This window comes from Etheostoma spectabile, unplaced genomic scaffold (genome assembly GCF_008692095.1).
Source record: "Etheostoma spectabile isolate EspeVRDwgs_2016 unplaced genomic scaffold, UIUC_Espe_1.0 scaffold00018528, whole genome shotgun sequence".
NCBI classification, from domain to species: Eukaryota; Metazoa; Chordata; class Actinopteri; order Perciformes; family Percidae; genus Etheostoma; species Etheostoma spectabile.
The window spans coordinates 75,004-195,636 of NW_022604307.1; the positions used below are offsets into that span (position 1 = coordinate 75,004).

A 120,633-nucleotide genomic window follows, 5' to 3' on the forward strand; every position below is an offset into this window, starting at 1 on the left:
TATCGATGACGTCACTGGCATGGTAGGACCTGCGAAGGTATACAGGCATCGGCTGCAGCACATAATATACACACAAGAAAAAGTCATTTTAATGGCTCGGATTACGCATTTGAGCCTGTGAGGGACAGGCCTGTAGTGTCTGACTACCACCACATGGAGGACGATCAGGTTCAGGCTCCACTGAAGTACAGGATCGCTTGGGGGGGGGGGGGGGGTGACAGTGACCGTGACCGGTGTGTGTGGGTGCAGTTTACTGTCATGTACTCTCCTTTATTGTCTCCAAGAACATTATGTATTTTAGGAAATAGACTGCTTATATATCGTGTCCATTTAGAGAAAATAGAAAAAACATGGTTAAGGTCCTGTTCGTTTACGAAAATAGAGGCAGATAAATGGAAAATGTAATTGGACACATTACTCTAATGGGATCGCTTGTTAGCTGCACATAGGAGAGTTACCCCAGTTTGACCAAAGATGCGCGGAGGAGTCACGAGTTTTGCGGAGTTGGCAGATTTTTACAATGGAACTAGCAGCTGTTTCTGCATCAACAATGTGCCCTGAGACGGCTAACATCAGCTAGCTTCAGGGTGATTAGAGAGGGACGTTGGTATCTGTGGTTTAGCTAGCGGCTAACATCAGCTAGCTTCAGGGTGATTAGAGAGGGACGGTGGTATCTGTGGTTTAGCTAGCGGCTAGTAAACGCATTATTATGGGTCTGTGATATCGTCGGAGTCTTGGTTTATTTCTAGTCTGTGGTCGGAGTGCTAGCTTGTGGAGTTTGTCATAAGAGCTGCCATCGTATTTAGCTGCTAGCCCTTTCCCTCGGTCGGATCGCTGGTATCTAGCTTGGTGTTGTGGCTCAGTAATGCCCAGTGTGTCCGTCTCTGTTTTGATGAACGCTATAAACCCGACACGTTGGGCTTTATTTTTGTAAGTGAATATGTTCGTGTTTTGTGTATGTGACAACAACGTTACACCCAGCCCTTTGCCTAGTAGACTTCAGAGTAAGCTGACAACCGGTAAACATACCGCTGGAACCGCGGGAAACGGGTTTCTTAAACAATAGAGCTCGCGGCTAGCTAACAGGTGTGTATCGGGGTGGTACCATAGACAGTTAAAGAAATGGACCAACAGGTCCCGTTGCTCTGGACGGAGACCAGTGAAGTCTATTAGAAGCTCTTTCCCGGTGATGCTGAGCGTTACTGTGCAGCCTCCAACTGAGCTTGAAGACGTAGATGTGACGTAAGCAACGTGTCTGAAAGCTGTAAGTCTTCTGGTAGCTGTGCAAGAGAAATCTCAATCATTCTCAATCAGCAGAGACGGAGAGGTAGGTATATGTTAGGAGATAACACAGACACAGGCTAATTACTGATAACTAACATGCTAGTTAACATTAACATAGACACAGGTTAATTACTGCTAACTAACATGCTAGTTGACATTAACATAGGCACAGGCTAATTACTGCTAACTAACATGCTAGTTAACATTAACATAGACACAGGCTAATTACTGCTAACTAACATGCTAGTTAACATTAACATAGGCACAGGCTAATTACTGCTAACTAACATGCTAGTTAACATTAACATAGGCTCAGGCTAATTACTGCTAACTAACAGGCTAGTTAACATTAACATAGGCTCAGGCTAATTACTGCTAACTAACAGGCTAGTTAACATTAACATAGACAGTTGCTAATTACTGCTAACTAACATGCTAGTTAACATAGGGTTGTGTGTGTGATTCTGGGTGCTGGTGCTTCCATTCCCTGGTAATGAGTTATTTCGTGGTTTTTAACGTATCCTGACAGGATTGTTAATGTTAAAATGTTGTTTAACTATTAAAGGGGAGTTACTCCTAAAAGTTGTACAGAGTACTAGAAAAGGAATGTATTATAAGAACTATTATCCCCAGGTGTATGATGGTTCATGTTTTGACTCTGAAGTCGAATATTTATTTCCAGCCAAAGAGGGTTTATGATTTCCATGATGACATTAGTATAATGGAGGAGTTTTGGAGGTAGAAAGAAGAGATATATATTATTATTGAAACGGTACAGTAAGGTTGATATTTATTTTGGTAAGGACGAGACTATTTCTGGGAATTAGAGTGTGGAAGATTTTGCCCACTGAAAAATGGGGAGTAAAGAAAATGGTGTTACTGTTCTTAAATTGAATTGAAACATGTTTTAACGAAGGGAATGTTGTTGTTAACTGTTGCTGTATGCTTTTGTGTTTCGGAGAATTTGTAATAAACAGACAGAGGTTTGGAGACGAGGACGGCGGTTCAATCTCTCACTCACTGACTCCGTGATTCTGCTTTCCAGGGTTTCTCCTATGAGAGTTAAGTAGTGAACCCCAATCAAGAAAAATCACTTGTTACCCCGGTTACTCAATTTGAAACCACCCCCTTGGGGCAGACGTCAAGCTGGCGACCGGAGCAGGAAAGGAGGAGGAAGAGGAGGAGCTTGTAGCAGTGAAGGAGGAAGAGGAGGAGGAGGAGCAGCCTACAGCAGTAAAGGAGGAAGAGGAGGAGGAGCTTGCAGCAGTAAAGGAGGAAGAGGAGGAGCAGCCTGCAGCAGTGAAGGAGGAAGAGGAGGAGCCTGCAGCAGCAGTGAAGGAGGAAGAGGAGTATGTGGTGGAGAAGATTTTGGACCGCAGAGTGGTGAAGGGAAGAGTAGAGTTTCTGCTGAAATGGAATGGGTTCTCAGAGTAAGTATGAGTCTATTATATTAATGCTTGGTGTTCTTGGTCCTGAGATATATAATATATTTACATATTGCAAATAAGTGTCAGCATGGTATCATGCCCTCAAAGTTGAAGGTTACTACCTTGATACTTCCCCCACAACAACCCCTGTTCCTCATGTGGCTCCTTGGGAAAATGAATCGCCCCCCTTTCCCTAGGACAACGTATGTAGGAGACTGGCTAAATTGATTCTCATACGTCTGCTCATACGGGCTGTTTAGGTGTGAAGAAGCTAGCTGCTAGTCTGGGCCTAACCCTAGTTAGCGGAGCGTCTGTTCCCTGGAATGTTGATGTTTCTTCATTTTTTTTGGAGCCGGCACAGCATCGTGAAAACGTTGATCTACTGTCAGCTGTTGTCAGAGGACGCAGGGGAGGGAAACAAGAAATAAAAACACAAACTCTCAAAACCCAAACTGCAGATCTGCTCACTGACAGTCATGAAGTCGTTTCCTGTATGTCGGTAGTTTAATGTAAAGAAATACAGACACTTTATGATCCTTTTCTGTGTGAAAGGGCCACACACACCTTGTAAAAAAACAGACTGTCGTGTTTGTCCGCTTGTAGAGCAGATAGTTAAGTTCTGGCTGTAATAGGCCTGTGTGGTTAACTCAGCTGTAAACCCAGTATTAGATCTCTATCTTTGGTTGGTCTGGAGTCAGGTCTACCCGGCAACACTGAAGCCCGGGATGGGATAGGAGCGCCAACCCTCTAATACGCACCCCCACGCTGCTCTCTGCCCGCTGTCCCCAGTTTGGTGATTCTGGTGAAGCGTAGTGTTGAACATCCGCTCCTCTTACGTTACGCGTGCAATGGAGCCGGCCAGCAGAGTTAAAACACTTCTATTGGAGGATTATAATATATGGTCTACTGGTGAAGCTTCATTGATCACTTTAAGGGGGGGGGGGGGGGGGGGGGGGGCACATTTTGTCCCCACCGGGCCTAAAATAATTCAGCTGAGTCAGGGACATGTAGACCAGAAAGGGGGTAATCCCATAGACCGTTAATATTAATAATATAATCAATATCTATACAGTCTATGGGTAATCCCATGCATCCCCTTTATTTCTTTCCAGCTAGAACATAAAGCTTCCAGCAAGAAGCATATACCACAATCCACTGCAACATGAGGTCACACAGGTGGGACGCCGCCTGTGCTCCAGAGACCCGTCGACAAATGTGAGTAGATATTAAATTAATTTATAACACTGCTGCTTTTGCTGTGTTGATTTGTGAGCTGCAGTCAGGAGAAAGATGCTTTTATTTTTTTAATTTGGAGATATTCTCCTCACCCAAGAGGGAGGGAGCGGTGCATGTAAAGGTAAATGTCAGACAAAAACAAGTAGGGTTAAAAATATATATTAAGGTAGTAAATATTAACAGCTAAATGTACTTAAAGTATCAAAGTAATATGTGACACGGAGGCCACTTGGAGAGATACCTGCTGCTGTACAAGTTGCTGATCTTCAGCTCATTAGATGGTCAGTTAGCTCCATCTAGTGGACAGATAGTAGAACTCCATCATCTGATGAAACTCAGTACACAGAGACCAAACTGTCTGACAACAACAGGAAGGGACAAATGTGAAGGAGGATCAGTCATATCCTGATCATCCAGACAGATTTGACATCTGGCCTCAGCTGCTGTGTAGAGATGGTCTGACTGGTCGCTGTTACTGGGAGGTCGAGAGGAGAGGAGGGGTTGATATATCAGTGAGTTACAGAGGAATCAGAAGGAAAGGAGACAGTGAAGACTGTGTTTGGATTGAATGATCAATCCTGGAGTCTGTTCTGCTCTGATAAAGATGGTTACTCCGTCTGTCACAATAACAGAAGAACAGTCCTCACTTCCTGTTCTGTCTCTAACAGAGTAGCAGTGTATGTGGACGTTCCTGTTGGCTCTCTGTCCTTCTACACAGTCTCCTCTGACTCACTGATCCACCTCCACACCTTCAACACCACATTCACTCAGCCTCTCTATCCTGGGTTTGGGTTCAGCTCTGGTTCCTCAGTGTCTCTGTGTCCTCTGCAGGACTGAGAGTCTCTCCTGTGGACAGAAACACTGACTGAAGACCAGCTGCTGAAATCAAAGTTCAGTGTGTTCACCATCACACACACTCTGCACTGTGAAGCAGATCTGAGACTCAAACACAAAAACATTCATCTGATTTCATCTCTGGTTATCAACATTTGAACTGTTTGACTAAAACACTTCATGATATGTCACATCTAAAAAATAATAATAACTTGTATTGGTCACTATTATGTCCTTTATACTATACAATCATATTGTAATATATTAAAATGTGGTAAACAAATTTTTCTATAAACAATCATCATATAGTCTAATGTTTCTAAATGCTTTTAATAAAATCTATATGTTTTCATAATTTGTTCATTTGATCATATCATGATTTCATTCATCAGTTGTCTCTCTTTACTGAGATTGATACACCCCCCCCCCATAATAAAAAACTATGTACCTCAGTGCAGTCTACTCCAAATACCTATTATATTTCCTTTACATACATAAAGACATTTGCACCATAAATCAATGCAGAAAAGACACAAATTGTTGCAGAAAATGAAGTGTCCTCCCCCCCCCCACATGTTGAACCCAAGGTTGTGTCTTATATTCAACTCCTAATTAAAAGGTAAAGTTTGCGTCCACTAAAGGTTCAGTTGTTGTCTCTGACAGACTCAGATTATTATTCTAATAATATTATGGGATGGATCCCTACAGAGATAGACCTTTAGTTAAAGAGTAAGATCCTTTTAGTTTAACATGAATCAGCCCCGAAATCACCATCACCAAACCCACCAGACTCCATGTAAATAATCACTACTTTTAGCGTGTATAGAGCAGCATATCTCCACATTTATTTCAGCTTGAATGTGTGATACACCCTTAAGGGATAACATAATAATCAGCGTAGCGTTTAGTACGAATTTCAAATTTTATTGGTAGGCAATATTAACGTAGCGGGGAAACAAAGAAAGCGGAACCAATGTGCGGGTACCGGTACACCACGGGGCCCAGGTGACGGACACTTTCCTCCTCTTTGGAGATGAGGATGGCGGTTTGTTTTCTCACTCACTGATGCCGTAATTCTGCTTTCCAGGTTGGTACTCGGTAAAAATGACAACAGACGGTTTCCTTCTGCCGTGTGTATGGTGTACTGAAGCTGTGTGGGGGGTAGTTATGGAGTTTATGATGTGTAAAGGCGAGCTTAAGAGCCGCGTTTGTAACCGGAAACGGGTTTCGTAAACAATAGAGCTCGCGGCTAGCTAACAGGTGTGTATCGGCATAGACATAATAAAGGGTAGACGCCGCATTGGCTCCTGAGCGCGAGATTTCCAGCCGCCATCTTGGACCGGTCATACTCGTTACTTAGCAGCAGAAGATACAAGAAGTGTGGGAAATTATACTCAGGTATTGTGAATTATTGTGAGAAATTGTACTCAGGTATTGTTATCATATTTAGACACTGTGAATGAACTTATGCATAAGTTAATGAAACAAAACTCATATCAGACGTTGAATGAGGGAGAAAGTGTACTGTTGCTTAGCATCCAGGTGGGGGCGATACCCTGTTGGCAGAACATTACATTTACAAGTGAACCGGATGCAGTAAGACCAGAAAGCCACATGTTCACTCAAAATGGAGGGGAACAAAGGAATTCCCACAGGAAACAACCCCCAACACACGCACACACATTGCCGAAGAATGTAAACAGGAAGTCGCGCCCACCCAGCCAATAGAAATACAGTTGCTATGGCGATATGACCCGCCTTGTGACGCTTTTAACCAATAGGACTCCCTTAAAGGCGGCTTTATAAACCGTTGCATGTGACTGTTACGGGGCCTTTTTGTGAAACCTCTGAACTAGTCATGTTCCATTGAGACCCGTGCACGTATTTATTGTCCGGAATGCATTGCTCTGTTTTATTAATAAATCTTTTTGGTATACTTAATCAAAGCTAGAGTGATTCCTTAGCTATTTGAGTCCCGACGTTTGGACCCTCCAAGTGGAATTCGCAACAAATTTGGTAGCAGAGGATGGTTTTCGAGTAGTGGTTAAACTTAGGAATTCCACGGAATCAGGATTAGAAGTTGTTTAACTCCGGGTCCAGATTCCACGGACAGTCCACGTCTGCCGGAACGAGACAAAAGGAGGCATTGTGTGCAAACCACGGAGGAATGGTCACTGGGAGCTCTCTAAAAAAGGGTAAGCTGAAACCTGTTTCATCAAATTCAGCATATTGTATAATAGTATAAACCAAATTAAAGTGATCAGACCTCCGGGTGAGTACATTATGTTAAAAAATATAGACTAAAAATTATTAAGTGCTTTGTGGACATAGAGCAATGCATTCCCTTTTTCTGTTGAATGAGTGTGAGTGTGATAAATATGATTCCATAGTTGTATGGAGCTACGCTGTGTGTTGAGGTTCGATAAACCTATCAGTGGACTTGCTTTAGTAGGATTACTGATAGGAGAAGGCCTGAAACGCGATAGCGAGCCAGCGTTCATAGACGATTCCAATTATTGGAGCTGCGTCTGTGTGTGATCCGATAAACTTGTCGGTAGATTCGCTGCAAGTCGTATGCTGATGAGGGAAGGCCACGGCACAGCCAGCCAGTGTTCGGGGTAGTGGCTCCACCCATAAGGTGGGCCACCACGTGAAAGTGCGTGAGTGGGGAAACATAGAGCTGTTGAAGGATGAGTGAGTTGATAAATATGATTCCATAATTGTATGGAGCTACGCTGTGTGTTGAGGTTCGATAAACCTGTTAGTAGACTTGCTTAGTAGAATTACTGATGGGAGAAGACCTGAAACGCGATAGCGAGCCATTGTTCATAGGTGATTCCATTAGAGCTACTATACGCGAGGGATTCAAAACTTGCCGGTAGGAGTGATTGACCTACATGCCGAGGGAGGTCTCGACGCGTACAGAGCCAGCGTTCACCATTTGGAGTCTCGGTTCATAAAACTGGGTTCAGCGAATGAGAAAATGACGATTCCATAAATTCTTTGGAGCACGTGGTGCGAGAGATTCGAAAAACCTGCAGTGTTACTGTGAGGGGAAGGTCGGGGCGCCCACGTGTCAGTGTTTGTCTAGGGAGAAACCGGCCCATAAGGCAGTTCTCAGCGGATGTAGAGATAAGAGATAAAGAGAAGAGTAAGAGATAATTGTTGTTGAAAATGTCATGTATTTGTAAAGTTTGGAAAAGAGTGATTTTGTGAGCCCGAGTGGAGCGTTGACAATTGACCAAGCCTCTGGTCCGTCTGTGGTGCTGCCGTTGAAGACGTAGGTTAAAATTGCATGTAAAAATACTGTTGGATCTTGTAATAAGTTCGATAGGGGGCTTTGTGGGTTATAAAAGTAGAAAGAATTTTGGAGGGAAAAGGTAGAGGAAGGAGGGGCAGACACAGTCTGCAGGGAGAGAGACAGCCTGCAGAGAGAGAAAAGGAGGGGGGGGAAGCAGACGGCATGCAGAGAGAGTGAGAAGGCAAGGCAAGGCAGCTTTATTTGTATAGCACATTTCAGCAACAGGGCAATTCAAAGTGCTTTACACAAAATCATTAAAACAGATAAAACACAAGTACAAACAGTTAAAAGTCATAAGCATTAAAAATCAATAAGACACATGAATAGACAGTTCAGACAATGTAGTGCAAGGGAAAAGATATTTTAAAAACAAAATAGAAACATTAGGACACATAAAACACAAGAATAAAAGTTACAGTGGTTGGTAATGGTAGACAGATTTTCTAGGTGGGTAGAAGCTATCCCAGCTAGACATGAAGATGGAAAGACCGTAGTAAGATGGTTAAAAACTGAACTGATACCACGGCACGGCATTCCAAGACGAATCAGATCAGATAATGGCACCCATTTTAACAACCAGTTGAGAGAAGTTCAAGCTGCCTCGGGCATCACACACTCATTCGGGTCGGTTTACCATCCACAGTCCCAGGGACTAGTGGAAAGAGCTAACCAAACATTGAAGGCTATGATAGCCAAGGTCTGCCATGAGAGCAGGATGGTGTGGGTGGAGGCCCTTCCCTTGGCACTCATGGCCATGAGAGCTGCAAAAGAGGGAGAGACGCACCTCCCCCACAAGATCTTGACTGGCAGACCAAATGCCAGGTCCACCCAATAATGGAGGTCATATGCCTTTATTGGATGTAAAACAGGTAGAAATGTCTGCCTACATGAATGAACTAACCTCTTTGGTCTCAGCCCTCTCTACCCAGGTGGAGAAAGAAGCCAGCACCCACTCAGAACGAGAGGCAGACCATTAAGGTAGGAGGCTGGGTCAGGGTTAAGGTCCACAAGAGGAAGTGGGCCAACCCCAGGTGGACTGGTCCAAAGTGAAGGAGTTTACTTCACACTCGGTCCAGGTCAAAGGTAAATCAGGCGCACCTTGGCACCACCTGACACATTGTGCCCCAGCAGACCCTCCAACCCGCACTTTAGCGGACACACAATTTGATTCAAAAAAATGCAGAAATTAAGCGCTGCTTAGGAGGTCCAGACAGTCCTCAGTCTGGACAGAGGGCACCAAGCCTAAAAGAAATAGGGCTCAGGAGAAGAATAGTAGTGATAAATTTTGTCATGCTGGGAATAGGGGCGGGACTGATAATGCGGGGAATAGAAATCAAATTACAGGATGATATAACTGAATTAGAGGACAATGCCAAAACTGAATCTCGTATTACGTGCCAAATTGAGAAATAAAATAATGAATGTAGAAGATAAACATGCTGTTCTCCACAGTCTTTTAATGCTCATACATACAGGGAGCAGCACACCCCATAAGGGACACTAGGACACAAGATAAGGGAGACAGGGTGGATAAAACACAGGGACAGAAAAATTATCAGTCATTTCCAGTAAATCTACACATAAGACTGGCACAATAGTCTCCGGTGGGCACACATGGAATTTAACCAGCAGTAAAACATACAGAGTGGGCGGCTGTGGCTCAGTGGTAGAGCGGTTGCCTGCCAATCGGAAGGTTGGTGGTTCGATCCCTTGCCCTGCAGTCCCATGTCGAAGTGTCCTTGGGAAAGATTTCCGAGTTGCCCCCGGTGCTGCGCATCGGAGTGTGAATGTGTGTGAATGTTTATCTGATGAGCAGGTGGAACCTTGTACGGCAGCCCCGGCCACAGTGTATGAAGGTGTGTGACTGGTGAATGTTTCCTGTAGATGTAAAAGCGCTTTGAGCAGTCGTTAAGACTGGAAAAGCGCTATACAAATACAGCACATTTACATTAAAAACAACATACAGAAAAGGGACAAAGATAGAGGGTGTTGTAAGAATGAGGGAAAGAAGGAAAAAAGTGGGTTATATAGAAGCAAGGGTATAGCTACAAGAGAATAAAGCAGAAGAGAAGTGTTGACTCATGTAGTAATTAAACTATTGTTGCAATATAAGTATTTGAGTAAGCGGAGAGAGGTGTTCAAAGGTAGTAGATGGGATTATGTCTGAGATCTGGTAGATTGAAGGAAAAGAAATGTGAAATTTATGATATCACAAGGAAAAAGTAAGAAATAAGAAATAGAAAGTTTAGTGCATTTTATGGAGGGACATAGCTGGTGAGAATTCAACACTAACTATTAATGGCTCACTTTTCAGATTGGGTATAGTTGGTATATGTTTAAATGTATGTCTGTATGTCTTGTCTTGCTTATTTGTTGTATGTCTGCAATTAGGAGATGGATCAAAATTATAGTAATATGTCCTGTCAGATCTTAGTGGTACTTGGGGAGGCTGAGAAAACTCCAACTAGGAAAAAGAGGGAAATAGTGTAACGTTTTAAAAAAAAAAATTTAGATTTAAATGAGGGAACATTCGGTTTAAAAAAAAAAAAAAGAGATAAAGTAGTCAAATCCAATGTGGGATCCATGCATTGATCTAAAAATATTCACATGAAAGTGGTAATTGATTAAATTACTTAGTTGATTAATAGAAAATGGCTTTGATCATTTCCAGTTTAAGAAAGAAAAATATGAGGCTTCTTATTTTGTTACCTTTACAGTACTTTGTGATACTTTTCATGCTTGGGAAACATTTTAGGGGAATTGGGTTGATAATAGAAATACAAAGATTTACAGTTTGGAATTGGGACTTTAAACTTGGAACAGTAAAATGATGAAATTTCTTACTATTAATATGACTGACCCTACTGTAGTAACGTTTTTGACATTAATGTCATAGATTAAAGACTTCTTTAAAGTAAAGTGAAAAAAAAAAAAAAAAAAAAAAAAAGAGAGAGAGAAATCCTTGCTTTACAGAGGTCTAGAGGACAGCTGAAGTGTGGGTTCTTTCAAGAAAACACACAAGTAAAGAGGAGGTTAAGATAAAAAAGAGATGTGCACAAAGTAAAGAGAGGTTCCAGTAGACTTGCAGCTAAGTGAAGATTTTGATCATAAATTACACAGTATAATGAGATATGTTCTCATATCAGGTAACAAATTGGATAGATTGAACCACTAGGTGATAAAGTTGGTTCTACTGTTACTAGGACTACAGGTCATAAAGAACACATTACACATTGATTAGTACAAATTTTGTTGCAACTTAAAAATAGAAAATTAAAGAAAACATTCTTTTTGTTACAAGTCATCTAAGTTTATTGGTTGAGATAAGATTAAAACCAATCCAAGCTGATATGAGATTCCATTCTATGTGTATTTGATGTGGTGTTAAAATGAGCTTTTAGTGAAGCTTAATTTTGTTTGTTGATTTTGTTTGTATTTTGAGTTTTTACATGACAAACTGTTTAAACTATTGAGTTGATGTGGAAATATTTTATTTGGGTGATTCTTTTCTTTTTGAACCTTTTTGTTTTGTTGCTTTTAAGATCAAGATGCAAGACAGAGTGTTAATGGCTAAAACGATTACATAATTAGGAATAGGAATGCTGTAGGAGACATAACTCAGAAGGAGAGATGCAGTAGCAATAATACAGTGTCCATAGCATTAAGGATATTAAGACTACTCTAAGATTTTGTTTTAATTTGTGCAGAAACATAACCCGTAATGTAAACTGAAGCTTGGAGGAGATAAGTTCCAAAACTAGTTTCTCTTTAGAATGTTTGAGGATTTTATAGAGTTAAACCAGCAAGAAAGAAAGAAATGTTATTTGAGTGACATGAGTGACATACACTGAATGAGTATTGATAAAAGAAAAGATAATGCTTTTTGGAGTTCTGTTTTGTGCCACACAGTGCCTCGTAGTGTCAGAACCAGGTCCATCTCGCTCCTCCAGCTGCGGGATCAGAGACAAACTGGACCAGAAGACCAACAACAACCATCACAGCACCTCAGACCACAGCACAGCTGAAGACCATAAAGCTTTATGGTCTGGCTGCGATTTTTGGCCAAAAGTGACTTGAAAGTGGACCAGGGCCAAATGTTTGATAATATTTACAACATCTGTGAGTGTGCTGTGCTGGACCATGGAGCAAGGAGTGAGGTCTGCATACTCTGGCTGGGGCCTTGCTGATGCTAAGGTGAGAGGGCTCTCCAGGGGTCAACCATGTGGCCTGCTACACCATAAACAAAAGACTGAGATACAGACCAACGATGAGAAGATGGACTGAGAAGGAGAAGGGGGGAGCAAGAGACCGTCCTGGTTCTGGTACTTCGGATGCACAAGTGAAGGGCAGGTTGTACGTACAGACTCTCAATCTAAAAACAAACACACATAAAATACTGGGAACAACAACTTATACTCTGCAAATTAGGTAAAGTTCATGTAAACAGACATGTTTAAAGGGTTAAGACATGTCTCAAAGGTATAAGCAATTTGGTAGGGAAAATTACATTTTGTAGGGCCTTATAAATTTTGTAACATTATTCATTAAATTTCCTGTTATAGTTCCAAGCAAGATCGGTGACAACTAGGTTAATACAGATGGATTAATCATAATCCTCACATTTTCAATGAAGTGTTAAAAGATGATTTGGTAGGAATAGATCCAGTATTGCAAAGTACTGTGATTTAATGTGTACATAGATCTGTCCACAGGATGAGTAAACATTAGTCTCACAGAGTGAGATAAAAAAGGGGGAGTTCAAAACTCCATGCCTTATTCCGGGGTGCTCCATGATTAATGCTGGGACGTTGTCATTTCATTGTGTTCACTGAATAGGATTTCCATAAAGGTGGTGTTGCGAAAGCTTAGACCAGAAGAGGGAAATGTTGAAAATTTTAAATGTTGTATGTGCTTAAACATTGTGTGCGATTTACATTATACATTCAAGTCAAAAGGTAAAAGCATTATTTCAGCATAAATGAAGACAGGTTGGTCATGAGCTAAGTTTGTTGTCATAAGGATATAGTTTGTTTGTTACATTAAGGTGTTTTGCAATACTTCTGTTTTATAATATAAGATGCTCTGTTACATTTTGTTATAATCCAGCTCTACAAATATGTCAGAAGCAGAATTGATTGTTAGGGATTGTTGAGTTGTAAAAAAGTTAAAATGTCTGAAGGTACCAGATTAGAAAATTATGCATCCACTGTCCCCTGGGGTTTTAGTCTAGGCTAAAACAATACAATGTTGATTGGACTATGTTGATAGAGTTTCATCCCCACTGGTCTTTCCTGAAATGAGGGTCATAAACCCTCAGCCACATTCCAATTGAGAGACTGCAACCTGGTTGATTTTGTATCAGTTCATATGTGTGTGCGCGTGTGTGTTTGTATGTTTACAGTAGGGAGAGTAAGATGATATCAGAAGGTGAAGAGATGGAGGATTATTATCTTGTATATTGTGGACGAATAGACACACACACACACATACACACCACTGTGGCCAAGGGACCCCACCCTTTGTGAATAAGACCAGGGGGGACCAGGTGTCCAATAGGGAAACATTGAGAGTTAGAGTTCACACCTTAGTAGGTGTGAAGAGGGGGATATTCGTTTCTCACCATATTATTTTTGATATAGGTTTTTTACCATATTAAACTTGTGTTGCATGTTTTGTACTAAAATGAATTCTAAAAGGTTTTTCACACAGTTCCTTGTTTACAGTAGGATTTGCACCAAGTAGGTGCAAAAAGGGGGAATTTGTGGGAAATTATACTCAGGTATTGTGAATTATTGTGAGAAATTGTACTCAGATATTGTTATCATATTTAGACACTGTGAATGAACTTATGCATAAGTTAATGAAACAGAACTCATATCAGACATTGAATGAGGGAGAAAGTGTACTGTTGCTTGGCATCCAGGTGGGGGCGATACCCTGTTGGCAGAACATTACATTTACAAGTGAACCGGATGCAGTAAGACCAGAAAGCCACGTGCTCACTCAAAATGGAGGGGAACAAAGGAATTCCCACAGGAAAGACCCCAAATACGCACGCACACAGTCAATTGCCGAAGAATGTAAACAGGAAGTCGCGCCCACCCAGCCAATAGAAATACAGTTTCTAAGACGATATGACCCGCCTTGTGATGCTTTTAACCAATAGAGCTCCTTAAGAGAAGTGATATAAATAGCAAGGTACGCCACTGTTACGGGGCCTTTGTTGTGAACCTCTGAGCTAGTCATGTTCCATAGAGACCCGTGCACGTAATTATTGTCCGGAATGCATTGCTCTGTTTTTATTAATAAATCGTTTTGGTATACATAATCAAAGCTAGAGTGATTCCTTAGCTACTTGAGTCCCGACGTTTGGACCCTCCAAGTGGAATTCGCAACAGGGCGCATACGCTACCAATACCATCCAAAGACTGAGACTGCAGGTATATGTTATATGCCCGTATATGTTTAACGTGTTCATATGTTCTGTTAATTTTCACAATATTTAAAATCTTCAGTTAACCTAGTCATTCTCCATTTCCCCACAGTAATCCCTCAGCTTTCTTGTGCGCACATTTTAACATCTAAAACTACGGTGCCATTCCTCGCCTAAAACAATATGAGTCATTCCAGTAAGTGAAAAGGAAACTCACATCTACAAAGACAAACTTGATAGATGTGACTCCCTGATGGTCTAGTGGCTAGGATTCGGCGCTCTCACCGCCACGGCCCGGGTTCAATTCCCGGTCAGGGAATGGTCAGGACTTGACAGATACAGATGTAACATTTGAAAGAGAAACTTTTTAGTTAACTTAGATATGTCATATTCTTCCTCATTAGTTTAACGCTAGAACCCCAACACTTTTAAAGAGTATCATTTCCTTTAAATCAGACCCCCGACAACTGATGTATCCTTTTGTTGTCTTTGATGGGTCATAAATACTTCATCTGCAATTATATCATAATTCATCTAACAATTATTTTCCTTTTTCAAACAGTAACTAAACCCCTGACCTACATTTTTTACCTGAAAACCAATGTATGTGAGTGTGGAGTAAAGTTATTGTTGGATTCGGGTCCAAATGTGGACATTTTAGTGCAATGCAAAGGTGCATAACAGATTGCTTTCTACTTACCTGGATCGATGCAAAGCGGGGGGGGGGGGGGGGGGGGGGGGGGGCAACTAGTCAAGGAACAGCAAGAGACTTGGTATTTAAGAATACAAACTGACTATGTGACAGATGTGTAATCTGTCATGTCCTGCCTTCTGAAGCTCTAGCCAGGCGCCATTCCTCTTCACCATCTACACCACAGACTTCAACTACCACACAGAGTCCTGCCATCTTCAGAAGTTTTCTGATGACTCTGCTGTGGTTGGATGTATCAGCGAGGGGGACGAGGCTGAGTACAGAGCTGTGGGGGGGGGGGGACTTTGTCACATGGAGTGAGCAGAACCATCTACAGCTCAACGTGGCAAAGACCAAGGAGCTGGTGGTAGATCTAAGGAGAGCCAAGGCAGCAGTGAGCCCTGTTTCCATCCAGGGGGTCATTGTGGACATTGTGGAGGACTACAAATACCTGGGAGTGCACTTAGACAATAAACTGGACTGGGCCAGGAACACTCCAGCCCTCTACAGGAAGGGCCAAAGCAGTCTCTACTTTCTGAGGAGGCTGAGGTCCTTCAACATCTGCAGGACGATGCTGAGGATGTTTTATGAGTCTGTGGTGGCCAGTGCTATCCTCTTTGCTGTTGCATGCTGGGGCAGCAGGCTGAGGGTAGCGGACGCCAACAGACTCAACAAACTGATTCGCAAGGCCAGTGACGTCGTGGGGGTGGATCTGGACTCTCTGTCGGGTGTGTCAGATAGGACTGTCCAAACTACATGCCATCTTGGACAATGTCTCGCACCCACTCCATGGCTTGTTGCTCAATCACAGGAGCACTTTCAGTGACAGACTCATTCTCCCAAAATGCACCACAGAGCGCCACAGGAAGTTGTTCCTGCCTGTGGCCATCAAACTTTATAACTCCTCCCTCTAAGACACTCAGAGAGGTTGAAACTGGACAATATTATCTGCATTATCTGTTTTGTGCAATAACACTGGCCTGACATGTGTGCAATACTCAACTGCTACAATTATTATTATTATTATTATTATTATTTTACTTTTCACCATTGCAATTCCTAAATTATGTTAATTATGCAAATAATGTATAGTAACATTCTTTTAACTATGTAAATACCGTACATGTCCACACTCCTTATATTTCTTTGTTTGTATTTCTACTCTGATATTTATACTATTTGTGCAACTGCAACACAGAGTTATAGAGAACACAGAGAATAAAGTATTTCTGATTCTGAAGGCAATTAAAACTGTTAACATATGGTCTTCATTATCTTTGTAACGGCCTTTAAGCTTCCCTTAAGCTAAAATTGTATTGTATTCTGTTTATTATGTTTGTATTATATACTTTAATGTATCATTAGTGTTCTGTTTCCTATTTTTGCAATAAAGATGACATGAAGAAAAAAAAACCACTGCTGTACAGATTTGTTTTCATAAATCACATGTGTGAGCCTGCTGGCTCTGGAGGCGGGGCTTAGGCTCCCATTGGATGTTCCTATCACGGTATGAACCCTTGGAAAGGGAACGTGATTGGCTACAACTGGCATGATTGGCGTGTTGATAGCCAATGAGAGCTGTTTCTAAGATGGCCGCTCAGAGAGATGACGCAGCGTATTGGCGCTCCACAGTGGGAGCGCTTGCTGGACGGCGGGGGCTGTCCCGGGGTGAAAACTAAACCGGAAAAGGGGGGGATAGTTTGATTGTGTAGGCAGCAACATGAGGAATACAAACATACCCAGCAACACAGTGCAGGCAGAGGAGACGGAACGAGGTCGGCACGTGAAGTTAGCAGCTAGTTAGCACGGACGCTACAGGACAATACTCCTAACCTGGATGAATTCTTTACATCTGGGGACACTTCCGGACTACAGGAATATTAATAAGCCAGGAAAGGACGGGGGTGAAGGTTTAGGAGCACCTACAGGTAGGGAAGAGGCATAATTTTCTCATTTTCTTCTTCTTTTCTTCAGTATTATGAGCACTAAGATGATGAATAATGTTCCAGTAAATGAAGTGAATGGTTGAACTGCAGAGAATGGACCAATCAGACTGGAGAGGCTGTTCCGTTTCATAATGATAGCCACTGGCCCAGCAGCACGAGGCTTTGAACGCACCTTTGTTCCTTTGATGTTGATCTGGTGTTATGTGCCTTCTGGTTTTCCCCCTCCAGGGGCCTGTTGCACGAAACCAGGATAAGGGAATAAGCCGTGATATTCAAGTTATCCTGGATGTATTGAGATTTGACTTGGTTGCACCAAACCAGGTTAAATTAAACTCTGCCAAGTTACCATGGTGATTAATTCTTTGCGACTAGCCTGGTCCAGCGCGAGGCTAGACGCTAGCTTCACCTCCTCCTTACTATCCGTATTATATGTAGGGCTGCACGATTATGGCCAAAATGATTATCATGATTATTTTGATCAATATTGTGATCATGGTAATTTGTTGATTTTAACTAAAACTAATTTTATTGTCACATAGGGTATTTATAACTGCTTTCACATCCATATTATGCTACATTCTTCTTATGTTGAAGTTATATGTTGTATATATACAACTGGAAAACATGGAAATGAAAATTATCTGAAATAGCCTAGGATACATTTTTTTAAAATGACTCACTTGTTTTCAACAATAACTGATAAAGAGAGCTAGGGAGAGTGGGGGGGTATGCAATGGATGCTACTCAAAGAGACTGCTGACTCATTAGGAATGGATGGGGGGGCGATGGACGTACTCACAGAGAGACGGCTGACTCATTAGGAATGGATGGGGGGGGCGATGGACGTACTCACAGAGAGACGACTGACTCATTATGAATGGGTCCAGCTGGTTTCGTCTCACATGCTGTTTCTCTACAAAGACAGGTTTGTCCCTCATATTTAACAATATACAGCTGTGTTAATTAATAACAATTAAGACTGTGGACAAATGTCAGAAGCTTGACACCGGCGCTGTTGCCGCTCTGTCTCTGTTGCTGGGGAGCCTGTGTTAGTGAATGGGGGGGGGTCTGCAAGGAGAGTAAGAGGAGAGAACCAAACACAGGCACGGCTTTAAAAAAGAAATGGGTCATGTAACGCAAAATCATATAAACCATATTGATATAAACAACGTTGCTTTGTTTATGGAGATGCAGCGGATTGACCTAGAGGAAAAATATTACTCACGCCCTAGAGCTCTGTGAGCTAACAGACACTAACTAGCGCCCTAGAGCCCTGTGAGCTAACAGACACTAACTAGTACCCTAGAGCCCTGTAAGCTAACAGACACTAACTAGCGCCCTAGAGCCCTGTGAGCTAACTAGCACCCTAGAGCCCTGTGAGCTAACAGACACTAACTAGCACCCTAGAGCCCTGTGAGCTAACAGACACTAACTAGCACCCTAGAGCCCTGTAAGCTAACAGACACTAACTAGCACCCTAGAGATCTGTGAGCTAACAGACTCTAACTAGCACCCTAGAGCCCTGTGAGCTAACATACTCTAACTAGCACCCTAGAGATCTGTGAGCTAACAGACACTAACTAGTACCCTAGAGCCCTGTAAGCTAACAGACACTAACTAGCACCAACTAGCACTGGTCACTGCTGTTCTCTGAATAACAAAGATGGGACTAAATGTTGTGTTTACTGGTAAACTGGTAAACCTTGAGACCACCGTATAACGGACTGTTATCTGTGGAGTTTTCCTCCCGTTACTCTGTCCTCTGTGACTGTCTCCATCTAGAAACTAAGCTGTGCGGTGCGGGGAACTACTCTGACTGGCTCATGATCAGACAGTGGTTTACGGAGCGGTAGATGGGCTTTTGCCAAAAACCCGGGGCGTTCTATGAAATAAAAAAAAATTGCTTGATTACGCAAATTTAAACGTGGGAAGCCAAAATCGTGATCACCTCAAACTTGCCCCAAGCGGACCCCACTGTATTCCCTTAAAGAAGAGACCAGGCCTGCCTTGTGTTTAAATATAGTAAAACACAGTCAACTAGAATTCACTCACACCTCCCATTAGTTCTTCTAACCCTTGTATCATTATCTCTGCATGTCTGTCCCCCCCCTCCATGGGTCTACTAAAGGCACCTTCAGCAGACAACAAGCTGGCGACCAGAGCAGGAAAGAAGGGCAAGAAGGAGGAGGAGGTGGAAGAGGAAGAAGAGGAGTATGTGGTGGAGAAGGTTTTGGACCGCAGAGTGGTGAAGGGAAGAGTAGAGTTTCTGCTGAAATGGAAGGGGTTCTCAGAGTAAGTATGAGTCTATAATATTAATGCTTGGTGTTCTTGGTCCTGAGATATATAATATATATTTACATATTGCAAATAGGTGTCAGCATGGTATCATGCCCTCAAAGTTGAAGGTTTGGTATTATGACACTAGGTTGCAGACCCACAAATAACCTTACAAGATGGCAATAGAAAAAAGGAATAATAGGAATGATAATTAGAGTGAGAATGCATTGTCAAAAAACAAAGTGTGAGGAGATGTTCTTCTGTCTGCACTCACCTTTCCAGTGAGGATAACACATGGGAGCCACAAGACAACCTGGACCTGGACCTTATCACAGAGTACATGCAGAAACACAAGGAGACGGAGGAGAAGAAGAAGAAGGAGGGCAAGAGGAAAGGTGTCAGGGAGGAGGAGGTGAGTGAAAGAAAGAGGGTACTCCAGACTGAAGAGTCCCAGAAATCTAATCTCAATACTAATGAATGCACACCGAGGGTTTCACAAATGTCGTTTAGGATTTATATATCATACCGTAATTCCTCAAAGAAAAAACTGGTTAAATTAAACTGCGGCCCTCTGATAGTGGTCGGGGGGGCAACACGGATAAATCAATCAATCAATATCAATCCAAACTTTATTAACACACTGCCACCGACTTGAGCGTCTAAAGTTACCGGAAGTCATTCATTTTCAATGGAAGCCGGCTTCTCTCAGCTGCAAGTAGCGGCAAATCTGTCGGCGTCGCGTGTTGAGCGTCAATCAGAAAGTTGAAATTTTCAACTTTATGGTAATTAGCTATGACGCTGTTCAGCGGCAAGTAGCGGCTTACGCCAGCTGCCAATCGGAATTGGCTGATCCTGGAGAAACATACGATGTAAACTTTCGTTCCTACCAAAACATTAATTCTGAGGACAAGCTCATAATCGCCGTTGCTGGGTTACCTTTCGTTTATAATTTAACGTTGTTTGTACATTGGGACCAGTTAACGTTACCGGCCGGTCACATCTGCTCACAGTGAAGTCCTGCACGGGTCCCTAGGCGGCTGCTCAGCGAGCTAACTGCTAACAGACTCCGTTGCGACCAATTAACAATACAACTTCTGTCATTATATATGTAATGTATAAAGGTTTCTAGTGTCAGTGTATTGGCCGTGGCTGTGTGTACTTCTCCCGGTCGAACAGAGAACGTCAGAGCGTCCAAAGCGTCACAAAGATTCCCATCCGTTTTTGACAACCTTGGCGGGGCGGCCAAAGCTTTTTTGCCGCTCAAGTCGGTGGCGGTGTGTACGTATGGTCACTAACAATATATAATATATACAAACGTAGTTCAATGGACATGCATGTATTGTTGGGGAAGTCATTGTCGAAGTGTCCTTGGGCAAGACACTGAACCGAGTTGCCTCCGGTGCTGCGCATCGGAGTGTGAATGTGTATGAATGTTTATCTGATGAGCAGGTGGCACCTTGTACGGCAGCCCCGGCCACAGTGTATGAATGTGTGTGAATGGTGAATGTTTCCTGTAGATGTAAAAGCGCTTTGCGTAGTCGTTAAGACTAGAAAAGCACTAAATAAATACAGCACAAATACATTTACAACACTTACTAGTAAATTAGTTGCCATGTAGAAGTATCACTTTTACCAAAAAATATGTTCATGAGTTTAGTGATGCTATTTTTTAAACGTCCATGACCACGACATATGCGCCTGTGTTTTTCAGAGGAGTCAGTGATTCCCAGCAGTTTTATTCCAGAGCACAGCAGAAAGCTCTGCTGAGCTTCAGAAATGCTTGAGGAAATGGAGCTTGTGTGGACAATACCACATTACAGTACCATATTACTTACTTACACAATACTGCTGGCTACACAAGTTTGATTTAGCAAAAACGACAAAACAGAAGGTCAAAGGTCAACTGGTGCCCCTCATTGCCTGATTAATGCCTATCAGGGACAATGGTTCTTATACAAGACAACACAGTAACCCCTACAGATACCAGTGAGAGCTAAAACTCTGTGGAAAAATGATACATTTACAACTCTCCCGGTACTAAAATCAGGGATGATCCCCCATTTGTTACCGGCTGGCTAAAGGCTGGCAACAAAATGGAGGCCACACATAAATTGATCAAAAGTAGTTTATTTATCCCAAACTAACCAACACTGGATGTTACATTTCCCATAATGCAACTCCATAATAGTGATGTTGGCAGATAATTAAGAAATCTAATGTGTCAGTCAAACAGTGTTCCATAGACATGCTCTAAATGTTGTTTCTAGTTTAAGATAGAGCTCTACAGCATGGCACCTCACTAACTCACTCTCTTGGTTTTTCTCTGTTGATAGAAACGGAGAGGAAGAGGAGTCAAACGTCACCGCTGTCAGCACTGTGACAAATCCTTCACAACATCTGGATATTTAAAGATTCATCAGAGAGTTCACACTGGAGAGAAACCTTACAGCTGTGATCAATGTGGGGCAGCTTTCACACAACAGAGTGCCCTGACAAGACATCAACGCATTCACACTGAAGAGAAGCCGTACAGCTGTGATCAATGTGGGGCAACGTTTTCTCGTGGTGGTAGCCTTAAATCTCACCAGCGCATTTATACTGGAGAGAAGCCGTACTGGTGTGAACAATGTGGGGAAACCTTTTCTCATAGTGGTAGCCTTAAAAATCATCAGCGCATTCACACTGGAGAGAAGCTGTACAGCTGTGAACAATGTGGGAAAATCTTTTCTCATAGTGGTAGCCTTAAAACTCACCAGCGCATTCACACTGGAGAGAAGCCATATTGGTGTGACCAATGTGGGAAAACCTTTTCTCGTAGTGGTAGCCTTAAAACTCACCAGCGCATTCACACTGGAGAGAAGCCGTACTGGTGTGAACAATGTGGGGAAACCTTTTCTCAGAGTAGTAGCCTTAAAAGACACCAGCGCATTCACACTGCCTCGTTGTGAACATGTTTCAGAGCCAAGCTGTTTCCTCCTCCTCATGCCCTGATAGCTGTGTTGTTATATTCTGATCTTCTCTCCACATTGAAGGCTGACCAGCAGTAACTTTATCTTCTGATCAACATGTATGTTATTGAGGATCAGCTGGACTGTTTTCTGCCTGTCCTCAGAACCCTTTACCATTTAGGCACCAGAATCGTGCCTGACCCCATCCTTTTAAAAATAATTTTTTAATGTATATATTATTAAAAAAACAAACATTTAAGAACATTTGAGAACAGCTTGTTTATTGCTATATGGTCCAAAATAAATGGAAAAAAATGTAATAACAATAACGTATTTTTTTGAGCAATTGCTGCTAAATGACCAAAACAACCACTAGATGGAAAAGGGCAGCGCTGGTATTTCAGTAGAACCGAAACGAGGCCCCAAATCCCCGTTACTATTTGGTCCGATAGATACCGGGTGTTAAGGCACCGGTGCCGTACTAGCACCGGGTTTCGGTACCCAACCCTAACCACAATGTACCCACCGTGGGAAGGAGAAGGCCCAAAGGAGAAACATTAAGACGTTTAAAGACGTTTTGGTTGGAAAACGTAGACATGTTTGAAACTTTTTGATTTTGTAAAAACTTTCTTCTCATCTCTAGAAACATACATCTTTTTGGCTGGCAGAAAGTCATTGTAATTTTTATTTTAGGAATACATTTTGTCACCCTTATATAGTGGGTTTGGGATGAAACTATGAAAAGTCTGAAGTTTAGAAAAAGCGCAAATCAAACATACTAGAAGTTGGCCATTTTTAATTGTACGCTCTCAAGTTATTGTTGTTTTGTAGTTAAAATAAAATAAATTAAACGAGGCCTCATGCTGATTATTTGAGACTTGATATGGTGGATTTATCCTTCCTGCCGTTTCTGTGTTTAAACTCCTTGACAAGAGAACGTTTCCATCCACTAAAAGTGTTGAAAGACTCAGATTATTATTCTAAGTGTGTGACAACATTATGGGATGGATCCCTACAGAGATAGATAGATGGATCCCTACCTTTTTAGATTAAAATGAAGGTGATTTTCTTACCAAACCAAGTGATATAGCAAATTGTGTCAATGATTATATCATAAATAAAATTAATAATATTAAAAATACTACACAGCTACACAACACGGCTTTGTCAAAAACATTGATAAATAAGATCATGGAAAGTAAAACATGTAGCTTTAAATTTAAGAGTGTCAGTGTTTTGAAAGTTGAATTACTTCTGATGAATTGTAAAACAAACCACCTGGTGTGGACTATCTTGAATATAAGTGGATTAAGCCAATAGTTTCAATCATTGTTCCTACTATTGCTCATATAATTAATATGTGTTTTATGGAAAATATATGTCTGCAAGCATGGAAGATATGTAAAGTTGTGCCAATACCAAAGAATAAGAAAATGCCTTTCTCTGGATCAAACAGTAGACCAATAAGCTTATTACCAATTCTCGGTAAAATAATGGAAAGAATTGTTTATGAACAGATTCAGTTTTATTTTTTAAATAATAATTTAATTAGTTTTTCAGCTTGCATACATACAGAGGAAAACACTCAACTGCCACTGCCCTGACTCAGATGGTTGATGACTGGTTTAAGGATATGGACGAGAGAAAAATAATAGGTGTTGTGATGCTTGATTTTACTGCAGCATTTGATATGATTGACCGCAACTTACTGTTAAAAAAACTGGAATATTATGGTTTTTCACAAACCGCATTATTATGGATGGAAAGTTATTTGACTGATAGGAGACAATTAGTTTACTTTAATGGAAGATTTTCAGGCTTGTGGAACATGGAGTTCCTCAAGAAAGTTGTCTTGGGCCACTCCTCTTCACAAACGATTTACTATCTGTTTACTAAACTACAGAGAGAGTTACAGTGGTGGACTGGATCAGAAGTAACAAACTGATCTCAATGGATCTAAAACTACCATTTTAGTGCTTGGAACTCATTTTTTAATGTTCCAAACCGAAACTTGAACTCAGTATAAAGAAAACTTCTGTAGAGCAAAGAGAAGAGGCTAAACTTTTGGGTGTGATTATTGACAAGAGATTGTGTTGGGACAAACACGTTCAGAAGCTTGTAACTAAAATGGGCAACACCTGTCAGTTATTAAAATGTGTGCAAACATCTTCACACCACAGACAGGTAAAAAAGTCCTTCAGGTTTTTTTTTTTTTGGATTACTGCTCAGGGTGTGGTCCAACACTTCAGCAATTAATATGTGATTCAGAATAAAGCTGCACGTGTGGCTCTCTTGTGTGGGTTTAGATCAAATATTGATAACATGCATGAACAACTCTCATGGTTTAAAGTTAAAAATAGATTTGTGTATTTGCTAATGTTTTTTTTACATAACGCTATAACAAACAAAACACCTTTTATTTCAAACAGAAAACTGTCCTTTAGTACTGCTACACATGATTATCCAACGAGGCGTGCAGTAGGAAGGAGTTTTATTTTACCTAAAGTGAAAACTAAATAAATTCAGCGTTCTGTCGGGTACAGAGCGATGTGTGAATGGAACTCTCTCCCAACGACTATCAAACACAACTCTCAGTATGGTTTAAAAATCACTTAAGACATATTTATTTCAAAGGAATTAAATATGTAATTTAAAATTAGTTTGTTATAGGGCTTTTGTTATCTTATTTATTAAATTGATTAATCTATTCGGAGTAGTGTCTTTTATTTTATTTCTTGTATAAATTGCGTTAACTGTAAGATTTAATTATGGTTAGTATTTTCTAATTTATGTCTGTGTGTGTGTAATGAAATGTCATAAAGAGTATTGTCAAAGAAAGGATTGTAGGACCCCAGGAAGAAAAGCTTTTAGTTCATGCTGAAGCTAATGGGGATCCAAATAAAACAAACAAACAAGTTTACTTCAACATTTTTCCCGGGTAGGGGTTTCTGTAGAAACATTCAGGGGATGTAGCTCAGTGGTAGAGCGCATGCTTTGCATGTATGAGGCCCCGGGTTCAATCCCCGGCATCTCCAACAAGTGTTCTGTTACAACAGTCTGTAAAAGAGCTGCAAAACCTCTTATTCTGAAAGACAAAAGTATTAAAAGGCAATCTCCTTGTGTTCATGGTAATTAATGCAAAAATCAGTCTCAATGACCAGATGTGTTGCAAGATTTGCAGTGAACAGTGCATTGTCCTAATGGGGATCAAATAAAACAAACAAACAAAATGCATTAGCAATTTTTTCATCAAGGAAATGTGATCAGTCAGTGACTAGAAGGGCAATGTTCAAGTAGTTTGTTTGGCATGTAGTGTTTTTATGGCAACACTGCCAGATTGAGCTGTCTGATTATATTGAACAACAGACTACTTTTGACGCAAAACATTTTACCAAAATTGGAAATTGAATTTAGGTAAAAAGGAAATGCAGCTTAGATTTGTCACTGACTTGAAAGGCTACGGTCAGGTAGATTGTCATGGGGTCTTTTCATGGCTCCACTGACCGAGTTTCCGATAGCGTTCTTCTCTTATTCAATGATCTTAGAAAAAGTAAAACAAATTTGGAAACTTTCAGGGGATGTAGCTCAGTGGTAGAGCGTGTGCTTTGCATGTATGAGGACCTGGGTTCAATCCCCAGCATCTCCAGCAGGTATTCCTTGTCCAGTCTGTCAAAGAGCTGCAGAAGCTCTTATTCTGAAAGAGAAAAGGAAACAATGCTGGGAGTATTAAAAGGCCACAAAGTGGATGATTAACTTATCAAGTGTCTAAAAACTTGGTGCACTTTACCCATGTCCTGCTTTACTCAACTATTGAAAAGGATTTGTGCATATTTGAATAGCACAGTTGCCGTGACCTCCTTGCATTTATGGTAATTAATGCAAAATCAGTCTCAATGCCCAGATGTGTATCAAGATTTGCAGTGAACATGGCGTTGCCCAGTGATGGTGGTATAGTGGTGAGCATAGCTGCCTTCCAAGCAATTCACATGGGTTGGATTCCCTGCCATTGCATTAGTTTTCATTGTGTGGTTACTTGCTTTATTTGTGAAGATTAGCCAGAAAGGTTACTCGCCCAACCCAATTTGATAAAATATTACATCTCTGTTATGGTACAAATAAGGGAGAATATCAGTCAATCAAGCTGCCTCCATGAGGATCCACAGACACAGGGAGTGCACTACGATTTGCACTTTGCCCGTGTCTGGTAACTACTAATCAACAGTTGAAAAGTTTATCAACAGCGCAGAAAGCAGCAGAAAGGCAACAGGTGTGTTACTTTTCGAGTATGATTTATATCGTAGCAGTGCAATCATTTTCCCCAGGTTTGATTTCCAGCCACCACAGTTGCATTTACAGGTTTTGAAGCCATATACAACATTAACATTACATGTTTTACCCAGACTTCTTCTTTTATTCAGTGATATTTCAATTTCCTTGCGTAAGTCATCCCAAAAGGATTAATAAAGATAAGTCTAAGTCTATCTCAGAAAAAACTTTTAAAAATCTGAAAATCTTCAGGAGGTTTAGCTCAGTGGTAGAGCTCATGCTTTACATGTATGAGGACCTGGCATCTCCAGCAGGTATTATGGTAGAGTCTTTAAAAGAGCTGCAGAAGATATTACCTCCTGTGGTAATCTGACTGGTAGGGTTATAGAACGTAGTGGTAGACTAAGATCTCCTGTCACACAAACTAAGCATTATGCTCTCTCTTTATACCTCAGACTATCAGACAGGACAACAAGCACTTTAAATGTTTTACAGTCTATTTTACTGTATTTATGTACTTGTATTGTAACATATTTATTGTATTACGCTCCAGTTTTTATGGGTATCATGGCAGGTATGAGCACTGTAGCTTTCATTTTTATAGATGAAATTTGTCATGCCATTAAGTTTGCTGTTCAGCAGAAGAGCAAACGACCTCTGGGTTATGGGCCCAGCACGCTTCCGCTGCGCCACTCTGCTCTGTTGTTTATAACGAAGGGCTGGAGAATCTGTAATTGACATTTTTGAGGCGAGGTTTGGGATCCTGTGGCAGCCAAGGCTCCATCAGCCTACGGGTTGTAAAGTTTAACATTTGGTAGACCTTTCTACTATCTTTTATGTGAGCTTCCTGATTACTCACACATTGACTATTCATTAGTAACACTTGTGATTGGTGGTGAGTAGGCTGACACTGAAGTATTGAGACAACAGTGACTGAAAATCTAATTCAATCTACATATCGGTCTTCTTAAAGATCTAAATAGATTTTCTCACCTCAGAGTCATCTGGAGCACGTAACGATTAGCTTCTGTCTCTCTGAGCCCTGAGTGACAATCACTCTGCAGTGAATGAGATGCAGTTCCCCCCTCAGTCTAACCAAGACTATACTTTCAGGGATCATTTCTAGAGTTTCTGACTTGAGGAATGTGTTTCTAAAGTGTTTGGTCTCGCTAACCACGATGATGAGTCGTGATATTCCTTTCTGAGCGTGAAGCTGACAGAGAGTAATGATTCACTTCATATGCTCTCTGTCATTGATGATTGTTCTTTACTTCTTAATGGAGTATTGAGGAAGGGAATATGATCAGAGTGGTAGTAGCAGATCTGTGGAAACCCAACATGAGTGAAGATAATAGAACATGCTGAACTTTCTAATTAACTGCAGTTATTGTCGGTCTTGAAGTATGTTTAGTCCATGGTGGACAAGGTTTCTTGAAAGGGTTAACACCTACTTCTTGACTTTGTAATGTCTCAAGTCCAGTGTAAAAATGTAAACTGAGTTAAACCATAATTCATTTTTATTTCTACCTTTGATTTTCCTACTTTGACATGTCAAAAAGGTGCATTGTTTGAAAGCCCATCTCTACACATCCATGTTCCACTCCCACAGGTGTTTCCACTTGACTAATCAGACTGTGTGGCCTTTACAGGCTCAGCTTGATTGACATGTATTCAAGGGGTGGAACGGTACACTGAAGTCCCGGTGGACGGGATGGCGTGTTGTAACAAGGTTTGAGTACATACAGCAAATACTTGAAGCCGGGTTACTCTACGAGTGGATACGGGGCGTTGAAGGTGATGTGGAAATCCTGATTGATTCAGTGATTTTTTGGCCCTGTTTGTATTTGGATCTAAAGGCTGGATAAGCACTGTAGGGAGGAGACGTTGGACAGTTGTTTTTGTCTCGTTCCAGTGATTGTCATGTCTGGGTGATGGCGTTGGATATGCGTTAGCATGTTGGATGTATTTCCACTCACGTACCAACAACGCCGACCCACAGTCCTCGTTTTATCCACCACTTTCTCACCTGTACTACTGGAACTGACTGGGAAACCAAAGTTTCCCCGTGGGTCGCCACCACTCGCCGTAGGAGAGGCTGCTCTTCCTTAGTGCTGCTGGCTCTGACTCATATGAAGGGAAATATGGGGCAAAAGGTGAGAGCTTGCAGACCAAAAAAATCTAAACTGAATCTGAATGTATATATATGAATACTTCTTGTCCTGCTTATGCACCACCTGTCTGTACTTTGTATATCACATTGCATTTTTCTGGTTAGACACAAACTGCATTTCATTGTCTATGTACTTTTACTCTGCACAATGACAATAAAGTTGAATCTAATCTAATAAAAAAGAAAAAGATGGATGTCTTTGCACAAGAGCAGTACACACAAGTATGTGCCGTTTGGGACGTAATTTTCTCTAACTCCAGTAACTGTGTGTGCTCAGCAACTTCCTATTATTTAACCCTCTGAGACCTAAGGTCATTTTTATAGCTCATTGTCCATCTGCTTCTATTTTCTATAAAAGCTTGTTAACATCAACCCTGGTGTCTCCAGTCAAGATATCAACATCATTTCTTTCAGAACAAACTGGGTTATTAGAATATTTGTGCTGCACTGAGGTCACTTGAATGTTAAAAATGGTTGTAGTATCTTAAAGGGAACATGAATCTTCCAGATATGTATTAATATCACACACAGAGCAGTACGAGCTGAGCCAGTCTCTCTAAAACACTTCTCGTATGTCCTGGGAGTCAAGAAATAAACATTAGAACTTATACAACTATGCATTTATTTTTAGCTTAATTTACGCAACAGAACAGCTTCGGAGTCATTGGAATGAGTTGAATGGTGGTCGTCTCGCTCCCCCCTAGCGCCTGTGAGCTGGACCCCCCCCCCCCTTGCAACTTTCAGTCAGCAAGTCGCTGACTCAGCGTCAGGAAGTGTAGCGTGATATCCGGTCTTGCTAACAAGGTAGCGATGGATTTCTTTTGGTGTTTATCGTCATGACTGAGCCGGTAAAAGGGAAACCGAAACTTAAGAAAGCATTGTTGGAGGAACAGAGAAAGAGGAAACTGCAGACTGACCGAGACGGGTATGGCTGCAGCCTGGAGCGTCCCATGTCATCCGTCCCGTCTCATGCGGTCTCCGCTCATGCGGAGGTGTGTCCAACGGTAAATTCAGAGGGTCAAAATTACGATATTTTACGAATAATTTTCCAGATGGAGTCACGGGTAAATTTGTGACCACATTTGTTGCAATCAATTGAAAAACGATAAAAAAAACTGTTAAAGTAACAATTTTGCCAAAGCCTACATGTAGTTTGTTCATTTCTGAATGTTATGCTTGTGTTGTTCCATATTAACGTGGCTACATCGGATGAAACCTGCATCAGCGACGCAGCCGTTTCTGCGACTAACGGCAGGACCTCCTGAGGAGGGATAACAATCCACGATCTGCACACACAACAAGACTACAAAAGTAAACATGTTACACGCTTTCCAAGACTTTTAAATTGTATATTCTATATTGTTTGGGCAAGTTGCGGTTCTATTTTTCTACAACCGCAGCCTCGGCCTTCGGGTCTCTGGGACCCGTCCTGCATTTGACTGCGTATCTCTGCTGCCACGGCCTTGGGCCAGGATACGATTGAATTTATCTTCCACTTCCATCAGCGGTTCTATTGTATTTTGTGTTGTAGGCCTATTGTATGAAAGGGGGACATTTTTTTAAAACAAAACCAAATGCTTGAACTCTGTTGGGAGAGAAATTCTAAAAAAAGGATTTTTTTTAGTTTGCCTATCATCTGCATTTATTTTAGAGACGGACGTATATTTTTAAATATTTAAAAACACACCAAATATTTTATTCATTAGCACGATAGTTGACGTGAGCTTTTACTTTGAAAAGTAAGAGAGATATTAGTATTTTATTCCAGATGCGAGCTTTTATTTTGAAAAGTAGAAACTCGGGGACGGCAGAAGGATTTTTTTAGTTTGCCTATAATCTGCATTTATTTTATAGACGAACGTATATTTTAAGTGTTTTTATTCATCAGTATGATAGTCTGCATTTATCTTATAGACATGTTTAGTTAAAAAAATTATTATTGCATTTTTGACCTCTTGGATTTACCGTTGGACACGCCTCCGCATGAGACGAGACCGCATGAGACGGGACGGATGACATGGGATGCTCCAGGCTGCAGCCATATACTCTTGGACTGACCGAGGGAGGAGTCAGACACAAGGAAACAGAGGAGCTGCCAAATATCTGAGACGGGTATGGCTGCAGCCTGGAGCATCCCATCTCGTCCGTCCCGTCTCATCCGGTCCCGTCTCATACGGAGCTGTGTCCAACGGTAAAACCAGAGGGTCAAAATTACGATATTGCGAATAATTTTCCAGATGGAGTCACGGGTAAATTCGTGACCACAGTTGTTGCAATCAATTGAGAAACGTAAAAAAACTGTTAAAGTAACCATTTTGCCATACATATAGTTTGCTCATTTCTGAATGCTATGCTTGTGTTGTTCCATATTAACGTAGCTACATCTGATGAAACCTGCATCAGCGACGCAGCCGTTTCTGCCGACTAATGGCAGGATCTCCTGAGGAGGGAACGATCCACGATCTGCACACACAACAACAAGATTACAACAATAAACATGTTACACTCTTTCCAAGACTTTTTAATTGTATATTCTATATTGTTTTCACACTTCACTGGGACATTGCTGCAAATAACTGCTTATCAGCATGGCGAGAGCATTCGACTGTAGCTCTACAGTCGTTGCCTCGGCTGTCGGGTCTCTGGGACCCGGAGAAGAATGCTGTCGGGTCTCTGGGACCCGGGGCAGAATGCTGTCGGGTCTCTGGGACCCGGGGCAGAATGCTGTCGGGTCTCTGGGACCCGGAGAAGAATGCTGTCGGGTCTCTGGGACCCGGGGCAGAATGCTGTCGGGTCTCTGGGACCCGGGGCAGAATGCTGTCGGGTCTCTGGGACCCGTCCTGCATTCGACTGCGTATCTCTGCTGCCCCGGTCTTGGGCCAGAATGCGATTGTATTTTTCTTCCACAGCGGTCCTATCGTATTTTGTGTTGTATTGTATGAAAGGGAAAAAAAATTAAAAACCAAACCAAATGCTTGACCTTCTAATTCCTTCTATAGCTGCAACTTAAATCAAAGTTGCAGCTATAGAAGGATTTTTTTAGTTTGCCTATCATCTGCATTTATTTTAGAGACGAACACGTATTTTAAGTGTTTTTATTCATCAGTCTGCATTTATCTTAATGTAGCCTACATGTTTAGTTTAATAAAAACATTTGTACTTGGGCACCCAGATAGCTCAGTGGGTAGAGCATGTGCCCATAATCAGATGCTTGCTCCTCGATGCAGAGGTCTCTAGTTCGAGTCTGGCCTGCTACCCTTTGCTGCATGTTTCTCTCTCTTGGTGTTTTTTTTAAACTAAACGTTAAAACCAAATATTAAAAGTATTTCATTCATTAGCATGATAGTTGACGCAGGTTTATTTTATTCCAGACGATAGTCTGCATCTATCTTGTCAACACAACCATCCATCTGGAAAATTATTCGCGATTTCGCATTTTTGACCCTCTGGATTTACCGTTGGACACAGCTCCGTATGAGACGGGACCGGATGAGACGGGACGGACGAGATGGGATGCTCCAGGCTGCATTCATATACTCTTGAAATATCTGTACAGAAGCTGGAGGTGGAGCTCGATAGACAAAACCTGCAAGCAAAAAGTGAGAAAACAGCCAAGAAATGACCAGAACTTCCTTGCTCCCCTTTAATTGAAGTGTTTTCCTCTTCACTGAGGTGTGGAGGTTGGAACAGTAGCTGAAGTCTAAATGCAGCAGGTTCAACCATCCTTTGGTCTGGGAATGAAGAGCTTGGTCGTTGTTAAGAACCAGTATTAATGCAAAGAAAGGACTGGAGCATTTATTGGAGAGAATAAGTAGGCTGACACTGAAGTATTGAGACAACAGTGACTGAAAATCTAATTCAATCTACATATCGGTCTTCTTAAAGATCTAAATAGATGTTCTCACCTCAGAGTCATCTGGAGCACGTAACGATTAGCTTCTGTCCCTCTGAACCCTGAGTGACAATCACTCTGCAGTGAATGAGATGCAGTTTCCCCCCCTCAGTCTAACCAAGACTATACTTTCAGGGATCATTTCTAGAGTTTCTGACTTGAGGAATGTGTTTCTAAAGTGTTCGGTCTCGCTGACCACGATGATGAGTTGTGATATTCCTTTCTGAGCGTGAAGCTGACAGAGAGTAATAATTCACTTCATATGCTCTCTGTCATTGATGATTGTTCTTTGTTTCTTTATGGAGCATTGAGGAAGGGAATATAATCAGAGTGGTATCAGTAGATGTGTTGAAAAACTAATGTCAAAAAATGTTATAAAATTTGCTAAGCTATTTAATTAACTACTGTTATTGCCAAACTTTAAATATTTGTCTTGTTCATGGTGGACAATGTTACTTGAAAGAGGTTGGGTTTACCTCAGCGACCTCCACCAGGGAAGTTGACAACAATCCCCCATCATATTCCACCTCTGCCTCTACCACAGAGGACGTTTCAGCTGGATTTAGGAGTTCCTCAAAGTGCTCCTTCCACCGACCTGTTACCTCCTCAGTTGCGGTCAACAACATCCCATCCTTACTGTACACAGCTTGGATGATCTCTCGCTTCCCTCTCCTGAGGTGGCGAATGGTTTTCCAGAACTACCTTGTTGCTGACCGAAAGTCCTTCTCCGTGTCTTCTCTGAACGTCTCCCTTGCTTTACCTCTGTCACGGCAGAGGTTGCAGCTCTTCGGGTCCGTCGGTACCTTGCCACTGCACGAAAGGGATGCACGAAAAGCTCCGCCGGAGGTGCGAGTTGAAAGTCTGTCGGACAGGGGCCTCCTCCAGACGTTCCCAATTTACCCGTACCACCCGTTTGGGCTTACCAGGTCTGTCCAGAGTCCTCCCCCATCCCCTGACCCAACTCACCACCAGATGGTGATCAGTTGACCGCTCCACCCCTCTCTTCACCTGAGTGTCCAAATCATACGGCCTCAGATCAGATGAAACGATTATAAAATCGATCATTGATCTTCAGCCTAGGGTGCTCTGGTACCACGCACACTTATGAGCACCCTATGTTCGAACATGGTGTTTGTTATGGACAATCCATGACTAGCACTGAAGTCCAACAACAGACAACCACTCTGGTTTAGATCAGGGAGGCAGTTCCTCCAAATCACGCCTCTCCAGGTATCTCCATCATTGCCCATGTGTGCATTGAAGTTCCCCAGCAGAACTATGGAGTCCCCTACTGGAGCCGCATACCGGACTCTATTCAAGGTCTCCAAGAAGGCCAAATACTCCAAGCTCTTGTTTGGTGCATATGCACAAACAACGGTCAAAGTTTCTCCCCCCCCCCCCATCACCCGCAGGCGACCCTCTCGTCCACCGGGGTAAACTCCAACCCAGTGGCGCTCAGCCGGGGGCTTGTGAGTATCCCCACACCGCCCGGCGCCTCACACCCTGGCAACTCCGGAGTAGGACAGAGTCCAACCTCTATCCAGGAGTACGGTTCCAGAGCCGAGACTGGCGTAGAGGAGGTAAGCCCCACCAGATCTAACTGGTAGCGTTCCACCTCCTGCACAAGTTCCGGCTCCTTCCCCCACAGAGAGGTGACGTTCCACGTCCCCAGAGCCAGCCTCTGCCGCCCGGGTTTGGTCCGTCGAGGCCCCTGACCTTCGTCGCCATCCATGTGGCAGTGCCCCCGACCCCCCTGGTTCCTCCCACAGGTGGTGAGCCCATGGGATGGAGATAAGGGTGCCACGTAGCTTCTTCGGGCTGTGCCCAACCGGGCTCCGTGGCAAACCTGGCCACCAGGTGCTTGCTAACGAGCCCTCCGTCTGGGCCTGGCTTCAAACTGGGGCCCTGGGCTTCCTCTGGGCAGGGTCACTCCTCTCTACTCGGTTATTCATGGGGTTTTGTACCTTTCTTTGTCTGGATCTCACCTGAGACCACTTTGCCATGGTAGACCCTACCAGGAGCACACAGCTCCAGACACACAGCCCTCAGGTTCATAAGGACACAAACCTGTCCACCACGATAAGGTGATGGTTCCCTGGAGAGGATCATCATAATATTATAATTAAAGAAAACTCAATCCCCAAAACTACAAAATAATATTAAAACGGAATGAACCGTGTAACAACAAGGTCAAATATTGTGAGACCAAATTCCAATCAAACACAACTAAAATCCTATCAATTGTAGTTTGATCTAGGTCAGTGGGTCACAAAGTGTGGTCTCGGGATCAAAGGGGTCCCTGAGGGGGTCTATGGGGTCCCCAGCAAAAGGGAGAATGACTATTTGTACTATAATCCAATCCTTAGTTACACCATGATCAGAATGTAAGACTATTTTAATCAGGATTTAATTCACCATTCTGTCAAATGGGGTCCCTGGCCGAATGAGGTCAGTTTGGGTGTCCTTCACTGGAAGTGAAAAAGTTTTGGAAACCACAGTTCTAGGTATGATATCAATGGCCCAAGTTTTATTGGCGTCCAATCGGCCTAAAAAAGCAATGTTTAATATTCTAACACGTGCTTTAACATTTACTGTGTAAGAAAAGATTATTTTTATGAAACAGTTGAGACTAATCCACCCACAATGTGAGTTTAAAAAGCCCCCCCTTAAAACGTATGTAACAGCATTTGTTGTGAGGCTAACTTACAAAATGAATAAATTAAAACTTTTTTGATTTCAATAAGTTATTTTAAACTTAAACTTAACTTTAAACACAAACTAAATGCATTATATTTGGAAATCATACCACAAATACAGATAGGTTAATTAGTAATTGATAAAAAAACAATCAAAAGAGTCTATGAAATACCTTTTGGGGGGGAACTTGAATCCAAACTGTTCTGGAAGCCCCTTATAAATATCTGTGCATGAGGATGGCCAGGAGTATTATTATATTGAAAACAACTACAACTACATATTGACCAAAATACATTACATACTCTGTACTGCACACTTTTTACCATATTTGTTAATTGTGTGGGAGTTTGGGGAAATACTGTACCTAGAAAAGTAACTTACAAAATATTTACACATTGCAAAAAAGAGCAATCAGGATAATAAATCACATACATGAGCACACTAATCATCTGTTTTTAATTCACATTTGTTGATATTTACGGACATTGTTACATTCAAAACTGCACAATTATTGTTAAAGTTAAAGAAAATAATTGATCATGTAACATACGCCCAATGTTGAAGGAAAGAGCCGGGGGAAATCCTCTAAGAGGACATTATGAACTACTGTTAAGCATGTGTGTTTCAGTTTGTGGGGGGAGATTATGGGATGGACTGAACAATGACATCAAAAAGAGCCATAATACCATTTAGTTAAAAAAAGGATTATAAAAATCATTACTGGACCAATACAGAAAAGAAATACATTTCCCGTATTAGAGCCGTATTAGAAGCATATTTTGTAGCTTTGCAATATATGGTTGGCTATATGTGCATTTTAAGTTTTAGATTTTTTTTAGCAGGAATCTTCTTAAAAAATCTCACAATCACTCCTTTGATTTGAGGCAGACTCAGGCCGTAAACTAGAGGGTTATTAATGGGGGGGACCATCAAATACTCTAAAGATAAAACAACTGTGATGATAGGATTCCTTTTATCAGCCTCAAATCGAGTCAGTAACAGCTCACAGAAGACAGAGAGAGAATAAGTGGTGAATGTGATGATGTGAGGCAGGCAGGTCTGGAACGCCTTTCCTCTGAAATCAGACGAGCTTCTCCTGCAAACAAGCAGAATACGGAGATAGGTGTACAGGACAAAGAACAGGGGGGTTAGGATGGTTGTGACTAAAAGAAACTGACCTGCTATGTTGTTCAGAGTTGTGTCTACACAGGAGAGCTGAACCAGAGGCAAGTTGGAACAGAACAGCCTATTCAGGTTATTGCCACACAGCGGTAATCGGACAGTAAGATAGAGCATGAAACCCACAACACATACAGGGTAGAGCACGGAAAAAATCACAAGCTGTGTTACCATCTTAACTGTCATTTTACTGTGATAGTGTAAAGGCTGGCAAATAGCAACAAATCTATCATAGGCCATGATGCCGAGGAAAGTCATCTCACATGATAAATAGTTGTTAATAACATATATCTGAATGAAACATAATGGACGTGAGATTAAATGAGTGTCAGACAGAATGTCCATCAGAAACCTGGGGAAGAAGCCGGCTGAGCCGTACAGAGAGTTAAAAGACAGACAGCTGATAAAAATATACATGGGCTGATGCAGAGACTTCTCCAGACAGACTGTCAGAATAATAACAACGTTAGCAGAGACAATAGTCATGTAGAGCAACAGACACAGACTGAAGAACAGATACCTGAGGGGCCCAAAGTCTGCAAACAGAGTGAACCGAAAATACAAAGGATTCAGGCTGTTGTTGCTCATCATGTCTGCACAACAGCAGAGCTGGAAGAAGAGAAGTGAGAACAGATGGCGATACAGTAAATGAGATTACAATTTTAACAACAATAAGTACTATTTCAACACTAGATTTAACACTATCTGCATTTATGTAAGTTGCATAAAGTGCGCATTTCTAACAATTGTGATAGTTCAGAAAGACAAAACATGGACATGGGAGAAAAAGGTCACTGTCACAAGTAATAAATGCGCAAGCAACCTCACATGTTTCATTGAACAATATTAGAGTTGAATGACTGAAAAAGAGATGTCTCCAGGTTAACAAGTCTCATACATGACAGACGTTCAAAAGGTTCTTTTCCACAAGTGATATATTTGCAATTACATTCAACCTTTGGGAAAAGCTTTTAGCGTAGTGAAGTTCTCCACTTTTGTGTCTTATAACAGCTGATATGATCAGCTGAAACAATATACTGTATATAGTGTTCATATGTGTCCTGTGGTCTGTCCACCAGGTAAAAGACATTCAGAAAACAGTCTTTGCATCAGTGTATGGGAACATTTAGAATAACACACAGCACCCTCCCCTGACTGCAGCAGACTGAGGCAGCAGCTGAACCTTCATCCTGTTTTACTGTCTCACTGAGAGCAGCAACCTGGACACACAGGGTCCAAAGGGAGGTATGGTGTCACACACTGATTATGCATTTTTGTGTAATGTTGCATCAGTATACCCAAGCCCAGGCCTCCAAGGCCAGAGATATACTATGTGTCATTCCAACCCACGGTGCAATAAGGACAACAAGTATGATATAAAAGAATATTGAAGATAAACATATTGGAATTTGAAATACGAAAATAAGAGTTCCTGAATGTTCTTTTTGATGTTGTTGTTTTGTTGTTGAATGTTCTGAATGTTCAGATTCAAGAGTTCTTGGGGTCTTCACAGACACCTTCAACCAGGACGAAGAAAAGCGGCAGAAGGAAGATGATCCGACCGCAGCTGCTGAGGATGCTAAACATTACCCTGCTGTAAATGACATCAGACCAGAGGATCGCACAGCGAGGCATCAGTGCTCAAGGAGTCATCTGATAGGGGCCCATGCAAAAACTTTACTGATATCTCATAGTAGAACATTACAATGGACATGTATTTACAGACATGTGTTTACAGACACTTTGAAAAAATGGCTCACCAAGTCGCAGGTTCACACACATCACACATGTGTTAGTTAAATATTTAATAAACATTAAGAATGTGCAGATGAACAATATGAATGTGCAGATAGATAAATTGATGTGGATGTTGTCTGATGGCTGGTCTGGGAGGATGTATGGGTGGAGGAGACTCAGAGGAGGGGGGTTCCCTTTCAGAAGCGCTTTTCGCCGGAATAGTTTACAGACCCCCAAAAGCGTCAGATTGTGTAGAACTGAGATCGTTGAGATTGTTGGGAATGTTGGGATGTAAAATCGGCATGCATGGGATGACCAGCAACCTGGGAACTGAATGGTTTGGTTGGAGATGCCTGATTTGCCGGCTGTGGATGCTGCACCACTGCAAAAAGAGTGGCGGGAATAATGTTTGGGTGATATGGCTGAAATGCAGAGAATTCTGTTCAGATGTTTTGGAAACCAGAATCGAGTGGCCATTTTGGAATACTGAAAAGTGGGTGTTGTAGAGATGCCTTGGCTGCGTACCTGGAGCCGATGTATTTGATAGTGGCCCGTAGGGGTTGATGTAGGAGCTGAGGTGCAAGGCATAAATTGGGAAGGAAACTTCTAAATGTGAATATGAGAGAGTTTGAGGTGTGGATGGTGATGTCTTATAAACTGGGGATGACGAGAAGGATTATAGACGGATTAAGTTGGTGCAAATTCAGAACACCTCAAAAGCTGAAAAAGCGTTGGATGGAATGAGCATGGATGATGGTGGAGGGGGGAAGGGGGTAAGGACAGACCAGCTGGAAAGAAGAGGAAGGCTGAGGACCTTCAATCACCATATTAGGTAGGTCCCTTTGAGCTGCTGGAAGTGGCACTGGAATTGCAGTGTGGCCGGCTTGGAAAGGGAGGGAGCAGAAGCCGATTGGCCAGGAACAGCTGAAGTAAAGGTAGAGGAAGGGTTGAAGGTTGTATCTGCATAGGGTCTTGTGAAGCCTGCAAACACGAGGATGAAAAGGCAGAGATCGCCTGAGACATGACAGAGGGAGCCGGCACATGGGGAAACACGACCTGACCCCCGCCAGTTGGAGCTGGTGATGCGTGCTGTGGCTGTCCAGGCATTGTGACGTCAGGCGTGATGCCACTGGCCGTGGCCAATGCTTGCGGAAGACCCAGAAGTGCTGATGGCCCGGTGGTTGTTGCCGCTGGGGGTAGCGATGGAGGTTGACAAAGCGGGCTGAGTGACTGGAGCCGCCGAGGCCAGAGAGAAGTTGTCAACACGTGAGCAACAACATTTGGGTGTTGGGGAAGGGAGGGGTAGGGATGGGGGAGGGAGGAATGAGGGTAAGGACAGACCAGTTGGAAGAAGAATGCTTATGAACGACGGGTATGATGTCTAAGCTTCTGCTGTGCCCTGCCACGTCCTGCTGGGCCTTGTAATGCCGAACAGTGCCCTGCTATGCCATGAACTACTATAAAGAACTGCTACAAACTACTATTTTTTTCTATTTTTGTTATTTCCACTCTTCACTCTAACCCTAACCAGCCCGTCAGACACCGCCTACCAAGAGCCTGGGTCTGTCCGAGGTTTCTGCCTAAAAGGAAGTGCTTGCTTGCTCTGGAGGAAACTACTAGAACTGTTGGGTCCTTGTAAATTCTGGAGTGTGGTCTAGACCTACTCTATCTGTAAAGTGTCTCGAGATAACTCTTGTTATGAATTGATATTATAAATAAAATTGAAGTGAAATGTATTAAGTGTACCAGAAGCCTTTTGTGCGTCACTGCACAGCCTCCAACTAAGCTTGAAGACGTAGATCTGACGTGAGCAACCTGTCATTAAAGTTGTAAGTCTTCTGGTAGCTGTTCCTAGTGTTAGTTCTAGGGACTCTGCATCTTAGAGATTCCACTACCTAGACAAGAAATACACATTTGTATATATTTTGCTGTTGGAAGGTTTAATTTCAACATATCATAATTAAAACTCATGACTAAATATTCTGAATGTTTAGTTAGCTGTTAATGCCACACCTGGTGGGCATGGTGTGAGTCTAAAGCACAACTGAATTGGGAACTAGAGATGCACGCTGGAATCTGACTGTAGCTAACATGCCAACAGCGGCTCCTGCTGTAATGCTCTGCTTGTGTCAGATACATAGCTGATAAATGGAGATGCAACCAGTCTGCAGAAGGACTCTTCATTGAGGCCCAACTTGTCCAGACAATTAATACTTTTAAAGTTCAATTCTTGCCCTTTTGTGTTCTCGACCGACCTTCAGACCCTTTTCTCTGTTCCAGGTACCAAACTTGGTAATGTAAAAACCATTCCCCAGTCTAATGTGTGTTTTGTTTTTTTTCAACTACTTGACGATTCCCCTATAAATTAAGTACGACCCTGTTGAGAACCCCTGAGCTACTGTACTCAAACACATTTCATTGTGGGAAGGCTGTTCTATTTAGTTCTTTTCATTCCATACATTCTTAGACTCTGTCACTTCTGTGTTCTTTCAGTTATTTAAACCATTCAAATCTTCAGCTCTTTCAGAAAAACATGTACATTTAAAGTCCTTGTTGTGCTGTCCATCAGATTACCACAGGAGGTAATATCTTCTGCAGCTCTTTTAAAGACTCTACCATAATACCTGCTGGAGATGCCAGGTCCTCATACATGTAAAGCATGAGCTCTACCACTGAGCTACATCCCCTGAAGATCTTCAGATTTTTTTGACTTTTTTCTGAGAGACTTATCTTAATTAATGGGATGAAATATCACTGAATAAAAGAAAAAACATGTAATGTTAATGTGTATATGGCTTCAAAACCTGTAAATGCAACTGCAGTGGCTGGAAATCAAACCTGGGCAAAATGATTGCACTGCTATGCTATAAATCATAGTGGAAAAGTAACACACCTGTTGCCTTTCTGCTGGTCAATACAATGTTCACTGCAAATCTTGTAACACAGACTGAAAATAAATGCTAAGAAAGGCATTCATGGAGACGAGTGGCTTCCTGTACCTATGAGATAACACAATATTGTCAATGAAGGCGTTTTTTTATACTGTGATGAGTCATCGGTTTGCTACCACCCTTAAAGAATGCCTTTTGTTGTCTCAATCTAAGAAACAACCAAAGAATCACAACTTCCATTCATGTGCTTGTGCCAGTATTCAACCACCTGAAAGTCACTGTATTTTCAGCATCAGTTGTGTTTTTTTTGTTTAAAAAAAAAAAAAAATTGTAAAAACTAACAATTTGGTCTTTAATCTTAATAAAAACAATGTATGTGGAGACCTATGTACTCCACATACATTGCCGAACTTTGCGTAGGAATCGGCCTACGCCCGTCCTACGCCGGTTTTAGGTAGTATGCACGTTTCAGACATGAGGGCCAATGTGAGCACAATAAAGATTTCTTGAAAAAAGGTTTGTACTTTAAAGTTCTATTTTTTTTTTCCGATTCTTCTGGTCACACTTGGCACTATTTCATAACTTTTGTCTGTAGTTCTCTATTCTGTCAGGGCTTAACTCTATCTCCCCAACTCTTATTTTTGTATCTTGTTATGTCTTTGCAAGAAGTACTATGCTTTTGGGTCATCTGTCCATCCGTCAGGCCAAAGAAACAGATACCAGCATGTAACTTTGCAAATCTGTGGCTCACCCTGGCCGCCATCAAAGATCCCATTTGGACCTCCAGAAACTTCCTGGTAAGAAAGCACATGCAGATCCCATTCCCTCAAAACGAGAATCACAGATTTTCCAGCACCTGGACTTGATCAGACTGGGAATATGCCAAAGAGATGTTCACAAGTTCAGCCGAGGTAAATACTCGGCCCACATTCACACAGACCTAAAACTACTCACTTAATGCTGGTTACAATATTCTAAAATAAAAAATGTCCATGCCAAATTGCAAAGAGTGAAGGGTGTTGATAACATTTTTTAACAAGGTATTGGCTCATTATTGCTTCAGTAGACTCCTTCAAGACTCTTCGAGGAGCTCATATAAATGATAGTTGCAAGGTCTACCAAATGTTTAACTTTGCTTAGGGTGCGCTAGGTCCTGGATGGGACTACTTTGCCTTTCGAGATACTGACTAGTCACATTCACTTGATGGAAATTGCTAATAAGATGTTTTTAAGTGGCTCGTATGATTCTTACTTTGGGTGCGAGAGGTTGTGGGTTAAACTCCTAGACAAGCCCTGAAGGCAGAGCTGTTACAAACCTAATCCGTAATTTACTGTCCAGTTTATCGTTAATTTAACACAGATAGGAGGAAGCAAAATTGTAGTACAGCATGTTGGCAATTCTTCATATCCTGCTTCAACTGCACACAATGGAAATATTTTTAAATGTTTTGTGTCAAAAGTAGTCTTTTGTCCAATATAATCAGAAAGCTCAATCTGGCAGTGGAGCCATAAAAACACCACATGCACAAACAAACTACTTAACAATTGCCTTTCTAGTCACTGACTGATCACATGTACTTGATGGAAAATTGCTAATTGCTGAGAATGGCTTTACTGAGTTCATTGGTCTAGGGGTATGACTCTCGCGTTGGGTGTAGGAGATCGCAGGTTCAACTCCCGGACGAAACAAGCAGGACATGACTCTCCTTGTTCATTGGTCTAGGTTTATGATTCTTGCTTAGGGTGCGATAGGTCCTGGAAGAGACTACTTTGCATAGAAGTGGAGGCATGGATTGAATAATCTTGTTTATGCATTGAAAGTGATGGAAAAGAGAGTGTCATACGTGACGCAAATTCATCAAAATACTACTATCACTTCTTAGCTTTCCAGCCACTGTATTTATCAATGTACGATCATTCTTACGCTCTGATTGGTGTGATACGAACATTTCATGAATCTCACGTAAAGCCTGTTGTAAAAGGATTTCTGCGCTCATATCATGTTATGTCTCGGCAAGAAGTATTATGCTTTTGGGTCGTCTGTCCATCTCTACATCAGAATCAGAAATTCTTTATTGATCCCTGAAGGGAAACTCTGGAAAAAAAGTTCTCCTTCAAGCCAGATTTGAACCAGCGACCTAAGGATTTCGACTTTATGCCTCTACAGTCCTCCGCTCTACCAACTGAGCAATCGAAGAAAGCTAGCGTTATCATATGAACTTCCCACTCTTGTGATTGTGATAACACAGGACCCCCCCCTGGAGGTGCTTTCAGTGATAGAGTGCATTTCCAGTCTCAATACCCAGATGTATTACAAGATTTGAAGTGAACATTGCATTGCCCAGCGATGGTGGTATAGCGGTGAGCATAGCTGCCTTCCAAGCAGTCGACCTGGGTTTGATTCCCAGCCATCGCAGTAGCTTTCTTTGAGTGATGTTACTTTCTTTTTTAACAAGAAGTCAGCAGAAGGGTTACTTGCCCAACCTGGTTTGATAAAATCTATTTGAGCTGCACCATTATGGCCAAAATGATAACGACAATTAGAAATCACAATTAACTATCGCTATTATTTGTTGATTTTCTACTCCAAAGTGCTGGAAAGGAAGGTTTCACCAATTGTTTAAACTCAGGTTAACAAGGAATAATCTCAGCAAGGTGATTGATGGATGATTCTAGTTATTTCACCAAGTTCAGCTTAAATGACACCACAAGTAGGAAACCACATCGGTGGGCTTCCAGCTATGTAATATATGCAAATGGAAGCGGTGGGATTTGAACCCACACCTCCAGAAAGACTGGAGCCTAAATTCAGCGCCTTAGACCACTCAGCCACACTACCTGCAAATATAAAATCGCCACATCGTGACAAACACAGGCACCCTAATTAATGGTATGCTTGTTAATGTTATTGGAAAAAAAAACCTTTGCAAGGAAAAAGCCAATACTTTTTTCAAAAACTGCCAATATTACTATTAAAAATGTTATCACACTTTATCATTTTTCTCTGGCATTGATTTTAGAATACTGTAACCAGCATTAAGTAAGTAGGTTTAGGTCTGTGTGAATATGGGCTGAGCATTTACCTGGGCTGAATTTGTGAACATCTTCTTTTGCATATTCACTGTAAAGAGCCATTACTCCTCCAACTGCCAACTATTGTTCCAAAGACAATAGGATATACAGTTTTAGATTGCAAGGTAACTGTCCAAGACCAAAGACTACACGGAAATACCTCAAGTGATCAAAACAATTTGTCAAAATTCGCAGCACAGATAGAAAACCACTCTTTAAAATATGTTCATGTACCATTCAAAAACAAAAGTACAATCATGATTTCTATGGTCCCCATAGAAATCTTATCCGATCAGAAATTAACTGAACATTGAAGGAAGTATACTCCCTGTTAGGGATCCGGGGCCTTAAAACAAACCCTACATAGTTTTTGGCTTCATGAACAATATTGTATTATCTCATAGGTACTGGAATCCACCCGTCTCCACTAATGCATTTCTCAATGCCCAGATGTGTTGCAAGATTTGCAGTGAGTGTTGTATTGTGCAGCAGAAAGGCAACAGATGTGTTACTTTTTGACTAGATTTGTACCATAGCCAAGCTTCAATTTCCAGCCACCGCCACGTTTTGAAACCATATACAACATAAATATTACATACTTCACCCAGGTTTCTTCTCTTATTCAATGATCTCAGAAAAAGTAAAAAAAAATCTGACAATGATCAGGGGATGCAGCTCAGTGGTAGAGCGCATGCTTTGCATGTGTGAGGCCCCGGGTTCAATGTATTGCAAGATTTGCAGTGAACAGTGCACTGTCCAGCGATGGTGGTATAGTGTTGAGCATAGCTGCCTTCCAAGCAGTTGACCAGTGTTGGATTCCCAGCCATTGCAGTAGCTTTCTTTGAGTGATGTTACTTTTAACTTTGATTTATACAATAGCAGTGCAAGCATTTTGCCATGGTTTGATTTCCAGCCACCACCAGGTTTGAAGCCATACAAAACATTAACATTACATATTTCACCTAGGTTTCTTCTCTTATTCAGTGATCTCACCAAAAAGTAAAAAAAATCTGAAAATCTTCAGGGGCTGAAGCTCAGTGATAGAGCCCATTTTGAGTCTCAATACCCAGATGTGTTACAAGATTTTCAGTGAACACTACATTGCCCAGCGATGGTGGTATAGTGGTGCGCATAGCTGCCTTCCAAGCTGTTGACCTGGGTTTGATTCCCAGCCATCTCAGTAGTTTTCATGGTTACTTGCTTTATTTTTTTGTCAAGATTAGCCAGAAAGGTTACTCGCCCAACCTGATTTGATGGAACATTAGATCTCTTTTATGGTACAAATAAGGAAATAAGGGAGCATATCAATATTACAAGCTGCCTCCATGAGGATCCACAGACACAGGCAGTGCACTACGATTTGCACTTTAAGAATTCTTTAAGAATGGTAGAAAACCAATAAAACATCCCAGTATACCAAATTACAGATGTGCCTTTACAAACAATATTGTGTTATCTCATAGGTACTGGAAGTCATCCGTCTCCACCAATGTATTTCTTAGCATTTATTTTCAGTCTGTATTACAAGATTTGCAGTGAACGTTGTGTTGTCCAGCAGAAAGGCAACAGGTGTGTTACTTTTTGACTATGATTTATACCATAGCAGTGCAATCATTTTGCCCGGGTTTGGCTTTCCAGCCACCACAGTTTTATTCACAGGTTTTGAAGCCATATACAACATTAACATTACATGTTTTACCCAGATTTCTTCTTTTATTCAGTGATATTTCAATATCCTTTTGGGAGTCATCCTGGTGACTTTCTTCCATGTCTCCATGAACGCCCATATATTCGGGCTGACAGTTGAGAAACCTCTTGTTAACTAGAGAACCTACTATACCATGACATGTTTAATTTACTATATTATAATTTTTGAGACTTGCAACACTTTGAAGGTTCCATGGTGTAATGGTTAGCACTCTGGGCTCTGAGTTTAAATCTCAGTGGAACCTGGTTCTAAGCCACAGTATAGGTGAACAAAATCAACCTTTCAAATTTCCACATCTAGTTTTAAAAAAGCGGACAAGTTTAATGTCCTTTAATGGTTTAATAGCTAGTAATTGTTTTCTTTTCCATCTTTGTTGTGATTGTTGTGTGCCTTCAATAGCACACATGTGGCTATTATGAAAGACACTGACTAGCAAACCCTTGCAACACATTTAAAGGTTAGATGGTGTAACGGTTGGCACTCTGGGCTCTGAATCCAGTGATCTGAGTTCAAATCTCAGTGGAACCTGTTTTTAAGCCACAGCACAGGTGAAAAAGATCAACCTTTCAACGTTCCACATCTAGTTTAAAGTTAGCTTACAGGTTTAATGTCCTTGGCCATTTAGACTTTAAACAGTACGTTGGTGGGGACATGTTGAGGAGTCACCTGGTCGTTAATGTAACTTGAAGGAGCTCCAAATTTGACAGTATTTACTGGAAGTGGTAGGCTTTGAGTTACATGGGGGATACACACTTTGCATTCAGTCTCGTAATCACCATAAAAATTAGCTATCATTGAAATTTGAACTTTTGTTGCTGCAGTCAGAGTACACAGTGTTCATCCTGAATGGGCCAGTATAGTGCATCAGAACTGCTTGTTGAATGGTCTATTAGCTTTGGAACCCCCTTTCCCCACAGCTTTCAATTGTCAGATATGGGTGGGGGAGTGGGCACTGTGTCCAACCCTTTCTGTGTAAAAACAACAACTAAAGAAGTCTCTTGAATGAGAGACAAAACTTCTGCGGAGGACCTTTCACCAAGTCCTGTTGCCCTATAGCTAGTAATAGCATAGATCAGGAACCAAAACGACACATCTGGACTCAATGTGGGCATTGTACGGCAATATTTGACACATTTAGACCATGAAACAGTTATCAGTTTATTTCCCATCTGGCAGGTATATTTGTGGACTCAGTTGGACATTTTGGAGATATTGCACAATGTTGACCCAATTGTCAGTCTATTTCCCATCTGGCAGGTACATTTCTGGATTCAGGTAGACATTGTAGACAGAAACATTGGTGGATCTTGATTCCCACCATAGGATTTGACCTGTATTGCACATTGCCCTCACATCCCTTGCAATGTATTGCCATTGTCAAGCACATTGCCACCCTGGTGACTTTCTTCCATGTCTCCATGAACGCCCATATATTTGGACTGACAGTTGAGAAACCTTCCCTTGTTAACTATGACATGGATGACTGAGAACCTACTATAGCGTGACATGTTTAATTTACTGTATTTTTATACAGGTCCTACTGAAAGTTTGCTGTATCAGTCAGGATGGCCGAGCGGTCCAAGGCGCTGCGTTCAGGTCGCAGTCTCCACTGGAGGCGTGGGTTCAAATCCCATTTCTGACAACTAGTGTTTTCATCTGGAACTAATGTCTGAGACATGATATTGGAATAAAGAACTTGGCAGTTCTTTGTATTTAAGAGGATATGAATGTGCACGAGAAACGCAATTGCAAGTGCAGTGTTTTGTGAGCATCTTTATTGTCAACACATGTAAAGTTACTGCTCTGATTTAACTGAGGGATTCGGTGAAAGTTATCTTTTTTTTTGTAAAACTTTGGGTTGTGTACAAACAGGAGAAAAGGGTTCTTTGTTGCATCCAGGTTGTTATGTACAACAGATAAAAAGCGCAAATTGACATAATTCCATCCAATACGGGCAAGACGGGGTTGACAGATAGATTTTAAAATCATTACAGATAACAGTCATCGTAGCTGTTTGCAGGATTTCCGCAACGTTTACCGAGATTAAACTGGGCGTATAGTGATGATTATACGAAAAGAGAGAAGTACTTCCACTTGTTGTTACCTGTCGTTGCTATGGGTAACAAGAGTTCAGTACAGTACAGTCACACGTTTCCTTCGGGGCCCGTAGTGGATGAATGGTAAAACATTTGGCCCTGGATGCATAGACTGCCTGCCATGTTGAGCGACAAAATGTGGGTGTCCTGAAAAAAGGTTCTTTAACTTTATCTCCCACACCTCTTTTTTTTGGTTTCTTGTTATGTCTCGGCAAGAAGTATTATGGTTTCGGGTCGTCTGTCCAACTCTACATCAGAATCAGAAATTCTTTATTGATCCCTGAAGGGTAACTCTGGATAAGAGGGCTCCTTCGAGCTGGATTTGAACCAGCAACCTAAGGAGTTCAGCTTCATGCCTCTACAGTCCTCCGCTCTACCAACTGAGCTATCGAAGGGAGCTAGTCTTGCACACACACTTCCAATCAATCAATATGGAGATTATCACAATTATTTGTTGATTTTCTACTCCAAAGTGCTGGAAAGGAAGGTTTCACCAATCGTTGAACCTCAGGTTAACAAGCTCAGCAAGGTGATTGATGGATGATTCTAGTTACTTCATCAAGTTCAGCCCAAATCATACAACTGTAAGACATCACATTGGTTGGCTTCCAGCTACGTAATATATGCAAATGGCAGTGGTGGGATTTGAACCCACGCCTCCAGAGAGACTGGAGCCTTAATCCAGCGCCTTAGACCGCTCGGCCACACTACCTGCAAGTATCAGGTCTCCAAATTGTGACATACACAGGGAACGTAACTAACGATATGCTTGTTAATGTCATTGGAAAAAAAAACATCTCAAAGAAAAAGCCAATACTTTATTAAAAAATGTTATCACACTTTGTCATTTTTCTCTGGCATTGATTTTAGAATATTGTAACCAACATTAAGTGAGTAGGTTTAGGTCTGTGTGAATATGGGCTGAACATCTACCTGGACTGAATTTGTGAATATATACATCTCATAATCTGAAGGTCGGTAGTTCAACCCTCACATGGGGCAGGTGTTTTGAAAACAAACAAAAATGAAAATACACAGACTTTCAGGTGGTGGTCAGATGTGCCTTCATGAACATATTGTATTATCTCATTGGTAATGGAGGCCACCAGTCTCCACCAATTTATCTCTTAGCATTTATTTTCAGTCTTAATGCCCAGATGTGTTACAAGATTTGCAGTGAACATTGTGTTGTCCAGCAGAAAGGCAACAGGTGTGTTACTTATCGACTATGAGTTATACCATAGCAGTGCAAGCATTTTGCCCAGGTTTGATTTCCAGCCACTGCAGTTGCATTTACTGGTTTTGAAGCCACATAAAACATCAACATTACATGTTTTACCCAGGTTTATTCTTTTATTCAGTGATATTTCATTTTCCTTGCGGGAGTCATCCCAAAAGGATTAATAAAGATAGGTCTAAGTCTATCTCAGAAAAAAGTCCAAAAAATCTGAAAATCTTCAGGGGATGTAGCTCAGTGGTAGAGCTCATGCTTTACATGTATGAGGACCTGGCATCTCCAGCAGGTATTATGGTAGAGTCTTTAAAAGAGCTGCAGAAGATATTACCTCCTGTGGTAATCTGACTGGTAGGGTTATAGAACGTAGTGGTAGACTAAGACCTCCTGTGAAGTATGCTCTCCCTTTTATACCTCAGATTATCAGACAGCACAACAAGCACTTTAAATATACATGTTTTACAGTTTCTATTTTACTGTAGTTATGTAACATAGTGTAGTATATTTATTGTATTATGCTCCAGTTTTTATGGGTGTTACGGCGAGTATGAGCACTGTAGTTTCTATTTTTATGGATGAAATAAATTTAACATGCCATTACGTTTACTCTTCAGCAGGTGGAGACATTTCTCTTCAGACACTTGCAGCAACAGATGCTTTGTTAAACGTTAACAGACTAGAAATAGACTTAATGCAAAGCATAGCAAATAGCAGAGGATGGTTTCGATCCATTGACCTCTGGGTTATGGGCCCAGCACGCTTCCGCTGAATTAATCTTTGCAGTCATTGGTATACAGGTCACTTGATGTAATTCAAGCAAATAATAAGGCCCCCCAACAGTTTTGTGATACGTGGCGTTCAACTGTATGTCAATGATCAGCTTGTTGCTGTGACCAAGAAACCACCAGCAAAATGATTGATACATCATCAGTTCCGAACTATTCTTGGATGCCAAATATTTAAATTCAAAGTCAGAATCCAATTGACATGTAAGAACAATACAATGCACGTCCAGCTTCTACATTTCTGCATGAGTCAGCTTCCCCAATTTCTGAGTAACAGGACAATAGCCTGATAAGCATACATGTGCAGCTCAACCTCAAAAAGCCATAAAGCAAATGCTTGTGGCTTAAAGATCGAGCTTCCGCTCATAAAACTTCAGACTGGTGCAGTCTCTGTGGCGCAATAGGTCAACGCAGTCAGCTGTTAACAGAAAAGATGGTGGTTCAAGTCCACCCAGGGACTTTTGCTGCTTAAATAACCTGGAGTGAGCCAACTCTGGGATTTATCCTTCTGCAGTTCTGCATAGAGCACCCAAAGATAACCCGAGTGGCCTTATGTCTATCAGAAGGTACAGTTCTGCAAACCATGTGCATATTAGTCTTCACGGTCAGTGATATGCAGGTCACTTGATGTAAAACAAGCAAATACATAAGGCCCCACCCGACAGTTTTGTGATACGTGCCGTCCAACTGTATGTCAATGATCAAGCTTGTTGCTGCACCCAAGAAACCACCAGCAAAATGACTGATACATCATCAGCAGTGACGTGCAGTCAGGGTAGGCAGTGCCTACCTTGCCAAAATTCAAGCATAAAAATGTTTATTAAAGAAATGTATTATAAACTTGTATTTGTATTTTTACTGTTTATTCTTGTGGTTTATATGTGTGTTGTTCCAATTATTTAGAGGGTACGGTGACAAATGTAGCAGTTACGCATAATCAAATAGAAAAAAAGGCATAATAAGCAGCGCCTTTACTGCCCATTCAAGCGATTAGCAATGTTGCGCATGCGCACTTCGATCCTGTACTCTTTAACATGTACGTCTTAAGGCACAACTCTGCCGTGCCTTGTACGTAAATGTGTTATGCCAGTAATCGTCTCCGTTAGATATCAAACATGAACCAATTAAAATCCGATATTACTGTCCCTTTGCGTAGCTGACGTCATTACACCAGCTACGTTGTAAGCGCAATCCCCGCGAAATTCAAAGTCAAAATGACAACAGCGGTGTCCGCCGATATCACAGCGGTGAGGAATTTCTCTAAACCTCGATTTTAATTCAAAAAAAGAACTAATAAAAGATGGAGGTCTACGCCAGCCTTAGATGGACTACTGCAGCAAAAGGGACAAATACTCGTCGCATCGTTTCAAACTGACTGGTATGGAAGAAGAGATGTGGCTATGTGGCCGTGCTAACAGTCAGCGGCGGGACCTCTACGGGGTCCTGGATCTGAACAGTCAGCGGCTGGACCTCTACGGGGTCCTGGATCTGAACAGTCAGCGGCGGGACCTCTACGGGGTCCTGGATCTGAACAACCTGCCCGCAGCTTTAACCAAGCAGGAAAAGCCGTCAGCTCATATATACCGGCAACTACAGCTTCGCACATTTCCACCCTGAAACGGATCAAAACATCCAGTCGGAACCGGACCGGGCCAGCACGTCTTCCAGCCCTCGCCGAGTCAGAGACGATGCAAACTAAAGCGCCGTAAAGACGAGTTTTACAACGCTGTGATCGACGTCTTCACGAGGAAGCGTCGGATGGATTTTATGTACAAATAATCTACCGATTGGTGAGTCAGAAACTATTTTGGGTTTAGTGTGATTGAACTAATGCTGCTAGCCATCTGCCTTCATATTCAGTTGAGCAGTGTGTGTTTTCATTGTTGCTGACTGGGACTGACAAACATAGCCGCTGTGCAACAATTAGAACTAAGATGGTTTCATAACTTGCATTCTGATGCTGGACACTAACGTGTGTGTGAGAGAGAGAGAGAGAGAGAGAGAGAGAGAGAGAGAGAGAGAGAGAGAGAGAGAGAGAGAGAGAGAGAGAGAGAGAGAAAATATGTCACCCAGAGTATTTGTCTGAAATCTTAACTTGCGGGAGCACAACTGTCATTGGGTCTTCAAATCAGCTGGTTTTAGAAGTCCTAAGGTCCAGGTACAAACGGTGGAGGGGTCAGGCTTTTGCAGTTGCTCCCCCGAGACTCTGGAACAAGTTACCCCCGCTTGTGCGTAACGTTTTGATTTTAGCCTAAACAATGAATTAGGTGATCTGGCTTTCATAACTCAGTGCCTACCCTCTTACTGACATCACCGCACGTCACTGCTGTTCCTGTATATCATCGTGGAGGCAGCTTGATTGATTGATATGCTCCCTTATTTGTACCATAACAGAGATCTAATGTTTAACAAATCGGGTTGGGCGAGTAACCTTTCTGGTTACTTCGTGACAAATAACTAAAGGTTGTGTAGTTTCTGCTGACAGACAGATTATTATTCTAAGTGTGTGACAACATTATGGGATGGATCCCTACAGAGATAGACCTTTTAGTTAAAGAAGAACATCCTTTTAGTTTGGATCCTTTAGTTTCCAACCAGACCAGAATGGTGATTGTAGGAACAGTGGAAAGATGAACCAAGACAGCTTTTCATATATATATATTTCTTTTTCTATTGACTATAGTTGTTTGTTTTTAACAGAAATCAACCTGTCAACATTTCTATTCATCATAAAGTTCCGACCCTAAGTTTTTTACCGCCAGTTCAAAATGGAGCTGAACACGGAGGAGGATTCCTCCCTAACGGCCGCTCTGCTCTGCTCCGTGCCCCCGCTGTCCGGTAATAGTTAAAGCGGATAAAAACCTAAAGAACACTCAAAAGCTTTAAGATAAAACTTACTTAAGAAGCTTCTTCATTCACGTTCAAGAGAAGGCCAGTTTCCAGCCAGACTATGAATTGATTCATGAAATAATGTAGAATCAGTCCCATATGGTCTAGCGGTTAGGATTCCTGGTTTTCACCCAGGTGGCCCGGGTTCAACTCCCGGTATGGGAATTGCTATATAGCCAATGAAGACCTGTAGTAAGATCTGCTTTAATGGTTCTGTATGCAACCTATGACCCTATATACAGTATATCTACATGATATATGTCTCTTAAATCAAATATTGGCCAGTTATTTTTAATCTGCGTTGTGATTGTTGTGTGCCTTTAATATCACACATGTGGATATTATGAAAGAAATTGCCTAGCAAACCCTTGCAACACTGTAAAAGGTTCCATGGTGTAATGGTTAGCACTCTGGACTCTGAATCCAGCAATCTGAGTTCAAATCTCAGTGGAACCTATTTTTAAGCCACAGCAAAGGGTAAAAAGATCAACCTTTCAACTTTCCACATCTAGTTTAAAGTGAGCTTACAGGTTTAATGTCCTTGGCAATTTAGACTGCAAACAGTACGTTGATGGGGGCATGTTGAGGAGTCACCTGTTAGTTCATGTAATTGGAAGGAGCTTCAAATTTGACAGTATTGACTGGAAGTGATAGGCTTTGAGTTACATGGGGGATACACACTTTGCATTCAGTCTCGTAATCACCATAAAAATTAGGTATCACTGAAATTTGAACTTGTGTTGCTGCAGTCAGAGTACACAGTGCTCATCCTGAATGGGCCAGTATAGTGCATCAGAACTGCTTGTTGAATGGTCTGTTAGCTTTGGAACCCCCCTTTCCCCAAAGCTTTCAATTGTCAGACATGGGTGGGGGAGTGGGCACTGTGTCCAACCCTTTCTGTGTCAAAAAAAACAACTAAAGAGAGTCACAAAACTTCTGCGGAGGACATTTTACCAAGTCCAGTTGCCCTTGGCCTAGTTTTGAACCTTTGGGGTAATAGCATGGATCAGGAACCAAAACGGACACATCTGGACTCAATGTGGGCATTATACAGCAATATTTGACACGTTTAGACCATGAAGACAGTTATCAGTTTATTTCCCATCTGGCAGGTGTATTTATGGACTCAGTTGGACATTTGGAAGATAATTGCACAATGTTGACCCAATTGTCAGTCTATTTCCCATCTGGCAGGGACATTTCTGAACGGACATTGTGGACAGAAACATTGGCGGATCTTGATTCCCAGCATAGGATTTAGCCTGTATTGCACATTGCCTTCACATCCTACGTAATGTATTGCCATTGTCAAGCACATTGCCACCCTGGTGACTTTCTTCCATGTCTCCATGAACGCCCATATATTTGGGCTGACAGTTGAGAAACCTTCCTTTGTTAACTATGACATGGACGACTGAGAACCTACTATATCATGACATGTTTAATTCACTATGTTATAATTTTTTAAACAGGTCCTACTGAATATCTGTTGGATCAGTCAGGATGGCAGAGCGGTCCAAGGCGCTGCGTTCAGGTTGCAGTCTCCACTGGAGGCGTGGGTTCAAATCCCACTTCTGACAACTAGTATTTTCATCTGGAACTAATGTCTGAGACATGATATTGGGAATAAAGAACTTATCAGTTCTTTGTATTTAAGAGGACATGAATGTGCGCAAGAAATGCAATCGCAAGTAAAGTGTTTTTTGAGCGTCTTTATTGTCAACAGATGTAAAGGTACCATGTGTTAGAACCATAAAGTTCTGTCAAGAAGTAACCTTACCAGATGCCCGAACCACCTCAAATGGCTCCTTTCAACGCGAAGGAGCAGCAACTCTACTCCGAGCTCCTCTTGGATGACTGAGCTTCTCACCCTATCTCTAAGGGAGACGCCAGCCACCCTCCCGAGGAAACCCATTTCGGCCGCTTTTACCCTTGCCCAACCTGATTTGATAAAATATTAGATCTCTGTTATGGTAAGAATAAGGGAGCATATCAATCTATCAAGCTGCCACCATGAGGATATATAGGAACAGGCAGTGCACTACAATTTGCAATTTGCCAGTGTCTGGTAACTACTACTAACCAATTGAAAAGTTTATGAACATTTGTGCAAACAGATATGAGTGTTGTTTTCAGGTTGCCGCGGCTGAGTGGTTAAGGCAATGGACTAGAAATCCATTGGGGTCTCCCCACGCAGGTTCAAATCCTGCCCACAACGAGAGGCGTTCTTTTAGAGTGCTAGCAAACCAATAACACATCACAGTAACCCTAATGGCAGTTGTACCTTTATGTACAGTGTTGTGTTACTTCATAGGTACTGGAAGCCAACTGTCTCCACCATTTATTATCTGTCTGTGTTACAAGATTTTCATTGAGCGTTGCATTGTCCAGCAGAAAGGCAACAAGTGTGGTACTTTTTCACTATGATTTATACCACAGCAGTGCAATCATTATACCCAGGTTTGATTTCCAGCCACCGCAGTTGCATTTACAGGTTTTAAAGCCATACACAACATATTTCAATTTCCTTGCGAGAGTCATCCCAAAAGGATTAATAAAGATAAGTCTAAGTCTATCTCAGAAAAAAAAAGTCACAAAAATCTGAATATCTTCAGGGGATGTAGCTCAGTGGTAGAGCTCATGCTTTCCATGTATGAGGACCTGGCATCTCCAGCAGGTATTATGGTAGAGTCTTTAAAAGAGCAGCAGAAGATATTACCTCCTGTGGAGGTCTGACTGGTAGGGTTATAGAATGTAGTGGTAGACTAAGACCTCCTGTTACACAAACTAAGCATTATGCTCCCTCTTTTATACCTCAGACTGTCAGACAGCACAACAAGCACTTTAAATGTGTAAGTTTTACAGTTTCTGTTTTACTGCATTTATGTACTTGTATTATATTTATTATGCTCCAGCTTTTTTCCATTTTCATGGGTGACATGAATTTGACATGTCATTAACACTTCAGCAGGTGGAGATATTGCATTTCATTTCATTAAATATCAACCAACTGGAAACAGCCTTTCTGCTGATCCAAAGTATAGCAATTGGCAGAGGATGGTTTCGATCCATCGACCTCTGGGTTATGGGCCCAACACGCTTCCGCTGCGCCAAAGCTGGGGAACAATAGTCTGTAAGGGGGGGGGGAGAAGAGGAAAAAGGGGAAGGAGGGAAAGAAGGAAAAAGAGGAAAAGGAAGAGGAAAAAGGAGGAAAAAAGAAGAAATGAGAGAAAAGATGAGAAAGATGCTAAATTACACACATAGTGTAAGAGCTTTATAGTTTCTATTAAGTCAGATTTTAATTTAATTGCTGAAATTGGAATGTTTCTGGGAAATAAGGGAAGTTTAACGTAGATTCAAAGGTCACAGGTTCGATCCCCACCTAGCACCAGATCTTAGGTTTGATCCCCACCTAGTGCCAGAAGATCCAATTACACTGTCCACAACTTTATTGTTCTACTAAACTAAGTTTTAGAGGAATAAGATATTAGTAAGGTTGGGAAACAATTTAAACAAATAATTTATAACGTTTAGATTGACTTTTGAACAATATATCTGTTTTTAGTACTGCATACATTTAGTAATCGTGCTATATTTGGTCAATATTAAAAGTTAGTCTTTATAATAAGTATTGTTTAGTAATAAATCATTTTCTTTTTCTTTAAACAATGTATGACAGGTAAAACCAAGCATTTTTAGTTCTCTTTTCTCTAAAAGCTAGTATGTCTTACAGTAATCATTGCAGGGAAGTAGGGTGTATAAAGGCAAGTCATATGCTCAGCAGTGTGTACACTAGAATTTGGAATAATATTGAAATTAACCCAATTAATATAATACATGCCAACTTTATTACATTATTAATCTCAACAAAACAATATGTCTTTAGGTAACGAATAATATTGTTTAGCACAAGAAATGACTGACTATACAAAGGTTTTTACACCAGGGAGGAAAATAAGAGAATCAACAAACTAATTCTGTACAAAGATTAAAACACACATAACATATAAATCACAATACATCATAGTATTGTATGCATAGTAAAATCTAACTATTTACATTTTCTATTTACATTATACATTTACATTTTTGATTTTTTTAATCTGATCTAACCACAACTCTTTTGACAGTGTTGCTGTATTTGGGCAGTAGATAGTGCCTTGATATTGGCTGGGCCCAGTTTCTGCGGTTCTGAATTGTCCACACTTCCTGCAAGTGTTGTACTCCACCTTCCTCTTATTAAACCTTGCCTTAGAGGCAGGGCGACCACTGGCAGGTGGAGGTGCGGATGGAGCAAGAGGGGCAACCGGTATATGGGGGGCACGGTATGCTAGTGTTGGAACAGCAAACAAAGTTCCTGGGGCTTGAGGATAGACAGAGGTTGCTTGAGGGAAGAACGACAGAGGACCAGAAGCAGGAGGCTGTGGAAAAATCTGATTCTGGGCTGATGGCTTTGGCATGATAGCCTGTGGGGCAGTGGTGACGGGGGCTACTCCCTGCCACCACTTTGTCTTTGCCAACCCCACAGTGCTTGGGGGCAGGTTGTAAACATGTTCAGCGCAGTGCGTTTGAGGAGCAGCAGCAGCGTGGATGTTGGCAGGTGGAAGGGCCTCCGAGGCCACAGCAATTCGGGCAGGTAGATTTATTCCCTGCAGGATCAGTGTGACATCCTGGCGCTTCACCCGTTTATTATGCCACTGCATGAGGGTTGTTTGATTGATCTCAACCAGCTGCAGTGTAGTGCTCTGCATGATGGCTCCATTGCCCAGAATAAGCTGCCGGATTTTGCGGTAATCCTGCAGGACACAAGTCCATCTTGTAGTATAGTCCTGTTCTTTACCCTTTACTTTCCTTTTTGGATTCTTGTGTAAATCACAGAGTCTGATACAAATGGCTTCCACCAAGCGGCAGCAGTCTGACCACTGGGCAGGGGAGGCAATGGATCCCAGCACACACCACTTCAGGCTCTCCACACCAGGAGTAAACTCTGCCCGTAGTTTTGGAGACCTGAACTTTCCTACTAGGAGCCTGTCTTGGTGTCTGGCAGCAAACACCACCCGTTGCTGGTCATATGGCAGCAGGCTCTGCCAGAGGTCAATGATGGTGCTGGCCTGTTGGTTGCTCAAGGTCAAACCAGTATGGTTCTTCAGACCCACCAGATACTCTGCTAGGCTGTCCACAAGATCCATTCCCGGCATGTTGTGTTCATCCACAGCCTGAAAAACAACATCATACCAACGATTAAAAGTTATCACTAATATTACGCACACAATACTGTGGAATAATTACCCATTTAGGTATTATTTTTCTTAGCTATTCTTTAATCCCTCTTACTAGTTGTTCTTCAGGCATGGAGACGGCTGCAGTCTGGGTAGCTGGGGTGGACACAGAGACAGCAGCAGGCTGGGTAGCTGGGGTGGACACAGAGACAGCTGCAGGCTGGGTAGCTGGGGTGGACACAGAGACAGCAGCAGGCTGGGTAGCTGGGGTGGACACAGAGACAGCAGCAGGCTGGGTAGCTGGGGTGGACACAGAGGCAGCAGCAGGCTGGGTAGCTGGGGTGGACACAGAGGCAGCAGCAGGCTGGGTAGCTGGGGTGGACACAGAGACAGCAGCAGGCTGGGTAGCTGGGGAGGACACAGAGACAGCAGCAGGCTGGGAAGCTGGGGTGGACACAGAGGCAGCAGCAGGCTGGGTAGCTGGGGTGGACACAGAGACAGCAGCAGGCTGGGTAGCTGGGGTGGACACACAGACAGCAGCAGGCTGGGTAGCTGGGGTGGACACAGAGACAGCAGCAGGCTGGGTAGCTGGGGTGGACACAGAGACAGCAGCAGGCTGGGTAGCTGGGGTGGACACACAGACAGCAGCAGGCTGGGTAGCTGGGGTGGACACAGAGACAGCAGCAGGCTGGGTAGCTGGGGTGGACACAGAGACAGCAGCAGGCTGGGTAGCTGGGGTGGACACAGAGACAGCAGCAGGCTGGGTAGCTGGGGTGGACACAGAGACAGCAGCAGGCTGGGTAGCTGGGGTGGACACAGAGACAGCAGCAGGCTGGGTAGCTGGGGTGGACACAGAGACAGCAGCAGGCTGGGTAGATGGGGTAGACACAGAGACAGCAGCAGGCTGGGTAGCTGGGGTGGACACAGAGACAGCAGCAGGCTGGGTAGCTGGGGTGGACACAGAGACAGCAGCAGGCTGGGTAGCTGGGGTGGACACAGAGACAGCAGCAGGCTGGGTAGCTGGGGTGGACACAGAGACAGCAGCAGGCTGGGTAGCTGGGGTGGACACAGAGACAGCAGCAGGCTGGGTAGCTGGGGTGGACACAGAGACAGCAGCAGGCTGGGTAGATGGGGTAGACACAGAGACAGCAGCAGGCTGGGTAGCTGGGGTGGACACAGAGACAGCAGCAGGCTGGGTAGCTGGGGTGGACACAGAGACAGCAGCAGGCTGGGTAGCTGGGGTGGACACAGAGACAGCAGCAGGCTGGGTAGCTGGGGTGGACACAGAGACAGCAGCAAGGTTTGATTGAGGTGCAGCAAGAGGGATTGTGGTTTTTATTGCAGAGGTGTCAATCAACTGCCAGATGACGTGGTGGCAGTGCTGGAAACAACCTGGAAGAAAAGAGAAATTGCACGCAGAGTAGCACGCAAACTATTCTCCCAAAGAGATACAATTTTAAAGTTTCAAGTTTAACACAAGGTCATTTTACTTCCGTTTATTTAAGAAGAAGGGAGTGCAAACTAATAAAAGGCATTATTAACTAAATGCATTATAACTAAAGAATATGTGGCATCCTACCTGAGAAGGTTTCCTGGCCATACTGAGGTTGGGCTTCAGTGTTGCAGTATGTGAGCCACCGAACCGTGGTTTGAATAACTGGGGAAGGATGAAATGTCCCAAGTTACAGGAAATGATCATAGAGTTGTACAGGTCAAAGCAATACACATGGAATTAAAGCTACTGTTTGCATTGATTCTGTTTATATGTTTTATTAAATAGTAATGCTGGGTACCATTTCAAGGGATAATTTGGGTTGCACTGGACCAGCAGAGGGTCCAGCACCAGTTGGAGCAGCAGGGTCAGCAGCAGTTGACGGAGCTGGGCCAGCTGCAGCAGCAGGTGTGGCTGTCTGCACATTAGTTTTCTGATACAAATATTAAAGAAATCAACAGCCACAAATATAAGTCAATTTTAACAACATACATTATGATTGCATCTTTAGTATACTTCTATCATTTAAGTATCCCAATTAACTTTACCTTCTTAGTGTGAAATCCACACGTGCAGACCTGTGCTCCACCAAGAAGAGACATCTGCCCCCGCTGCTGGAGTGGACACTTCTCTATCTGTAATTCACCAAAATTAAAATGCACCAGAATGTTACATGACATTAATTAATTGTTGATAGTTGTTAAAAAAACATGTAATAAGCTGTACCTTAAGATAGAGCTCATGCCATCTCTTTTGCCTCGGGGCTGGTCTATTCCCAGCATCAGTAGGCCAGACCCCTGTAGCGGCAAACGTCCTCAGCCGGGACAGCTGTTCATCGTCCCCCATGGCACGATGCTTCTTAGCCTTAGATGCCATCTGAGATTAAAACTCAATAGGACAATAGGACAATAATGTCAATAGTTAGGCACTTAATAAGGTCCCTTTATTGTATCCAAAAAGACAAAACTATAGTATAAGATTTAATCAAATAATGATATATTACAGGCATGACCATGGAATAGCTAATTTCTATCATCTAAATCTATCTACCTTCATCTTATAGTAAAGCATGTTGTAACATTGCTAGTACAGGGGCTTGAGTCATAATTGAGGCTTATTATAATCATTATCAACATTAATATTATTATATTACAATTATATTTGATTGTCAACAAATACTACAGTGGACTGAAGTTGGGGTAAACGTTTGAATGCTAATCTTAAAGTAATATAAATTATAAGGGACTGATGTCAATTCAATCAATTTATCAGTTATCTCTCTCTCTCTCTAACGCTACTAAAAATTATAAAATATATTATAATAATAATATTTTAAAATAAAAATTAAATTACAGCTAACGTTAACTTAAGATACTGACGTTACTTAACATATTGATGTTACTTTATACATAAAGTGATACACGTAACGTAGCCTATCCTGTTGACTAACGTTATACTCTTCTCAACTAGAAAAGTGCACCGCAACATTAAATATGTTATACATATGGCTAATAAATACACAGCTACATACATTACATGAACATGTAACAGGTTTAATGCACAACATGTGACGGTGACGTTTGGCCTAACGTTACCGTAGCGTTAATACACTAGCTACTACTGCTTACAGTAGCATAACGTTATAAGCTTGTTCTTAACTAGCAAAGTGCACAACAATATGACATTGCGGTCAAACAAATACATAAATTAAATGAACTTTTGACAAGTTTAATTCATGAGATTTGGGTTTGATTGGTAAGAAAAGGAGATGAGAAAGTGGACAAATACGTTCTGGGTAGCGCCACTCTGCTCCACTGCTCATGCATAGGATATAGATCATAGATCACTGAATAAAAGAAGAAACCTGGGTAAAACATGTAATGTTAATGTTGTATATGGCTTCAAAACCTGGCGGTGGCTGGAAATCAAACCTGGGCAAAATGCTTGCACTGCTATGGTGGAATCAGACCCCAGTCTTCCGTGTGACAGGCGGAGACGGTCATCCAAAGTTTCAGTAGTATAGTGGTTTTTGCGTTGGAACAAGTTGCACTATTTGAAATATACCTTTGAGATACAAGAACTTCTTCACTTGGAACAGCAACTGACTCCCAACCCGATGGGAACAATCCTGCGCTTTCAGCCTTGGAGGGGCTGACTTTCATCCCGACTGCTTGGCACTGGACTTTAATATGCACCGGTGGGCATCAGAGATGGGAAGTAACGAAGTACAAACACTTCGTTACTACACTCAAGAACAAACTACATTTACATTTTTAGCTATAGAGCAGCATATCTCCACCAGACTCCATGTAAAAAATCACTACTTTTAGCGTGTATGGAGCAGCATATCTCCACCAGACTCCATGTAAATAATCACTACTTTTAGCGTGTATAGAGCAGCATATCTCCACCAGACTCCATGTAAATAATCACTACTTTTAGCATGTATAGAGCAGCATATCTCCACCAGACTCCATGTAAATAATCACTACTTTTAGCGTGTATAGAGCAGCATATCTCCACCAGACTCCATGTAAATAATCACTACTTTTAGCGCGTATAGAGCAGCATATCTCCACCAGACTCCATGTAAGTAACATGGGGTCTTATTTATATAACTGCGCTTATAATAAAATTAAATAAATAAGATTTATAAAACCATGCTTATGCACATCTGTAAGTAATATTCTGTTTATAGATCACATATTACTACCTACAAGTGTGCATATGTGAATCAGCCTCTTATCCCTCCCTGTACACGCCCACTTTTAATTTTAATAAAAAGTTGATATTTAAAGTATAACTTTATTTCAACTTGGACTCCATCCCCCCGTGGTTCTGTGTATGCAGTAGCATTTTGAAATACAATCTTTGAGGGGCAGGAAAACAGTGTAAAGACCTCCGAACTGGAGTGATGTGAACATTGAATTAATATATACATTTATCATAACTTAAACCATAATTTCATACAATAATAACTCAAGAAATGTACTCACGATATTAACATATACACACACACAAACTTACTTTCTACATTTTCAGGATTTTAAATATTTAAATAATATTTAAGAAAGAATTTTTACTACAGAAATAATTACTACACACTTGTCAGGTTGATTTAATTATGTATACTCTATATTACATATTGTTTTGTAGTTTTTCAGTTGTTGTTTTTTGTAACCGTTAAATAATTTATTTTGTACGGAAGAGGATTAGGGCCACTGGTGAAATTTTTTTGTGAGTTCTGACTTTTTTCTCAGAATTCTGAGATTAAAGTCAGAATTCTGACTTTTTTCTCAGAATTCTGACTTTAATCTCAGAATTCTGAGAAAAAAGTCAGAATTCTGAGATTAAGTCAGAATTCTGACTTTAATCTCAGAATTCTGACTTTAATCTCAGAATTCTGAGAAAAAAGTCAGAATTCTGACTTTAATCTCAGAATTCTGACTTTAATCTCAGAATTCTGAGAAAAAAGTCAGAATTCTGAGATTAAAGTCAGAATTCTGACTTTTTTCTCAGAATTCTGACTTTAATCTCAGAATTCTGACTTTTTTCTCAGAATTCTGACTTTAATCTCAGAATTCTGAGATTAAAGTCAGAATTCTGAGAAAAAAGTCAGAATTCTGACTTTAATCTCAGAATTCTGACTTTAATCTCAGAATTCTGACTTTTTTCTCAGAATTCTGAGAAAAAGTCAGAATTCTGACTTTAAAGTCAGAAGTATGGGTACCTGTAAGGGACCAACAACTTTGCATGATGTAGCCGGAGAACCACATGCTGACCATGTCGGATTTAAGTGAGTTTTTGCGAGTTCGAGGGGTCCCAGATGAAGCAATTTCATTACTGGAAGAACAAAAGGTGAGTAAAAAATAACTATACTTGGGTGTGGTGCCTGGTTTTTGTAAAAACTACGGAAATGCTGCAAATATGAAATGACACGCAAGTTAGCTAGCAACGTTAGCATGCTTTTAAAATACTGCATTTTTCTGACGTCCAGCGTCCGTTGATGAGACACTGGTTTTACAGTGTTTTGTAATGTAGTTAGACGGCCTCGGTGATAATTAGGCTTCCTGAGCGGTCTACACCGAAGGAATCCTAAAATCCTAAAAACAAACTGATCACCTACCTAGCTAGCTATCTCGGCTGTGACAGTTGAGCACATAGCATGCTGCAAACGTTTGCTAGATTATTCCAGCCACGGATTTATTGTTAACAAAGGTAATATCGGGAGGGAGTTAATGTATGGCGGTGTGGTGCCTGGTGTTTTTAATAACTACGGAAATGCTGCAGAAATGAAATGAACACGAAAGTTAGCTAGCAACGTTAGCATGTTTTTATGATACTGCGTGTTTCTAACGTCCAGCGTCCGTTGATGAGACACTGTTTTTTAGTGTTTTGTAAAGTAGTTAGACGGCCTCAGTGATAATTAGGCTTCCTGAGCGGTCTACACCGAAGGAATCCTTAAAACTAACTGATCACCTAGCTAGCTAGCTAACGTTAACATGAGCAACACCTCGGCTGTAGCGTTAACAGTTGAGCACGTAGCATGCTGCAAACGTTAGCTAGATTTTTCCAGACACGGATTTATTGTTCACAAAGGCATTATCGGGAGGGAAATTAATATATGCTCATAAAAAGTAACATTAGCGCCTGACTAAAACTAACCAGCCAGTGAACATAACAGCGTGAGACTTAACGCTTGTTCTCGTCAACGCTCCGTTCAGTTTGTCATTATATATTTGCTATGCTTCATAAGTAAATGCGCGTTAACACGATGAGGGCCAGTGCCGATTTGTTCCTGGTGATAAGGCCAATATTTCGGCGATGTTTCCCTACGAAGACTCGTCCCCAGCTAACAGGGTTTTTAATGTTCATCCATAGACTGTATAAAACAGTGGCCAAAGCTAACAACACGGTCTCCACACCGTGATCGAGTTGCAAAGTCAACAAACACCTCAAACTATTTCTCGTTTGTAAAGTTACACACAAACACTTTAGAAACAAGTATTCCACACATCTGGGATTCTCACAAGTTAATTCATCCACCAATTAAACTGGGCTGTGAACAAATAGAAGTTAAATTAAGCACATAAAGGACTATGACAAGGAGTGTACAAAGTTACTGGCAGACCTTGTATGATTTCAAGTTTATATAAATATATGCACAGGTATTTTACTCCTTAAAATACATTAAACTGCCAATTTGCTTTTGAATCATGTCTAGTTGTCAAAATTTTCAGTTGGATTGACACAAGCCTACTTTGAAAAGGGTCAGTTTTATGAGGCTTAACCTTATTTTTTATGCAATGTGCACTTTGGAGATAATTGTCCTTTTTCTTTGTTCTTCTGTGCAGATTGACAGTGACGTCATCGGGCTCATGGATGATGCAGCACTGGCAAATTACATCCCCTCCTATGGAGACCGAATTGCCCTCTTCAATTACTGCAAAAGTAAAAAGCCCATCTCAAAGCGAAAACAAGGCCTTTTAGAAAAACTTCGTGAGAAAATGAAAGTCAGAAAGGAAGTCACCAAGGAAAACATATCACATGCTGACACAAGACCAATACAGACAAAGAAGCTAAAAACAACACGAAATGTAGAGATAGGATGGATTCACAGTGACGGTCACATAGCCAAACAGGTGAGGGCAAAGCAGGGAGGTGGCACCAGAAAAATTCAATTGGCGTTAATGCTGGATTAAAGACATCCTTCAAGAAGGAAAGAAACTTTTTTTCCCCGATGGAATATCTCCTAAAGGACCAGAATCAGATTTTGAGTTTGAGGTTTGGGACTTCAAACAGAACCACCTTACTGTTGACACTTGCCTGTCCATTGGCACTATGTATGAGACTGCAAGGCTCACAATGTTGCGCTTTTACATTGCCACAAAGCCAAAAGATCTTGAAGATGATGCCAGCGAGACATCTGAAGTCATTCTTGTCTCTGCACACAGTGGCAATGAAATCAATACAGCAGAACTACAAGTGGGAGAGGTCATGCTTGGTTTTGATAGAGTCCAGTCTTCCTTAAATGTGTCTGTGGACTCTGAAATTACCTTTGGTCCCATTTACGGCACTGAAGAAGACACAGAGGACACGTTGATCTATGAGGGCTTTCCTATGCCTACCAGTCCAGCTCCAGCAGAGGATCTGGTCACCATACATCATGCTAACACTTTAAATGACATGATTACAGCTTTCTCGGATGAAGAGATTTTGAACAAAGCACTGAATGTGAGACGCATACTTCCAGACAACAAAGAAGAAGCAGGCAGCGGATCTGGGGTATTGAGAGATGTTCTCAGCTGCTTCTGGCAGGAATTCTATGATCGATGTACACTTGGTACAACAGTTAAAGTGCCCTTCATTCGTCATGACTTCCCTGCTGAAACATGGAAGGCAATTGGCAGAATCCTTGTGAAAGGTTACCAAGATTGTCAATATTTGCCAAACAAACTTGCACTACCATTCCTTGAACAAGTGCTTTACAACAGTGTGTATAGTGATCTTAAAGCACATTTTCTGCAGTTTGTGAGCAGCCAAGAACGTGAGGTTTTGATGCAAGCGATGAGTAATTTGTCGGCAGTTGACTCTGATGATCTTGTGGAAGTTCTAGACAGCTATGACTGTAGAAGGAGAATCACAGCGGAGACTCTTCCTACAATAGTTGATTAAATATCGCATAAAGAACTTGTCCAAAAACCCATGTTTGTTATTGACTGCTGGAGGGAGATCACCCATCATCATCATCTCTCTCTCAGTCCAGAAGCACTGACCAAGTTGTTCTCTGACCTGCAACCAACCACAAAAAAGGTCTGCAAGCTGCTGAAATTTGACGTTGATTTGACTACAAAACAGAAGGAAGTCATAAATCATCTGAAAAGATTCATCAGAGAGCTAGATGAAAGTAAACTTCAGAAATTCCTGCGGTTCTGCACTGGATCTGATCTCATAGTTACAGACAGCATCTATGTGGAATTTGAAGAAATGACAGAGTTCACAAGACGACCAGTTGGGCACACATGTGGGAAGATTCTGCATATAGCTGACAGCTATGAGAACTTCCCAGACTTTCGCTCAGAATTTAATGCAGTTCTTGAAAGCAATGTCTGGGTAATGGACATTGTTTAGATTGATAAAACCAATCCGACAACAAGCCACCTTAAAGACTTCACATTTGAACTAATGCAGGATTTCAAGGATAGAAATGCAAGGAAGGAATAGATACTTAGGACATCCTGTATAATAAGCACTTCAGCATGACCCTTAATAGTCAGAGACAGCTTATTCCAGCTGTGCAGAAGGAAGCCCAGCTTTTGTTACAAAAACTATATAATCATTAGTTTCATGTGTTTTGGTGGTGCATTCACATACCACAACAAACTGTTATACTGACCTATATCAAAGCCAGAATCATCTACACCAGATTAAGTTATCCAGCTGTACAACACAAACCATCTTGCTGGACAGAAACATGTTTTGTTTGTTTAATTGGGGTTAAGGATTCTATTCCAACAACAGAAACAACTGTGGCATGCTTCATCACTGCTTTATCCAGTTAGCTATATCAGCTATAGGATTTTTTTTGTAAGTTTTAAAATAATGGCCCACGTGAAAATGTGTGTAAACAACCATTTCATTTCAGCCAAAAGCGTTGCCAAGCTACATCTGACTAGTTGCTAGAATGTCATGTTGGACCAGCAAGCGCATTGTTCTAGTCAGACTAGTTCATCTAGACCATTTTTATTTAAATCTGAACTAATTACAACCATACATAATCTAAAAGTAAGGCTGGCAGTTTTTCAACACTATAGGTTATTTCCCAGTGTGTGCAATTTTACCCATGTGTTTTGCATTAGCCATGTTTGCAAAATGTTGCAATTTTATGTCTTTGCTGGATTTAATTGAATTCAGGTCTTTAAAGTTTAAATACTTGCTGATTATCTTTTAAAATACCACTTCCTAGTTAGCAAAGCAAGTCTGAAGTGTATGTTTTCTGGATGTCATATTGTCTCGATACCATCTTGTTAATCAACCTATTTAATGGTATTTTGTGATGTCATGTTGTAATGTTTGTTCCTTCTGAACAGACAATGTTTGATACAAATTGTCTTTAAAGTTTACTTATATCTGATTATTATGTGCTACAATTGCCAATATAACTTTGTTACTAAAAGAGTTTGATTAAGTCATTCAAATCCGCCATTGCAAGAATTGTTGTGAGCAGCAAAACTAATGACTTTTAATTTGGTTTGATATTGTATACAGAGCAGTTTGAACATTTTGCGTTCTTACAGTACCTTGTGGATCAACACATTTGATACTAGCAATGCCAAAGGGCTGTAGTTGTTTAGGAATCCATGTTCCAAATTCTCAGGTTCTCATTTTTAACATGAGAAGGTATTTCTGTTACTGAAAACAAGTCTGGCATATAGCTTTGCAGGTTTTCATGAGCATTAACACTTGCCTTAATTCTACACATGTATGATTTAGAATTTATGATATAACTTTTGAATAGCCAATGTTGAGGTGTTAATGATCTTTTACATTAGGTTACAGTTGTAGAAGATGTATCGATAGAGGCTATTCAAGACAATATAAATATTTTATTTTTTAAAGCATCAATTTAAAATTGTATGCTTCATATACTGCATTTGTTATGCAGAATTGGTCATGTGGTGTTCATGCACTTTTAGCTTGACCATCTCTTTAGTTTAGATTTCTTTTAAAGCCTCTTTACTGTAAACATGTTAAATGTTACTTTTAATGGTCAAGTGTTAATTTAAAAAGTCAAGTCATTCTGGTTATATGCACTTTACAGACCAGGCTATGTGGTTATGAGATTTAAACATCTTATGAAAAAATGTTTAATATGAAGTTTTAATGTTAATAAAATGTTTCTTTTTCACATTTGTATTCAGGTATTCATTTGACCGTTGAACCTCTCTGTCCATATTGTTGAAAGTGATGGGGTAAATGAGGTTTAAAATACAGTTAAGGAATATTACAAAGTGTTTTAAAGTCATTCATTTTTGACACAAGTGTGAAAAAATCATTCCACTGGGATTAAAAAAAAATTAACCAGTGCAAGGTGTCAACTAGGCACGATTAAACAGCTAGCAATTTACCTAGAAAGAGCTGATCTTACACAAAACCTAAAACAGTTATGATGAAAGTTGTAATAATAGATGTACAATCTGAGAAATACATGGAAATGGTATTGCTGGGGTCAAACATTTCTTAGGAACACATGAAATAGCAAGGCCTATATTTTTATTGATACATATTTGGCAAAACAAAATGTACATATACTTTTTTTTTTTAAACCATCTTACATTCTTTCACTGCTTACAAGCTGTAGAACCCAGTTTATACCTCAGTTGTCCTTACTGCACATAGTATAGTACCTAACACTTTCATTTATCCCCATTTTTTGCGGAAAGAATAAAAACTGACTAATTACTTTCTTTAAATAAAAATGTACAGTGCTGCTCATGAGTATAGGAACCCCTGCTTAAGTTAAAAAAATATTTTGGAAATTGATCTTAATGCCTTTATTAAAAAAGAGGAAAAATCCAACCTTTAAAGACACCAATTTTCTTTGTTAATGAATTATGTATTGTAAATAAATACATGTTTTTCCTAAAAATACTGGATACTATGCATCCTGAAGTTCCCTTGGCCTTTGGAAATTAAAATAACCCCATATCATCACATTACCTTTACCATGAGAATGGCATGGTTTTATTTCAGTTAGCCTAATAGTGGTCGGATTTGCATTGACAGATGATTTTATGTGAAGTACCCAATGCCAATCTCTATGTATAGTGAAGGGTATGTAATGATGTGGGGGGAGGGGATATTTTAATTCCAAAGGCCAAAGGAACTTTATCAGGATTTATAGTATCCTGATCTATGAAATAACTGAACTGGCCTTTAAAAATAAACATACTGTATGTCTGCCTCTATAGGGTGTGTATACTTATGCCCCCTGTATTTTAAGGAAGAACATTTATTTATTTACAATACATTATTCATTCACATAGAAAATTGTTGTCCTGTGTGGTTAGATTTTTCCTCATTCTTTAAGGCAATAAGATCAATTTCCAAGCAATGATTTTTTTTTTATTCAACTTAAGCAAAGGGTTCCTATACTCAGGAGCAGCGCTCTAACTACAATTTTGCTATTTTTAGTAATGGTCTTGTAGTAGTAGTTTCCTAATTTCATCTGTTAAGAGATAACATTTTGTTTTTGCATCCAACATCTATTCATCTTAAACAGATCAAATCATTTTCTGTATTTCCTCTCTTAACATGATGTACAAATCAGCTGCAGCAAGGGGATCTGCTGGAGCATCCCATCCTTTCTCCTCCATTAGGAGACAACACAGTTCAAAAACAGTTTCGTTACACGGAAACTGCCCTTTAGGAGTACACTCTTCCATACACAAAGTGACTTCCTCCATGGCAATTGGTTTCAGTCTATCCTCAGCACTGTGCAACTCTGGGAATGAGTACATCACAAATGGCCGACCCGACGCCACATCATCACTTGATCGTGGTCTGATTTTGTGTGAATTCCATGTGTTGACAACTTCATCAAGTTCATCCTGCAGAGAAATAAACAGTAAATACAGAATACAAACGTGATATAGTTGGTCTCAAACTATGCAACTGCTGCCTAAACTGAAACCTAGGTTTTTTTGCATTTCATCAGCTAAGTCAACAGTGAACAGATACAGCATGCCCAACTAATCACTGTAAAACTAAGCAGCAAGAGAATTGCATTTTCACCAAAAAGCATGTGCACACAGAACGATGCTGCACTGATACCGCAATACTTCACAAATACTTTGTCATTGCATACAGTAACTGTATCCTAACAGGAGGCTCTGAATGAAAGTCTTGAATGTTCACTGTACATGAACAGAAAACTAGGAAGGGTCTAGTTTCTCAAAATAAAAGCTCAGTAAGTGTCTCTTTACAGGGTATAGTGAGTTTTACATCCAATATGAATACAAATTTCTTCCTTCGTATTTCTATGGCATTTTATTTCTACTTATATATAGGACTTGTATTATTTGCCATTCAGTTGTGTCAGCTACATGTTTCAACGGTCAAGTACTGCTAATGCAATTGAGCTGTCAGCTCCAGTTTTACATTTCAGCTTTCACCTTTTCAAACAATGCATGACAAAAAGTTTTTATCTAAACAATACCGTTACATCTCTTTTCTAAGGCTTGATGTTGGAGGGTTGTGGCATTATTTTTGTGCCTGAATGGATTCCTCCTTCCTGGCTTTGCTCGGCTTTACTTTTCGACTCTCGCTTAGCCCCTTAAGTGAGAGTTTGAAAAGCGAAGCTGACCAAAGCCTGGAAACAGGGTTTTAACCGATGTAACCGTTATTATTATTACTATGCTCCATTTATTACTAACCCATTTCCGAAGAAGAGGAAAGATTATTACCTGAACAAGATTAAGGAAACAGAATTGGATGAGACTTTTGTCCAAAAAGTCTCCTGTGAAGTGGCCATCATCCTGAAAAGTTTGAAATAAGTTCATCCAGAACTGTGCACTTTGTTTGCGGAGGGTACCCCACCATCCCTCAATGCGCTGGTTTGCTGTGCTTCTTCCATAAAGGAAACTTCTCTCCCCTGCAAAACTGTCTGGGTGGTTGCGCCGCAAAAATATCTGCATTTCTTCAACACAACCATTTTCTGTTCCCCTGTCTGCACGAATCCTCTCTGGACAACCCCCTATGCTTGAAACTGTTTTGATGAAGTAACTTGCAACTACTTTAGGATCACTGTTAGTAGTATAGGCCTCCATCCATAACACATAGCGACTAAAGCCATCTATACAGCCATTGATGGCAATGCCATAGGGCTTTAACTTATCATAGCCATCCATATGCCAAAGCGCATTTGGACCTCTGCAGCTGTATTGGCGTCTTCTCAAGCGTCTGGCACGTCTTAATTCCACACCTTGTGGATCAACCAATTTGATGATGCGTCTGATGGTATCTTGTGATACAACATATCCCTGTTGAACTGCACGAAGGTGTAGCCAACGATAACCTTGCATCTGTCCATTGGTCATGATCTCATGTTGAACAAAAGCCAGCACTTCATCCAAGTTAGACTGGTTCTTCCTTCTGAACAGACCAAGTCTTCTACAAATTCTCTTCAAAGTCCGGACACTTATTACTTTTTGATTGTTGTGTGCTAAAATTGCAAGTATTTCTTTGTTACTGAAAGAAAGTCTGAAGTAGAGTTGATATATTCATCCAAATCTGACATAGGAGGCATTGTTGTGAGTAGCAACACTGATCAAATCCTATTGAGGGAAGGCTTTAACAGTAATTGAAGAGGGCAATTCGGTCTCCATAGGAGGGGATGTAATTTGCCAGTGCTGCATCATCCATGAGCCCGATGACGTCACTGTCAATCTGCACAGAAGAACAAAGAAAAAGACAATTATCTCCAAAGTGCACATTGCATAAAAAATAAGGTTAAGCCTCATAAAACTGACCCTTTTCAAAGTAGGCTTGTGTCAATCCAACTGAAAATTTTGACAACTAGACATGATTCAAAAGCAAATTGGTAGTTTAATGTATTTTAAGGAGTAAAATACCTGTGCATATATATAAACTTGAAATCATACAAGGTCTGCCAGTAACTTTGTACACTCCTTGTCATAGTCCTTTATGTGCTTAATTTAACTTCTATTTGTTCACAGCCCAGTTTAATTGGTGGATGAATTAACTTGTGAGAATCCCAGATGTGTGGAATACTTGTTTCTAAAGTGTTTGTGTGTAACTTTACAAACGAGAAATAGTTTGAGGTGTTTGTTGACTTTGCAACTCGATCACGGTGTGGAGACCGCGTTGTTAGCTTTGGCCACTGTTTTATACAGTCTATGGATGAACATTAAAAACCCTGTTAGCTGGGGACGAGTCTTCGTAGGGAAACATCGCCGAAATATTGGCCTTATCACCAGGAACAAATCGGCACTGGCCCTCATCATGTTAACGCGCATTTACTTATGAAGCATAGCAAATATATAATGACAAACTGAACGGAGCGTTGAGAGAACAAGCGTTAAGTCTCACGCTGTTATGTTCACTGGCTGGTTAGTTTTAGTCAGGCGCTAATGTTACTTTTTATGAGCATATATTAATTTCCCTCCCGATAATGCCTTTGTGAACAATAAATCCGTGTCTGGAAAAATCTAGCTAACGTTTGCAGCATGCTACGTGCTCAACTGTTAACGCTACAGCCGAGGTGTTGCTCATATTAACGTTAGCTAGCTAGCTAGGTGATCAGTTAGTTTTAAGGATTCCTTCGGTGTAGACCGCTCAGGAAGCCTAATTATCACTGAGGCCGTCTAACTACTTTACAAAACACTAAAAAACAGTGTCTCATCAACGGACGCTGGACGTAAGAAACACGCAGTATCATAAAAACATGCTAACGTTGCTAGCTAACTTGCGTGTTCATTTCATATCTGCAGCATTTCCGTAGTTATTAAAAACACCAGGCACCACACCGCCATACATTAACTCCCTCCCGATATTACCTTTGTTAACAATAAATCCGTGGCTGGAATAATCTAGCAAACGTTTGCAGCATGCTATGTGCTCAACTGTCACAGCCGAGATAGCTAGCTAGCTAGGTGATCAGTTTGTTTTTAGGATTTTAGGATTCCTTCGGTGTAGACCGCTCAGGAAGCCTAATTATCACCGAGGCCGTCTAACTACATTACAAAACACTATAAAACCAGTGTCTCATCAACGGACGCTGGACGTCAGAAAAATGCAGTATTTTAAAAGCATGCTAACGTTGCTAGCTAACTTGCATGTGCATTTCATATTTGCAGCATTTCCGTAGTTTTTACAAAAACCAGGCACCACACCAAGTATAGTTATTTTTTACTCACCTTTTGTTCTTCCAGTAATGAAATTGCTTCATCTGGGACCCCTCGAACTCGCAAAAACTCACTTAAATCCGACATGGTCAGCATGTGGTTCTCCGGCTACATCATGCAAAGTGTGTTGGTCCCTTACAGGTACCCATACTTCTGACTTTAAGTCAGAATTCTGACTTTAAAGTCAGAATTCTGAGAAAAAAGTCAGAATTCTGAGATTAAAGTCAGAATTCTGAGATTAAAGTCAGAATTCTGACTTTTTTCTCAGAATTCTGACTTTAATCTCAGAATTCTGAGAAAAGTCAGAATTCTGACATTAAAGTCAGAATTCTGAGAAAAAAGTCAGAATTCTGAGATTAATCTCAGAATTCTGAGATTAAAGTCAGAATTCTGAGAAAAAGTCAGAATTCTGAGATTAAAGTCAGAATTCTGAGAAAAAAGTCAGAATTCTGATTTAATCTCAGAATTCTGACTTTTTTCTCAGAATTCTGAGATTAAAGTCAGAATTCTGAGATTAAAGTCAGAATTCTGACTTTTTTCTCAGAATTCTGAGATTAAAGTCAGAATTCTGAGAAAAAAGTCAGAATTCTGAGAAAAAAGTCAGAATTCTGAGATAAAGTCAGAATTCTGAGAAAAAGTCAGAATTCTGACTTTAATCTCAGAATTCTGACTTTTTTTCTCAGAATTCTGAGATTAAAGTCAGAATTCTGAGAAAAAGTCAGAATTCTGACTTAATCTCAGAATTCTGAGAAAAAAGTCAGAACTCACAAAAAAAATTTCACCAGTGGCCCTAATCCTCTTCCGTAATTTTGAATGTGTTCACTGTTACAGTAAAATATAGTTTTTTCAAATCTGTTGACCTACTTTATTCTATTGGTTGCTGTTAACTTCCCGTCCATCAGCTGTCGATGTGAGGGCAGAGGGGCGGGCCTTCGGCGGTGACGAGGAGAACGACCGTTATCCGTGATGATGAACAGAATCAGTTATCTTTACCGACGCTGATAAGCTGCGCTAACTGAACCGGACAGAAGTAAACATTCATACATTCATACATTTCCATATGTAAACATATGAAAATATGTCATATGTAACCATAGGAACATACATATGTTTGTGTGTGTGTGTGTGTGTTAAAATCGTTTTACATCCATACAGTTTGTAAAAGTTATGATACCAACGGCTGTTAGCATCGTTAGCCCGCTAGCATCGTTAGCATCGTTAGCAGTTAGTGTAGCACAAGCTAAAGTCCTTGTGGAGGGTAACCAGACGTCCCCGGTTTCCGGAAACAGTCCCCGTTTTGGTGACCTGTCCCGGAAATGTCCCCGGTGTTCATGTGACTGACAGACCTAAATAGGAATGAAAGAAAGAAACCTGACCAACTGACCTAACTGGCTCTATTAGCCTACAAGCTAGCATTAGCTGTAGCTAATAGAGCCAGTTAGTAGTTTTTTAAGTGAGTGAGTGAAACCATAGACAGTTAAAGAAGTGGACCAACAGGTCCCGTTGCTCTGGACGGAGACCAGTGAAGTCTATTAGAAGCTCTTTCCCGGTGATGCTGCGCGTTACTGCGCAGTCTCCAACTGAGCTTGACGACGTAAATGTGACCTGTGCAACCAGTCTGAAAGTTGTAGCGGTACGTACGTAATTACTGCTAACTAACATGCTAGTTAACATTAACATAGGCACAGGCTAATTACTGCTAACTAACATGCTAGTTAAAATTAACAGACACAGGCTAATTACTGCTAACTAACATGCTAGTTAACATTAACATAGGCACAGGCTAATTACTGCTAACTAACATGCTAGTTAAAATTAACAGACACAGGCTAATTACTGCTAACTAACATGCTAGTTAAAATTAACAGACACAGGCTAATTACTGCTATTAACATGCTAGTTAACATTACATAGGCACAGGATAATTACTGCTAACTAACATGCTAGTTACATTAAAATAGCACAGGCTAATTACTGCTACTAACATGCTAGTTAAAATTAACAGACACAGGCTAATTACTGCTAACTAACATGCTAGTTAAAATTAACAGACACAGGCTAATTACTGCTAATTAACATGCTAGTTAACATTAACATAGGCACAGGATAATTACTGCTACTAACATGCTAGTTAACATTAACATAGGCACAGGCTAATTACTGCTAATTAACATGCTAGTTAACATTAACATAGACACAGGCCAATTACTGCTAACTAACATGCTAGTTAAAATTAACATAAAAAGACACAAAAATACAGTAAATCAACATTGTATCGTCTTATAGTCTAAGACACGCGGGGGGGGGCAGAAGGTTACTTCCTGGTGTGAAGCAAAAGGTTTCTTTCTATATGTGAGATGCCAGACTTGACCTAATCATTTCTTTAGAGGGGGGGGGGGCAATAGGGCTGTCCTGATCTACTCTTCACTGAGACAACAGATGATAATTAAACTGCTTGATATGGAGCATTCACCACTGAATTAAATCAAATCTTCTCAACCCGACTGCAGCATACTTTAGCATAAATACATTGTTTTTAACTTTTCATAACTCAACACTGTCACCAGGCTTACTGCTAACGTTAGCTACCGACAGTTACCTGGAATATCCAGCAATAGACCGAGCTTTAATGCGTTCCCTGAAATATATCTTAAATAAACAAAACTTGCTGATTTCTATGTTTCTGAAATGTGATCATTTGAAGCTTTTCCGTGTCGTACGTTAGGGAAAGAGATATGAATCCCCATACTTGGTTTCTATTGAAATCAAGATTATTTAACAGGTTCCTCGTTGTCTCTTAGAAAGAGTTTTCATTTATTAAAGTTAAAAACAGCTTTAAATGGATTTTTTTTGTGTTTTGTTCTTTTACTGTAGAAGAAACGCTCTGGCTTGTTTGTTTTCTTTAAACCAATCAGAATAGTCGTGGGCGGGGCTAAGCTCTGGATGCAACGACTTTGGCTCTGCTACATAGTCTCAGGAAGGAACTGTTCACCCTGATAGAAGAAACACATGTGCATGTTGACAGAGAGCAGACACATAACACACACAAACCCAAACACACACACACCACACACACACACACACTATTTCAATGTGCTGCATCCATGGCTTATCAGTCTGTGTAACATTACTTCGTCCTCAGCAATCCTGCTCCAATCACTCCAAAACATCCCAGTTAGATATAAGATGGCTAACGTTAACATATTCTTTGGAATCTTTACAGTTATTCCCTTAAAGAAGCGACCAGGCCTGCCTTGTTGCACCATCAAAACGTCTTTCTGAACTTTCCATTTTCACACAGGAACATCTGGAGATGTTCTGCTAAATGAAGTGTGGTTGGTCCAGGCTACTGTGCATGTACTTGTAGCTCCAGTTAATACTTTTTGGCCTTACATTTTAGTAGTTCTTTCAGTCTGAATGCAGGAGATACTTGACACTCTGGAGTCCTATGGATTGGTCCCCTTATCAGCCCTTTCATTTTCTCCATTCAAAAAGAAAATTTTGATATAGTAAAACATGGTCAACTAGGATTCACTCACACCTCCCATTAGTTCTTCAAACCCTTGTAATATTATCTCTGCATGTCCCCCCCCCCCCCTCCTTGGGTCTACCAAAAGCACCTTCAGCAGACGGCAAGCTGGCGACCAAAGCAGGAAAGGAATGCAAGAAGGAGGTGGAAGAGGAGTATGTGGTGGAGGAGGTTTTGGAGCGCAGAGTGGTGGAGGGAAGAGTGAGTTTCTGCTGAAATGGAAGGGGTTCTCAGAGTAGTATGAGTCTATAATATTAATACTTGGTGTTCTTGGTCCTTATACACTGTGTGTATATATATCATTATCATATAACTCAATGCATTTCTTTTATTTTCATGACTATTTACATTGTAGATTATCACTGAAGGCATCAAAACTATGAATGAACATATGTGGAATTATGAAAGTGTGAAATAACTGAAAAATGTCTTATATTCTAGTTTCTTCAAAGTACCCCCCCCTTTACTGTGATTACTGCTTTTTTTGCTCTTGGCATTCTCTTGAATGGTAGTCACCTGAAATGGTTTCCCAACAGTCTTGAAGGAGTTCCCAGAATGCTCAGCACTTGTTGGCCCTTTTCCCTTCACTCTGCGGTCCAGCTCTCCCCAAACAATCTGGATTGGGTTCAGGTCCGGTGACTGTGGAGGCGCAGCACTCCATCACTCTCCTTCTTGGTCCAATAGCCCTTACACAGCCTGGAGGTGTGTTTGGGTCATTGTCCTGTTGAAAAATAAATGATGGTCCAACTAAACGCAAACCGGATGGGATGGAATGTCGCTGCAGGATGCTGTGGTAGCCATGCTGGTTCAGTATGCCTTCAATTTTGAATAAATCCCCAACAGTGTCACCAGCAAAGCCCCTCACACCATCACACCTCCTCCTCCATGCTTCACGGTGGGAACCAGGCATGTAGAACCCATCCGGACTCATTAGACCAAAGCCCAGATTTCCACTGGTCTAATGTCCATTCCTTGTGTTTCTTGGCCCAAACAAATCTATTCTGCTTGTTGTGTCTCCTTAGCAGTGGTTTCCTAGCTACTATTTGACCATGAAGGCCTGATTCAGTCTCCTCTTAACAGTTGTTCTAGAGATATGCCTGCTGCTAGAACTCTGTGTGGTATTCATCTGGTCTCTAATCTGAGCTGCTGTTAACTTGTGATTTCTGAGGCTGGTGACTCAGATGAACTTATCCTCAGCAGCAGTGATGACTCTTGGTCTTCCATTCCTGGGGCGGTCCTCATGTGTGCCAGTTTCGTTGTAGCGCTTGATGGTTTTAGCCGCTGCACTTGGGGACACATTCAAATTTTCCGGATCGACTGACCTTCATTTCTTAAAGCAGTGATGGCCCCTCGTTTCTCTTCACTTAGCTGATTGGTTCATGCCATAATATGAATTGTAACAGTTGTCCAATAGGGCTGTCGGCTGTGTATCAACCTGACTTCTGCACAACACAACTGATGGTCCCAACTCCATTAATAAGGCAAGAAAGTCCACTAATTAACCCTGAAAATGCCCACCTGTGAAGTGGAAACCATTTCAGGTGACTACCTCATGAAGGTCATTGAGAGAACACCAAGGGTTTGCAGCACTATCAAAAAAGCAAAGGGGGGCTACTTTGAAGAACTAGAATAAAAGACATGTTTTCAGTTATTTCACAGTTTTTTGTTAAGTACATAATGCCACATGTGTTCATTCATAGTTGTGAGGCCTTCAGTGATAATCTACAATGTAAATAGTCATGAAAATAAAGGAAACGCATTGAATGAGGTGTGTTCAAACTTTTAATAATAATAATAATAATCTACAGCATAGATTTCAGCATTGTATCATGCCCTCAAAGGATCAATGGATTGTCTAAAAACAAAGTGTGAGGAGATGTTCTTCTGTCTGCACTCATCTTTCCAGTGAGGAGAACACATGGGAGCCACAAGACAACCTGGATCTGGACCTCATAGCCGAGTACATGCAGAAAGACAAGGAGATGGAGGAGAAGAAGAAGGAGGGCAAGAGGAAAGGTGTTGGGAAGGAGGAGGTGAGTTAAGGAAAGAGGGTACTCCAGAGTACTCCATCAAGAGTCCCAGAAATCTAATCTCAATATTAATGAATGCACACAGAGGGTTTCACAAATGTCTTTTAGGATTTATATTTAAATGACTCTCGTCATTACAATATGCACGTGCATATTACATACATACATACATACATACATACATACATACATACATACATACATACATGCAAAATAGTAAGACTAGGCAATTCCAATTGCTTTGGCGAAAGAGAGCGGATGACAGTTGGCTTGAGTCCAGTAGAGCAAACGGCTCTGCAGAGTCGCGTAATTACGACTTCATGACTTTTCATGAACAGCTGAAGGAGCGGCGGTGTACATAGCAGAAACCCTGTTGTGCGTCTGTCCTATACCGTGGCAGGCCGCCATCAACATATCAGCACTAAAAGATGGCGGCTGTGGCTCAGTGGTAGAGTGTTTGCCTGCCAATTGGAAGGTTGGTGGTTCAATCCCTGCAGTCCTATGTCAAACCATTTTTGTCTTTTTTAAAATATTATTTACACAGACACATGTTAGATAAGAGCCAGGGCTCCTGGGCTCTACAACAAGTTGTTGTGCAGCTCAGGCAGAGGGACCGCAGAATTAGCTAATGTTAACTTTTCCCTGACAACGGAGTTGGATTTGCCTTTTTTGCGGACTAAACGCTGCTGTGGCTGCCCTCCTTCTGCCATCTGTCATTCAGAACACAAGACAAAATAAGAGTGTTCTTCAATACAGAACATTTTTTTCTCGATTATAATATTTGTAGTATATACATATATTATTATATTTGTATTTGTAATATTGTAGATCCAGTTAATGACTTTTGGGGCTTACATTTTAGTAGTTCTTCCAGTCTGAATGCAGGAGATACTTGACACTCAGGAGTCCTATGGATTGGTCCCCTCATCAGCCCTTTCATTTTCTCCATTCTAACAGAAGATTTTAATCTAGTAAAATATGGTCAACTAGGATTCACTCACACCTCCCATTAGTTCTTCTAACCCTTGTATCATTATCTCTGCATGTCCCCCCCCGCCTCCTTGGGTCTACTAAAGGCACCTGCAGAAGATGGCAAGCTGGCGACCGGAGCAGGAAAGAAGGGCAAGAAAGAGGAGGAGGAGCCTGCAGCAGTGAAGGAGGAAGAACAGGAGGAAGAGGAGTATGTGGTGGAGAAGGTTTTGGACCGCAGAGTGGTGAAGGGAAGAGTAGAGTTTCTGCTGAAATGGAAGGGGTTCTCAGAGTAAGTATGAGTCTAGAATATTAATGCTTGGTGTTCTTGGTCCTGAGATATATAACATATTTACATATTGCAAATAAGTGTCAGCATGGTATCATGCCCTCAAAGTTGAAGGTTTGGTATTTTGACACTACGTTGCAGACCCACAAATAACCTTACAAGATGGCAATAGAAAAAAGGAATAATAGGAATGATAATTAGAGTGAGAATGGATTGTCTAAAAACAAAGTGTGAGGAGATGTTCTTCTGTCTGCACCCACCTTTCCAGTGAGGATAACACATGGGAGCCACAAGACAACCTGGACCTGGACCTTATCGCCGAGTACATGCAGAAACACAAGGAGACGGAGGAGAAGAAGAAGAAGAAGGAGGGCAAGAGGAAAGATGTCAGGGAGGAGGAGGTGAGTGAAGGAAAGAGGGTACTCCAGACTGAAGAGTCCCAGAAATCTAATCTCAATATTAATGAATGCACACAGAGGGTTTCACAAATGTCTTTGAGGATTTATATATATACCGTAATTCCTCAAAGAAAAACCGGTAGCTAACACACACACACACACACACACACACACACACACACACACACACACACACACACACACACACACACACACAGCGTAGCCATGGTAATGCAGCAGTGGAACTTAGACACAGACATGCTGTGAACGATGCTTCTGGTTTAACTTAGCTCGCTCCACCATGGCGCCTTACTAACTCACTCACTCTGTTGATACACAAACGCAGATCAATGGACATGCATGTATTGTTGGGGGGGGGGGGGTGTATTAGGCCACCCCCCTTTCGACCAATCAATACACCTTTGTATCCAAAACCTTTACATACAGTTGTGTTCAGAATAACAGCTGTGTTTTTAAAGAAGTGAATAATGCTCAAATTAAAACATGACCAACATGGATCAAGTTTGTGTTCTACCTTTACAGGAAATGAAGACAAAGGAATATTAGCAGTATTTGCGTTTTTCTTTAAAAACTCAAATGTTTAGTGAATAAAAAATGTGTCAGGGTTTGAATCCCTGCACTAATATTTAATTGCATAACCATTATTTCTGAGAACTGCTTCAAATCTGTGTTGCATGGAATCACCTGTGAACAGGTATTCCAGCCCAGGACCATTGAACTACATCCCATAATTCCTCTGCATTAATGGGTATTGCCTCAGAAACAACATTTATGATGTCACCCTATAAGTGTTCTCTGGGATTGAGGTCCAGGGATTGGGCTGGCCACTTTATAACATCAATCTGGTTCATCTGGAACCAAGACTTTGCTCCTTCCTGGTGTGTTTGGGTCCTTGTCTTGTTGAAAGACCCGTTTCAAAGGCATTTCCTCTTCAGCATAAGGCAACGTGACCTCTTCAAGTATTCTGATGTATTGGAACTGATCCGTGATCCCTGGTATGTGATAAACAGGCCCAACACCACAGTATGAGGAACATCCCATAACCAGCATGCTTTACTGTCTTCACAGTGGACTGGGGCTTGATTTCAGTGCAGGGGGGTCGGAGGACATTTGAAATGATTTTGGCAGAGCAGCTTATAATCTTCTGCACTTCTTTATATGTTTTCCCCTCTCATATCAACTTTTTAATCAAAGTCCTCTGTTCCTCAGAGCAATGTCTGGAACGAGCCATTTTGCTGAGTATTTCAGTGTGAAATGCACTATAACCAGCATGCACAACATGTGCTTCCTTCCTTCCTTAAATATGTATATATACAGTATATAGATTGATTTTGGGCCATAACTGACACCTGTTTCTTCACAGAATCAATCATCTCACTAATTGACCACAACACTACTATTAATTTGAACATGCTCCTTTCAATTACAGATTCAATTCCACAGAATGAGCAGCATGCATGTCAGGACTGTTGTTTTTTGTCATAAGCATTAGTGATGCTGCAATACTGCTGGCTATACACGTTTGATTTAGCAAAACGACATCCTAAAACAAAGGTCAAAGGTCAACTGGTGCCCCTCATTGCTAATGCCTATCAGGAACAATGGTTCTAATTTACTTTACTGGAGTAGAGCTGTTCCAGCAACATGAAGACAACACAGTAACCCCTACAGATACCACTGAAAGCTAAAAATCTGTGGAAAATGTTACATATACAGCTTTCCTGGTACTAAAATCCTTGATGATCCCCCATTTGTTACTAAACAGCTGGCCAAAAGGCTGGCAACAAAATGGAAGCCACACATAAATTGATCAAAAGTAGTTTATTTACCACAAACTAACCAACACTGGATGTTACATTTCCCATAATGCAACTCCATAATAGTGATGTTGGCAGGTAATTAAGAAAAGTATTGCATCAGTCAAACAATGTTCCATAGACATCCTCTAAATGTTGGTTCTAGTTTAAGATGGAGCTCTACAGCATGGCACCTCACTAACTCACTCTCTTGGTTTTTCTCTGTTGATAGAAACGGAGAGGAAGAGGAGTCAAACGTCACCGCTGTCAGCAGTGTAACATATCCTTCACATCATCAGGATATTTAAAGATTCATCAGAGAGTTCACACTGGAGAGAAACCTTACAGCTGTGATCAATGTGGGGCAGCGTTTTCTCATAGTGATAGCCTTAAAAAACACCAGCGCATTCACACTGGAGAGAAGCCGTACAACTGTGAGCAATGTGGGGAAACTTTTTCTCAGAGTGGTTGCCTTAAAACTCACCAGCGCATTCACACTGGAGAGAAGCCGTACAGCTGTGAACAATGTGGGGAAACCTTTTCTCGTAGCAGTAGCCTTAAAAGACACCAGCGTATTCACTCTGCCTCGTTGTGAACATGTTTCAGAGCCAAGCTGTTTCCTCCTCCTCATGCCCTGATAGCTGTGTTGTTATATTCTGATCTTCTCTCCACATTGAAGGCTGACCAGCAGTAACTTTATCTTCTGAGCAACATGTATGTTATTGTGGATCAGCTGGACTGTTTTCTCTCTTTCCTCAGAACTCTTTGCCATTTAGGCACCAGAATCGGCGCCTGAACCCATCCTTTTAAAAATAAATTTTTAAAATGTATATATTTAAAAAAATAAAAAAGAGCCCAGAAAGACAGCCAGCAACATTTAAGAATGGCTTGTTTATTGTTATATGGTCCAAATTAAATGTAAAAAAAATAGTAATATTTATCCAGTAAATTGCTGTTTAATAACAAAAACAACCACTAGATGGAAAAAGGCAGCGCTGGTGTTTCAGTAGTACCGAAATCCCCGTTACTATTCGGTCCGATAGATACCGGGTGTTAAGGCTCCGGTGCCGTACTAGCACCGGGTTTTGGTACCCAACCCTAACCACAATGTTTAAAGATGTTTTGGTTGGAAAATGTAGACATGTTTAAAAAAAAGTTTATATCGTTTTTATTTAGTAAAAACTTTCTTCTCATCTCTAGAAAAACACAACTTTTTTTGCTGACAGGAAGTCAGTATAATTTTCATTTTAGGAATACATTTTTGTCACCCTTATATATTTCTAAAGTCCCAAAAGTTGGCAAAAACTATAACCTTTGAGCATTATAAGTTTAATAAGCACAAATTCAATGTTTGTGTAAATTGGTCCAAACTGTCCTCTCATCATTACCAACATACTAGAAGTTGGCCATTTTTAATTGTATGCTCTGACGTTATTGTTGTTTTGTAGTTTAACGTAATGTTTTCCTACTTTGTGGAATTTCATTTAATAATCTTTGTCTGACATTTCATATTTTCTGTGACTGAATGTGGTTTTAAATCTGTTGAGGTCTGTTCAGACTGAAAGTAAAGACACTGATTATGTCATACAAAATCAGAAAATAGAAAGCAAACAGCTGATTTATTTATCTGACTTGTAGAATAACAACAATTATTGAATTGTTTTAAATGTTTTGTAATGTGGAACAATTAAATACAAAAAAGAAATAAAACGCTGCATCGTGCTGATTATTTGTGACTTGATTTGGTGGATTTATCCTTCCTGCCGTTTCTGTGGTTAAACTCCTTGATAAGAGAGTGTTTCCTTACACTAAAAATGCTGAAAGACTCAGATTAATATTCTAAGTGTGTAACATTATGGGATGGATCCCTACAGAGATAGACCTTTTAGTTAGAGATTAAGATCCTTTTAGTTTAACATGAAACAGCCCCGACATCACCATCACCAAACCCACCAGACTCTATGTAATCACTACTTCTAGCGTGTACAGAACAGCATATCTCCACTAGACTCCATGTAAATAATCACTGTATCTAAAACAAAATAAATTTTAGTAACTATTTGACATTGATATCTTTGGTCAATATTTAATGCAACCCCCCCCCCCTTTGATTGTTTCCTATTGACGAGTGACAGGTCATATCCCTCAATCAATGTTGTTCTACCGTAAGGAAAGTCTCTGTTAATGCAATTGCTGTGAACTTTGATACGGCTCCTGCTGTTAACTGTGTAATATTCACACTGGCAGTAAGAACCAATGTAGAAATTATTAGCTGGGTCAATGTTGTTTTCAATGTCTTGTGGTTTATGTTCTGTGTATTTGAAATAATTAATCAAATCGTGATCACGATTTTGACTTCCCATGATCAAATTTGCGTGATCGAGCGATTATTTTTCTGAGTTTTTTGAGAATTGAAGCAGTGGGTGTAGAGCACGAACATGGAGGCAGCAGGTGTCTCCAACCACAGATCCAGACTCCACAGCTCCAAAGCCAGAAACACCTGCAGGAAGCGATAGGAGCTGCTTATTGTTCACAAGTACAAAAGGCTCGACCAAACAGCAAAGCCCCCCAAAAATAGTTTCATCTCATCAGCATTCCCCTCCAAGGAAGTCTTTAGTAAAAGGTGAAAGAGTTGTGTGTTATGAAGAGAAACCAGAGTGAGTACAGCGGTCTGATCGAGAGCAGCAGAAAACCCTAGTCGACCCAGTCCAAACCATCACGGTAAGCCTCACTGGGTGTCCAAACTAAAATGATAAGAGGCAACTTGGTAGACTCCTTACTGATTTTTATATCTGTACTCACTATGCCCTTTTTTTAAAGCACCAGCCAATCACAAGTGTTATATGTGAATAATCAATGTGTGAATAATCAGGAAGCATAAAAGATAGTGGCAAGGTCTACCAAATGTTTAACTTTACAACCCGTAAACTGTTCCTTCAAAATGTGGATCACAGATTATCCAGACCATAGGTCTGAAGAGCAGAGTGGCGCAGCGGGAGCGTGCTGGGCCCATAACCCAGAGGTCGATGGATCGAAACCATCCTCTGCTAATTGCCATACTTTGTGACTTGATTGTACTGCATACGTGATAACATTTACCAAAGCATCTGTTGCTGCAAGTGTCTGAAGTGAATCCATTAAAACAGAAATTACAGCGCTCAAGCCTGATCTAACACCCATAAAAATGGCAGCATAAACACAATATAATAAATTTCCTACAGTACAATACTGTAAATAGAGACAAAGTAAAATGGAAACTGTAAATCATGTACATTTAAAGTGCTTGTTGTGTTGTCTGATACTCTGAGGTATTAAAAAGGGGGCATACCACTTAGTTTGTGTCACATGAGGTCTTGGGCTGAATCTCATTTCTCTATCTCACCCCTTCCCCTTGGTTTTGCGGGTTCACGCGAAACCAAGTGCTGTCCCAATACTCTTTTTGAACAAGTGGTAAGGGGTGTATGGCCCTTGGAACCATAGACAGTGAATTACAAAATCAAGGGAGGACGCGAGCTTACTTGAAACAGGAGGAAACAGCAGCTGATCCACTTTGGGGCTGACAGCGAGCAGAAGTTTCTTAAATCATGTGTTCATGTTGTACCCATTCATTATTGCATTGGTACTGTGTTATTGTAATAATTTGTAATTAATTCTTGTTCATGCACTTGTATATAGTTGTTGGTTTTGATCATAGACCGTTAATATGAGTGGACAGAGCATCCGGTTTCGAAAAGTGCAACCACTGCGGAAGTAACTTAAACCTGCATTCTATCTGAATTCCTGCAGAGGGCGACACGCGTGGTTGCAAAAGAGGTTGGTTTCAATAGAAGTCTATGGAGAAATGAGCCACTTCTCACTTGATTTATTACCTCAGTAAACATCTTCATAGTGAGTTTATGGTCTCGATCGCTAGTTCTAAGTATTCTGCAATACAGAATGATATTCATTTTTGAAATTACGTTCTCGTTGATTTTAAAATAGGCGATAAAGCCGGGGGTGTTTTAGGGCGTGGCTATGATGTGATTGACAGTTCTCGGCCTGTCAATCATGACAGAGTGTTAGCAAAGCTTGTCCATGGCACGTAAACTTCATTTTGGGGATTTACTACGTTCCATCGCTGTGGCTGTGACACTTTGGTCGGATAATAATGTCTTGTTCAGCGGTCGGTTGCACGGCAAGACACTCAAAGGAATCGGCAGTTCAGTTTTTCCGGTAAGTAAAATTATATTTTGTTTTAATACAGTTTTTCGTTAGCCAACGTTAGCATCTCAATTAATATCAGTTAGCTAGCTTCTAGATTGCACCTTGCTAAGCAAGCTAGCGGGCTAACTAATAAGGCTATGCAGACCGTATAAACGCATACAGTCTATGTATAAACGTATTAAAATATATTTAATGTTACAGTCGAATACAGTAGGTATGCACCGATCTCGCCAACGATCTCGCCTGTGATCTGTTGATCTGTAATAGGTGGTATGAGTGCTTATCGATGCGCATGTTATGGTAACGTTAGCTTAAAATCAAAGCCTGATGTAGCTAACGTTATATTGCAAATTCATAAACCCTATTAGCACGGGGTAAGATCATCGTGGAACAGCGTGTGATTCAGACATAACCCCTCACATCTGAGTTTCGTGTGGCGGATTTGTACGTCAAACGTAGACCTGCTTTTGAGTCAAATATATGTATCCCGAAAGTTTGGGCAACGTTACCCGGAGGCGGGCGAAAGACGGCCATGGCGAGGCCGGCGCACCCCACCCCAGTCGGGGCTGCGGATCTTTCTGGGCGAGAGGTTACCGGGCACCCTGTCCCCCTCGCCGCAGCAGCACCCACCCAGCATCACCATCACCACACGGACAAAGCTGCGGGCGGGAGCGCGTTGACTTGGAGACGGAGGTCTCCGGGTGGGGGAGTGGGTCAGATTGTTAGCGATAAAATGGCGCACATGAAACAATTAGACATTATTGTAAAGTTACGTTGGGGTTGTTATATTAATCTATTAAATATACATTTCAATCATTTTCATTACAGATGCATACAGCAGATGTGGTGCCTTGTTAGTGTAAATTGATAGTATATACACCTTTGGGATGTATGAAACATGAATTTCTGTCCAAACAGACTTCCTTTTGATGAGGCCAGGCTGAAGCAATGGTTGGTGAACATGAGGAGAGAGAGACCAGCAAATGGAACCACGAAAAGTCACGTCTGCAGTTCACACTTTGAGGAAGATCAGTTTTTTAGAGACAATCAGGTATTATTAATTTAAATAAATCATTTAGTGTGTGTCTCATAAATTAGCTCATATATTAATATAATTAATTGTGATCTACAGTGCCTTAACTACATGTTTTTCTTTTACTGTAACTACAAAGGTATCCGCACTGAAAACTGAAAGAGCAGAGCCTCCAGAAGGAAGACCTGGTGTATAGAGCGGCGTATTTGGTGCCATTTCATCTGGATGTGGAAACCAGACAGCGTTGACCACGTCCAAAGTTCTCAAATGTGTTCTGATTGTAAAAATGCCAGAAAATCATTTTTGGTTCAGCTTCTTCTGCTGGAAGGATGGACCAACTTTTAGCACTTGGTATTTAGAGGTTCAATTTATTGTGGTTGACTTAGTTTCTGCTGTAGTTTGATGGGTGATAGTAGTAACATTAAGTAGTTTTGTGGATTAAAACTTTTATAAATATTAAACTGGAATAAAATAATGAATATACTCTAGCAGTCACCACTTTCACAGGTGAAAGTATGTTTGGTAATTTCACATAAAGGGTCTTGTATATTTTATGTAATTATGTACTGTTAGAATTAAATATTGACATTGCATGTCCTTGTATGGTTTTTAGTTTTCATACTTTAAAAATGTCAGTAACTAATGATTAAATCAAATGTACCTGATACATTTGATTTAATCATTAGTTACTGATATTTAATAAGTTGTTTAATTCTCCTTTGCAATTTGTGATCATACGCTATGATTTTACAATAGCCCTGCACAGATTAAACAGCACCTAGTGCATTTTCAATTACCTACTAAAAATGTTCAAAATACACACAAGAAAAGCAAAAATGGTAACATTTATGTGTATTAAAGCCAAAATAGAAAGACACTTTTAATCAATTACAAATTCTATAAAATTACCAATGTCTTCTTGTATGACTACAATGCTGGATGTTCCTATAGTTACTTCAGAAAAACAACAAATGTAGCTTTAGAAGGACCTTTATTTCACATTGAAATGGGCATCAACTTAAAAAAAATACATTAACCAAACACTAAAGATTTTTAAAAATGTATGAATTAAATAATGTAGTTCACCTTTTACAAGAGTAAATTCCACACATAAAACACTGCTGTGGGTTAAGGTAAAGGCAAACTTAACTGTCACAAGACATGTCTGCATAATAAAGAGGTCGTTGAATCTCTGTCACACTGTTAATTACAGTAGAAATGGTTGACATTACAAATCACAATATAAAAATACAGCTTGACATTTAAATCTTACAGCACTTGTGCTATCATGCCTGGATACTGCAGGTGGAGGTGCTGCAGGTTCTCGTTCATCCCTGCGACGAGGTTGACGCCCTTGACATCTCTCAGGTCATTCCCGCCACAGTGAATAAGGAGGACGTCCGGGACAGCTCTTCCTTGTAGGGACTGGTAAAAGAAAGGGAGAAGTCTCTTCCACCGCAGACCAGCCAAGCAAATATTTTAAGCTATAGAGAAAAAGGATAAATGAACAGCACTCTTAATTACACACTATTTGAAAATGCTTTATTACCTTGGCTTAGTTGTAAAAAAGTCTGATTAAAGTTTAATGTTATACAATATATAGCAAAAGAAAATTAACTAATACTATTGCTTATTTCTGGGGCATTTGGGGGGTGAACATGCCATCGTGGCTCTCAGCACTCTTATTTCTAAAAGAATGAAAGAATCATCAATTTCCATTTGAGCCCCTCATAGTTAAATATCTATGCACACTAGCATGTAACTGTACTTCATTAATTATCCAGGAGAATACACATGAATCAACAACAGTCCATTGTTCTTTAGTGTAACTGTAACTTAGTTAAATAAGCTTATTTCTGCTAACATTAGCTCTTAACAGCATGTCAAGGTTAAATGCCCCAACTATATACTGACAGGGCAAACAGTAGCACCTTATTGGTGCATTATGGTTATTACAGTTAGCCAAACGTTATAAGAAACTTGGTTATACATGTGCTAATAGCGTTACATAATGATAAGCATTGACAATCACCGGTTAGCATTTCGCTGACACTATGTTTAAACTACGAGAAGTAAACTTTGATTAAAAAAAATTAACGTTAGCATGTTTTACCATAGCTAGCTAAGCGGCAAGCTAACGTTACAGACAATTTACATGGTAACTTCAGATACGTTTACTTTGCAATGTGACTCTTATATGTTATATAACCATAGACTATATGGGACAAAGATATACTTAAAACCTAGTGAAGCTAAATCTTACCTTGAATTATTCAGCAGCAGTTGCAACCACATTGCCAGTGAAAGTGGTTAGCTAAGGTAACGGTAGAGCAGCGTTGTTAACTCTCAGCTAACGTCAGTCAGATCCCGCCCATAGACTCTATATCCCGCCCACCGGTCTGTGGCTCCTCTCTCACTCCGCCCTCTTCTCTAAAATCGTCACATCCGCAACCAAGATGGCTGCGCCCATAAACGCAAACTCAACGACTCATTTCTGATCTCCACAAACCAATGGGTGACGTCACACATGCTCTGTCCATTCATATTAACGGTCTATGGTGAAAACCAGGAATCCTAATCGCTAGACCATATGGGACTGATCACATATTAATAACAGGGATTTCATGAATCAATTCATAGTCTGGCTGGAAACAGGCCTTCTCTTGAACATGAATTAAGAAGCTTCTTAAATGAAGCTTTTGAGTGTTCTTTAGGTTTTTATCTGCTTTAACTATTACCGGACAGCGGGGGCACGGAGCAGAGCAGAGCGGCCGTTAGGGAGGAATCCTCCTCCGTGTTCAGATCCATTTTGAACTGGCGGTAAAAAACTTAACGTCGGAACTTTATGACGAATAGAAATGTTGACGGGTTGATTTCTGTTAATAACAAACACAACTATAGTCAGTAGAAAAATAAAATATAAATGAAAAGCCGTCTTGGTTCATCTTTCCACTGTTCCTACAATCACCACTCTGGTCTGGTTGGAAACTAAAGGATCTAAACTAAAAGGATGTCCCTCTTTAACTAAAAGGTCTATCTCTGTAGGGATCCATCCCATAATGTTGTCACACACTTACAATAATAATCTGAGTCTGTCAGCAGCAACAACACAACCTTTAGTGGACGCTGACTTTACCTTTAAATTAGGAGTTTAAACAGAGACACAACAGGAAGAATAAATCCATCAAATCAAGTCCCCAATAATCAGCATGTGGCCTTGTTTTATTTCAGGTAGTCAGCATGGAGCTGTTCCACATTCCCAGACATTTAAAACAAGTCAATCATTGGCGTTATTCTACGAGTCAGATGAATAAATCAGCTGTTTGCTATTTGAGCTGCTCTGTTTCCTGCTGCTCCGTCATTCTTTAGTGTCCTCTGGAAACAGGTTGCTGTCCTTTATGTGTCTTTTGGATGACATCAGTGTCTTTGCTTTAGTCTGAAGAAACTCCAACAGATTTAAAACCACATGCAGTCACAGAAAATACAAACAGGGAATAGAAAATGTCAGACAAAGAATATGAAATGAAAAGTCCCCAAAGTAGGAAAATATAACGTTAATCTACCAAACAACAATAACTGGAGAGCATCCAATTAAACATGGCCGACTTCCAGTATGTCGGTAATGAAGAGAGGAATGTTTGGACATATTACAGATTCAGTTTATTTTTATTTACCCTTTATTTAACCAGGAACAATCCCACTGAGCTACAGTAACTCTTCTTCCAGGGATTCCTGCCAAGACAGGCGGAAATATGTTTCATAATACATAAAAGACAGGACAATGGTTCCATACTACACCACACATCTCTATAGATACTACAACACATACAAGACATTACACTTAACTTAAGCTAATGCAGACATACAACTTAAAAAACAGGTTCCACTGAGATTTGAACTCAGATCGCTGGATTCAGAGTCCAGAGTGCTAACCATTACACCATGGAACCTTTAAAAGTGTTCCTAGGGTTTGATAGGCAGTTTCTTCATATTATCCACATTAGATTAGATTAGATTAGATTCAACTTTATTGTCATCACACATGTACAGGTACAATGCAACGAAATACAGTTTAGAGAGTTTAGAGAGCCTCCGAGCCGCAGCTAGTGAAAGCGCCGCCACATGCACTCTGAAAAGGATATATGCAGACAGCAGGATAATACAAGACATAATATAATGCACAAGACTACATACATGAAGGAATAATTGGTGTATGGTGTCTGTGGATGTGAGTGCGTGGGAGACACAAACTGTGTGGGTTGTTGAAAAACAGCTCAGTTCAGTCCGGCCTTGACTATGAGTGTGTGTGCGTATGTATGTGAAATGTGAGACAGACTGACTGCACTGTGCAAAACAGCCCAGTTCAGCCCGGCCTTGACCATGGACGTGAGGTGGAAACACAAGAAAGAAAGAAACGAGGCAGTCAGACGGATCGGGGGCTGGTTCGGGGGGGTGGTGTATGGTGTGTGTGTGAGAATGAGTTGTGTGTGTAAATGTAGCGCATCAGACTGTCTGTGTTGGTAAAAGTTCAGTCCATCTGCGTGACCTTGGAGAGATAAGCCAGTGCAAGGGAAAGGATAGAATGTCAGCTGCAAATTGTTTTCCCGCTTCGGGCAGAGAAGGGGGGGGGGGGGAACAGTTGATCAATTTCAATCCAAATTTAGGGTGACTCGGTGGAATTTGTACGAATCAATGTCCATCAATCAGTTGTCACCGACCTCAGCGTCATACGAGCATCCATATCACGTAGTGATTTTCGCAGTCCATCTAGCTTCTCTGCCAGACCGGTGGTCACACGAAGCAACTCCACCGACTGGGCCCTGTTGGCATCAATCCCCTTCTGCGCTTCCACGGTCCGGTCTGAGATGTTACGAGACAGTTCACCGGACTGGTTAGCCCTTAGATGTAAAACCTTCATCCCCTCAATCACTCCGTGTAGGCACTCTTTAAGTTCCCCAGACAGCTTGTGGGTGAATTTGCTGGCGGCTGTCTTACCAATTTTCCAATAGGTCAGCGAGACCCCAAGGCCGACAATCAGGAGCCCCACCAACAGAATTCCAATTATCCAAATATCTTCGACATCCTCCACAGTCAGGACATCCAGGCAGACCACCTGCCAATCCCGTGAATAGGAATCGCGAGTGTAGCCTGCAGGGAACGTCCCGCTGGGGCAATGCGGCTCTCCCGGAGAAGCATGTTTAGATGAAAAAATCTTGTCAATAGCGCTGAGTGACCAGTTAATCAATTCCATGTTGAATATTTCCAGGAAAACAGCAGGCAGGGGACAAAGAGAAAATAAAAAGTATCACAAGACAATCCAGACAGACTGGGAAGAAGCCAAGCTGAGATAAGAGGGGAGAGGAGGAAAAACACGACTGCTCTCGCCAGAAGCAGGAACAGTGAATGATATTGAAGGCACACAACAATCACAACAAAGAGGAAAAAGTTATGATTACAGGCCAGCTTAAGTCATTTAGTTAGCTAAGCATTCAGAGGATGTGGGAAAAAGCAAGTCAAGAACAGGTTTTAAAGGACTTGCCACAGACAGTGAATGCAGCAGTAGATATGTCTACTGTGTACAAAAGCATTGGAAACTTTACATCTTGCGCATATTCATGTCCTCTTTAATACAAAGAACTGCTATGTGTTTTATTCCCAATATCATGTCTCAGACATTAGTTCCAGATGAAAACACTAGTTGAACGCAGCGCCTTGGACCGCTCGGCCATCCTGACTGATCCAACAGATGTTCCGTAGGACCTGTTTCAAAAATTATGATATAGGAATTCAACACTTCGCCTTCACACAAACATGCCCCTTTTGTGAAAGGACTATATCCGAATAGTGGTAAAGGGAAGCTGCATTAGCAGGGAATCAGACCCAGGTCTCCCACGTGGGAGGCGAGAATTCTACCACTGAACCACCAATGCTTGACGTGTGTTGAATTGCCCCAGTGAAAAAAATCAGTCTGCATGGCCACATTATGTTTTCACAAGTGTCAGCAAAACGGTAATTTTATCCATATTCCATCAAACACGGATCACAGCCTCTTGGGCTGCCTAGTGCACCAAAAATCCAAATGGAGCCAAGATGCATGACTTAAATCTAGAAGTTAACACCACCAGAAATGTGCTGTTTGCCTTCACACAAACATGCCCCTTTTGTGAAAGGACTATTTCCGAATAGTGGTAAAGGAAAGATGCATTGGCCGGGAATTGGACCCGGGTCTCCCGCACGGCACTAGGGAATTCTTTAGCTAGAACGCCCTAAACTGGTTCCCATTCATTTCCTATGGTACTGCTAAACCACTACGGATGTAATATATCCTTGGCCGCTAGTCTTCGCTCTGGAGGCGTTTGCCGCCCTGGAGCAGTTTAGCGAGTGAAGCTTCCGGCCCCTCTCAGTAATCGTGTGGACAGCGGATTTACAGCACACACCGATTGAGCTCAGCTGAACATTACGCTAAAAGGTAAGTTATTTATATTATTATGAATGAAAAGATGTTAAATGACCAAACGTGTAATGAAATGTTATGTTATCCCTGTCAGACGTTTTCTATTTTAACGTTACATGAATGCAATAAAGTTAGTAACTGTTCATGTTAATGTCAGTGGAAAAAAAAACCTTCACAAGGAAAAAGCTAATAGCTACATCCCCTGAAGATTTTCAGATTTCTTTTTTTACTTTTTCTGAGATAGACGTAGACTTATCTTTATTAATCCTTTTGGGATGACTCCCGGATGGGAATTGAAATATCACTGAATTAAAGAAGAAACCTGGGTAAAACATGTAATGTTTATGTTGTATATGGCTTCAAAACCTGTAAATGCAACTGCAGTGGCTGGAAATCAAACCTGGGCTAAATGATTGCACTGCTATGGTACAAATCATAGTCAAAAAGTAACACACCTGTTGCCTTTCTGCTGGGCAATACAACATTCACTGCAAATCTTGTAACACAGATTGAAAATAAAAGCTAAGAAATACATTGGTGGCTGGAGATTGTTCATAAAGGCAAATCCACAACTGGGTATTCTGTGATGTGTCATTGATTTTCTACCTATCCTAAAGAACACATTTTGTTGTCGGCAGGATTAAAACCTACACAGGGAGACCCCAATGTATTTTGTACAAAAAAAAAAAAAACAGAGCCATATTGACACAAAAAAAGGATTTTACAGCAGAATGCACCATTTTACACAGTAGACCTACAATGAAATGGTGATTGCACTGCTTTGAAAATAGTAAGAACCTTCTTCATCACAAACCTGATGGCAAAAATACTCTGGTAAAAGTAGAAGTCCTGATTTAACGTCTTTACTCAAGCAAAAGTAATAAAGTAGAAGCTTAGCCATTTACTTAAAGTATAAAAGTAAAACTAGCCTTAGGAATGACAAAGCTACCTGGACCAGACAGATGTTACTAGAGAGACGCTGAGAAAACTACAGTGGACATGGAAAAATACTCTTTATTCTTTATTCTTTATATGCCATTGGCTACATTTTAAATGGCTGTTTGCCAATAAGCCTAAAACATATAAAACATATAGCTTATTTATATTGACAGAGACTGGGACTCCAGGTTAATATGATTCAGAACGAGTAGCAAGATATGAATTCAAGTGTGATTTTGTGAGAAGTCTGTGTGTATGTTCCCATCCAGTTAGATTCAATTTGGTATTGATGATGCAAAAATAATAACTAACTCCAGTGAAATTATTTGAAACTTAGTGAGGACTAGATTTGGATTTAAAAAGATATAAAGCTGATTCTGGTTTCCAATTTGGCCCAGGTGTGTCTGTTAAAACACGGACGGAGACAACTTCTCTCTGTTGATGCTTCATTATAATCAAGCATCAGAATAAACATGGGGGGGTAGCTCTGCTATGGCTGTGTGTGGTAATAAAATAAATAAATAACATTGTAAAGGCTACCATACACAATGCATAGGAATCATATATGCTAGTAAATAATAACAATGAACCCAATATTAATTACATTATTTTAATGAGCAAGGACGTTCAACAATCGCCATTATATCGAATCAACAGCCAGGTGTAACCTAGGTAACAGGAGAAGAACACAGACAAGGTAACTTTTAAATGTACCAGATTTATAGACCAATACAACAACAGGCTTAAATGAACTGACATCATCAGTTATATGACTTACAGTTCTCAAAGACGCACACGATCTCAGCTGGTTATCCTCCGGACAGCTTGTCTCTTTTTTTTTTTCTTTCACTTTTTTCTCTGTGTGGCGTGTGCGCCCGCCCGCGGCGTGAGGCGGGTGTCCGCGCTATTCTCCGACATGGACTCACAATTACACCTGATAGACGACCTTTAGTACACAACTAAAGTAACAAGCCAATTTTGTAAAATGTAAGGAGTAGAAAGTACCGATATTCGAGTAGAAGTAAAAAGTCGCCCAAAAAATAAATAGTAAAGTAAAAATACCTGAAAATTCAACTGGAGTACAGTAATGAAGTATTTGTGTTTTGTTACTTCCCATCTCTGATGACCGTAAAGATTAATATTTACATGGTTTGCAGAACTGTACCTTCTGATATAGGTAAGGCCACTTGGGTTATCTGTGGGCTGCTCTGTGGTCTTCTGCAGAAGGATAAATCCCAGAGTCAGCTCACTCCAGGTTACTTAAGCAACCAACGTCCCTGGGTGGACTTGAACCACCATCCTTTCGGTTAACAGCCGACTGCGCTGACCTATTGCGCCACAGAGACTGCTCCTGTCTGATGTTTTATGAGCGGGAGCTCGATCTTTAAGCCACAAGCATTTGCTTTATGGCTTTTTGAGGTTGAGCTGCACATGTATGCTTATCAGGCTATTTTCCTGTTACTCAGAAATTGGGGAAGCTGACTCATGCGGAAATGTAGAAGCTGGACGTGCATTGTATTGTTCTTACATGTTAATTGGATTCTTGAGTTGAATTCAAATATTTGGCATCCAAGAAATTTTTTGAACTGATGATGTATCAGTCATTTTGCTGGTGGTTTCTTGGTCACAGCAACAAGCTTGATCATTAACAGACAGTTGCACGCCACGTATCACAAAACTGTTGGGTGGGGCCTTATGTATTTGCTTGTATTACATCAACTTACCTGCATACCAATGACCCTAAAGATTAACCCTCTGAAACCGAGAGACTCGCCCACGAGCAAAAACAGCACCAAACAGCAAACGGTATTGCGTTGCCGTGTACCTGTACATGTGTAATGACAGTAAAGTTTTCTAAATATCTATCTATCTATCTCTCTATAATGTTGTCACACACTTGGAATAACAATCTGAGTCTGTCAGCAGCAACAACACAACCTTTAGTGGACGCTGACTTTACCTTTAAATTAGGAGTTTAAACAGAGACACAACAGGAAGGATACATCCATCAAATCAAGTCCCCAATAATCAGCATGTGGCCTTGTTTTATTTCAGGTAGTCAGCATGGAGCTGTTCCACATTCCCAGACATTTAAAACAAGTCAATCATTGGCGTTATTCTACGAGTCAGATGAATAAATCAGCTGTTTGCTATTTGAGCTGCTCTGTTTCCTGCTGCTCCGTCATTCTTTAGTGTCCTCTGGAAACAGGTTGCTGTCCTTTATGTGTCTTTTGGATGACATCATCAGTGTCTTTGCTTTAGTCTGAAGAAACTCCAACAGATTTAAAACCACATGCAGTCACAGAAAATACAAACAGGGAATAGAAAATGTCAGACAAAGAATATGAAATGATAGGTCCCCAAAGAAGGAAAATATAATGTTAATCTACCAAACAACAATAACTGGAGAGCATCCAATTAAACATGGCCGACTTCCAGTATGTCGGTAATGAAGAGAGGAATGTTTGGACATATAACAGATTCATTTTATTTTTATTTAACCTTTATTTAACCAGGAACAATCCCATTGAGCTACATTAACTCTTCTTCCAGGGAGTCCTGCCAAGACAGACGGCAATAAGTTTCATAATACATAAAAGACAGGACAATGGTTCCCTTCTACACCACAAATCTCTATAGATACTACAACACAAACAAGACATTACACTTAACTTACAGTTTTTTTGGATTGCTTAAGCACGATTTTCAAAACAGGGCCCGTGTTTTCAAAACACTACACACAATTAGCACAACCACACACCCAACTAGCAAAACACTACAGATCCTTTGCATAATTAAACACTCTTGTAAAAACTATACACTTGTTTAAAAACCACACTTTGTTACCATATGAAACACACGTTTCACATTACTATACTCTGTTTGCACGAGTTACACTCTGCTGTGATAAACCTAAAACACTTTTAGCACTTCTACTTCCCTATGATTAGAGTTGGCTACCATCAACAAAGTACAAATATAATGTAAATTCACCAAACACTACACAAGACCAATGTTGCAGACTGAAGAAACTCATTTATTTCTCAACACGCCCAAAATGTTGACATGGAGATTCACAATACTGTAACAAAATGTCACTTTACATATTGTACTGTAAGTTTACTGTAAAAAACAAAACACTAGACATTGTCTCTTCGCCTAGCTGGATCTGGCCAGAGAATTTCATCAACATCGCAGGCAATGTTGTCATTAGCAAGACACCTTGGAAAGAAACGTCTTTAATGACGAATCCATCCTTGTATTGCTGCTACCTCCATCTGGTCCCAGGCCTCCTCCATGGCTTGGATGAGGGGTACCTCAGCCTGGAGACGGAGATCATATACCTTCCACCGCCATGCCGAGAAAAACTCTTCTATAGGGTTGAGAAATGGAGAGTATGGTGGAAGATATAGGACGGTGAAATGTGGATGTTGCTGAAACCAGTTCTGAACCAGAGCAGAGCGGTGGAAAGACACATTGTCCCAGACAACAATGTATTGCATATGATCGATTTGATTTGCTGCTGTTATGTTGTGCAATTGGTCCAAGAATGTGAGTATGAGTGCTGTGTTGTAAGGGCCCATATGGGCATGGCGGTGGAGGACCCCATTCTGTGTAATGGCTGCACAGAGTGTTATATTACCCCCACGTTGCCCTGGGACATTGACTATAGCCCTGTGGCCAATGATGTTTCTTCCCCTCCTTCGTGTTCTCGTCAGGTTGAACCCAGCCTCATCTACGTAGATGAACTCATGCTGGATCTCCTCTCCATCCATTTGTAAAACTCTCTGAAGAACAGTGTCAGGCAAAATTGTGTTCAGTGTAGATCTAGTATACATATTACAGTACAGTAAAAGATTATGAGACAGTATGCAAGATCACAATGCTTAGGTGAATACATACCTCTGCATAATCATGCCGCAGTCGTTTCACCCTTTCGGAATTGCGCTCGAAAGGCACTCGATAAATTTGCTTCATTTGAATATGGTTTTTTATTAGGATGCGTGCCAGTGTTGATGTTGAGACCTGATGGATATTGTTGAAACCGACGTGGTTATTGACAACGTTAGCTTGGAGCTGATTGAGGGTTATAGCATTGTTGGCCAAAACCATGTTTACTATCTCCCTCTCTTGCTGTTCTGTGAACAGAGGAGGCCTTCCCCCTCGTCGTTCTGACCCTCAATCCTATGTAGAGAAAAAACAGTAAACAATAGTACAGTAATTTCACAGGAAAAGGTAACAGAAGTGCTGATAGTGCATAGAATACAGTACTGTAAGCAGTTGCTGAAACCGTGCAGATGTTTTTGATGTGATGATATTTTTACAATACCTATTTTCCAGTCGAAATGTTCTCATCACACTTGCCACTGTGTATCGGCTTAGATTTGGCTGTACTCGCAGTCCAGCCTCCCTCAGCGTCAGGCCGTGGTTGACAACGTGGTCAACCAGTGTTGCACGGATCTCATTTGTCAGATTCGGTCCTCTTTGAGCACCTTCTCGTCTTCCTCTTCCTCTTCCTCTACCTCCAGCATGGCCTCCATCTCTTCCTCTTCCGTTGACTCCTCCTCTGTTGATTCCTCTTCCTCCCCTTCCTCCTCTTCCTCCTTGTCCTTCTCGTCCTCCTTGTCCTTGTCCTTGTCCTTCACCTCCACCTCCACCTCCACCTCCACCTCCACCTCGTCTTACTATTTCTCTGACTCTTTCCATTGTGCTTGAAGACCGATGAACTCACCTGCTGCTTTTTATAGTGCTTATACACCTGATTGATGTGTCTCCAATTAAGCAAACAAGTGTTTGCACACCTGATGACTGTGTTGAATCAATTGGTTGGAAGGTGCGGTAATTTGACAGTCAGTGCTTTGGTATTGCAAGGAAGTGACTTCATAATAGATTTTTGTGTGTAATGTATGTTAAGTGTGTTTAGTGTTTTGCAAATCACTGTGTGTAAAGTTTTGCAACAAGTGTGAGGTTGACAATGTGCTTATAGTTGTGCAAATATGGGCTGATGTTTTGCTTCTTGAGTGTAAGGTTTTGCTAATAGTGTACTACTTTTAACTTTAGTGTGTAAGCAATCCAAAAAAACTGTAATAAACATATAAATACACATTAAGTAACCTGATTATTCTATGTTAATATAACATAGAATTATATGTTAAGAAAGCACAAATTGTTATTGTTGCATGACTTAAAAAGTTATGTTAAAGTGACATAAATTTTCTTTCAGATAAGACTCATGTGACACTTTTTTTTATGTATAGTGTACTCATAAATATAATGTTACCATACTGTACTAAATTAAAAGTTTTGAGTGCAAGCCGTTTCCACAAAATGTTTAGGTTGAGTTAGTGAATTCGGATTTACAGTGTACTCACCGGTACAGGCAGTTTGTCAATGATGAGATGAGGTAGGCTCACAGATCCTGCTGCAGAGAATCAACAATCAAACTGACAATCAACTAACAGCATTAACTGAATACAGCCAATGCAGCTCCACTGAAAATGAAGAGTGATTTAAGACCTTTGCACTCCTCTGTCTGGGAATTGGTGCCCATATCTCTGCAGTCTGCATCCAACTGGGCGTCATGGAGAGGTGGCCTACAGATCTGCAAATGCCTCAGCATAGCCTGCCTTTTTCTTGTTGTCTTGAGGCAGAAAGGACAGTGGAAGTGACCAATGCTTCATCTCCTGCAGGTCTGGTGGCATTTTGTTATGAAGAAATCTACGAAGGGATAAAAGCATTACGTGCTTATATAAATAAAGCAACTTGTATGTAAAATTACTAGTAAGCTTAGTAGAGAGATTAGATTAGATTAGATTATACTTTATTTATCCCACGACGGGGAAATTCTGTCGTTACAAGTAGCAGCATAGCAGCAACAGCAAAAAAAACAAAAAAAAACAATAACACACAAACAAGTAAGCACGAAAGAAATACAAGGCAAGAAAAACAGGCAAGAAATACAGGCAAGAAATAGACAATGAAAATATGGTAGACTGAGTAAGTAAAATGCCGTCAAACAAAAGGAATTTTAAAGTGCGGTTGCCATGATAAGAGAAACAATATTGCGGTGTAAGTGACGTTAAAAATTAAGTTAAGTTGAATGTGTAATTAGAGCAAAGAAGCAAGAGTCGGTAGCATAATTTAAATTATATTAACCTGAGACCATAAATATTGAAAAGTAAGTACTTGTAATAAAATAATATAAATACCAATATTAAAGATAAACAGAAAGTGTGTGATGTAGATGGGAGAAAAACAGGAACAGAAACTACAACACTATCAGGTAGTGCAGGTGTTGTAGAGTCTGACAGCGGCCGGGATGAAGGACCTGCGGTACCTCTCCTTCTTACACCGTGGGTGTATCAGTCTGCTGCTGAAGGAGCTGCTCAGGGACCCCACAGTGTCATGTAGGGGGTGAGAGGTGTTGTCCATGATGGATGTCAGCTTGGCTAACATCCTCCTCTCCCCTACTTCCTCTATGGGGTCCAGAGGACAGTCCAGGACAGAGCTCGCTCTCCTGATCAGTCTATTGAGTCTGCTCCTGTCCCGGTCCGAGCTGCCCCCCCTCCAGCAGACCACAGCGTAGAGGATGGCAGAGGCCACCACAGAGTCATAGAAGGTCCTGAGGAGAGTCCTACACACTCCAAAGGACCTGAGTCTCCTCAGCAGATGGAGGCGACTCTGGCCCTTCTTGTAGAGTGCTTGGGTGTTATCAGTCCAGTTCAGTTTATTGTTTAGGTGAACACCCAGGAATTTGTAGCTCTCCACTACATCAATGTCCAATCCCTGGATTCTCACCGGTGAGAAAGGGGATGTTTTTCTCCTGAAGTCGACTATCATCTCCTTTGTCTTGCTGGTGTTAAGCTGAAGCTGGTTGAGCTCACACCAGCTGACAAAGTCCTTGATAACCGACCTGTATTCCAGATCGTTCCCCTCAGAGACACAACCAACAACGGCTGTGTCATCAGAGAACTTCTGGATGTGGCAGTGGGTGGTGTTGTGTGTGAAGTCCGAGGTGTAGAGGGTGAAAAGGAAGGGGGAGAGCACCGTACCCTGAGGGGCACCTGTGCTGCAGTGCACCACGTCAGACACACAGTGATGGAGCCTCACATACTGTGGTCTGTTGGTGAGGTAGTCCGTAGTCCATGCAGCCAGATGTTGGTCCACTCCGGCACTCTCCATCTTCACTCTGAGGAGCGAAGGCTGGATGGTGTTAAAAGTAGCAGTAGTTTTAAAAAAATGATAATGGCATAGCACAAAGATGATGGAGGGAACTAACCTTCATGTTTTATAGCATTCTTTACATGCACTTCCATGTGCTGCAAAACTTTTGCCCTGTTCCGGGGCTTGTATACTGAGGTGGGGCAAAGGGGACAATGATGTTCGGTGCAGCACACCGTGCATTGTGTCACCTGGGGTGTATTATTTTTTTTAAAGCAACTGACATGTACCTTGAGGAAAATCACAGACAGGAACCATCAGAGTCTGCAACCATAAACTGTTCTAGCTAGGTAACGTTAGCTAGTATTCGCTAACAACTGTCAAGCAACGCTGATACAGGTTTCATCAAATGTACGGTAACATCAGGGACACAGCAATAACATTCAGAAATAAGCCAACTACATGTATGGCTAAAATTGTTACTTTAACATGTTTTAACGTTTTTCAATTGATTGCAACAAACTCGTCACAAACTTACCCGTGACTCCATCTTGAAAATAATTTGCGATTTCGTATTTTTGAACCTCTTAATTTGCCGTTGGACATGCCGCCGTATGAGACGAGACCGCATGAGACGGGACGGATGACATGAGACGCTCCAGGCTGCACCCATACCCGTCTCGACTTATGTGCAAAGTTTGGTGAGTTTTGTGCATGGGAACATGGTTTTCTTAGGAAGAAAAAGAAGAAGAAGAAATAATACCACAGCTGCTCGGCCCCTGATAATAATAATAATACTAATACAGGCTCATATGATGCAACCAGGAGCATAGGGGACCAATGTCAGTGCCCTATCTAGTTGGATTTTGAAGTAAACTAATACCTGTTTTCTGAATAAGCACACTTCAATGGTGTTGTTTTAAGGAGAAAGTTCTGGACTCGTTCAACACCAACTAGAATATTTGGCAAGACCAATGGTCAAGTTCTAGACAAGTCCGAGTTCAGACTCAAACATTCGTAATAGCAGACAGACTTTAAAAAAGATTAATCTACTGCAGAGTAGTTTATAGATTATAGGAATCATCCAAGCTGTGTACAGTAAGGATGGGACGTTGTTGACCTCAACTGAGTAGGTAATAGGACGGTATAAGGAGCACTTTGAGGAACTCCTAAATCCAGCTGACACATCCTCTGTTGTAGAGGCAGAGGTGGAGGATGATGGAGGATTGTCGTCAATTTCCCTGGTGGAGGTCACTGAGGTAACCCTAACCTCTTTCAATTAACATTGTCCACCATGGAAAAGACAAATACTTCAAGATTGGCAATAACTGTAGGTAACTAAATAGCTTAGCACATTTTGTCATGTTTATTCACGTTAATTTTCATCATATCTACTAATACCACTCCGATCATATTCCCTTCCTCAATATTCCATAAAGAAGCAAAGATCAATCATCAATGACAGAGAATAGATGAAGAGAATCATTACTTTCTGTCAGCTGCACGCTCAGAAAAGAATATCACGACTCATCATCGTGGTCAGTGAGACCAAACATTTTAGAAACACAATCCTCAAGTCAGAAACTCTAGAAAGGATTCCTGAAAGTATAGTCTTGGTTAGACTGAGGGGGGGAACTGCATCTCATTCACTGCAGAGTGATTGTCACTCAGGGTTCAGAGGGACAGAAGCTAATCATTACGTGCTCCAGATGACTCTGAGGTGAGAAAATCTATTTAGATCTTTAAGAAGACCGATATGTAGATTGAATTAGATTTTCAGTCACTGTTGTCTCAATACTTCAGTGTCAGCCTACTTATTCTCTACAATAAATGCTCCAGTCCTTTCTTTGCATTAATACTGGTTCTTAACATGCTTCCACTGGCTCAGATTATGAAAAACAACAAAATAAGTTACCATAGTTATGCGGACGACACACAACTTTACATAACCTTATCGCCAGGGGACTATAGTCCAATACATAAACTGACTAAGTACATTGAACAAATTAACGGCTAGATGTGCCAGAACTTTGTGAAAGTAAATGAAGGAAAAACTGAGGTGGTTGTTTTTGGAGCAAAAGAGGAACGATTAAAAGTCTGCGCTCAGCTTCAAACAACAATGTTAAAAACAACAGACAAAGCCAGAAATCTTGGTGTAGTCATGGACTCAGACCTGAACTTTAACAGCCACATTAAGACAATTACAAAGTCAGCCTATTATCACCTTAAGAATATATCAAGGGTTAAAGGACTCATGTGTCAACAGGATTTGGAAAACTTGTCCATGCATTCATCTTCAGTAGACTTTTCTACTGTAACGGTGTCTTTACAGGTCTCCCTAAAAAATCAATCAGACAGCTGCAGCTGAATCAGAACGCTGACCTTTCTTTTTGATGTTGCCTTTCTTTAGGAACTTTTGTTCTTGTGTTTTATCTAATTTTATTTTTTAACTGTTTATTCTTGTGTTTTATCTATTGTTATTTTATTATTAGTTTATTTTTTAACTGTTTTTGTGTAAAGCACTTTGAATTGCCCTGCCTTGAATAGGTTATAAATATTAGTCCAAATCGGTAGCCTACTGCTTTACAGGTTGTTGTGGCCGAGTGGTTAAGGAGATGGACTTGAAATCCATTGGCGTCTCCCCTCGCAAGTTTGAATCCTGCTGACAACGAAAGCCATAACTTAATGGTGGTCACACATCCCTCTATGGCAGATGTACCTTCATGGACAATATTGTAATACCTCATAGGTACTGGAAGCCACTGTTGCATCTCTGAGCATTTATTTTCAGTCTCAATGACCAGATGTGTTGCAACATTTGCAGTGAACATTATATTGTCCATTGATGGTGGTATAGTGGTGAGCATAGCTGCCTTCCAAGCAGTTGATATGGCTTTGATTCCAAGCAGGTATTATGGTAGAGTCTTTTAAAAGACATTACCTCCTGTGGTAATCTGACTGGTAGGGTTATAGAACGTAGTGGTAGACTAAGACCTCCTGTCACACACTAAGCGGTATGCTCTCTCTTTTATACCTCAGACTATCAGATAGCACAACAAGCACTTTGAATGTACATATTTTACAGTATGTATGTCATTGTACTGTAGTATATTTATTTTTTTATGCTCCAGTATTTAGGTGGAAACATTTCCAGAAACTGTTAAACATCAACAGACAGGAAACAGACATACTGCTGGCCAACGCAAACATTGAGTCCAAGTGTGTCCAATTTGGTTCCTGATCCATGCTGTGACCCCAAGAGTGCACAATTTACAATTGAAAGCTGTGGGGAAAGGGGGATTTCAAAGCTAATAGACCATTCAACAAGCAGTTCTGATGCACTATACTGGCCCATTCAGGATGAACACTGTATACTCTGACTGCAGCAACACAAGTTCAAATTTCAGTGATACCTAATTTTTATGGTGATTACAAGACTGAATGCAAAGTGATCTGTTTAATGGGTAGCCGGGGGATTGGGTGGACATGATGATGGTATGCAAACTGAGGTAACCTCTGCAACAACAAGATACTGCTGGGATTTGAACCCAGGATCTCCTGTTTACTAGACAGGCACTTTAACCGACTAAGCCACTGCACCTCCATTAATAGGCATAATGTTAAATCTTAATTTCTCTTTTACCTAGAATAAGCTAAACATACAGTATACTGACTGGCAGTATTGGGAGTAACGTGTTATAAAAGTAACGCAAATAAAGTAATGTATTCCTTTTTGCTTTAACACAGTAATATAATGTATTACCAATTACATTTCAGTAATATTATACTTGTTTAAACAACAAGAAACACAAACATTAAACTAGAGCCAGTGAAGCTCAGTCCACCAGGTGAACCAGTCACCATTTGAACCAGACTGAGGTGGACGTTTCAGGGCCCAGCACTCTTCCAGATCGTTGAGAAGCTCTAGCAGCTGGGTGTGCTGCAATACAAAAATGAGAAATTGGTGACCAGGTCAAGATGCCTCGTGGGGGCCTCCCTAGGGAGGTAGTCCAGGTAGTCCAGTCCAGGGGATCCTGAGGCGTTCCCAGGCCAGGTTGGAGATGTACTTTCTCCACCTAGTCCTGGGTCTTCTCTGAGGCCTCCTCCCAGCTGGACGTGCCTGGACCAGCTCTTTACGGAGCACCCCAGGAGGCATCCTTACCAGATGACCCAACCACCTCAGTTGTTTACACCGAGTACCTCCATAATGGCCATGCATCCGTGTTCATCCCAGGAGGTGCTGTGGCTTAGTTGGTTAAAGTGCCTGTCTAGTCAGCAGAAGTTCCTGGGTTAAAATCCCAGCAGCACCTTGTTGTTGCAGAGATTACCTGTTCTTGTTTTTAAGTTGCCTGCTAATCAGATGTTGTTGTGGGCGGGGCATTAAGTCTGACTCAGTGGTGAGTGAAATGCAGCAGTTGACTGACACAGAACTGTAGTGGAGCCAAAGTAGCGCATTTATTAATTAATTTAATTAGTTATCAGGGAAATAGAACACCTTGTGGGCATGTTATTGGTGTTTCTGTGTAAATGTAACATGCCATTTAAATTTGCCACCAGGGTACTTTAACAGGGATTGGGTTGACATGATGATGACACGCCAAAAGAGGTAATCTCTTCAACAACAAAGTGCTGCTGGAATTTGAACCCAGGATCTCCTGTTTACGAGAGTGGCACTTTAACCGACTAAGCCACAGCACCTCCACAAGTAGCTTCCCTGTTAAGTCTTAATTTGTCTTTTATCTTGTATGAGCTAAACATACAGTATACTGACTGGCAGTATTGGGAGTAACGGGTTAGCTCGCCTAGGCTTGGCGGATCAATCCTATCCAGTGAGTCTGCAGAAGAGGTGTAAGTACCTGGCAGGTCTCTCCCTTCAGCAGTTTGAGAACGCCAGCCCACTCCTTCTCATTGGTGCTGATCATCCACATCTCACCCCCATAGAGCCAGTGAAGCTCGGTCCACCAGATGGACCACTCACCATTTGAACCAGACTGGGGGGGGAACGTTTCAGATCCCAGCACGGATCGTGGAGCAACAGTGCCTTCTGACGTCCACTGTTCCTTCCAACAAGGAGCTCTTCCAGATTGTTGAAAATCTCTAGCAGCTGAGTGTGCTGCCATACAAAAATGAGAAAGTGGTAACCAGGTCAAGACAAGCCCAGGAGGCAGTAAGTCTGCTTGAAGAAAAGACTTCGCGTGTGGAGGTGGACAGAATACTCCGCTATGCTGTAACAGTTTCCCTAACTCACCCGGCAAGGGAAAAGTACAACGCATATAAATTAAGGTAATGGGTGGATCTCTGATATCTATCGGCTATAATTTAAACATATAAGTTCAGATTTTTTTGTTCTGCAAGCTCTCACCGTTTGCCCCATGTTTCCCTTCATATGAGTCAGATCCAGCAGCACTAAGGAAGAGCAGCCTCTCCTACGGCGCGTGTTGGCGACCCACGGGGAAACTTTGGTTTCCCAGTCAGTTCCAGTAGTACAGGTGAGAAAGTGGTGGATAAAACGAGGACTGTGTGTTGGCGTTGTTGGTACGTGAGTGGAAATACATCCAACATGCTAATGCTTATCCTACGCCATCACCCAGACATGCCAATCACTGGAACGAGACAAAAAAACTGTCCAACGTCTCCTCCCTACAGTGGTTAACCAGCCTTTAGATACAAATAGGGCCAAAAACTCACTGAATCAATCAGGATTTCCACATCACCTTCAACGCCCCGTATCCACTCGTAGAGTAACCTGGCTTCAAGTATTTGCTGTATGTACTCAAACCTCATTACAACACGTCATCCCGTCCACTGGGACTTCAGTGTACCGTTCCACTCCTTTAATACATGTCAATCAAGCTGAGCCTGTAAAGGCCACACAGTCTGATTAGTCAAGTGGAAACACCTGTGGGAGTGGAACATGGATGTGTAGAGATGGGCTTTCAAACAATACACCTTTTTGACATGTCAAAGTAAGAAAAGCCAAGGTAGAAATACAAATTAATTATGGCTTAACTCAGTTTACATTTTTACACTGGACATAAGGCATTACAAATTCAAGAAAGTAGGTGTTAACCATTTCAAGTAACCTTGTCCACCATGGACTAAACATACTTCAAGACTGACTATAACTTAAGTTAATTAGAAAGCTTAGCACGTTTTATTACCTTCACTAATGTTATGTTACCACATATCTGCTATTACCACTCTGATCATACTCCCTTCTTCAATACTCCATAAAGAAGCAAAGAACAATCATCAATGACAGAGAGCATATGAAGTGAATCATTACTCTCTGTCAGCTTCTCGTTCAGAAAGGAATATCACGACTCATCATTGTGGTCAGTGAGACCAAACATTTTAGAAACACATTCTTCAAGTCAGAAACTCAAGAAATGATCCCTGAAAGTATAGTCTTGGTTAGACTGAGAGGGGGGAACTGCATCTCATTCACTGCAGAGTGATTGTCACTCAGGGTTCAGAGGGACAGAAGCTAATCGTTACATCCTCCAGATGACTCTGAGGTGAGAAAATCTATTTAGATCTTTAAGAAGACCCATATGTAGATTGAATTAGATTTTCAGTCCCTGTTTCAATACTTCAGTGTCAGTCTACTTATTATCTACAATAAATGCTCCAGTCCTTTCTTTGCATTACAGTTTTTCTCGATTGTTTACACACATTTTCTGAAAGAATGCCTCATATTCTCAGAACTCTACACACAAATCAAAACACACACACACACACACAATGGGTAAAACCCCTCGATTCTCCTGCAAAATGAAACTTTATATTCAAAACAATGTTATTTCTTCTCAAAATAGTATTTTGTTTTCAAATTACACACACAAACACTATGATGAAAGGAAAACACTTATTCTACATTCATTAGAATGACTTAGGCCTTTTTTTTGTTCAGTGCTACACTTACTACAGACAGTACATACATAAGTTTGTTGTAAAATATTTGAGAATATTGTTTTTATGCTCAGAACACACAAATACACAGTAACAAATATACTTGTCCCACAAAAACAATGTACACAGTGTACAGCCCGTTCCCACCTAACACAAAGTTGCACATACACTACTTACAAAACAACAGAAAAATGTACTGTACACAGGTACAGTATAAAAACAACAACTGGTAAATCTAAAAAACTACTATGCTGCATCCTCTCTTCTGTCTGGCCACAGCACCTCATCCACATCCCAAGCAACGTTTTCCCGGGCCAAGCAACCATTAGAATCTTGAGTTAGAGGCGTGGCCTGGGTCTGCAGAGGTGGTGCTGGTGGATTAACAACTGCAGCAGTCATGGTAACAACTGGCACAATGGTAGTCTTACTCCCCTTGGTCAGAGAGTGCCAGAGTTCCTGCCTCTCTTGCAGTTTTCTGGGCTGGTATGAAAAGAGGAGCTGGTGTTTAACTATTTGCTAAGGTGCTTTAAATACTCTGCAATATGTAGTTTGGTTGACGGGTGGAGAATGCTGTTTGGGCCTTAAGGTCAGCAGAGCAGAGTGGCGCAGCGGAAGAGTGCTGGGCCCATAGCCCAGAGGTTGATAGATCAAAATCACACTCTGTTAATTGCTGTGATCTGTATCAGCATCAAGTCTATGTCCAGACTGTTGATGTTTAAAAAAACATCTGCCGCTACATCTGTCTGAAGTGAAATGATTAACCATTAATGGCATGTAGTGAGGTAATACCTTTCGCAGCTCTTTTAAAGACTCTACCATAATACCTGCTGGAGATGCCAGGTCCTCATACATGTAAAGCATGAGCTCTACCACTGAGATACATCCCCTCAAGATTTTCAGTTTTTACTTTTTTCCGAGATAGACTAAGACTTATCTTTATTAATCCTTTTGGGATGACTCACCGCAAAGAAATTGAAATATTACGGAATAAAACAAGAAACCTGGGTAAAACATGTAATGGTAATGTTGTTTATGGATTCAAAACCTGTAAATGCAACTGCAGTGGCTGGAAATCAAACCTGGGCAAAATGCATGCACTGCTACGATTTAAATCATAGTCAAAAAGTAACACACCTGGTGCCTTTCTGCTTCTTTCTTCTCTGTTCATAAACTTTTCAATTGGTTAGTAGTAGTTACCAGACACGGGCAAAGTGCAAATCGTAGTGCACTGCCTGTGTCTGTGGATCCTCGTGGAGGCAGCTTGTAATATTGATATGCTCCCTTATTTGTGCCATAACAGAGATCTAAGTTTTATCAAATCCGGTTGGGCGAGTAACCTTTCTGGCTAATCTTGACAAATAAAGCAAGTAACCACACAATGAAAACTAATGTGATGGCTGGAAATCGAACCCAGGTCAACTGCTTGGAAGGCAGCTATGCTCACCACTATACCACCATCGCTCGACAATATTCACTGAAAATCTTGTAACACATCTGGGCATTGAGACTCAAAATGGGCTCTATCACTGAGCTACAGCCCCTGAAGATTTTCAGATTTTTTTGACTTTTTGGTGAGATCACTGAATGAGAGAAGAAACCTGGGTGAAATATGTAACGTTAATGTTGTATATTGCTTCAAAACCTGGTAGTGGCTGGAAATCAAACCATGCCAAAATGCTTGCACTGCTATGGTATAAATCATAGTTAAAAACTAACATCACTAAAAGGAAGTTATTGCGATGGCTGAGACTCCAACACCGGTCAACTGCTTGGAAGGTAGCTATGCTGACAACTAAACTACCATCACTGGGCAATGTACCACTCACTGCAAATCTTGCAACACATCTGGACACTCAAACTGACTTTTACATTAATCACCATGAACACAAGGAGATTGCCTTTTGATACTTTTCTCTTTCAGAATAAGAGCTTCTGCAGCTCTTTGATAGACTGGACAATAACACTAGTTGGAGATGCCGGGGATTGAACCCGGGGCCTCATACATGCGAAGCATGCGCTCTACCACTGAGCTACATCCCCTGTATATTTTTGTATTTTTTTAGTTTTCTGAGATCATTGAATAAGAGAAGAACCCTGGGTAAAATATGTAATATTTCTGTTGTTAATGGTTTCAAAACAGGAACTCAGTCTTTCAAACTCCTTTATCTATCAATTCGTGACCATTCCCTGACCGGGAATTGAACCCTGGCCACGGCGCTGAGAGCACCGAATCCTAGCCACTAGACCATCAGGGAGTCACATCTAGCAAATTTATCTTTGGAGATGTGAGTTTCCTTTTCACTTGTTGTTCTTGCACATAACCGTGTTCCTGTTGCTCCTCACACAGAGAGTGAAATTACGTTAGTAAATGTCTGGTCTTGACATGTTTACAACTTCATCTTGTTTTTCAGCATATTATTTAGGTAGTTGCACATTTTGTTTCCCCATCCTGTATATGTTCAAATATTTGTTCTTTTAATCCTATTATTATCATTTTTTCATGTATATTGTACGTATATTTCATTTATATTTTTAGTCTGTACTGTGTGACTGTTGTACGCTGCTGTAACACTATAATTTCCCTTTTTTTGGATCAATAAATATCTATCTATCTAGCTATCAAACTCATCGAAGCAGAAGCGAAAATCCATATGTCACATTCCTTGCTAGGTCTACACAATGTTGTGATGTTAAAACGTAATTTCATTCCTCTTTGGTGTTGCATTGCGATAACAAATAGCTACATTTGTGTAAAGTAATCAACAGGCTTTATGCCCGTGTTGAGTAGGGAGGGAAATGTAATGCATACCTCTACGTTTTATCTTCTTCTAATATTTATCATGAAACGAGGAAGCGATATAGAGCCCCAATTAAACAGAAAGTGAGAAAAACAGCAGTGAGAGAAACAAATCAAGGGACTGGAGAGCAGGAAGAGTGAGAGCCAGAGGAGTTTGGGGAGAGGGCATGTGATGAAAGGGAGGGATCTGACACAAAGAGGGATATTCCAGAGGGTGAGGAGGATGAAGAAGAGGGTGAAGAGCATGAAAAAGTGTGTCCTTAAAATGGTGCTTTCTGCTGGAAAATTCTTTTTTTGTGTCAATACTGCTCTGTTTCTTTTTTTAAAGTACGTATTTGGCCTACATTTTGAAATGCATGCAGGTATACATGCATACAGTGGTAAGCATGCGTTTAGGAACCCATGCTGAAGTTGACTTAAAAGAGGAATTAAAAAAAATCATCTTTTAGAAATTGATCTTAATGCCTTAATTTAATAAAAAGGAAAAAGCCAACCTTTAAGTATACCAAATGCATTGTCCAGCGATGGTGGTATAGTGGTGAGCATAGCAGTAGTTCTCGTTGTGTGGTTACTTGCTTTATTTGTCACGAAGTAACCAGAAAGGTTACCTGCCCAACCCAATTGGAAAAAATATTAGATCTCTGTTATAGTACAAACAAGGGAGCATCAATCAATCAAGCTGCCTCCACAAGGATCCACAGACACAGGCAGTGAACTACGATTTGCAATTTGTTTAAAGTTTATGAACATTTGAGCAAACATATACAGTGCTGCTTTTCAGGTTTTTGTGGCCGAGTGGTTAAGGCGATGGACTAGAAATCCATTGGGGTCTCCCCGCGCAGGTTCAAATCCTGCTGACAACAAAAGGTGATCTTTAAGAGTGGCAGCAAACAAATGACACCTCACGGTTTACCAAATTGCAGATGTGCCTTCACAAACAATGTTGTGTTATCTCATAGGTACTGGAAGCCACCAATGTGTTTCTTGTCTGTGTTACAAGATTTGCAGTGAACGTTGTATTGTCCACTGGTGTGTTACTTTTCGACTATGATTTATACCATAGCAGTGCAATCATTTTGCCCAGGTTTGATTTCCATCCACCGCAGTTGCATTTACAGGTTTTGAAGCCATATACAACATTAACATTACATGTTTTCCCCAGGTTTCTTCTTTTATTCAGTGATATTTCAATATCCTTGTGGGAGTCATCCCAAAAGGATTAATAAAAATAAGTCTAAGTCTATCTCGGAAAAAAGTTAAAAAAAATCTGAAAATCTTCAGGGGATGTAGCGTTTGGCTTTTTCCTTGCAAAGGTTTTTTTTCCAATAACATTAACAAGCATACCATTAGTTACGGTGCCGGTGTTTGTCACGATGTGGAGAGCTAATACTTGCAGGTAGTGTGGCCGGGTGGTCTAAGGTGCTGGATTAAGGTTCCAGAATCATCCATCCATCACCTTGCTGAGATTGTTCCATGTTAACCTGAGGTTCAACAAGTAATTGTGATAATCTCTATATTGATCAAAATAATCGTGATTATCACTTTGGCCATAATCGTGCAGCCCAAAGAGATCTAATGTTTTATCAAACCAGGTTTGGCAAGTAACCTTTCTGCTGACTTCTTGTTAAAAAGCAAGTAACATCACTCAAGAAAGCTACTGCGATGGCTGGGAATCAAACCCAGGTCAACTGCTTGGAAGGCAGCTATGCTCACCACTATACCACCATCACTGGACAATACAATGTTCACTTCAAATCTTCTAATACATCTGGGCATTGAGACTGAAAGTGCGTCCAGGGGTCCTGTGTTATCACATTCACAAGAATGGGAAGTGCATGTATGTGTGCGCTCCCTTCGATAGCTCAGTTGGTAGAGCGGAGGACTGTAGAGGCAAAAAGCTGAAATCCTTAGGTCGCTGGTTCAACTCCGGCTCGAAGGAGAAGTTTTTTTCCAGAGTTTCCCTTCAGGGATCAATAAAGTATTTCTGATTCTGATGTAGAGATGGACAGACGACCCAAAAACCTAATACTTCTTGCCGAGACATGACATGAAGCAAAAAAAAGAGGTGTGGTAGATATGAGCGCAAAAATCCTTTTACGACAGGCTTTACGTGAGATTCATGAAACGTTCGTATTAAGCCAATCAGAGCGTAAGAATGATCGTACATTGATAAATGCAGCAGCTGGAAAGCGACTTGATTTTGCCACTAAGAAGTGATAGTAGTATTTTGATGAATTTGCGTCACGTACGACACTCTTTTCCATCACATTCAATAAATAAACCAGATTGTTCAATCCATTCCTCTACTTCTATGCAAAGTAGTCTCATCCAGGACCTATCGCACCCTAAGCAAGAATCATAAACCTAGACCAATGAACAAGGAGCCATGTCCTGCTTGTTTGTTCCTCATATTTTTTCTCAGTTGTTTCTGTAGCGTGCAGTTGAAGCAGGATATGAAAAATTGCCAACATGCTGTACTACAATTGTGCTGGCTCCTAATCTGGGTTAATTTAACAATAAACTGGATTTAACAGTACAGATTAGGGTTTGAACAGGTCCTGCCTACAGGGCTCGTCCGGGAGTTGAAGCCAGGATCTCTCACACCCAAAGGGAGAATCATACCGCTAGACCAACGAAAAGTAAAATCATTTTCAGCAATTAGCAATTAGCAATTTTCCATCAAGTAAATGTGATCAGTCAGTGACTAGAAAGGCAATTGTTAAGTAGTTTGTTTGGCATGTAGTGTTTTATAGCTCCACTGCCATATTGAGCTTTCTGACTATAGTGGACAAAAGACTATTTTGAAGCAAAACATTTTACCAACATTGGAACTTGAATTTGGGTAAAAAGGAAATGCAGCTTGAAAAAGGAAATGCAGCTTGAAAAGGGAATTGCAGCTTGGATTTGTCACTGACTTGAAAGACTATGGTCAGGCAGATTGTCATGGGGTCTTTTCACGGCTCCACTGAACGAGTCAGTTTCCCGATATCATTTGACAACAGGAAACATTTGATACAAAATATTTTTACCAAAACACAGACTTCATTTTGTCAGTAAAAAGTGATAGTAGTATGTGATGAATTTGCCACGCCGATGACACTCTCTTTCCATCACACTCAATAAATAAACCAGATTATTCAATCCATGCGTTTACTTCTAGGCAAAGTGGTATCATCCGGGACCTATCGGACCCAACGTAAGAATCATACCCATAGACCAACGAGCCATGAAACACAGAGTTTTAGCAATTTTCATCAAGGAAATTCAGCTACGATCTGTCAGTGAATAGAAAGGCAATGGTCAAGTAGTTTGTTTGGCATGTAGTGTTTTTGGGTTCACTGCCAGATTGAGCTTTCTGATTATATTATACGACAGACTACTTTTGAAATAAAACATTTGAAAAAAAATTTCCATTGTGTGCAGTTGAAGCAGGATATGAAAATTTGCCAACATGCAGTACTACAATTTTGCTTCCTCCTAATCTGTGTTAAATTAACAATAAACTGGACTTTAAATTACGGATTAGGTTTGTAACAGCTCCTTCCTTCAGGGCTCGTCTGAGAGTTGAACCCATAATCTCTTGGACCCAAAGTAAGAATCATACCGCAAGACCAACAAGCCACTTAAAAATACCTTATTAGCAATTTTCCATCAAGTAAATGTGACTAGTCAGTGTCTCGAAAGGCAAAGTAGTCCCATCCAGGACCTAGCGCACCCTAAGCAAAGTTAAACATTTGGTAGACCTTATAACTATCATTTATGTGAGCTTCCTGCTTACCTTGAAGAGTCTTGAAGGAGTCTACTGAAGCAATGATGAGCCAATACCTTGTTAAAAAATGTTATCAACACCCTTCACTCTTTGCAATTTTTCTCTGACATTGTTTATTTTAGAATATTGTAACCAGCATTAAGTGAGTAGATTTAGGTCTGTGTGAATGTGGGGCGAGCATTTACCTCGGCTGAACTTGTGAACATCTCTTTGGCATATTCCCAGTCTGATCAAGTCCAGGTGCTGGAAAAGCTGTGATTCACGTTTAGAGGGAGTGGGATCTGCATGTAATTTCTTACCAGAAAGTTTCTGGAGGTCCAAATGGCATCTTTGATGGCGGCCAGGGTGAGCCACTGATTTGCAAAGTTACATGCTGGTACTGTTTCTTTGGCCTGACGGATGGACAGATGACCCAAAAGCATAGTACTTCTTGCAAAGACATAACAAGAAACAAAAAAAAGAGTTGAGGAGACAGAGTTAAGCCCTGACAGAATAGAGAACTACAGACAAAAGTTATGAAATAGTGCCAAGTGTGACCAGAAGAATCGGAAAAAAAAAATAGAACTTTAAAGTACAAACCTTTTTTCAAGAAATCTTTATTGTGCTCACATTGGCCCTCATTTCTGAAACGTGCATACTACCTAAAACCGGTGTAGGACGGGCGTACGCCGATTCCTACACAAAGTTCGGCAATGTATGTGGAGTACATAGGTCTCCACATACATTGTTTTTATTAAGATTAAAGACCAAATTGTTAGTTTTTACGATTTTTTTTTTTTTTTTAAACAAAAAAAACACAACTGATGCTGAAAACACAGTGACTTTCAGGTGGTTGAATACTGGCACAAGCACATGAATGGAAGTTGTGATTCTTTGGTTATTTCTGAGATTGAGACAACAAAAGGCATTCTTTAAGGGTGGTAGCAAACCGATGACTCATCACAGTATAAAAAAAAACACCTTCATTGACAATATTGTGTTATCTCATAGGTACAGGAAGCCACTCGTCTCCATGAATGCCTTTCTTAGCATTTATTTTCAGTCTGTGTTACAAGATTAGCAGTGAACATTGTATTGACCAGCAGAAAGGCAACAGGTGTGTTACTTTTCGACTATGATTTATACCATAGCAGTGAAATCATTTTGCCCAGGTTTGATTTCCAGCCACTGCAGTTGCATTTACAGGTTTTGAAGCCATATACACGTTAACATTACATGTTTTACCCAGGTTTTTTCTTTTATTCAGTGATATTTCATCCCAAAAGGATTAATAAAGATAAGTCTCTCAGAAAAAAGTCAAAAGAATCTGAAGATCTTCAGGGGATGTAGCTCAGTGGTAGAGCTCATACTTTACATGTATGAGGACCTGGCATCTCCAGCAGGTATTATGGTAGAGTCTTTAAAAGAGCTGCAGAAGATATTACCTCCTGTGGTAATCTGATGGACAGCACAACAAGGACTTTAAATGTACATGTTTTTCTTAAAGAGCTGAAGATTTGAATGGTTTAAATAACTGAAAGAACACAGAAGTGACAGAGCCTAAGAATGTATGGAATGAAAAAAACTAAATAGAACAGCCTTCCCACAATGAAATGTGTTTGAGTACAGTAGCTCAGGGGTTCTCAAGAGGGTCGTACTTAATTTATAGGGGAATCGTCAAGTAGTTGAAAAAAAAAAACAACATATTAGACTGGGGAATGGTTTTTACATTACCAAGTTTGGTACCTGGAACAGAGAAAAGGGTCTGAAGGTCGGTCGAGAACACAAGGGAAAGAATTGAACTTTAAAAGTATTAGTTGTCTGGACAAGTTGGGCCTCAATGAAGAGTCCTTCTGCAGACTGGTTGCATCTCCATTTATCAGCTATGTATCTGACACAAGCAGAGCGTTACAGCAGGAGCCGCTGTTGGCTCGTTAGCTACAGTCAGATTCCAGCGTGCATCTCTAGTTCCCAATTCAGTCGTGCTTTAGACTCACACCATGCCCACCAGGTGGGGCATTAACAGCTAACTAAATATTCAGACTATTTAGTCATGAGTTTTAATCCCACAGAGTTGAAATTAAACCTTCCAACAGCAAAATATATACAAATGTGTATTTCTTGTCTAGGTAGTGGAATCTCTAAGATGCAGAGTCCCTAGAACTGTGGCGGTGTAGTCTCGTCTCCATTTAGCAGCAGTTACAGCACAGACAAGCTTGCCTAGTCACTTACTGGAATTTGTGACTCAAGTCAGAAGTGGCATATCTGTGAGCCAATGACAGCCCTGGTTTATAGTGGCCCATTTTAATAAATATTGGCACAGAAACCCAGTTCAATAAGTTTATTCACAACGTCAGTCCAAATCAGTGGTTGACTTTACATTCCTTTTGAAAAAGGACTCGTGAATCTTCCCAAAGGATTACATTAACGGAGAAGGTGCATTTAAGTTCCTGAAATATAAAAAGCAAACAATTAGTGCATCTTGTTTAACATTGACATTGATGCACTGGGGCAAACCTTTGTTGGGCTTTAAGGTGTGTTTCTCCCGGAGTTTCAAACACAACCTGAAGTCTTACACTTGCCTTGGCTTCAGAGTTGGAATCACAGTCGCTAGCAGCAGCGTTGCCTTTGATAGCAGCAGTGTTGCCGGTCTTGCACGTTGTACGTCCCAGGAGCATTTCCAGGAAGTAGTTCAAACCTTGGACAACCTAAAGTTACAGTAAACAGGACTCAGACATGTGAGCACCAATAAGACAACACAAGTCATTGAATATGTAAGGATTAAGGCCAATGTCAAAAAGAAGAAAACGCATGAGTTCAGAGATTAAGTAACAAGTTTGACATTGGCCCTAATCCTCTTCCATAGTAGAAAAATAAAGTTTAACGTTACCTGAACTTGAGCCGATGTAATGTCCAGAATTGCGTAATTAAACATGTCTTCTGTGTTGGCTTTGTTGAATTCAACCACAGCAAACTGCGCCGCTTCTAAAACATCAGTGCGGTTCACCGGGACTTCTTGTGGGCTACCGGGAGGCAGAGGAGATTGTCCGGTTACAAAGCGGCCAGTGAAAGCAGAAACAAAAACGCAAACCCAGACAAACAGCATGATCGCAACAGGTTGTTCTGCAGTAGCTATTAGGAGTCCTGGTATCGGTTCTGAGTGGACAAGTTCAAAGCCGAGTTAATATACCGTCTAGAGAAACATACACACACCTGTTTCCTATCTGTTGATGAACACCCACACAGGTGTTTCCAGTTAATCTGGCTGATTAGACCACACCCCAGGACTCTGTGGGTGTCCTTTTGGTGCGTTCGTGCCACCTGGGAATATCAGGGACCGCCCCCATCATTACATTGTTTTTCTGACTGCCAGCAAATGTCTAATAAGGGAGAACTCCCAGTCTCGGGAAACTTCCGGATTGGTACAAAGGGGCTTAATAGGGAGTGAGATAGGGAGTGAACAGATGTGTGTTCCTCTTTTCTGTCATATTGGCGTTTGGCATAACAACTTGTTGCATTACTGCCACTAACTGTTGGGCATAGCCTAGAGCAGGGGTTCGCAAAACTTTCAGCCCGCGACCCCCAAAGTAACGGTACAAGTGACTCGCGACCCCCCCCCCCACTATAAACATTGCACGCAACCGCGCACGCACTACAGGCGTATCCAAACATGAGCATATTGACGACACAAAATAACACAACAGCCATGACATTATTCTACAGTAATTTACTCATTACTTTAATTTGAACTTAATCTCACCTAATGAGGTGGATGTGCAGTATGTTAGGAGCACAGCAAGTTAAAAAGCTCTATATTTTAATTTAAAATAGTTTTTATATACAGTACACACTAGGCCAAAAAAAATAAAATCCCTTTTACCTATTTCGGCCATACAGTATTCGGTATTTCGTGGTGTTGGTTTTAATCGGTCTGGAGTAACAACTGTGGGCATCAGCAATGGGGCGAAGGTAAAGCCCGGGTTGGTAACGCAGGCTACCACCATGAGTACGGCGTGGATGGACTCCGTTCTGGACCAGAAGGCAGCGCCGGGCGCTCGCTCTGTGGAAGGAGCGGTACACGGAGCTAGATGGCCGGTGGCTGCCTACGTGTTTATACAACTTTATACTATGCCATGATATGAGTTATTGAAGCACCTGGGCAACTCAAGTGTATAATTAAACACGTTAAATTGTACATTTTGGTGTTATTTCGTTTTTCTAAAGATATCCTAACACAGTACCTGCATTGAAATTGCAATTAGGTGTTTATCATGACAGATTATACATCCTCAAACTGGCTGGAATCACACACATCCTCTCCAAGGAGGGCACCAGCAGGGACATTGTCTGGAGGAAGTTCAGGCAGAACTGGCAGAGGAGCTGAGACACGAGTTTAGAGGAGGAAAGGGAGCGGGGCGCAGTCCGAACCCCGGGGTGGGGGGGGCGCGGTCCGAGGAGCAATGCGCACCACAGCAGACACCAACACGGAGGCAGTGACAGGTTAGGTTAGGTCTTAAATGTTCATATAAGATACTTTTAGGTGTTATTTGCATGTTTACATACCATATTTTTCAGATGTGAATGGAATAATTATGTTTTGCGGTCTCCAACATTAACACTACAACTGCCGGGATTCCAAAAGTACTGGAACCATCTAAACTCGGAAAGAAAGAAAATCAAAACAGCTGTTCCCTTTTTATTTAGTTGCTTGGTTTTATTTTAAAT

The 120,633-nt window shown here is 41.0% G+C and overlaps 3 protein-coding genes, 3 long non-coding RNA genes and 20 other non-coding genes across 26 annotated transcripts; 12 read left to right on the top strand and 14 right to left on the bottom strand.

The window, feature by feature from the left end:
- Positions 1 to 4,412: 4,412 nt before the first annotated feature.
- Positions 4,413 to 17,566, top strand: LOC116680991 (uncharacterized). Its single transcript, XR_004329943.1, has 3 exons — positions 4,413 to 4,586; positions 9,755 to 9,756; positions 17,553 to 17,566. It is a non-coding gene; the product is annotated as an uncharacterized LOC116680991 (long non-coding RNA).
- A 7,774-nt stretch (positions 17,567 to 25,340) lies between these two features.
- On the top strand, positions 25,341 to 25,412 carry trnaa-ugc (transfer RNA alanine (anticodon UGC)). Its single transcript has one exon. It is a non-coding gene; the product is annotated as a tRNA-Ala (tRNA).
- Positions 25,413 to 25,951: 539 nt separating this feature from the next.
- Positions 25,952 to 26,023, top strand: trnaa-ugc (transfer RNA alanine (anticodon UGC)). The gene has a single exon. It is a non-coding gene; the product is annotated as a tRNA-Ala (tRNA).
- A 1,717-nt stretch (positions 26,024 to 27,740) lies between these two features.
- On the top strand, positions 27,741 to 27,956 carry LOC116680992 (small nucleolar RNA U3). The gene has a single exon (XR_004329944.1). It is a non-coding gene; the product is annotated as a small nucleolar RNA U3 (small nucleolar RNA).
- A 4,868-nt stretch (positions 27,957 to 32,824) lies between these two features.
- Positions 32,825 to 33,040, top strand: LOC116680997 (small nucleolar RNA U3). The gene has a single exon (XR_004329947.1). It is a non-coding gene; the product is annotated as a small nucleolar RNA U3 (small nucleolar RNA).
- A 3,166-nt stretch (positions 33,041 to 36,206) lies between these two features.
- On the bottom strand, positions 36,207 to 37,204 carry LOC116680974 (olfactory receptor 56A4-like). The gene has a single exon (XM_032509552.1). It carries the CDS (start codon positions 37,170 to 37,172, stop codon positions 36,207 to 36,209), a length of 966 nt encoding a protein of 321 aa, XP_032365443.1. The 5' UTR covers positions 37,173 to 37,204.
- Positions 37,205 to 43,966: 6,762 nt separating this feature from the next.
- On the bottom strand, positions 43,967 to 44,048 carry trnal-uag (transfer RNA leucine (anticodon UAG)). The gene has a single exon. It is a non-coding gene; the product is annotated as a tRNA-Leu (tRNA).
- A 3,500-nt stretch (positions 44,049 to 47,548) lies between these two features.
- On the top strand, positions 47,549 to 47,631 carry trnal-cag (transfer RNA leucine (anticodon CAG)). Its single transcript has one exon. It is a non-coding gene; the product is annotated as a tRNA-Leu (tRNA).
- Positions 47,632 to 48,392: 761 nt separating this feature from the next.
- trnay-gua (transfer RNA tyrosine (anticodon GUA)) lies at positions 48,393 to 48,480 on the bottom strand. The gene is given in 2 exon segments: positions 48,393 to 48,428; positions 48,444 to 48,480. It is a non-coding gene; the product is annotated as a tRNA-Tyr (tRNA).
- Positions 48,481 to 48,715: 235 nt separating this feature from the next.
- trnal-aag (transfer RNA leucine (anticodon AAG)) lies at positions 48,716 to 48,797 on the bottom strand. The gene has a single exon. It is a non-coding gene; the product is annotated as a tRNA-Leu (tRNA).
- A 3,486-nt stretch (positions 48,798 to 52,283) lies between these two features.
- On the top strand, positions 52,284 to 69,586 carry LOC116680990 (uncharacterized). Its single transcript, XR_004329942.1, has 3 exons — positions 52,284 to 52,293; positions 63,054 to 63,058; positions 69,437 to 69,586. It is a non-coding gene; the product is annotated as an uncharacterized LOC116680990 (long non-coding RNA).
- On the top strand, positions 53,087 to 53,158 carry trnae-uuc (transfer RNA glutamic acid (anticodon UUC)). Its single transcript has one exon. It is a non-coding gene; the product is annotated as a tRNA-Glu (tRNA).
- trnaq-cug (transfer RNA glutamine (anticodon CUG)) lies at positions 53,378 to 53,449 on the top strand. The gene has a single exon. It is a non-coding gene; the product is annotated as a tRNA-Gln (tRNA).
- Positions 69,587 to 69,677: 91 nt separating the features above from the next.
- Positions 69,678 to 73,751, bottom strand: LOC116680989 (uncharacterized). The gene is made up of 3 exons (XM_032509565.1): positions 73,642 to 73,751; positions 71,170 to 72,151; positions 69,678 to 70,314 (listed from the first exon to the last, which is right to left on the bottom strand). The coding sequence occupies exons 2-3, from the start codon at positions 71,800 to 71,802 to the stop codon at positions 69,988 to 69,990; spliced, it is 960 nt and encodes a 319-aa protein (XP_032365456.1). The 5' UTR covers positions 71,803 to 72,151; positions 73,642 to 73,751; the 3' UTR covers positions 69,678 to 69,987.
- An 11,455-nt stretch (positions 73,752 to 85,206) lies between these two features.
- On the bottom strand, positions 85,207 to 85,322 carry LOC116680995 (U5 spliceosomal RNA). Its single transcript, XR_004329946.1, has one exon. It is a non-coding gene; the product is annotated as a U5 spliceosomal RNA (small nuclear RNA).
- Positions 85,323 to 86,483: 1,161 nt separating this feature from the next.
- LOC116680982 (uncharacterized) lies at positions 86,484 to 88,124 on the top strand. The gene is made up of 3 exons (XR_004329938.1): positions 86,484 to 86,873; positions 87,783 to 87,915; positions 88,037 to 88,124. It is a non-coding gene; the product is annotated as an uncharacterized LOC116680982 (long non-coding RNA).
- Positions 88,125 to 91,775: 3,651 nt separating this feature from the next.
- trnaq-cug (transfer RNA glutamine (anticodon CUG)) lies at positions 91,776 to 91,847 on the bottom strand. Its single transcript has one exon. It is a non-coding gene; the product is annotated as a tRNA-Gln (tRNA).
- A 4,715-nt stretch (positions 91,848 to 96,562) lies between these two features.
- On the bottom strand, positions 96,563 to 96,636 carry trnan-guu (transfer RNA asparagine (anticodon GUU)). The gene has a single exon. It is a non-coding gene; the product is annotated as a tRNA-Asn (tRNA).
- Positions 96,637 to 103,850: 7,214 nt separating this feature from the next.
- LOC116680999 (small nucleolar RNA U3) lies at positions 103,851 to 104,066 on the bottom strand. The gene has a single exon (XR_004329949.1). It is a non-coding gene; the product is annotated as a small nucleolar RNA U3 (small nucleolar RNA).
- A 974-nt stretch (positions 104,067 to 105,040) lies between these two features.
- On the top strand, positions 105,041 to 105,122 carry trnas-uga (transfer RNA serine (anticodon UGA)). Its single transcript has one exon. It is a non-coding gene; the product is annotated as a tRNA-Ser (tRNA).
- An 856-nt stretch (positions 105,123 to 105,978) lies between these two features.
- trnat-agu (transfer RNA threonine (anticodon AGU)) lies at positions 105,979 to 106,052 on the bottom strand. Its single transcript has one exon. It is a non-coding gene; the product is annotated as a tRNA-Thr (tRNA).
- A 1,023-nt stretch (positions 106,053 to 107,075) lies between these two features.
- trnat-cgu (transfer RNA threonine (anticodon CGU)) lies at positions 107,076 to 107,149 on the bottom strand. The gene has a single exon. It is a non-coding gene; the product is annotated as a tRNA-Thr (tRNA).
- A 1,498-nt stretch (positions 107,150 to 108,647) lies between these two features.
- On the bottom strand, positions 108,648 to 108,863 carry LOC116680998 (small nucleolar RNA U3). Its single transcript, XR_004329948.1, has one exon. It is a non-coding gene; the product is annotated as a small nucleolar RNA U3 (small nucleolar RNA).
- Positions 108,864 to 111,331: 2,468 nt separating this feature from the next.
- trnaa-cgc (transfer RNA alanine (anticodon CGC)) lies at positions 111,332 to 111,403 on the bottom strand. The gene has a single exon. It is a non-coding gene; the product is annotated as a tRNA-Ala (tRNA).
- A 2,608-nt stretch (positions 111,404 to 114,011) lies between these two features.
- Positions 114,012 to 114,099, top strand: trnay-gua (transfer RNA tyrosine (anticodon GUA)). Its single transcript is given in 2 exon segments — positions 114,012 to 114,048; positions 114,064 to 114,099. It is a non-coding gene; the product is annotated as a tRNA-Tyr (tRNA).
- Positions 114,100 to 118,394: 4,295 nt separating this feature from the next.
- Positions 118,395 to 119,077, bottom strand: LOC116680975 (cystatin-F). The gene is made up of 2 exons (XM_032509554.1): positions 118,799 to 119,077; positions 118,395 to 118,616 (listed from the first exon to the last, which is right to left on the bottom strand). Exons 1-2 carry the CDS (start codon positions 119,012 to 119,014, stop codon positions 118,395 to 118,397), a joined length of 438 nt encoding a protein of 145 aa, XP_032365445.1. The 5' UTR covers positions 119,015 to 119,077.
- Positions 119,078 to 120,633: the final 1,556 nt, after the last annotated feature.

What these genes read in the sequence shown, in the direction of transcription:
- LOC116680989 (XM_032509565.1), bottom strand. Translation starts at nt 71,802, where the DNA reads ATGACCAATGGACAGATGCAAGGTTATCGTTGGCTACACCTTCGTGCA. An exon ending in GTTTCCTTAATCTTGTTCAG is followed by an intron (nt 70,315 to 71,169) that starts GTAATAATCTTT and finishes ATTTCTCTGCAG; the next exon opens with GATGAACTTGATGAAGTTGT.
- LOC116680974 (XM_032509552.1), bottom strand. Translation starts at nt 37,172, where the DNA reads ATGATGAGCAACAACAGCCTGAATCCTTTGTATTTTCGGTTCACTCTG.
- LOC116680975 (XM_032509554.1), bottom strand. Translation starts at nt 119,014, where the DNA reads ATGCTGTTTGTCTGGGTTTGCGTTTTTGTTTCTGCTTTCACTGGCCGC. An exon ending in TTACATCGGCTCAAGTTCAG is followed by an intron (nt 118,617 to 118,798) that starts GTAACGTTAAAC and finishes CTGTAACTTTAG; the next exon opens with GTTGTCCAAGGTTTGAACTA.